We start from the raw sequence: 107,646 nt of genomic DNA on the forward strand, positions 1-107,646 counted from the left end.
TTTCCTCGATGAGCCTATGGGACCCTGACCCACTTCACAGGCCAGAACACAGAAGACGACCCAGCCGGTGTGGCTCAGTGGTTGAGTGTCGACCCATGAACCAAGAGGTCATGGTTCCATTCCCCGTCAGGGCTCATGTCTGGGTTTCAGGCTCAATCTCCAGTTGGGTGGCGTGTAAGAGGCAGCTGGTCAATGATGTTTCTCTTTCATCACATTTCTATCTCTCTCTCCCTCTCCCTTCCTCTCTCTCTAGAAATCTAATATAATAATAGAGGAATATGCAAATTACCCAGGACGCCATAACGTCACGTCACGACCAATCTACAAGCCACGGAGAGCTACAGGAGGGCGGGGCAGCGAGCTATGAGTGCACAGATTCGTGCACAGAGCTGCTAGTCAGTAATAAAAACAACACAGAGACGGCTGGGGGACAGCCCCTTGCCCCGCAGTGTGGCAGCAGCCACTGAGCCACGTGAGGCTACGGAATTTTTAATTGCACTTATTTTTAATTAACTTAAAATGTGATACTCAGTTTAAGGTTGGTCAAACTTGTACATATATTTGGGTCTACTTCTTCAACGATACATTTTGTGACACCTGAGTACACATCCATGTGTCTGGTGACATGTGCCGGGAGTGTAAAATACACAGTGGGTTTTGGAGACTTTAACCTGAAAAGTGGAACATAAACTATCTCGTCAGTAAGTTTCCAGGCTGACGGCACGTTGAGACGACACTATTTCAGATACACTGGATTGAATAAAATGTGTCACTAGGATGGATCCCACTCACCATGAGCCACAACAGGAATAAAGTCCTTGTGGATACTGGACAACATGAGTGAGAAGAGCCAGACACAAGGCCACATGGCATTTGATCCATTTATAGAAACGTCCAGAACAGGCAGCTCCACGGAGACAGACAGGAGCCCGGTGGGCAGGGTGTTGGGGGTGACAGCTAGGGGTGTGGGTATATTGCAGGGTGATGGGCATGTCCCAGGATTCAGGCCACTGGCGCTGGGTCCGGCCGGGCAGCAGGGCCAGCAGGCACCTCCCCTCGGCTGTGCCCACCTTTTGCTCCGGGAAGGGCCCCAGGATGGGCTATCTCCCGCCTAGGCCAAGGGCAGTACCGACAGCTCTGGGCAAGGCGGGCTGCGGAGTTCTCTGGGTTCTGCGTTCTGACCCCCGAGAGCCTACGCTGCGGGCATCACAGCCAGAGCCCTTGGGTCAGCCGCCCGGCCGGTGTGGCCCAGTGGTTGAGCATCGACCTATGAACCAGGAGGTCACTGTTTAATTCCCGGTCAGGGCACATGTCCGGGCTGTGGGCTCGATCCCCAGTAGGGAGCCTGCAGGAGGCAGCCGATCCATGATTCTCTCTCATCATTGGCGTTTCTGCCTCTCCCTCTCCCTTCTCTCTGTAATCAATGAAAATATATTTTAAAAATAAAAATATATTTAAAAAAAACCCCACCCAAAACTGGGACTCCGGGAAGTGTTGTGATTGGCTCAGGACCACACAGTGGGAGGGCTCGGTCTCCGGACTCGGGCAGCGGCACTCAGTAGGGGCAGCCAGGTGGCGACAGTGCCTTCCAGAGCCACCAGGGGGCGGCAGAGGGCCGTGCGCATTGTGGGCGCCAAAGCCTGTGTCCCGGCCGCCGGGGCTCATCATTTAGGTTGGTCCTCTGCCCAGGCAGGAAGGCCAAGGGCAGTGAGGACAGAGGCCCCTTTCTTGTTGGGGGGGCTACCTGTGGGAGAGAGACACAGGCATGTCTGGGGCACCATGGAGCGGGCACCCGAGGGAGGGGCTGGGGAGCCGCGTTCTGCCACAAGCACCGTGCAAAGCCTGTGGGTAATCGGTGCTATTCATTCTCCCAGGGTTTCCGGCCGGGTGGGTGCTCTCCCTTCTGCAGGGGAGGAGCGGGCATTGCCAGGGGAGGATGGTCGAGCTGGCTCTTGGGGCGGAGGCTGGAGGGGCTGGGGTTCAGGCTCTGTGCCCCGCTTTGCAATGTTTCGGAGCTGCGGTGACATGGTCTGCTTTTGTCTCCGTCAAGGCTGGCGTCTTCCACGCAGAGGCAGATTCCTTCCTGAGCGCGGCCACCATGGTGCCACTCCCGTTTCCTCCGAGGCGGGACGCTGGACAGGAGCGGGGAGCTCACGGCCCCTGGCCCCACTCTCCTCCTTCTCCTCCTCCTCCTCCTCCTGGGGCCCTGTGTGCCCTCAGAGGCCAGCCCCCCCACCTCTCTCCTCCGGCCCCGAAGCTTCCTCTAAGTCTGGGAAGGGGCAGGTCCTAGAGCAGAGGGCCCAGGGGACCTCTCTGGTCGGAAATGAAGAGGGGGTGTCACTCCGCCCTGGCGATGCCCAGGACTGCCCGAGCGGACACAGGCGCAGGGCCAACCACAAGTGTCCAAGGCAGGGGGCCCCTGGACATTGTTCACCCCACACCTGCCTCTCAGCGAGGGGCTCAGACTTGTCCGGGGTGGCCCATCCATCAGTGGTGAGGGCCCAGGGCTCCTGACAGCTGAGTCAGATCCACTTCATGGCCAGATGGGCTCTTTATGTCCCCAAGCCCCCCTCCCACAGCCGCAGGAGGCCAGCTGCGGGGGACACGCCCCCACACCCCTTCCCATCGCGGCCCAGGGAAGAGTTCAGGGCAGGGTCAGGGGACCCCGCAGCGGGCAGGGCAGGGCGCGGCCCCAGGCCAATTACTTATCTCACGTATTCCAGCCCGGACCCCAGGCTTGCCCTCGGGGCAGCTGCGAGTGGCCAGAGCTGGCCTCTGGGTCATCAGGCAGGGGAATCCCAGCCTTTGTGCGGGGTCGGAAGGGGGGGCTTCCTGCCGGTCCCCGCGCTGGGCGGATGGGAACGGAGCTGTGGGTGCGTCCGCGTCCGCGCACCGCCGGCCTCAAGTCATCCCGCGGGGGCGGCCTGATGGGCCGAGGGGGTCCCTTCAGCGTCTGTCCTTCCCGAAGGGCCGCGCGGAGCAGCCCAGCGCGGCCGGGGCCCCCGCAGGTTTCCAGGGGCGGAACGAGGCGAAAGCAGAGAAGCGGCCGGCCACCGGTCCACCGGCGAGCCCGCGGGCCCCGGGCGCAGAGCTCCCCAAAGTCCGGGTGCCGCTGGCGGGCGGCCGGCCGGCCCCGCGCTCCCGCCCTCCGCAACTTTTTGCGGGCGGCCGCGGGGCAGGAAGTGGCGGGGGCGGGGGCGGCGCTCGGTCGGGGGAGGGGCCAGGCCCGCGCCCCGCCCCCGCCCCGCCCGGCCGTGGCCGCGCCCCCCCCCGCGCCCCCGCGCCCCCGCGCCCCCCGCGCCCAGAGCCGCTGCGCCTCGGAGTCGGAGCGCGGGTCGCGGAGCGCGGAGCCCGCAGGCGGCGGGAACAAAGCGGCGGCGGCGAGGGCGGCCCAGGCCCGGGACGCGCGGAGCGAGCGACCCGCCGGGCCTTTGTCTCGGGCGGGGCAGGCGCGGCGGCGGCCGGGGGCGCCCCGAGCGCAGAATGCGGCGCGCGGCGGGGCGGATTGCGGAGCGCTGCGGCGGCGGACGGCGGGCAGCCCGGCCCGGGGCCCGCGGGGACTCGTGTGTGTGAACGGGGGACCCGGCGCGCCGCCTGGAGCCCACCCCGCGGCCGCACGTGGGCGGGAGCCGCGGCCCGCGCGGAGCCCGAGGAGGAAGCGGAGGGAGCGCCGCGGGGACCGGGGCGCCCGCTCGAAGCCCCGCCCCGGCCGCCGAGCCCGGCGCGGCCGGGCGGGATGCCCCGCGGCCGCCGCACTTGGGCCCGCGCGCGGCGCTGAGCGGCCGGGGCGCCATGGAGCAGTGGCGGCAGTGCGGCCGCTGGCTCATCGACTGCAAGGTCCTGCCGCCCAACCACCGCGTGGTGTGGCCCTCGGCCGTGGCTTTCGACCTGGCGCAGGCGCTGCGGGACGGGGTGCTGCTGTGCCAGCTGCTGCACAACCTGTCCCCCGGCTCCATCGACCTCAAGGACATCAACTTCCGACCGCAGATGTCCCAGGTGAGGGTCGGGGCGGGAGGGCCGGGGCCCCGGGCGCGCGGGCGCGCACTCGGAGGTCGCCGCCGCCGGCAGTCCCCGGACGGGGGCCGGGCTCGGGGGCTGGGGAGCGGGGCGCACCCCGGGACTCGGGGCCGGCTCCTCCGAGGGGCGACTCCGGGAGGCGCGAAGTTGGCCGAAGTCCCTCCAGCTGAGGGCGCGCCTCCGCCCCGCGGGCACTGCCGGGGGCGCGGAGAGACTCCAACCCGGCGGGGCGCCCTCCACTGCCGCCCGCGCTCCCGGAGGCGGAGGCGGAGGCCGGCCAGGGTCCCGTCCGGCCCGGGAGCTCGCTGCGCCTGGGCCCTCGACCGGCGTCGCGGGGATCCGGCGCCGCACCGGGCTGGACGCGGTGGAGGACGGGCCGGCGCGGCGGGGCTGGGGCGCGGCCTGGGGGCCGCGGGGCGAGGAGCCCGCGGGGCGGAGGGAGCGGGCGGGTCCGGGCGCCGCCCCCTCTCGGCCTCCGCCTCCTCCCGGAGCACCGTGGGCCGAGCCGGCCTCCGGCCCCCACGCCACTTGGCTGCAGGGAGCCCCGCGCCGCTCCCGTTGGAGCCATCGCTGCGCGCCCTCGGGGTGGCTTTGTGGTGGCGAGGCCCGCGTGGTGGCTGTTTGGTAGGAAAATGTCTGCTCCGCCGGCAGGAGCTGCCTTTCTTGGCCCTTTGAAGGGAACTTGGCTCAGACTTCAGCGGAATGGAGGCTCTCCCCCGCCTTTCCGGGGTCCTGGAGCCCCCACCCCAGCTTTGAGGGGCCCCCAGCCTGGGCTGGCCACCCTACCCTGTCGCCCCTTCCTCATGGCCCAGGGCGAACCCAGTGGACAAGGGCCATTCACAAGTGACAGCGGGAAGGGGCTGGGTGAGTCACTGCTTTTCCAGGCTGGGCTGTGGCCTCTGCCCTTTGGCTGCGAATGTGTCTCCACGGAGACGGGGAGCCTCCCCCTCCAGGGAGCAGGGTGAGCGCGGCCTCTGAGGGAGCCCTGGGAGGTCCTGGCCCCTCTCAGTCCGTCATCTCCACCCAGGACCACGGAGTGGGCCGCCCAGAGGGACCCCTGTGGTGCCCGCCCTGCAGCCTGGTCCTCAGGGGTCCCCCGAGCCAGCACCGGCCTTAGCACCATCAGTGCCCGCAGCCCGAGGCCTGGGCCTGGGCCTGGGCCCTGCACAGAGTGCGGTCTCAGATCCCCCCCCCCCCCCCCCCAAACAGGAGAAGGAGGGCTGCTGAGGCGGAGCAGGGCCCTGGGTGGGAGGGCCTGCCCCTGGCTAATGGCAGGGCTGCCCAGGCTTGCTGCTCCTGGCGGGTTTCCACCTAAGTGGCTGGGTGACCAGAGCACAGGGCACAGCGTGGGGTGGGTGGGTGGGTCCACATAGCAGGGCCTGGGTCTGGTGGGCACTGGGTCCTGGAGCTGCCCCTCCCCAGCTGGGGTTCAGGCGGGATGGGGAGAGGGTGCTGGAGGTGCAGAGGCCTCCCGGCTCTCTGGAGCCGTCGGTGGGCACCCCCCTGCCCCGGCCCGGGTGAAGGGGTGTGAAGGGGGCTGGGTGGTAGGAGAACCAGGTGGGTGTCTGTGTGTCTTGTGGCCACATGCTCTGCTTGAAACCTGACACTCACCTCCCAGGTAGGTGACCGGCTTTGGGGCCTCAGTTTCCCCATCTGTATAATGGGGCCATACTAGTAGCCACCTCACAGCCATGTTGTGAGGGTTCAGCGAGGGAGGACAGACGTCCTCGGCGCAGTGCTGAGTCAGCGGCACAATTTCAGGACGGTCACCGGGACACTGTGACTACGGTCCCTCGTAGGACGATGAGGGCTGGCCTCCCCGACCTGCCCTCAGAGCGCGGGGCTGGTCACACCGGTCTCCGCGCGGCTGTTGCAGGCGCAGGGGTGGCTGCAGGTGCTCCGGGAACCTGCGTTTTGGGCCGGGGGGTTAGATGTGGCTCCGCCTGGGTATTCACAACGAAAGAGACCTCGTTTTTACCACGGGTGGCTGTGCAGGGACTGGGACAGGCACTTGGCGGCCCCTCTGTGCTCTCGGTCATCTGGGGAGAAGCTGTCCTCTGGGCCACCGTGGTGGGGCCACGAGAAAAGCCTCAGCTGCCCTTTCTGACGGGTCCTGCGCCCTGTGCCGGGCTGGGCCGGATCCCGAGGGTGTGCCCTCCCTGTCTCACAGACAGGCAGCTACAGCTCAGAGAGGTCCAGTGACTTGCCCCAGGCCACTCAGGTGGTCAGCGGCAAAACGAACTTGAACTTAGGTCTCCCTTCCAGGACCGTTTAAGCAAATGATGGTTTCCAGGCTGCCCTCGGCCGTCCTGCTGGCTTTCTGACGGATGTTCCCGGCCTGTTTCTTGGGTTGTTCATGGCGTTCGTCTGTTTCCAGGGGATGGGTGGGTGGGGAGCGTGTGCCTGTTTCCCGTGGGGACCTGGCTGCTGTGCCGCCGGCACCAGTCTGCAGTCCTGCTCGAAGGCCTCTGTGGCGTCCCTTCTGTTCAGAAGGCCAAGCCGCTTCCCGTGGTGACATCATCTTTCAGAAGGTAGCTTTTGGAGTGACCCCCCCCCCCCCCCGAGTTGATCTCAGCTGGATTATTGGCCCTAAAGGAGCTTAATAGCAACGTGCACTTACTGAGCACCTGCTGTGTACAGGGCCAGGCCCGCGGAGGCTGTCACAGAGGCCCATGCTGCCTCTTTGTCGTGCCCTCCTGGGGTTGGCAGGGTCTGCTTTATTTTTTTTTATTCCAAATGCCTGGCAGCCACCTTGGCTTTAATTAAACTAATTAGGTCTGGCCACAATCTGCTGATGGTAGGAAGGGAGCGCAAGCGGCCGGAGCGGCTTCGGGTGTGTGGTCCTGAGGTTGCTGATGCCAGCAGAGAGCCCTGGCGTTCGGTCCGCCGTCTGAGCCTTCAGGGCACCACCCACCCCGCCTCGTGCCCACACCACTCTGGCGGGTGTCCTCCCGAAGAACAGATTGGGCAGCCAGGCTGTGGGGACGCGGCGCAGACAGGGGCCACCGGGTGTTTCTACCGCTCACACCTCCAGCACAGTGCGTCCCATCCCCGTGTCCTGGATGCTCCAGCCTGCCCCGCCCCCGTGCCTTTTCTGTCCATCATGTGCTGTGGCCCTTGCTGGAAGGCTGGCCCTCCTCTGAGCCTGTTCTTCCTAGAGGGGCTAGTCTGGAGGCCCCCTCCTCCGGGAAGCCCCCTCCGATTTCCCTCGCTTCCATCCTGCTGGCGAGCCTGCTGTTATCCCTAACCCTGCCCTTCCCCACTGTGGTTCAATTTCCTGACCACTTGGGAGCCATACTCTTGCGGGATAGATTTCGAGTGAGGGGCGCCAGCACCCGTGGGTCGTCTGTTCCCTCCCTCCCAGCTGAGTCTTCATCTCTGGGTCCCGCAGGGCCTGGCGTCCCTTGGTCCCTTTGCTCCTTGATCCTTCTCTTGAAGGGGTAAGTGTCAGGCCCTGTGCTGCCTGGCGAGAGGCTGGGTGGGCCGGGCCCAGGAGCTTCCGGGCCAGCAGGGACCCGCGGCGGGTGCTGGCCAGATGCCTGTTGACCGAAAGAGTGGCCTTCAGGTGGCCAGCGAGTCCCCGAGTGCGAGCAGGAGGCTCCTTGGTCCCGAGGCCGGGGTTTGTGACACCGGGCGGCCGGGAGCGGAGACAGGAGGGCTGATTCCAGGGCAACAGGGAGCCTTCTCTTGTAGGCAGATTAAAACAATATATAGGTTTTCGTTGAACTCAGAGGGGGAGGGAGAGGGGGAGAGAGAGACATCAGTGATGAGAGAGAACCATGGTCGGCTGCCTCCTGCACGCCCGCCCCCAACTGGGGATGGAGCCTGCAGACCGGGCCTATGCCCGGACCAGGAATCGAACCCTGACCTCCTGGTTCATAGGTCGACGTGCAACCATTGAGCCACACCAGCCGGGCAACATTGATTTTAAAAATACATTTTATTATGCCCACGTGCTCTCCATAGGGGAGTGGAAATCAGCTCTTTGGGGGTGAAGAGAATTGTTCTTTTTACCCTAAAGCGCAGATGCACACAGTTCAGACAGACTGTACATCTGCGGCATTAAAGTTTCACGCGGGGAGGTGTTGAGGAAGAACGCCCGGAACAGCTCCTTCGGGGGGCGATAATGAAAAGAAACGGGATTTCCCGGGCATTAGCGTTTCCACGCGGCGCCGAGAGCGCAGCAGCCGCCGGAGTCCCGGGAGCCGGCCGGGCGGGCGGGGGTGGGAGAGCAGAGGCCGATGGGCCAGGGTCTGGCTCTAGCCTCGACCCATGAACCGGCGGCCTGGAGCGGCTTGCAGCGCTGTGTGGAGCAGGCCCCGGCGTGGGGCTGGACTCAGCTGCCCGGGTCCCGCAGGGCGTGGGGCGAACTGCTTGTGCGGTCTGTGCGCAGCAGTGGCGAGGTCCGGCTGAAACCGAGAGCGATGGTCCGTTCTGGGTGGAGAGGCCGTGGTGAGGGACCGGGGTCTGGGCCCGGGAAATGGGCGTCTCCGTGCCGGGACTGGGGGCTCAGCTGGGCCCGGGCCTGGGTGAGGGCAGAGCCTGGATGGGGGCCTGACAAGGGGAGGAGCCATGGGGAGCCCCCACCCCAGGCCTCTTTTGAGCCCTTTCTTGCCACAGGGCCCAGGTGGCCGAGCATGTCCCCTCCCTGGAGGAGACCTCCTCCTCCTCCCCGTTCTCCTGTGTTCGGGCTGCGGCTGTGGCCGTGGCTGCCCGTGGCTGCCCGAGTCTGTGGGAGGGTCACCCGGGACAAGCCAGTGCGGGTGGGGCTGGTGCGGGGCCCTGGGTGAGGCAGGTGCCCAGCCCCCAGCCCTGTGGCTGAGGCCTCACCGTGGCCCTCCCTGCTGTCTGCCCCTGGGGCCAGCTCGTCCCATACCCCAGCTGCCACTGCCACCCCTCCCGGAGCGGCCCCGCCCAGCGGGAATCCGTGTCCCAGGCCTTGGGGGCCAGGCGGGCTCTGTCGCAGCTACTCAACTCTGGCCTCACGGCGGGAAGCGGCCGTGGACGGGCTGTGGCCGGTACAATGTGCTTCGGAAAATGAAACCTGAATTTCATATAATTTTTATGTGTCATGAAACACCATTCTTTTGATCTTCCCTCCCCAATCCTTTTAAAAAGATGCAAACCTGTCTTGGCCTATGAGCTGTGCTAAGCCAGGGGCCGGGCCTCACGGAGCCCTGCCCACATCCTCTGCCCTGGTTCCGGGCGCACGGTGGCCCCCCCCCCCCCCCCCGCGCCCTGGGACCCCACCTGGGTGGGACTCGCTGTTGCACCTGCACGTGACCTTGGGTGCTGTCGCTCAGTGGGGTGGCTGCCAGCTCGTCCCTGGGGTGGAGGGGGGTGCAGCCCTGGACCCTCTCAGACCTGGTTCAAGCCCTGCCTCACCTGGCTGTACAAACCCCCACCTCCACCCCCGGGCCTGTTAGCTCGTCTCTAAAAGGGGGTGTCTGACCGAGGACAGAGGTACGGGGGGCCCACAGCTCTCGGCCCAGTGTCTGGCTATGATAGGTGCTCGGTGGACGGAGCACACCCCCAACCCCACCGTGGGGTGCTCTCCTCTCCCTGGACACCCTCGCTTTGGGCATTTTGGCTCTTCGAAGCCTGGGGCTGCGGCTTCTCCCCGTGAGTGCCCCGCCCCTACCCCGCGCCCTGAAACATGGCGGGAGGGAGAGACCTGGACGAGCCCCCTGCCCGGGGTCCCTGAACCTCCCGTCTCAGCGCCTCTGGCCAGCAGCCTGGAGCTGCTACGACTGTTTTGGTTTCTGAATCCAAAAGAGAAAGAACAGCAAACACGGGGGGGCGGCGGGAGGCGGGCTGTCGGGGGTGTGGACTGCCAGCCAGGCTGGGATGGAGGCACCAAACCAGGCTACCCCCCTGCCGGCCGCAGGTTTTGGGGGTGTCCGCACGGCTAAGACACAGCATGTCTGCTTTGTGGGGTTTGCTGTCGTGTACACAAGGATTAGCGTGATTATTTTTCATACGCCTACTCCATGTCCGCCCAGCCAGCGGCAGCTCCTACTGGCTTGTTTTGTTTGGTTTCAGAGGCAGCGTGCACGCGCGGGGTCGGTGAGAGGGGCCGGGCAGGCGGGGGGCCGGGGACAGCTGCCACCCGCCCTCTGTCCCTCTGTCCCTCCTCGGGGCCTGGACTTGCCCCGCCTTCCCCACGCCAGAGCTCCGGACCCATGTCCCCCGCTGGGGAGGGGCTGGCGGATGGTCCTGGTTCCTCACGCTCATGACACCCCCATCCTGAGACCCTCCTCTGACTCTTGAACTGCCCCCGGCCCCAGGGTCAGGGGCACCTGACTCCCTCCCCCGGCCCGGCCTGCCTGCTGCTGGGATGGGAGGGGACCCTTGACAGTCACGTGGGCGAGAGACAGGGCCCTTCCGGGTCTGAGCTGCTGCTCCCGCCGGCAGGATCACGGGGTGCAGGTCTCTGTGCCACAGCACCTGTCGGCCTTGCTCCTGCCGCCTGGAGCCCAGCCCCCATCTCTGCAGGTGTGGCAGGGCCGCGGGATGCCTCCAACTTCCAGTCTCCAGGACGGGGCTGGAGGGGTGATGGGCCAGGAGAGGCCTCCCTTCCAGGCTCTGGACCCGGCGCCGGAACCAGGCCCGGCAGCGTCTCCGCCGAGTGACCGATCGGAAGGCCCCTCCCGTGCGGAGCCAGCACCCGTCCAAGGACCGTGGCCCCTCGGGCCGCTGGCCTCGCGCCTGCACCTCGGTTGCCCCACCTGCAAAGTGGGCATCATTTCCGCTCTTGCTGCCTCGGGGGGCTGGGAGGAGGGCGGCGGGTGTCTGCGTGCCCCTTGCAGGAGCGAGTGACACAGCCGCGTGCCCCCAGGGCGTCAGGAGGGGAAGCACGGGGTTTGCCTGTCACTCCGGGGGTCCCTGCGCTCTGGTGACAAGGCCCGTCTCTGGCGCTTCTTTTTAAAAAAGTTTAAAAAAATAGGTTTTTGTGGATTTCAGAGAGGAAGGGAGAGGGGGAGAGAGAGAAACATCAGTGATGAGAGCGAATCATGGACCGGCTGCCTCCTGCACGCCCCACACTGGGATCGAGCCCGCAGCCCGGGCCTGTGCCCTGACCAGGGATCGAACCCTGACCTCCTGGTTCCTAGGTCGATGCTCAACCGCTGAGCCACGCGGCCGGGCTTCTGGCCCTTCCCAAGGGGCTGCACTGTCCCCGGGAACCAGCGCCGAGGCTTCTGGCCCTTCCCAAGGGGCTGCACTGTCCCCGGGAACCAGCGCCGAGGCAGCCTCGGGGTTCGGTGAGACGTGTGTTTTCTGCTGTGTCTTTGGGAGAATCTGTTTCCCGACATTAGCTAATGACGCGTTGCTGCTGAAACCTTCCCCGCCCTGCTGCTCCCACCCCGATGCTCCCACCCCGCTGCTCCCGCCCCGCTGCTCCCACCCCGCTGCTCCCATGCACTCCGCCGGCCCGCTGCTCCCACCCCGCTGCTCCCATGCACTCCGCCGGCCCGCTGCTCCCACCCCGCTGCTCCCATGCAGTCCGCCGGCCCGCTGCTCCCACCCCGCTGCCCCCGCCCCGCTGCTCCCATGCAGTCCGCCGGCCCGCTGCTCCCACCCCGCTGCTCCCATGCAGTCCGCCGGCCCGCTGCTCCCACCCCGCTGCTCCCATGCAGTCCACCGGCCCGCTGCTCCCACCCCGCTGCTCCCATGCAGTCCGCCGGCCCGCTGCCCCCACCCCGCTGCCCCCGCCCCGCTGCTCCCATGCAGTCCGCTGGCCCGCTGCTCCCACCCCGCTGCTCCCATGCAGTCCGCCGGCCCGCTGCTCCCGCCCCGCTGCCCCCGCCCCGCTGCTCCCATGCAGTCCGCCGGCCCGCTGCTCCCACCCCGCTTGCCCCCGCCCCGCTGCTGAAACCTTCCCTGCCCCGCTGCTCCCGCCCCGCTGCTCCCGCCCCGCTGCTCCCACCCCGCTGCTCCCATGCAGTCCGCCGGCCCGCTGCCCCCGCCCCGCTGCTGAAACCTTCCCTGCCCCGCTGCTCCCGCCCCGCTGCTCCCATGCAGTCCGCCGGCCCGCTGCCCCCGCCCCGCTGCCCCCGCCCCGCTGCTCCCACCCCGCTGCTCCCACGCAGCCCGCCGGCCCGCAGGCTGGACAGGGAGCCTGCAGACATCCCATGAAGGGCCGTGCGTGGGGCCGGGCGCGTCCCGATGGTGTCGTCAGCAGGAGCTGAGGGCTGGGCTGCGGAGGACAGGCGCCTTGTGTGGGAGTCAGTAATCCCAGGCCATAGCCCTCACCGTCCACCGCGGGTGTGCGCGTGTGTACACGTGTGTGAGCATGTGTGTGCATGTGTGTGCGTGTGTGTTCACGGTCTGCCTGGCCTCTGGGGGCTGTGCGGCTTGCTTCTCGGCAGCAGGATGGCATCTCATTTCGGGACTTGGTGTGTGTGTGACAAATCCGAGTGGACTCGGGGGTCAGGTGGCCAGGCGGGGTCTGCCGTCTGTGCTGTGCCCTCGGCCAGAGACCGCCATCTCTGTGCCCGCCTGCGCCCCCGTAAGGCGCCGCCATCAGCTCCTCTGGGCTGTCTGGGGCTGTGTCCACGCTCCCGCAGCGGCTGAGGCCCCGGTGGCCTTGCCCGCAGAGCTCTGTCCACCTGTCTGCTTGGGGAGCCTCGGTCACCTGCCGGCCAGGAGTCAGGACACAGGTGTCCGCCCAACAGCAGGCTCTGCTGGTGCCGGGACCCATGGCTGTGGCTGAGCCGTGCCCTGGACCGGCTCTTCAGCCCCTGTCCTGCCCCCTCCCTTCTGCTCGGGCCTGAGGCTGGGGGTGGTGGTCTCCTTCCGGGTGGGAAATGGGCAGCCGGGCAGGAGGCCAGCATCACGGCCACATCGCCCCTTGGCCAGCAACGTGGCTCTGGCCCGTGGCCTTTTTTCTGCGTTGCCGTCGGGTGGCCCGGGGGCACTGCGGGACTGCCCCTGGGCTACCTGTCGTGGTGGTGGCCAGCGGTCCGGCCAGGACAGTTTCTCCTTCGAGGGCACTCAGCCCCCTCCGCCATTCGTCCGGCACGCGGAGTCCCCTGCCACGCGGTGCCCGCTCCGGGCCGCCCGGCGGCCTGGCGATGCCGAGATGGTCCTCGTTAGTCACACCGCTGGAGGCTCCCAGCCCGAAGGCGAAGGTGGGGGGGGCAGTCATTGTCACCCACTAGGAAACGGAGGCTGGGAACAGCGCTGCGGCAGGCTCAGCGCCTCTCGGGCGCCGAGGGCTCCTGGGTGCGGATTTGTGTCCCTGCGAACACTCCCCGGTGGTCCCTGTGCTGGCAGCCACTCTTTCTGCTTCACCCGTGTAATAAGGCATTTTTTCTCGCAGGAAAGGGAGGGTAGAATTTTCGCACTCCACTCCCTTCTCATGCAGATCGGCCCCGGGAGAACCTGGCCTGTCATCTCTTCGGGTGTATTTTGTGCTAATTTAGCTGCTTAAACGAAACATCTGTTAGCCAGCCCGGCCGGGAGGGCAGCTGCAGGTGGGACCGGAGGGGGGCGGGGCGTGTCTCCCGTGGGCACAGACTCGCCCGCAGACCCAGAGAGGCCACGCCGCCACCCAGGGTGCAGGGGCGCCCAAGCGTTTGTACTTGTCCCCTCGGGCCCCTGAGGACAGCAAGAACTTGCTTGGGTGAGGTTGGACCAGAGGCCAGCGGTGGGCCCCCCAAAATGGGAGGCACCCGGCCCCTCACTGCCAGTGTTGGGGCTTGGCCACGGCCAGGGCTTAGGGGAGAAGCGGCTTCTGTCTGCACAGTCCCCACGTGCCCAGGGGGCCCGGAACCTGAGCCTGTCGGCGTGGTGGGCAGGAGCCAGGCAGGGCCGGGGCCCACTGTGGCCGTGGCTGTGTGGCCATGAACAAGCAGCTGCTCTTTCTTTCTTTCTTTCTTTCTTTCTTTCTTTCTTTCTTTCTTTTTTTTTTAATGCATCTTTATTGATTTCAGAGAGGAAGGGAGGAGAGAGACATAGAAACATCAGTGATGAGAGCGAATCATGGATCGGCTGCTCCTGCACCCCCCACACTGGGGATGGAGCCCGCAACCCTGGCAGGTGCCTTGGCTGGGAATCGAACCCTGACCTCCTGGTTGCTACATAGGTAGATGCTCAACCACTGAGCCACGCCGGCCGGGCTGACCAAGCTGCTTAGTGATGCCCTCCCCCGCAGTGCCCGGGTCTCAGTGGCTCCTGTGTGCAGGGGCTGCTGTGTGACCGCCGTGGGCCGCCCCTGGCTGCCGCGGGCGTGAGCTCCTGCTGGCTGGTTCCCACCCTTCACTCTGGACAAGGCTGCCCTGTGTGGCATGCGCTTTGGGGACCAGCTGAGTCGCGTGGTGTAAAGATCACGCCGGGCACAGGTGGGTTCCCGTGGAGGACACCGGGTCCCAGGGTCACTTCAGTTGTGGTTGGACTCTGGTGTGGGGGAGCTGCCCCTCTTCTCCAGGGCCTGCCTTCCCCGCTGCCTTTTGGAGCTGTTTCTTCCTTTAGGGTTGGCCAGGCCTCTCACCTCCCCCAGGGAGGCTTCCAGGATTTCACCAGCTCTCCCTGCAACTCCTATAGGTCCTCTGGACCTTCCAGTTCTCGGGGAACATTTATTGAGCAACGACTCAGGCGAGGGAAAGATGGGCGAGACCTGGCAACTCCTTCGAGGGGTTCGGAGCCCAGGGTGAGGGAGCAGAAGGGGTCCAGGAACCCCGGAGCAGCTCATCACCAGGGGAGGGGACAGGAACTCAGAATCACAGCTTCCAAAGGCTCTAGGGAAGCAGGGTGGTGGGGGGTGGGGTGGCTTCATCCTGGGGTGCTGAGGAGCCCGGGAAGCGGGTAGAGGACACCGTGTGCCTGGATGTGGCTTCAGGAAGTCCCGAAGCGGCTGCGGTGCTGGGAATGGGTTGGGGGCCGGCCTCGAGTCGGCGTCCGGGCGGCTGGGAGGATGCGGTCACCAGGCAGGAAAGCTGATCAGCCTGCACTGAGGGGCGGGGGGAGCGAGAGGAGCGGCTCCAGGAGCGGCTCCAGGGCCGGCCAGGGCTAGCACCCCACCAGGCACGGGTGATGAGGGGGTGCCTGAGGCTGGGCCGGGGCAGTGGCCCTCCAGATTCAGCCCTCGGGCTGCGAGTCCGCGGTTGGCCGGTTGGCCGAGGGCCCAGGGAAGGCGGCCCTCCCAGCTGTCCTCGGATCCGCCCGGCAGGGCGGCAGGAGGGACTCAGCCCCGCCCGCCCTGTCCTCCGGCTGCCTCGGGGCTTCCTGCTGCCTTTCCGGCCGGGGCGGCTGACCGGCCGACCGACCGCCTGGCCCGGCGGGACTCTGCCCAGCGCGGACTTCGCTCCGGCTTTCCCTCCTTTCTGATGATCTCTCCCGAGCCGGCAGCTTCGCCTTCAGAAACGCACACTTCCTCGAAAGCCCACACACAGGAGCGCGCCTTCCTTCCTCCGGTGGGCGCTGGGGCCGGGCGCGGGGACCCAGCTCTCGGGGCCTCTGGCCGCCCAGCGAACTGCCGGAGCCCCCAGAACCTGCTTGTTGTGTTAAAGTGGGTCCTGCCTGTGGAGAGAGTGGTTTTTCCTAAAAGGGCCTGGCCTCAGGTTGATGCCTGGGGGCGGCGTTACTGCCATTGATCCGGGGAAGCTTCCATCAGAAACAGCGGCGACGGGCGTGAGGGGTCCCTGGCCACCTCATTTCTCAGCGAGGAGCTCTCCGGGCCTCCGGGGGGCCGCACACAAGCCTCTCCCAGCCCCGCCCCGGGTCGGAGGGTCACCCCCCTCCCCTTTTCCCACCTGCCCCACGACGGACTGTTCTCATGTTCCAGCACCTCTGACGTCAGGTGCCTCGGAGCCTTGAAATCAGGGCGTGTGGAGTGTCTGGGGCAAGTGCTTTCCCGCCTCCCCCCCCCCCCCCACGTAGATGCCTCAGGCGGTGCCTCACCCTGACCCGCCTTCAGTGTCGTGAGATGCAGCATTTTACACTCTGGTTTTTTTAAAAAGAAATTATATATATATTTGATTCCAGAAAGGAAAGGGGGGGGGGGAGAAGAGAGAGAGAGAGAGAGAGAGAGGAGGGAGAGAGAGAGAAACATCACTGATGAAAGAATCAATTGGTTGCCTCTTGCACCCCCCACGCGGGATCGAGCCCGCAACCCGGCATGTGCCCTGATCGGGAATCGAACTGTGACCTCCTGGTTCCTAGGTCGACGCTCAGCCACTGAGCCACGCCGGCCAGGCCGCACTCTGGTTTTCGATGGCTGCCTGGAGTCCGGATGGTCCAGAGGTGATGCCACCATATTGCTCTGTGATTGGGCACCTTTTCATTTTAAAAAGCGGGAAATGTTTAAAAATTGATCTTAGAGAGGAAGCGGGGGAGGGAGAGATCAGCTGCCTCCTGGACGCACGCTGACGGGGATGGAACCTGAAACCCGACTGGGAATCAAACCCGTGACCTTTCTGTGTGCAGGATGGTGCTCGAGGCAACAGGCCCGCCAGCCTGGCCAGCCTGCCCTCTTACAAAGCCTGCGCTGTTGTCCCCGCCACGGGGACGGCCACTCTCAATGCTCCCTGTGGAACGGCCGGCCCAGCTGGCCGACGGCATGGCGCCCTTTTCCAAGGCCAAGTCTGAGGCAGGGGCCCCTCCCTTGGTGGGCCCGGGCTCAGGAGGCCAGGGCTGTGCAGTCCGGGCCCAACCCGGATCCTCCCTGCACGCTGGTCCTCACGCCTGCCCCCCGCCCCCCGCCCCCTTGTGGGTGGTCCGGCCACGCTGGTCAGCTCTGGCCGCTGCCTGTGCTGAGGGCTGGGGTCCCCACGGGGTCGGTGGTGAACGGATGCGCCGTGGGGATGCGCTCTTCACCGGGCTCGTGGTGGGGCGCCTGTGAAGCTGGCCTCGCCTCCCGTGTCCCCTGGACCTGCAGGTGGAAGGGCCAGCCCTCTGTGTGTCATCCGGTCTGCGATCTTTCTGCCCCCAGTGCCAGGGCCTTTGCTCCAGGAAATAAACAGTTGCCTTTAAATAATCCACAGGCTGCTTATCGGTGGGAACGATCAATACAAAAATAAAAGCAGCTGTCGGGCCGGGCTGGTGTGGCTCAGCGGTTGAGCGTCAACCCGGGAAACAGGAGGTCCCGGGTTCGATTCCAGTCAAGGGCACATGCCCGGGTTGCAGGCTCAATCCCCAGTAGGGGGTGTGCAGAAGGCAGCCAATTGATGGTTCTCTCTCATTCTTGATGTTTCTCTCTTAGTCTCCCTTCCTCTCTCTCTAAAAATCAATAAAAACTTTTTTTTTTTTTTAAAAGTGGCCATTGGCGGAAGCCAGACATAGGAAAAATAATGGTGCTTTGTCATCTAAGCCACGGACGGTGAAGGGAGGCGGGCGTTCTCCACACAAGGCCCTCACCCCAATGCAGCAGGACTCCGCTAAGGTCACCAGCTGGGAGGGACCGCGGGACAAAGCGAGCAGCCGCCCAGAGGCACGGGTGCAACGGCAGGACCCCTACTGTCTGGGGGTGGAGGGGGGGTGGGAGGAAGGATGAAGCGCATCAGCGTAGATGGCCACAGGGTGAGGGGCCACAGGGTGAAGGAGAGACAGGCTGTGGGCAGCCCAGGGTTCCATTTTTATGTTGTTTGTTTGGTTTTTTTGTTAATCCTCAGATGGGGATATTTTTCCATTGATTTTTAGGGAGAGTGAGAGAGAGAGGAAGAGAGAGAAACACATCGATGGGTTGCCTCCTGCATGAGCTGCGACCAGGGCCCAGGCCGGGGAGGAGCCTGCAACTGAGGTACGTGCCCTTGACCGGAATCGAACCCGGGACCCTTTGGTCCGCTGGCCGACGCTCTATCCGCTGAGTCGCACCGGCCAGGGCCCGGGGCCCGGGGCCCATTGTTAGCTCTGCTGTGTGCCCTGGAGGAAGTCGCTCGCCCTCTCTGCGCTGCAGTGCCCTCACCTGTGTGATGGGCCACAGCTGCTCCTCACAGGAGTGCGGGGTGATGGTGTGTGCGCCCTACGACCTCCCTAATCAGCGCCCTGCCTCGCCACCCTCCCCTCCCCCAGCCTCCGGGGCGGGCACAGGCCCCTCTGGACCTGTCGCACGGACCCCTGCTCTCCTGTCTCCTTTCCATCCCAGCGTCGCATCCAGCAGGAAAGGTGTCACACACAGCGATTTTCCGGAAGGACTTTGGCAAAGGGACTGTTGACAGGTGTGAGCAGGGCCAGACCAGGGAGGTGGCACCCCGAAACAGACCATCCAAGGCAGTGGCTCTCAACCTTCTGGCCCTTTAAATGCAGTTCCTCATGTTGTGACCCAACCAGAAAATTATTTTCGTGGCTGCTTCATCACTGTCATGTTGCTACTGTTATGAATCGTCATGTAAATATCTGATATGCATGATGGTCTTAGGCGGCCCCTGTGAAAGGGTCGTTCAACCGCCAAAGGGGTCGCGACCCACAGGTTGAGAACCGCTGATCCAAGGTCTCAAGGGGGCGGGGCCACGTAAACACGCGGAATGGGCAACTGAAGGGGGGCTGGGCCGTGTGATTGGCCAGAAAGCGCGCACGTGAACAGGGGGCGGGGCCACGTGATCAGCCGGAAGTGTGCACACGAACAGGGGCGGGGCTACGTGATTGACCGGAAGTGTGCATGTGAATGGGAGGGGGGCACGTGATGGCCGGAAGTGCACGTGTCAACGCAGGCTGGGCCACGTGATCAAGCAAGACTGGGCAGTGAAGGAGGGGGTGTGGCCGTGGGATCAAGCGAGAGTGGGCGTGGGAACGGGGTGGCGGGGCCCTGTGAACACCCGGGAGAACGGGAGGACAGAGTCGGGGGCGGGTGAGCCCCCAGAAGCTGAGGAGGCAGGAAGAACCCTCCTCTGGAGCCTCGGGGAGCACAGCCCCGACACCCTGATTTCAGATTCTGGCCCAGGACGGGGAGAGTGCGTGTTCCTGTTGGTTGAGGCCAGTCTGCAGTCATCGGAGCTGCAGCCCCAGGACATGGACCCCTCCCTGCCCCTCCTTTTGGGGCTTTGGGTTTGGGGAATGGCTGAGCCCTGTGCCCCGGCAGTGGGATCCCCGAGACCTCTCGCCGCAGAGCTCCCAGGGGGACCCCTCCCTGTGTCTGTCTGTGCCTGGGCCCTCCTCGGCAGTGACAGTGCAGTGGGTGCACCAGGCGGGCTGCTGGGTGGGAAGTGCAGGCCCCCCGAGCCCCGCCCGCACCTCCCGGCCTCCCCCTCATGAGCCCAGCCTGGGCCTCGGCTTCCTGGAGCACCTGGGGTGACAGGAGCCAGCACCTGGGTTGTGGTGCTCATATTCCAGATGCCAAACAGGTTCAGAGAGGGGGAGCAGAGGTCCCGAGCCCCAGCCCACCTCCCCCGTCACTCAGCCCAGCTCACAGGCGGCTCCCCCAGCTGCCGCCTGGTTGCCATGGTGTCGGAGGAGGAGATTTCTGAGAAGCGATCCAAAATACAAACCAGCGGCCCCTCCTTCCTCATCCCTCTCTCCTGCTTCAAAGCCTCCTTTTGTGCAGGGGGGCGGGGCCCATTCCTGGCCAGGCAGCGGGAGCACAGGAGGCCAAGGAGGCAGAGGGTCCAGGTGGAGCAGCGGTTCTCAACCTTGGCTGCACATTAGAGTCACCTGGGAGAGTTTACGGAGATTCCCAGGTGATTCTAATGTGCAGCCAAGATTGAGAACCGCTGAGGCAGAGGGTTCTGTGCCCCACCCCACCCAGGAGGTTTCCTGGACCCGGCTCCATGGCCCCCACCGTTCTCAGGCCAGGCGGCTCTGTCCTGCCTCCTGCGCACAGGCAGTTCTCTCCACCTCGACCCCAGAGAAGTGGCCCCGATGGAGTGAGGGGCCTCGAGAGCCCCCGGAGGAACCCCAGGAGGAGGACGGGACGGGGCCTGAGCCACGAGTCAGACAGACCCCCGCTGCACATTATCGAAGCAGCGAGGATAACTTTAAAAAGAAAACTGAACGCTGGCACAAAAAGTTCACCGTCAGACGAGGCCCTCCGCGAGCTGTGCAAGGCGGCCGGCCCCCCAGCGCTCGCCCCAAACGGTGTCCAGTGTCTCCCATGGGGGTGAGGTCATCGCTGAGCTGGGGGAAGGGGGGGTGCAGAGGCCCAGCCGGAGCCGGCGGGTGGGTGGGGGCGCTCCGCTCTGTGGGTGGAGGGATGGGGCAGGAGGGGGCCGGGGCAGGTGTCCTGACCTGTTACTCACCTGGCAGCCCAGGTGCCCAGGGGAGGGTGAGTGGCCAGCCCCGCTCTTCAGAGGCCCCGGGGGAGGGGGTTCCTTTTTGCTCGCCCCTCTCTGTGCCCAGCTGTGTGTTCGGGAGCCTGTGAGGGTCAGAGAGGGGCTGGTGGGTAGAGTGTCCCAGGACCGAGCTGTTAGGAGATGGGGGGCGACGCTGGGGCTCTGCACCCACCCCTGTGGGGTGAGGAGTCGGGGAGGGGGGCTTCGGGGGACACCATTACCCACTGTAGGCCCGGGGGTGGGTGCCCTGGCACGCTGCTTCAGGCTCGGGGGTTGTGAGTGGCTTTTGGTGGCCCAACCCCGAGAGCTCGGGGGTGACCTGTCCGTGTCTCTTAAAGAGGAGGTGCCGCTGGCCAAGAAGTTCCCCAAACGCTCAGCGTGGGGATGGGAAACAGGAAACGCAACCCGCGCCACACTGGCCTGTGGGCACCAGCTGCGGGGCCGCCGCGCCCCACTGGCCACTCTCCTCCCTGCGTCCCTTCGGCTCCGCGTGGGGAAGGGGGAGACGCAGCCGGTGGCCCTGCCTGCGTGGGGGTCCTGGACATCCCTGGGTGTCCCCGTCACGGGTCTCCCGAGGCCGGGCCAGAGCGGACGGGGGTCCCAGGTCTTCCATGGGGTCTGCGACCTGGACACCAGCCTCCCAGACCCAGGCTCCGCTAGGGAGACCCAGGCCACCTCCGGACAAAGCTGTGGGGAGAGCCACCGGCCCGTGACAGCGCCGTCTGGCTCCTCAACGGCCCAGCCGCCTGGACGCACCCCTGGGGAGGACGGGGAGGGGCAGGAGGGGTGGCTGCTGGGGCGCACGATGGGTTAGTGATGTGGGGGGGGGCAGTGATGAGGGGACACTCTTGTCCGCCCCCTGGGGGGCGTCTGTGCTCAGCCTTGGAGCCTGCGGGGGTACCCCACCGGGGCTGCCCCCTCCTCTGCGCCCCCCAGGCCAGCGGAGCAGCCGCACGGAGGCCCTGCCCGCTCCCGCCCCCTTGGTGCCGCCGGGGGGCTTCGTTCCCTGGACTGGCGGTGCAGGCCCCAGGGGCCCATCTCCCCAGGGAGCAGCAGCTCGCTACGCTCCAGCCCCCGTGGGCCGGACCCCTTTGCTGATCGCGGTGCTGCAGGGTTAGGTGGCCAGTGCGGGGAAGCCCCGCCCTCCCCTGGCCCCGCCCCCGGACTCGCCCCGCCCCTTCCCCCTGGCCCCGCCCCCTGCCTTTGCCCAGGGGCGCTGGTTCCTGACGTGCGGACACGTGGGGAGTCATGGGCACTGCTGTGGAGTGGACCCCCCCCCCTCCACGCACACACACACACCCCCGGGGGCCGCCTCCCGCACGTCCCCAGGCGCCCGCCGCTCTGGGCTGTGTCCGGTGGCCGAGGCCTCCGAGGACGGGAGGCAGGGAAGTGAGTCCTGAGTCTCTTGTGATTTACAGCCTAAATCCCCCACAGACCAGAACCTTCTCAGCTCTGAGCTCCCCACGCGCCATGACGCTGGCTTTGAGCAGGCGGGGTCTCCCCCAGAGGCCTCAGAGCCCCCCACCCCTTCCTGGGGTTCTTCCCTGGGGTAGAGGAGCAGGGAGCAGTGACCCCGCGGAGGAGTGTCTGCAGGTGAGGGCCCAGGGGTGGGTCATGTCTGCTCCCACCGCCCCTCCCCCCCGCCCTCCCCCATGCCCTGGAGTGGCCCTAACGAAGTTGCTACAACAGAAATTATTCTCTTGCCGTTCTGGAAGCCGGACGGGGGGTGGGCAGAGGTCCAGGCCTTGCTTACTCCAGAGGCTCTCGGAGGGACCTGCTTGCTTTCCTTGGCTTGTGGCCACAGCACTGCAGCTCTGCTCTGTCTTTGGCGGCCTCTTCCTCACTGTGTCTCTCTCCTCCTTTGTCTCTTAGAAAAATACGGTTGCCCTAGCCAGTGGTTCTCAACCTTCCTAACGCCGCGACCCTTTAATACAGTTCCTCATGTTGTGGCCCCGACCATAAAATTATTTTCGTTGCTACTTCAGAACTGTCATGTTGCTGCTGTTATGAATCGTCATGTAAATATCTGATATGCAGGATGTATTTTCATTGTTCGCGACCCACAGGTTGAGAACCGCTGATGGGCTCAGTGGGTAGAGCAGCGGCCTGTGGACTGAAAAGTCCCGGGTTCAAGTCTAGTCAAGGACACCTTGGTTGCAGGCTTGATCCCTGGTCCTGGTCATCCCGTGTGCAGAAGGCGACCAATGGATGTGTCTCTCTCACACCAATGTTTCTCTCTCTGTGTCTCTCCCTTCCTTCCGCTCTCTCTAAGAATCAATGGGAAAGTATTCTTTGGTGAAGATTAACATAAAAAAATTTAAAAAAAGACGTGCTCTTTGGATGTGGGCCCCCTCTAACACGGGATGATTCCATCTTGAGGTCTTTATCTCCATTCCAAGTGCAAAGATTTTTTTTCAAATAAAGTCCGATTCTGGAATCCCAGGAGTGGTGATGTGGACAAATCTTTGGCTTTTCCTGGCGGGGGGGGGGGGGCACTTTAACCCACTGCACCCTACTTCCTCTCTCTTCTGTCCGGCATTCTCTGGGTACTTGGTGCCTACTAGCCAGCCTGGGCTCCTGGCGGGGCGGGGCAGGGCGGGGGTGTGGGGGCTCGGCCCTGCTGAATGGCCGAGCTAGAGGATGGCTTACCACCCTGCTGTGGGCGGTGGGGACGGCACTGGGTGCTGTTGGACCGGTGGGGTCAGACCGGACCTGGGTTCAGCAGCTCGGTACTTGGGTTCTGGCTAAGAAAGAATTCAGAGCCAAGACTCCGACTATAAGAGAACATGTATGGGTAAGTCACCTGGGTAGGAAAAGTGATTCCTAAAAGAAATGGGCTTAGGAAACAAGGTGCGGAGGTAGAGGAAGGGCCCTTGGAGCTTGGGAGTCAGGCAGCTGATGGTAACGCCAGGGGGGCGGGGGGGGGGGGCGGGGGAGGGGACAGGGAAAGGAAAAGGCTCAGCCTGCTCCCTGGAGGGAGAGGCACTGGGCCCTCTGCCCTAAGGGTTTAGGGGGAGATGTTAGGGGAGGCCCCAGGAGGAGGGCGCAATAGCACCGTCCGCTGTTCCAGGTGTGTCCACTCAGGGCCTGGTCTCCACTGATTGACAGGCGTCTCCACTGATTGACTGGCAGGCGCCAGGGCAGGGTCATTACCCAACGCAGCTGGTCCTGAGGCAGCCGGGGCTGGTTTAGCTGCTTTTCTGGGCCTGGAGCTGCCCTACAACCGAGGCCTCGATGTTATCTCCGGGGAAGGTCAGGGGGTCCAAGCCACAAGGCCCGCCACGTGCTCGGGGAGGAAGAGTCACCCTGGGGCGAGGTCCCACCCTTCAGCCCGGCCTTGCTAGGCACCTGGGCTTTCCACCCTGTGACCTTCCCTCCCAGGCCAGCCCTGTACCTGGCTCTGCTCAGGCCTGTCTGCCTGCCACACCCGGGGGTGGGGCGGTCTCAGCAGTTCAGTTGGGCCGAGGAGGGTGGGCAGAAGGGGGCGGGGGAGCGTGGAGGAGAGGCGGGTGGGGTCTGGACCCAAGCTCCCAGCTGTGCCTCTGGCCGTGCGGTGGTGAGGGCCTGCCTGAGGGCACGGGGGCAGCAGGGTCTCCCTGGTGCCTGGGTTTGCCACTTCCATCCCCCCTCCCCACGGAGGAGGCTCCCCCCCCCCCCCCCGAGTATTTAGTCCCCGCTGGGCTGCCCCTGGGTCTGCAGCTGGTGAGCCTCGCTCAGGTTCCCACCCCACCCCGCCCCGCTCCGCTGCCCTCTCACTTCCCCTGGCCAGCCCTGGCCCTCGTCTCGAAAATAACTCGGGGTGGGGGTGGGGGGGCAGGCACGTTGCTGGCTCAGCCAGGGTACCCAAGGGCCGGCCTCTGCCTTTTTTTTTTATATTTATATAAAATATAAATATATTTTATATATTTTTAAATATTTTTTATTTCAGAGAAGAAGGGAAGGGGAGAGAGAGATAGAAACATCAGTGATGAGAGAGAATCATTGATCAGCTGCCTCCCACACGCCCCCTGCTGGGGATCTAGCCTGCAACCCGGCCGGCATGTGCCCTGACTGGAACCGAACCGTGACCTCCTGTTCATAGGTCGATGCTCAGCCCCTGAGCCACGCTGGCTGGGTGCGTCTTCCTTCTTGGTGTCCCGAGGCGGGACAGCCGTGTGAATGAGGGATGAGTGAATGAATGGATGATGAATGAAGGAAGGAAGGTGGGTGATGGGTGCCCAGGGCTTTCCGAGGTCCTGGTGGCTCAACCATTTCTATGACATGGTCCTGTTGGGGCTGAAGGCTCTTGGACTGGGGCAGGGTGTCTGGTGGCCCCTCGCCGCGGGGCCTGGAGCAGAACAAAGCTGGTCACTGTCCTGCAGATGCGATAGTGAAACTGGAAGCTGCTGGAGTGCCGTCGGGAGGGGGTGGGTGAGCATTGCGCGGCCCAGGCCGGGGGACAGTCCCTGCACGGCGGCAGTGCCAGGACTCAGGGCTGGGTGTTATTCCCAGCAGTCAGTTGTGTAAAAAACAAACAAACAAACAAAAAAAATGCACAAAAAACCCCCTAAAAGAACAAAACCTCAAGAACCCCCAAACCCCTGCAGAGTCAAGAAAATGGTAAGTGTTGCTTTAGGGAGGGAGATGTGGTAGGCTTTTATTTGATTCCACCTCCCCCCTTATCTACAGAGGAGTTTCTACCTCGGGAGAAAAGACAAAGATAGGTTTTGTGCCCTGGGGCGACTCCTGGGCACACCTGCTGTTAAAATCAACAGGAACTGCCCTGGCTGGTGTGTGGCTCAATGGTTAGAGTGCCGGCATGCCCACCGAAGGGTCCAGGGTCCCATTCCCGATCAAGGGCAGGGACCTGGGCTGCAGGTTGGATCCCCAGCCCCAGTCGGGGCACGTGCGGGAGGCAACCAGTCAATGTGTCTCTCTCACATCGACGTTTCTCTCCCTCCCCGTCTTCCCTCCCTCGCTTCCACTCTCTCTAAAAACCAATGGAGTCCGGCCGGTGTGGCCCAGCAGTTGAGCATTGACCCAGGAACCCAGAGGTCACCAGTTCAATTCCCTGTCGATCTCGGGGGGGGGGGGGGGCTCTCAATGTATTTATCTCTATCCCTCTCCCTTCCTCTCTAAAAAAAAAAAATTAAAAGAATTTAAAAAATCAGTGGAAATAATAGCCTCGGGTGAAGATTAACAAACAAATCAGTCCTAACTCGTTGGCAGCTGGTGCAGGGGGCGGCCCCCAGTGCCAGTCTGGGCCCGTTTCCCCACCTAGTGAAGTGGTGATTGCTGTCCCAGCCCAGAGAGCCCCCGAGGGGCAAGGCCTGGACGGGAAGACCAGACAGACCCCCGGAGACCCCGGCAGCGGGAGCCCCTGCCGACTGCTGAGCCCTGGGTGCCCCAGTTCCCCTGAGGACTGCCCTCCCCGCACGCTCTGAGCAGGTGGGGCCGGGCTGGAGCTCAGGTCTCGGAGCTGAAATACCAGCTCTGGCTCGGTTTTCTGTGCAAACACAACTGGGGGCGTTTCCTGCCCCCTCCTCCCCTGGCCAGGCTCTGTCCCCAGGCCCCGGCCCAGCCGCCCTCCCCCGCTTGGCTCCCACCCGGTGGGTGGGGGCGGAGGGCGAGTCTGCAGCTGTGAGCATTCCTGACCTGCGGTTCAGGGGAGAGAACCCAGCTGCTTGCCGGGCAAACAATGGAGCCTGCTCCCCACTCCCCACCCCCCGCACTGCCCTGGGGCCTGGCGCTGGTTCTGCCGGAATTTCCAGAAAGTGCAGCTTCTCCAGTTGATCTTCACTTTTCTGACTCATTGGAAAAAATAAAAACATGAAACAACTCAGGACAGGCCAAGTTCCCCGCACCCCGCACCCCGCAGGCCGGCGGCACCCCTGTTTCGGGGCACCTTTGCCCACTGTGCGCTGCACGGAGGCTGTATTTGCTCCTCCTGCGAGACCAGGGACCCTCCAGGAGCCCCCGCGCTGGGGGTGTGGGTGGATGGTGCGGGGGAGTCCGAGATGAATCATATAACATGGTGTTTATCATGTTGACCGTTTCAAGTGCACAGTTCAGTGGTTGTTAAATACATTCCCATCATTGTGCAACCAGCACCACCATCGTCTCCAGAACTTTCTCATCTTCCCAAACTGAAACGGCACCATTAATCAGTCACCCACTCCCTTCCCCTCGCCTCCAGCCCTGCAGCCACCACTCTACTTCCTGTCTCTGTGGCTGTGACCGAGCACCTCACAGGAGCAAGATCATACAGAGCTGGCCCTTCCGTGACTGGCTGACTCTAGTCAGCATCCTGCCCTCCAGGCTCATCCACGGGGTAGCGGTTTGGATTTTCTCCCTTTTTAAAAAATATACTTTTATTGATTTCAGAGAGGAAGGGAGGGAGAGAGAGAGATAGAAACATCAGTGATGATAATCACTGATCGGCTGCCTCCTGCATGCCCCCTGCTGGGGATCGAGCCCGCAATCCGGGCAGGTGCCCCCAACTGGAATTGAACCTGGGACCCTTTAGTTCACAGGCCGATGCTCTAGCCACTGAGCCATACCAGGTAGGGCATGGATTTTTCTCCCTTTTTAAGGCTTTCCACCAATGAGCTGATACCTGCCCTGTCCAATGGGAGCTCTGCATTGAATCCTCATTTGCATATTTATTGACCAATCGAAGCAGCTCCATATTGACCAATTAGGGCAGTGCTGTTTGGGCCAATCAAATTGTACAAGTTTGGATTCCTTATTTGCATGAACATGGACCAGTCAGGGGCCAGGGTGGGCACTTCCCTATAAATGACCTCCCTGTGCCTGGAAGGGAGAGCTTTGTTTCCTGGGGAGACGGTGTTTCCCTGGTTTGTAAAGCCTTTACCTGTGAACTTTCCCCTTTACCGCACCCCAGATTGGGGGCTCCCGTTGGCCCTGGGTGGTGGCGGTGACCTCTGGTGGCGGCGACCTCTCGTTGACAATACTCAGAAGTGGAGCTGGTTCGGAGGTAGCTCTATTTCTAGTTTTTTGAGGCATTTCCACACTCACGCTTTCCCCAGCGGCGGCACCATTTTCCATCCCCCCCACGGCGCACGCACGAGGGGTCCCGCATCTCCACATCGTCCACAGCACAGGCCGCTTTCTGTCTTTCCCACAGTAGCCGTTCTTATGGGGGGGGTACATGGGGGGTGTACATGGGGGAGGATGCCCTCCCTCCCCTCTGCCCCCCAGGAGCTGGGAGGGGTCTGCCTCCTTGGGACTCCAGGGGCTGCGTTCAGGTTCACTGAGCTGGGGAAACAGGCACTGAGGGGCAGAGACCTGGTCAGGGTGCCGGAGCCGTGCTCTGAGCAGACGTGTATTCCAGCGTCCCTCTGTCCTGCGTGGCCAGCAAGGCGGGGCCTGGGTTCGGGATAAATTCCTGGGGTGCATTTTACGCAGACAGGGAGCCTGTGGGCAGACAGTATTGTCCCCACGTGAGTGGGAGGGGAGTGACTTCAGAAGCCAAGCCTGAGATTTCATATGGAAAGGGCGTCCCTGGGGCAGGAGAGGCCCGGGGAGCGGAGAGGAGGGTGGGGGCACCTGGTGTCGGCGTCAGGGCCTGGACCCCCACCCGCCTCCCCAGGGAGGGTGTGGCTCCCCCTGCGGTTCCTGCAACCGGGACATAGATGACGCCTGGATGCTTGGGGCTCGAGTGAGTGAATACTTGACTGAATGAAGGATTTTAACCCCAAAGGAGTGGGGTCCTGATGGGTTGCAGGAGCCAGAGGAGGGCCCCTGGCGGGCGGTGGATTGGCCTCCACCTGGCTCGGCTGGGCTCGGCTGGGCTCGCCGGGCTCGCCAGGTGGCTCCTTGCTGCGCGGATGGCGTTGGGGCGGCAGCGGGAGGAAGTGCCTTCCTCTTTCCTCATCCCGTCAAACGTGCTTTAATGACGCACCACCGATGTGATGAGCCTGAAGTGCAGTTAAAAACAGGAAAGTGTGTTTGCGTCTTACCCGCCCCCTGCTGGGACTTCAGGCCCTTCTCTCGGGCCTGGTCCACCTGCAGGCCTGCCCCGCTCCTCAGCTTAGTCATCCTGAGACGCACACACGTGCGCCCACCTGCGCGCCCACACGCACCCCCCCCCCCCCCCGCCTTCCTGGAACACCCACATTTAGGCTCTCAGTTGTTTTTTTTAAAAAAATATTTTTATTGATTTCAGAGAGGAAGGAAGAGAGAGAAACATCAATGAGAGAGAATCACGGATCGGCTGCCTCCTGCACGCCCCCCACTGGGGAGCAAGCCCGCACACCGGGCATGTGCCCTGGACCGGGATTGAACCTGGGACCCTTCAGTCCGCAGGCCGACACTCTATCCACTGAGCCACACCAGCTAGGGCGGGGCGCCCACCGTTAGTCACTCCATCTTCCTGAGCCCTACTATGTGCTTCTTCCTGCCCTGGGCACTGGGTCCTTCCCAGCATTTGTGCCTGCAGAGCGGGGCAGCCGGAGGCCTCCCCCAGGGAGGATGGCCCACAGGCGCTGCAGCCGCCTCCTGCCCCCAGGCGGTGACTCAGTGCGTGGCCTGCAGACAGACTGGCCGGCTTTAGCTGAGGCGTGTCTGGGGGAGGGGGGAGCCTGCAGTCACTGGGACCCACGCCCCTTCTCAGAAACCCCCGGGAGCCGGGGGGGGGGGGGGGGGGTGTCACTGAACGTGACATTTTCTTCTCGAAATGCTGTGACCGGGGGGATCCCCACAGCCCCGAGTTTCTGCAGCATCGTTGCCCCATGGAGAAGGCTGCTCTCTGTCCCTTGATGTTCTTGGTGATGAGACTTAAAATCGCCGCGCGTCATGGGTTGGGTCACCGCACACATGGGAGGCCGCTTACATGATCAGACTGTAAAGGGCGAGGGCGTCTCGGCCGCCGGCAGGTGCTAGCTCCAGCCTGCATGGGAGGTGGAGGTGCCCCATGGAGGGGGGGACACCTGGGGTGACCTGATTTTGGGGTGCTCAAGTTGGGCACCTTTCCGTAGAGCCACTAGACAGGCTGAGCTGGGGGTCTGAGCCCCGGGTTCATCCGGAGCTGGGGTCACAAGGGGCGGCTCCCAGGGCGGGGGTCTGGGCGGGTGTGAATGTGAAACCACGTAGCTCTGCGTGAAAGCTGCCTGGGTCTGCCTGAGCCCCCCACCCCAATTCAGGGGCGTCTGAAGCATGAAGGGCCAGAAGCAAGGGGCGACTTCACAGACGGCTTGTGGCAGGGGAGAGAAGAGGGTGTCGGATCCGTTGCGGATCCTGGGGGGGGGGGGGCACCGCGCCAGGCAGCGCCCAGCTAATCCCGCTGAGCCCGCCGGCTGGAGGAGGCCGGGCAGGCGGTGGGAAGGGAGCCCTCGGGCGTCCAGGAGCCGGCTTAGGGGAAGTGGCTGCACAGAGCGACGCCAGGAAAGCAATTTCCTGCTGGCTTTGTAGAAAATCTCTGCTTTGACCCGACCTTGAAGTCTTGATAACTCCAGCCGCTCTTCATCCCTCCGGCTCAGACAGCAGCCGCTGGAGCAGTGGGTCTTTCCAGGGCTGCTGGGAAGTTTCGGGCCTGGTTCTGCCCCGGACGGGGGACGCCGTGGGCTCAGAGGGGTCCCTGCCTCCCCGGCTGCTCTCTGAGCCTGGGGCCCGGCGGGCCTGGCACCCTGGGCACCTACTATAAGTGGCGTGAACAGGACGCAGAGTTGAGCATGAAGCGCCCAGCCGCCCCGCACCCCACTTCCAGACCGTACTCTTCCACAATTGTTTTTCTTGGCGCGTTTCCCTCAAGCGTCGATGAGGAAGTGCTCTGCGATCAGGACAGGGGTCATCGTTTTGCGGCCGTCACCCGCTTGGCACGGCCTGGTCCTGTGTGGCTGCCAGCGAGCCGCCCTGGTGCCGAGAGCGTGACCCCCTCACCCTTCAGAGCCTGCTTCCGCGGCTCCCTGAGCCCCTCCCAGTGTCCCTGGCAAGCCCCCTCCCATGGCAACTGTCCATAGGGGCGAGCAGATGGCCCCTGGAGCCGTGACCGCTGTGGGAGGCCACGGTGGGCGGGAGGGGGAGCCTGCTGGTGAGCACAGGGCCCTGTGGAGCTGCGGGAACACGTGGCCAGGGCCCCGAGCCCAGCGGAGCCCGTGTCAGCCGTGTCTGCAGCGTCCAGACAGCCCGGCCGCCTTCTCAGGAACCGAAGGGGAGAGTTTTCCCGGAATTGGCCAGAGTGCGCCAGAAACCCGTCAGGGCATCCTTGTGGGAGGGGTCCTGGGAGGGGGTCAGGGGCCAGGGGTCAGGAAGCTTGCTAAGGCTGGACTTGTCTGCCTTGGAGGCTGGGTGCCTTTTGAGTCACCCTGGTAGTCATGGCTGTAGTCACGGCTGGAGGACGGTGCCCTGGGGGTGGAGGAGGCACCGCCTCCCTGGGGAGCGCTTGCCCCGAAGGAGAGCTGGGACTAGAGGGACAGGCCTGCGGCCCCAGGAGACCCGAGCAGCTGTCTCCACCCCACAGCCTGGCTCGGCCTCCTCCGATGTCGGCCCCTGAGGGGGCTTCCCCGTCTGTGGCTTTGGGGGTCTGTCATGGGAGGAGCCTTGCATGGTGGACAAGACCATGAGGACTGGACCTGACCACCTGGGTTAGAGCTGCGTCCTCCCCTCCCTACACCTGACCACCTGGGTTAGAGCTGCGTCCTCCCCTCCCTACGTGTCCACGTGGCGGTCCCCAAGCCCTTTTCCCACGTGCGAATCGGGGATCCGTGATTGTGTTCGAGGAATGAGGCAGGTGTGAGAGCCTGGCGCCGCCCAGGGCTGCAGGTCACTGGGGAAGGGAGGCTGTCGCCTGTCTCAGCCGCCTGCGTGCTCTCGGGCTTGGCTAGAAACCTCACCGACGGTGAAAGGAAGCGCCATGCTGACGCGGTCCTTTCTGGGTGACAAAACCCAGCAGCCTTGGGCTAAGCTGTCTAGTGGCGAGCGGTGGGCACGGTGCTGCCACGCCCGACGTGGCACGGCCCCTGGAACACCTGGCCGCACAAAGAAACCCCGTCCTCCCCCAGCAGCCCAGAGGCCGGGGGCCCACCAAGGCGGCTCTCATCCATCAGCGGCTGGCGGCTGGCGCCCGGTCGCGCCCCGTCTCCCAGCGCGAGTGCAGCGGGGAAGTGGCCGGAGTGCAGGAAGCGCTCATGTTCAATTGTCCAGACATAATCGAATCCCGACTCCTCAGATCCCCGCTGGGCTGTGCGCTCCTGCCTGGGGCAGCGGATGGGCGAGCTGGGTCGGTCTCCCCAGGCGCCTCCTGGCGCTCGGCGCGGGGGCAGTCACGGGGGCTTCCGTGGCTCTGGTGCCAGCGTGGAGTTCCAATCCCAGATCCGCCTCCCGAGCCTCGGTTTTCTCATCTGTAGAATGGGTGACCAAGGACGCTGCCGGTGGCGTTGGGTGCGCTGAGCGGATGGCCCCGACTGGTTGGTGCACCGAGGTCCGAGGACAGGAGTGGGGTTCGTGCCCAAACCCCAAGTTCCACCTGCCTGCTTGTTGGTGGAGGAGATGCGTCGGGGAGTGAGGCCTGCCACCCAAACAGCTGCCGGTGTTCATGGGAACCTGGCACCTCCGAAGCCATCGTGGGGGACAGGGCCACCCCAGGGATGCCAGCTGGGGGTTCTCCGATACAGCCCTTCCTTCCTCCGTCACTTGCCCGTTCATTCACTCGATCTCGAGCCCCTGGGGTGGGCCATTGTCCAGGGTGTTTGGGACGCAGGGGGAGAAGAAGGTCAGAGCCAGCTGGTCACCCCAAGGCCACCTGTTTACCCCAAGGGCCCTGAATTCGAAAGCTTTACTCCGGCAGGCCGCCTCCACTAACTGAGAATGAAGATGTTTTGAACGTCCTTTGGAATCAGCAGGGCATAAACAAGACAAACAATTAATTCACTTTTCCATTTTGATATTGATCACAGGCCTGGTCAGCTGCCAGTCCGAGCGGGTGATTGGCGGGCCCGGCATTGCGGCCCCCAGGGTTCCCGTCACCGTCACTGACGGCATGTGATTGTCGGAGAGAAGCGGGGTTAGTGCTGCTTGTTGACAAAGCTCCAGGACACGCGGGGCGTCCGTGGGTGCGTCGGGCCTCCCTTGTCCCTTACGGAGTTCGGATGCGGAGACCCCACCTCTCGGGACGCTGCAGAGGTTTTAAGAGAATCCTGTTCTCTCGAGGCTGGGATGCCGCCTGCCCCATCTGTCCCTGGGTCTGTGCGGCCAGGGGTCTCTCCTGAGGCTGGGGGTTGGGGGGAGCATGCTGTCACCTCCCCGTTCTCTCGCCAGCTTGGCTGTGAGCAGAGCCTCCGACAGATCTTCTCCCGGGGTCTTTGGTGGCCTGCGGTCTCCCAGCCCAGCCCCTGGGCAGCGACGTTGAGGGGCAAGGCTGGTAATTAGAGGCCTGCGGAGGTGTGGATGGAGGGCCAGCTCCAGCTGACTGGGGCCGGGGGCCGGGGTCAGTGCCCCGAGTGAAGATCACAGCCGCCTGCCTGTGCTCTCCCAGGGTGCGATGTCACAAGGGGCTCTGGGCACTTCAGGACCTCCCGGGGGAGGTAGCCCCCGTGTCATCTGTGGCTTCTTAAAGCAGGAGTCTCGCCCTAACCGGTTTGGCTCAGCGGATAGAGTGTCGGCCTGCGGACTCAAGGGTCCCGGGTTCGATTCCGGACAAGGGCATGTACCTTGGTTGTGGGCACATCCCCAGTGGGGAGTGTGCAGGAGGCAGCTGATCGATGTTTCTCTCTCATCGATGTTTCTAACTCTCTATCCCTCTCCCTTCCTCTCTGTAAAAAATCAATAAAATATATTAAAAAAAATAAAAAGCAGGTGTCTCCCAGCATCCCGGAAGTCAGAGGGCAGAGGTTTCTTCCCCCATTTTACAGATGGAAAAACTGAGGCATGGAGAGTTGGATCAGGCACAGCCCAGGGCCAGGCCAGGGCTCTCACCACCAGGCTTCCCATCTACGGGTCTGGGCTGGAAAGTGGAGGGTGTGACTTCAGGCCAGTGGCTTCTCCTCTCTTTGCCTCAGTTTCCCATTTTGCAGCTGCCTGTCCGTGCTGGGGTGCGTGAGGTAGCGTGGGGCGAAGGGTGGCCCTGGTTCCCCATGTGTATTAGCTGCTGGGGGCCGTGCGCTCCGAGGCGCTTGCCTGGGCAGGGAGGGGGCCTCAGAGGTGCCCCCTCGGTGGGACAGGCCCCTGTGGCACCTCGCGAGGGGGAGCTGTCCCTGGCAGTGTCTTCCCGATCAGTAGGCGGGCGCTATGTGGCCACAATCCCCCCCCCCCCCCCGTGCCCCCGGGACGCAGGGTCCCAGCTTTGGCGGCAGGCTCCCCGCGGGGCCTCCTGAGAGCTGAATGACCAGCTGACACAGAGCAGCAGGCCTGGCGGTGCTGCCCGCAGCCCCGGGAGGTGGGCGCTGGGCACGGAGCCCGAGTCCTCAGCTAATCTCATTTCAGGCCATTAGGGCCAAGGAGGCCGACGTGTCCGGCACCGCCGCCTGCCCCAGGCGCCCGGCCAGGCCTGAACGGGGCCTTGTTTGGGGCCAGGGGCGAAAGGCCTCCCTGTGGGCGGGGGCTGGGGGCGAGGTGGGTGCCCAGGCCCCAGGAGGCCCCTAAACAAGCCCGGGGGTCTGGCTCAGCTCCGGGCCGCTGGGCAGGGGGCCAGTTTTCTGGAGACAGACGCTCATTGTGGCCACAGCCCGGCTCCCGAGGCCCAGCATCGGCCTCCAGACGCTGGCGAGGCCGTGGCCGCCCTGGTAGGGAGCCCTGCGGGCCAAGGAAAGGGACGGCGCCGCTGCCCCGAAGCCGCAGGGACGCTGCCGGCCGGCCGGCCTTTGCCGACCACAGGACGAGATGGGCAGCTCTGGCCTGGCGCTGGCCAGGGTCTGGCCTACCCGCCCCGTCACTCAGCCTGTGGCTGTGACGTGCCCCACCTGCTTCCACCTGCGTCCTCTCAGTCCCTCCTGCAGGGTCTCCTGGAACCAGCACCCATCCCTTCTGGCCTCAGTTTCCCTAACTGTCCCCCTCTAGCTCTGGGCCTCAGTGTCCCTAACTGCCCCCTCCAGCTCTGGCCTCAGTGTCCCTAACTGTCCCCCTCTAGCTCTGGGCCTCAGTGTCCCTAACTGCCCCCTCCAGCTCTGGGCCTCAGTGTCCCTAACTGCCCCCTCCAGCTCTGGGCCTCAGTGTCCCTAACTGCCCCCTCCAGCTCTGGCCTAAGTGTCCCTAACTGCCCCCTCCAGCTCTGGCCTCAGTGTCCCTAACTGCCCCCTCCAGCTCTGGCCTAAGTGTCCCTAACTGCCCCCTCCAGCTCTGGCCTCAGTGTCCCTCACTGCCCCGTCCAGCTCTGGGCCTCAGTGTCCCTAACTGCCCCCCTCCAGCTCTGGCCTCAGTGTCCCTAACTGCGGTGAGGGTAGTGACCACATCACTTATGAAAGAACCAGCCACTTAGGAGACGGAGGGGACGCCGTGGACAGGTGCAAGGACAGGGACCCGGCTCACGGCCCCCGGAGACCGTTCTCGCGAGGGGCCTGCACCGCCCGAAAGCACGTGGGTTCAAGCCTCAGCTCCGCCACCTTCTCACTGGAGCCAGCGCTCCGAACTGTCCGCGCCTCGGTGTCCCGGCGTCGGCGGGCAGAGCTGCAGCCCAGCGCCCCGCGCCCAGGAAACTCCGTGATCGGACGCCGCGTGGGCGCGGAGCCGGCTCCTGGCGTCTGGGTTCCCCCCGGACGCGCCGTGTCCCTTCCCCCGAAGGCTGGCGGGTCTGTGCGCCCTGCAGAGGCTGGCCTGGGCGGCGGGCGCCGACCACAGCGGTTCTGGAAGGTTAGGGGCCCCGGCGGCCACGGAGGGAGTGGGCCAGGCCGGGCCGACGCTGCGTCCTGCCCTGCGCCCCGAAAGGAAGCCTGGCGTGCGGGCTGCGATTATGGTGAGGCGCTGTGTAATTAACTCTAAAAATGGAGGCCGAGGAGGAATGAAAATAAATGCCTAGTGGAAATGAGAGGCGAGCGCTTGCAGAAAATAGCGGAGCCGCGGCAGCTGCAGGTCCGGGCGGGAGGGGCGGGGCCGAGGGGCTGACCGGCAGGGCGAGGGCGACCGGCGCTCCCCTCCCCGGCCCCTCCCCAGCCGGGGCCCACCGACCGAGGGGTGCATAAGGCCGCAAAAGTGTCTCCTGTCCCCCTCCCGCTCCGCAGGCCGCAGGCCCAAGGTCCCGGTGTGGGCAGGGCTGGCCCTCGGGGCTGTGAGGGAGAGTCCGCGCCTCGCCCCGGCCGTTCCCTGGCCGCCCCCGCCTTTCTCAGCTCCTGGGGGCAGCACCCTGGTCTCTGCCCCGTTGTCACAGTGCCTCCTCCCTGGGGCCTGTGTCTCTGTGTCCCTTACTTTGTGTGTGTGTGTGTGTGTGTGTGTGTGTTTATTTGGTTAATCCTCACCCGAGGATATTATTTCCATTGGTTTTTAGAGAAAGTGGAAGGGAGAGGGATGGACAGAAACATCAATAAACATCACTGAGAGAGAGACATCAATTGGCTGCCTCCAGCACGCTCCCCAACTGGGGTCGGGGATTGAGCTTGCAACGGACGTATGTGCCCTGGACCGGGAATCGAACCCGCGACCCTTCAGTCTGTGGGCCACCACGCTGACCACGGAGCCGCACTGGCTAGGGCCCCTTATTTTTAAATCAATGTTTTTATCGCGGTGAGATCTGTACAACGCAACTATTACCATTTTAACCAGAGAGTGAAGCAGTTCACAGGGTCAGGTAACCATCACACTGTTCTCTCTAGAACTTGTTCATCTTCTCAACCAGAAAGCCCAGCCCCCCCGCCCCCTCCCCCCCCCCCCCCCAGCTCTGGCACCGTCGCTCTGCCGCTCTTCCCGTCTGTGAATTTACCTGCCCCGGTGCCACGTACACGTGGGACCTACAGTGTGTGTCCCCGTGTCCCCATGTCTGCAATGCCAGGAATTGGGCGAGAGGCTGGGGTCTGCTGGGCCCACATGAAGGTACTCCGTTTAAATGAATCAGAGTGAAATGAAGGTAAAGGTGCCGTTTTTCAGCTGGCGCGGCCGCAGTTCAGGAGCTCAGCGGGCAGACAGAGGGCATCCCCATTGTTCCAGAAGGTTCCCTGGGCGCCGCTGTTAGGTTCACGGAGACAGACATGGCAGCTACAGGCGCGGGCGCGGTTTTTACTCTGTGCTCTGATGACACCTTGGTTGTCCTTTATGGTGAAGAAATGAAAGCAAGTGCGCGGGACGGTGAGCACGGGTGGGACCCAGCTCATTTCCCGGTTTGACGTGGGCGCTGGCCTGTGGAGGGGGCCCTGTTCTTAGGAAATACACTCGGATTCAGGTGTTTGGGGTGAAGGGGGGTCGAGTCTGCAGTTTTCTCTTACAGGTTCAGAAAAAACAATACAACCCCCCCCCCCCGCCTACCCCCTCCCCCCCCCACACACAGAGGGAGAGAGTGTGAGTCTCCACGTGACCAGGGCCCAGCCCAGGCGGGAGGAGTGGCCTGAGGCAGGGGCACTGCCTTGGAAGGTGGGTGGGTGGGCAGAGAGTCGGGCTGGGCTGGGCGCGAGTGCTGCAGGGCGTCCTCAGGCAGCTTGGTTTTGGGGGGCTGCCGGAGCTCCGATCTGGCCTGTCCACCTGAACCGGCCATTGGTCTGAATTCGGGGGAGCAGGTGCGGGCTCTTTGCGGCTCTGGGCATGGAGCCATCGGGCGCCTAGTGAGCGGTTACCGGGGAGGATGACTGAGACCCTGTTGTTCTCCGCTGTGTGTGGCCGTCTCGCCCCGTGGGCACCCACGCCGAGCTGGACGGGGTGGGCCGGGGGCCCCCATACACTGAACACCACCCATGCCCTTAGGGCACAAAATTAACCCAGTGAGGGGCTTCGTGTTAGGAGACAGGTCTCGGGGGCCGAGCCACTCCCCCCGGTCCCCCAAGTCAGGATCAGCGACGGTGCCACCAGGGCCAGTGACCAGGCTGAGCTCCGGCCACCTCGCCTGCCGCCCTAAGTTCCCACCAGCTCCTCCTCTCAGGGCTGCAAGCCGGCGAGCCCTCCCCCGTGCCTCCTCCCCCATTGCGGAGCCATGCCCAGTGCAGGCTGGGAGCCCAGGTGCTGGGGTACAGGTGGGGGGAAGGGGGGGAGCTGCCTGGGTGTTGATCTGGGGGTTCTGGCCTGTGTGCTGGCTCCAGCCCCAACTGTTGGGGCCTGTGCTGCTCTGTTCACGGGGTGCTTCCCGGCTGTTGGCTTTGTCACTTGTAAAGTAACTGTGGCCAGTCTGTGCCCAGGAAGGTGCAGATGTGTACCTGTGCACGTGTATGTGTGTGAGCACGGGCATGCATGCGTGTGTGTGTGTGCGTGTGCACGCTCCATCCTTGCTCACTCAAGGCCAGCATCTTTGTTCCAGTCCAGATTGTCAGGTTGAAATGTGCTGCGTCCCCTTGGGCGGGGTGGGGGGGCATATGGTTGTGAGAGGCCAGGGCTGGGCCGTCTGTGACTCTGGGCGGTGGGGCGTTCACGGTGCGTCTCCTGAGCAGGACTGTGGTGGCCCCGGGGCCGCGGAATCTGTCGTCGGCCCCAGGGCTCACGCTTTCCCTTCTCTCCCCAGTTCCTGTGCTTGAAGAACATCCGCACCTTCCTCAAGGTCTGCCATGACAAGTTCGGGCTGAGGAACAGCGAGCTGTTTGACCCCTTCGACCTCTTCGATGTCCGAGACTTCGGGAAGGTGAGTGGCCTCCTCCCCGTCTCCGTCCCCCAGGTTGGTGGCCGAGGGCCGGCTCGGCGGCCGGGGGGGCCAGGTAACCAGACGGGGCCGGCCCTGCAACGCCGCGGAGCGGGCTGTCCGTCCCGTCCGGCAGGCGCAGGCGGGACTGTGTGCCAACAGGAGGGGCGAATCGGGGGCCGGGACAGCAGGCCAGCCGTCCTCAGACCATTCGGGGTGAGGCCAGGAGGTGGAGGGACCGCAGGGCGTGGACAAGGACAGACCGGGGGAGCCCTGGCCCTGCCTGTCTGGCTGGGGGACCCGAGAGTTTACTTCCTGCTCCGGGTCTTCGTTCTCCAAGGGAGAGAGGGCTGCTGCCGGGCCCCGCGCCTCAGGAGCCGGCGGGGATGGCACCGGGCTGGGGTGGCGCTGGGTGGGAGGGGCCCTCGCAGTGACCCTGAAACAGCTCCGGCAGGTGTGAGGCAAGGAGGGGGTGACCACCTGAACCCCAAGGTCCCGGAGGTGATCCCCTGGGTCCATGCCTCGGGGAAGTCTCGCTGGCAGCTGTCCTGGGAGCCCGGCTGGCACGGGGAGGGGACCCGAGGCCGGGCCGTCCAAAGGCTGATTCCCGCTTCCTGGTGAGCCTGGGTTCAGGGTGCCACACGCCACCAGGTAGCACCGCAGGGCCAAGGTCACCCCTGTAAATCGCTGGGTCAGGACCAGGACAGCCCCTGGGTGGCCCGGGGCTGCGTGCGGGGCTGAGTGCTGACCTGGTGCGGCGCTGCCCGCGGCCCAGGTGGCCCGTGTCCCCTCCAGTGCCTGCAGGATCCCCAGGCCGGCCCTGCCCTCCGCCGCTGGCACGGGCTCCGCGGGACGCGCTTCCCGGACGGCCTGGAGGGCGGCCCCACCTCTGATGGGAACTCTGGGAGGGTTTATTGCTGTTTATCTGAGGACCAGGGTCAGGGCCGGGGCTCAGGGAGTGGCCGTGGCCGGCGCATGGTTTACGAGGGGCAGAGACAGATGCTGAGAACTGAAGGGCTGCCAGGCGTCCTGTTGGCATCGAGGCCAGGACTTTCCCATCAGCCACCTGGGCCTGGCGGTATTCTTTCTTCCTGAGATTCTCCAGAGAGGAGGTCCCGGGCCTGTTCAAGAGCCCGTCGCTTTGTGCAACCACCCGGGTCTCTGACTCAGCGACGTCCGCTGGTGGCCCCCCCGGGACTCGGAGGTACCCCCCTCCCCGCTGCCCAGGGGCGCGTCTGCCGGCACAGCTGCTGCAGCTGGACCAGAGCCACGTGGGTTCCTGGCCCGTCAGAGCTCCTCAGTCCCCACGGATCTGCTTTCAGGTGGACGGAAGCTCTGCTGCTCTCTCCTCGAACCGCAGTGCCTGGGCAGGGAGCAGCCGCGTGGGAGGGCAGCCCCGTGGTGGCCGGTTCTCTCTGTGGGACCCCCCCCACTCCCTGCCGCTCAGGGCTCCTGGGAGACCCTTGGCATAGGCCTTGGGGGGCAGCAGGCAGGTGGCCCCTCGAGGGTGCAGCCAGGCACTGGGTGAGTGGCCTCATCGCCAGAGAAGCCACCGGCCACCACCCCCCCCGTGCCGGCGTTCATTCTGTGGGAGGGAGGGATGGGGGCGGGAGAGGGGCTTCGGTCACTAGACCTGGAGTGAGGCCTGCGGAGCTGACCACCCTGCCAACAGCTGTCACTTGGCAGAGGGCAGGGGCACGGCAGGACACGCCACCAGCGGGACCTGACTGGACCCCCAGTTCCACCCTCGCTGAGGGACAGGAATGTGACTCGCCTTCCTTGTAGGCCTGGGTTTCCTCCCTCCTTCCTTCCCTCCCTCCCTCCCCTCCCCTCCCCTCCCTCCCTCCCTCCCTCCTTCCTGAGGTCCCTGGCCGACGGCTGGGGCTTGTGGACCGAGGGCACCTGTCTGTCTGCCTGGACACGGATCTCATGGGAGGAGCGGGGAGGGGCCCTCGGTGGGCCAGGAGGCTCCGGCTGGCCCAGCCGCCTTTCCGGGCCTGGGGAGACTGGACATCCTGGGGGCCCCCCCACCAGGTCAGGGACCCGTTTCCGGGGAGGCCCCAGCTGCTCCCCTGCGTGGCCCAGCCAGGCTGCCCTGCTCCAGGGACCCGCCGGGTCCTGGGCTCACGGTCGCCTCCATTTCGGGCAGAATTAACCCGAGAGGAAGGCCCCGCGGCTGTGTCTGCGTCTGAGTGAGAGGGCGGCGCACAGCCTCTGATGAAGGGCTTAACGCTCCCATTTATTATTCATTAAACATTTGCCGGCTCCAGCCTCTGAAGCAGCGAACCTGGCCGTGAGCAGGGCGGGGCGACCGGCAGGCGTGGGGTCATTTAGCGCGAAGCGGCCGCGCAGCCCGTTCACCCGAGTGCACGTACGTCCTCCCGGCTCCGGTCTCCCCCCCCCCCGTCCCCCCCCTCTCCGGCAGCGCTCAGCGTGGGCTCCCTGCGCTGTGTGCGGGCTCTTGGCACCCATGAGCCCTTCAGGGACGGATGGACGGACGGAAGGAAGGGAGGGAGGCAGGGAAGGAGGAAGGAAGGAAAGAGAAGGCAGGTCTCCCTCATGTCCCACAACGACAGTGGAACTGGGGGTCCCGTCCGGTCCTGCTGACGGCAGAGGTGGAGTCTTGTGTTCGGCTGCGCCCACCCTTGGCCAGGTGGGCAGCTGTCGGCAGGGACAGGCACGGTCAGCACGTGGCTCTGCCATCACTGGGAAGCGAGGCAGGAGGCCAGTGTGGAGCCCTGCCCTCCCGCAGACACCCCCCCACCGTCCCCGACGTCTTGAGGCAGCTGGTGCTTCTGGAAGTGACAGTGGCCAGCTGAGACGCCTTTAGGGGCTCAGGACAGAATGATGCTGGGAGCGGGCGAGTCAGGACCAGACGGCACTGGCTGGGCCCTCGGTCCGGTCCCCTCCCTCTCGGGCGTCTGTAGAGGCCTCTGAGGATGGTTGGAGGGTCTGAGATGGTGCGCTGTGCTTGGCCTTGCCCTCGGGCGGTGGCCTGGAGGCCCGTGCACTGAGCAGTGGGCGTGGCCCTGGCTGTGGGTCGGTGCCGCGGGAACGCCGCCTGACCAGCCTCCCGGCCCACCTGACCTGTGTGGCGCTGTCACCCATCAGGCTGTTGATTTCCGGAGCATGTGCATCGCCGGGCCGTCCCGGGCTCGCTCTGGGCAGGGAGGAAGGGAGCGCAGCCTCGGGCGTGGACCCGACCCCCGTGTGTGTCCCCAGCGCGCGGCCTGTGTTTGCTCGTCTCCCTTAATGTTTGCTCATCCGCTGGCCGAGTGGACGCCTCGGCTCTGGAGGCCTTGCTGCTCCCGGCTCAGAGCTGCTGCCGCGGGAGCGATGGCTCATGGTGCCGCGGAGACGCTCGCTCTCCTCGCAGCCGCCCCTGCTAATGGCTTGTTCCAGCGGGGCCGGGGCCGGGGCCGGGCCGGCAGCCTCCAGGGCCCGCAGGCTGGCTAGGCCTCTGAGCTTCCGCTTCACAGCGCGTCCTCCTTCCACCTGCTCCTTGTCACTCGCGGGCACTGTCAGCCACCCGCTCTCAGAAGGACTGACAACCAGACACACGTATGCATACAAGCACCTGCAGACATGTACACAGTCCACACGTATACCACACACATGTACACAGTCCACCACACACACATGTACACACCAACGTGCACACACCCGCACACGTGTACACAGTACACACAGGCACACGTGTACACACATACACATGCCTATACACAAGTGGTACACATGTACACACATACATATGCCTACACACACAGTGGCACACAGGTACACACATATATATGCCCCCCCACACACAGTGGCACACATGTACACACATACATATGCCTGCACACCTGTGTACGTAGTCCATACACACCTGCCCACACATGTACACAGCCTGCATCCACGTGCACACATGTGTACATAGCCTGCACACTCACCTGCACACGCAGGTACATGCACACACACACGCACAGAGTCAGATAAGCCCGTGAGCGCTGACCCGCCGTTTTCCAGGTGTTCTCTCTGCGCCCTCTCCCCGGAGCCGTGGCCATCAGCCGGCCTTCCCAGTGGGCGGCGGTGGAGGAGGCCGTGGGTTTCAGTGGCCGGTCCCTGCAGACCTGAGGAGCTGAGCGCGGGGCGCTGTGGGCCTCCCTCCCGTGTGCGATGCTCACAGCGTGTGTGTGTGAGGCCGGGGAGCTTCGGGAGCTGTTTTGGTGCCTCAGTACCCCTCGGTGGGCCCCAGGAAGGTGGTGATTCCCAGACCCGGGTCAGGCCTGGGGGGCTGTTGGCCCAGGAGGTGAGTCCCTGGCCCCTGGTGAGCGATCACACCCGTCTTCTCCCTTCTCGCTTCTGATTCATTTCTGGGGAGAAGGGGCTCCGGGACTGGGTGCCGCCCTCACGCCTGGTGGAGAAGCCTGGGCTGTTGGTGACGGGGCCGGCAGGGTGCATCCAGGCGCGGCTTCAGCTGCTGGTCCGCACCGCACAGGCAGGTCGCGCTCACCTCGCCGGGCCTCAGTTTCCCCGTCTGTAAGCTGAAGGACTGGCTGGACGGCTCTCGATGGCGGCCGTCAGGGGTGCCTCTCCTGTCCCCATGGGCTCACATCTTTGCCACCTCTCTCTGCCGTGTCCCTGCGGGTCCCACTCAGGTGGCTGGGAGCTTGAATTTTCCCAACTCGACCTGGTGTGAGCATGCTTTTGTGTGTGTGTGCTGTGTCCACAGTTAGTTAAGTTTTAATGGCTAATTGTTCTCCCCAGGCCCCGAGACATTAATGGTTTCTATTGAAGCCTGACAATTTGATGTTTGTTGCAAAAAAGGCGGAATGAGACTGGGAAGGGGAGAGGAAACAAATACCAAATGTGACGAGTGCATCGCAACTAGCGTCCTTCCATGGCGCCTGCCCCTCCGCATCACAGGGTGCAGCTGTGACGTCGGGGGGCGGGGGGAGGCCCTGCTGCGGGTCAGAAAGCCTCTCCCAGGCCCTCCGACCCCCTCTGCCTGCAGCTCAGGTTCGGGAGTTTGGGCGGGAGCCCTGGAATGTTTATCCTGGGGGATCCTTTTTTGACTTTCATGAAAAAACAATTATTGTGATAAAATGGAGATAACCTAATATTGATCATTTTAACCCTGGAAAAGTGTGTACAGTTCAGTGTCGTTCACTGTATTTATTCGGTTTTGTTCAGCCCTCACCACTGTCTAGTTCCACACTTTAAAAAAAAATATTTTTATTGATTTCAGAGAGGAAGGGAGAGGCAGAGAGAGATAGAAACATCAATGATGAGAGGGAATCATTGATCAGCTGCCTCCCCCATGCCCCCTACTGGGGATCGAGCCCACAAACTGGGGGCTGCAATCGAACCCGGGACCCTTCAGTCCGCAGGCCGATGCTCTATCCACCCAGCCAAACCGGCGAGGGCTAGTTCCACACTTTTCATCACCCAGAAGGAGAGCTGTTTCTTCTCTCCCACCCCCAGCCGCTGGCAGCCCTTCGCTTGTTTCACTCCCATGTGCCGACCTGGGCCTTGTGCACATGGAGTCACACAGCAGGTGGCCTGCGAGGCGGCTTCTCTCCTGAGCACGTGTGTTCGTGTGTTCGAGGCTCACCATGTTGCCGCACGGGTCCGAGTTGCACTCCTTTTCCTGGCGGGCTCATGTTCCATGTGCGATGGACCGCGTTTGTGAATCCGTCACCCACTGGTGGACGGCGGGCAGTCTCTACCCGTGGGCTGTTGGGGTAGCCCTGCTGCGGATGTGCACACAGAGGGGAGGCTTTGTTGGCTGACTTTAAAAAATACGTATGTTTTTATTGGTATTAGAGCGAGGGGAGGGGGAGGGATAGAGAGCTGGAAGCATCGATGAGAGCAGCATCATTGATCGGCTGCCTCCCGCACGCCCCCTACTGGGGATGGAGCTTACAGCCTGGGCCTGTGCCCTAAGCTGGGAATGGAACTGTGGCCTCCTGGTTCATAGGTCGACGCTCAACCGCGCCTGAGCTTAAAGCTGAGCGCGAGACACAGCTTCCCCCGGACGTTCAGTGTCTGAAGGAGACGCCGCTCATTCATTCATTCATTCATTCATTCATTCATTCAGCAGACACTGTGAGGCGCCCTGGGGGCCAGGTGCAGGGGACAGAGTGGTGAGCAGACAGACCCCGGCCCCTGCTCTCGAGCCGGGGACGGGAGTGGGGCACCTCTCCTGCGTGTCAGCCTGGGGGCTGAGGGCTGAGGTCTTGGGGAGCCTGCCGAATCTGCACCCTGGCTGTGGCCCTCACGGACCCTCTTAAATACCCTCCCCTCTCCTCTTAGGACTGCCCGTTTTCAAAGATTACTCGTATGAGACCAAGGACATTTATTAGGTAATTAGTTTTCCCATCTTTAATTAATCAAGGACTAATTATGAGTTACTTCTCCAATTAGCACTTCCTACCCACACCTGACAATGGTTCGCCCACACAGGAGGCTCACTCGCCGAGAGGGCAGGCAGGGCGCTGAGCTGCGCGGGTGCAGTTTGGGTGAGTTCAGGGCACTTGGCGACCTCTGGGATGACCGTCACCCTGGGACGATGACCTTCGAGGACCCCCGTTCGGGCACCTTGCACTGTGGTCACCGACAGGCGGTGTGGTGGGCGGGTGGCGCCTGCCTGCTGTGGGAGGCGGCAGAGGGAGCCAGAGGGTGACAGGCAGCACCCCAGTCCCGAGCCGGCCCAGGGCTTTTCTGTGCTGTGGGGCTGGGGAGGGTCAGCCATCAATTGGGGCGCCCAGAGGGCGGGCGTCTGGGGAGGAATGACCCCCCTGCCCCCACTCACTGGTGTGTGTGAGGAGCTGCAGCCTTGGGGCCCAGGCCTCACCGGCTGGTGAGCAGGCAGAGGGGACACTGGGCATCTCTGCCCAGCCCCCCTGACCGCCCCAGCAGCAGGGTTTGGGCCAGCCCACTGCCGCCTCCTCTGAAGCCGCTCAGGTGGCCAGGCCTACAGGTTCAGGAATGGCGGGCCTTGGCTGTCTTCCAGCCGGAACCCTTGTTGTGTTGGGGGGACACGGAGGCCTGAGGGGGACACGGAGGCCTGGCGAGGCCTGGGCCTGTTGTGTGGCTTCTCTCCTGGCCCCTGAAGCCAGGCCCCAGGTGACGGTTGGCCGCGTATGGCCTGGGCTGACCAGCCTGAGGCTCTGGGCTCAGCCCCAGACGGCAGCCTGCCCTGTCTGAGCGCCTGCTTTCACTTCGGGCTCATGGTGTGGAGGCAGGTAGTAGGGTGGATGCACAGCAGCAGCTCTGCCCGGCGCTGTGGCCTCCTCCGGGCCTGGCACAGCACCAGGCCCAGGACGGAGTGCCCAGGTGCCAGTAGTGCCCGGCAGAGCAGGCGAGCACAGAGAGCGCCGCCTGGGGTTGGGGCCGGCAGCTCTCAGGGCTGCGACGAGGGACAGAGGACGCAGGGAGAGGGTGGACAGGCCCTTCTCTGCCCTGCCCATGGACGCCAGGAGCAGGCTGTTTGGCCTCCCTGGCCGCATCCATCTGTCTCCGGCTTCGGTGCCGTTTCCGGCTCGCATTCCTCTTGGATCTGAGACGGACATGTTTTACTTACCAGTAGCTGGTGGCAAAACTGGCTCAGAGCCCCTTCCCCCTCCCGAGACGGGAGAAAAGTCCGGTGTCTGGTGCCTTCCCTCCCCGAGGGCGCTTTGACCGGGACGTTGGCCGGCTGTGCTGGCCATGGGACAGCAGGGCCCTGGGCCGGGGGTCTGGGTGCTGGGTTCCAGGAGCCCCCTGGCCAGGGCTGTGCGGGGTCAGGGCGGGTACCAGGAGGCGGCTCTGTGCGTGCCGATCGGATCGCCAAGTCCTGGAACCCTAGGCTCAGAGCTCAGAGCCCCGCTGGGTCCTCCCTGTTTGCCACCAGAAGCTGTGCCCATTAGCACCAGCTTCTCGGGTGGGTCTGGGAACCCGGGGGAGGGGTGGCCATGTGCGCGGGGTGGCTCTGCCCTTCAGCGGGCAGTGGGGCACGTGTCAGAAGTGCCGGGCCTTGGCCTGAGAGAGGCCTGAGGGGGTGGACAGTCCAGTCTACACCAGGGAGCGTGGCCAGGTCAGGGCGAGGGCAAAGGTGAGGCAGGGGCTGGCAGTGCCTGGCAGTGTGGCTGTTGACCTTCGGTGGCTGTGGGTCCCAGCGGCTGAGGATGGGCGGGGCCCGGGGGCGGGTTTGGCTCCGCCTCTGTGCTTATTGAACCCGTGACCTTGGTGCGGCTCCACGCCTGCCACAACCTCGATCGTCTCATCTGCAACACGGGCATCGGAATGACACCAATTACGTCAGCCTGGCGGAGCTGTGAAGGGCGCCCGTCCCATTCCGACCACAGTGCCCGGGGCAGGGCGCCCTCTAGGGGCTGGCCTCTGGCCTGGATGCCTGGTGGGTCCCAGTCCCGGTGGGTCCGGGCGGCCACGGGGCGTGCGCCAGAGACTTTCTGCCCCGCTAAGAGCATGCTGCCCTCTGGTTTTTGGTTTTGTTTTATTAATCCTCGCCCGAGGATGTTTCCCATTGATTTTTAGGGAGAGTGGAAGGGAGAGAGAGACAGAGAAACATCGATGTGAGAGAAACGCATCAATGGGTTGCGTCCTGCATGTGCCCCGACCATGGCCCGGGCCGGGGAGGAGCCTGCAACCAAGGTACATGCCCCTGACCAGAATCGAACCCAGGACCCTCTGGTCTGCAGGCTGATACTCTGCACTGAGCCACACCGGCCAGGGCTCCCCTCCATTTAAAGACAGCCCCTCGCTGAGCTGGAGGCACCCCTATTAATTTAACTGCAGAAAATCACCGCATGTCTTCCAAGCGGAAAAGGAGAGCTTTCCCGATACCGTGGGCATATCATCGGGGAAAGCAAATTAAATCGTCCTCGATGGGGGAGACTCAGTCGCTCTGGGGAAGGGAGTCGGTGAAGCAGGGAAATGAGAAATTGCAGGCGTCCTTGGGCGGGAGGTCGGGGAAGGGGGTCTGGGAGCCCTTGTGGGGGAGGCGATGGGGCAGGGACGGGGTCTTGGTGGCCGAGGCGGGCAGCCGGTGGGACCCGGCATGCTCCCAGCGTCCCGCCAGTTCTCTCGCCGCCCGGTCACTGCCTGCAGGCTTCCGGCCGCCCTAGACAGAGTGCTGTGCCCCCAACAATTCACGTGCTGAAGCCTTAGCCTCCGTGTGAGGGGTCAGAGGTGAGCCCTTTGCAGGAGGTTTCCGTCATGAGGCCGGAGCGTCATGGATGCGATCAGTGACTTTATTTTTTTTAACTTTTTTATTTATTTGAGAGAGGAAGGGAGAGGGAGAGAGAGAGAGAGAAACATCATGGATGAGAGAGAATCACGGATCACCTGCCTCTTTTATGCCCCACTCTGGGGATCGAGCCCATACCCCGGGCATGTGCCCTGACCAGGAAGCGAACCGTGACCTGACTCACAGGTCAGCGCTCAACCACTGAGCCCCGCCGGCCGGGCCCTCCTCTAATTCCGGATGAGCAGTGGCTTTGCACCCGCCTCGCGGCTTGGGCTGCTGTGGGACAGGACCCAGGCCCCGGCGGTGGAGGGACTGGCTCCCGTTGCACAGCCGGCGCCGTTGGTTGGAGAGCCGGCCCTTCAGCACCAGGCTCTCCCTTCCGGCCGCACCCGGCCCGCCCCTGTCTGCCGCGGGAGGCGCCCAGTCAGTGCTTTCGGCATGACCGCGTGCTTTGCGGGCGGTGGACAAAGCTGTGGCCGCTCTAGGAAGTCCAGCCGTGGTCAGAGACGGGGCTCCCGCTGCCCGCCATGGGGTTCCCCTCCTGAGAGAGAGACAGGCAGACACATCGATGGGAGAGGCACAGCAGTGGGTTGCCTTCTGCACGTACCCGGACCTGGGCCTGGGATTTAACCTCCAACCCAGCTACATGCGGCCAGGCTCAACCTAAACCTGTAACAAAACACTCCAATGTATGTTGTTTTTGATGCTGTTTTTAAAAGAAAATAATGCAAAGCCAGAATGAAAGAAAACTTCAAATTTGAGACAAAGGCACTCACTCCCCATCCCATGCTCCAGTGAACCAATCACGGGGAAAGACTTGGGTCAGGAATAGGTAACGATGAACGGGTTCTCCGCCCCCTCTCTTCCTCCTCTCTCCACCCTCCTCCTCCCTCTCCCTCGGGCCATGAGGCTCCCCCTCACCCACTGCTCCCTCTCAAAGGGCCGTCCTCCCCGTGACACGCCGCCTACTCCCAGCTCGGCGCCTCCGTGGCTCAGCTGACAGCTCTGAGCCGCCGGTGGACACGTTCTGGCGGGTCCCGGGCGCGCCCTGCCAGGCCACGCCCGGCCTTTGTTGGCGGCACCCGCCACCTCGCCCCTGCACAGGGCTTTCTCCCGGGAGACTTTCCGAAGGCATCCCTGTCAGTTAGCATTCAGCCCAAGTGTGGGCTCGGCCGGCAATTCATCTTGTCTTTTCTTCCCTCTTATCTGGGCGGACCAAGCCCGGCGCCGGCTGCCTCTGGCCTCCTCCACGGAGCAGGTGCCCCCGGGGAGGAGCGGAGAGGCATCCGGGAAAGACCTCCTTCCCCCCTCCTCCCGTGGGCCGGCGTGGCCTGTGCCCACCTGCCAGGCTCGGGGAGGGAAGAGGTGGGCGTGCCCCTGTGTGTGGAGTGCCTGCCCACAGCCTGGGGGCGCGGGGTTCGGGGTGGACCCGGCAGGCGGTGCGCTTCTCCCGCAGGCAGGTCCCGGGCGGCCTCCGGGGCTGCGGGGGATTTTGTCCCCGTGGTGGCAGGAGCCGGAGGCACGAGTGGTCACCTGGCTGCCCTTCAGTGAGGGCGACTCGTGCCAGGCACTTCCTGTATGCCGCTCTCTGAGGCGGTGGCCCAGAGCTAGGCCGCATGGTCAGACCCCACAGACACCCGTGGCCGTGGACCGGCCGGCAGAACATGCCCGAGGGGAGGCGCCACTTCCCGCGCCCGCCCTCCACGCTCACCGCACAGTCATCCGCCGGCCGTGCCCCACCCTCGGCCAAGTCAAGAAGAGAAATGACGGGGGGAGGGGGGACGGGGGGGGGCGGAGGTCTTGCTGGTCTGGCGGCCTGTCTGCCTGACCCGTGGGGCAGGAGAGGAAACGGAGGCTCGGAGGTTGCCCGTTGCCCGCGGTCACGCAGCTCAGCGGTGGAGGAACGGGGTCTTGAACCCGCTGCTGGGCTCCGGCTCAAACCCAGGCAGGTGAGGGGCTCTGAGGCCGGAAGTCTGAAGAGGCGCCCTCGCTCCACCCCGTCCCGGGAGGGCAGACGCGGAAGCCAGCCCAGCCTCCCGCGCCAGCGGCCGCCCCGGGAGACGGAGATGCTGCATGGGAATCAATAACCGCTGTCACAGCCTCCCTGCGGGAGGGCGGCCGGTCGGTGGCGCAGCCCATCGCAGCCGCCGCCTGGGTCCGGGCCAGCGCTGCAGCGTGTGACTCCAGTTCTTTTCCTTCTGCTTCTGTTTTGGTCTTTAGGGAGGGGAGAGACAGAGAGGAAAACACATCGAAGGGAGAGACACACTGACTGGTTGCCTCCCGCACACACGTCGCCCGGGGCAGGGATTGACGAGGTGACCTTGATGGGAATCGAACCCTCGGCCCCTCAGTCCCAGGGCTGGCGCTAAGCTCTGAGCAAACCAGCGAGGGCTGCGAGCTCATGTTGTGACCCCGACCGAGGCTCGTACCCGGTCCCCCGGCTCCTCTACTCCCGTGCCCTCCCTGGGGAAGGCGTGTGAGCACTCGTCTTGGGGTCCGAGCGGAGCTCCTTGGCCAGCCCTGCTGGGCCGCGGTGACCTCGCCCCCGTCACCTGCCGGGGCTGGGCCCCCCACACATGGTGCCCTCGGAGCTGTGGGGGCGGCGAAGTCCACGTGGGCGAGTGGTGTGCTCCCGCTGCCCAATTTGGGCTCCCGCCACGCGTGTGGGTGTCTGTCAGAGGACCCAGGACTGGGAGAGGCGCCCCGTGCTCCTCCCCGCCCCCCAGGGCTGCAGAACCCCCTGCAGCTGCCTCCACCCGCCTTCCTGGGCCTTCAAAGCTTCCAGACTTTTCTTTCTTTTTAATTTTAAAAAAATATTTTTACTGATTTCAGAGAGGAAGGGAGAGGGATAGAAACATCATTGACTGGAGATGAACATCGATTGGCTGCCTCCTGTATGCCCCCCCCACCCCCCCGCCGCCCAATTGGGAACAAGCCGCAACCTGGGCCTGTGCCCTGACCGGGAATCCAACTGTGACCTCCTGGTTCATACATTGATGCTCAACCACTGAGCCATGCTGGCTGGGCTAGCACCCATCTCTGAGGGCCACTGGGTGCCCGGCTCTGGGCACGACGTGGGGTTCCAGGGGAGAGGCCGACTTGGCTGTGCCCACAGAGAGCCCGGAGTTTGCGTCCTGGTGGCCTGGGAGCACCAGCCCCGCCGGGTGTGCTCTGTGTGTGGCCCCGTCCCCTGCTTCCCCTCGGCCCAGCCTGCGTCCTGGGGCCTGTCCCCTGCTTCCCCTCAGCCCAGCCTGCGTCCTGGGGCCTGTCCCCTGCTTCCCCTCAGCCCAGCCTGCGTCCTGGGGCCTGTCCCCTGTCCCCGAGGCAGCTCCCTCCCAGCAGCTCGTCCTGCGCTGGCGTCTCCCTCGGGCTCGGACACCCAGGACAGTGTCCACGCAGGCAGACCCTCAGCAGCCCTGTGCCCGGCCCGGCCTCAGCCGGCGGTGACCCTCTAAGTCTGGCCCTCTAAGTCCGGGGCCCTCTCACTGGTGGCGTGACCTTGGGCACGTGGCTTCATTCCCTCCCGCGCGAGCGTGTTTATAGACTGCTGTGTGAGGGTCCCAAACGCGTGTCCGCTTCCCTCCCCTCGGCCGCCTGCCTGGTTCCTCTGCTTGTGAGCCGGGACGGCCTTGAATCCAAGCTGCACGGCCCCGAGACGCACCCCGAGACGCGGGCTCTCCGTGGCCCCCTGGGACGGCCAGGTGGCGCCCCCCTCTGATGCTCTCGCTCCTGCAGGGGCTCTGCGGCTGGCTGCTGCGTCGCGCCCGCAGGGACACGCTCCCGTCGTCACGTCATCTAAAGACTCGGGCGTGCCTCCTTGTGAAGGACTCACCGTCGCACCAGGCCGGCGTCCTTCCATCGGGAGAGGACCCTTTGGCTTGTGCTGAGGAAAAGCATCACCTTGTGTGTGTGGTTCATCTTGCCAGTGGCGGCCTCCGGGCTGTGTGCCCGAAGCAGCTGACGGACGGGACGGTGCCCTCGGAGCAAATCAGTTAGCCCCGACCGACCGGGATGCTAACGCCCTGACCCTGGGAGGGACGTCGTGGCCTCATGTGGCTGCAGCAAAGCTGGGGCTCAAGATGTGAGGCCCAGAGCCTGCCTTGGTCTCCCGGACGGACAGACGGATGGATGCCGTGGTTCCTATGGGAACCGTTCTGGGCGACTCAGCCGGTCGCATCGGGCCCACCTGGGCCGTCGGGAAGTGGATGAGCGCCTCCCCGCCTGTGTTCCAAGGGCCGATGGCTTGGGTGCGAGGGCGATCTGGCTGCGACATCTGTCACCCCATTGGTGGCCAGGGTTGATTCGGCTGATCGGGCTGGCCAGGCGGTGTCTCCTCCTCCCTCACCGACCCACGTGCGTCGCTCCCGAAGCCGTGCGCTCGGTGGAAGAGGTGGAGGAGGAGGACCTTCCCCCCAGAGGGAGGACCGGTCTCCGGCTAAGGGCGTGCGAGTAGCTGTGCTCCCCTGCTCGAACCTCCCAGCAAGCTCTCGGAGGGCCGAGGGCAGGCGCCCTGTGTGTGTTCCCTCAGGGCGGCTCGTTTTTATTTTGGTAAAACACCCATCGCATCACTCACCTGCTAACCCTTTGCCGTGCCCAGCTCTGTGGCACTAAGCACACCACCATATCGTGCAGCCGCCCCCGTCTGTCCAGGCAAAACCAGAGCCGGGAGGAGTTGCCGCGGGAAAAGCGGACTGTGCGGGGCTCTCGGATTGGTGGGTGTATTGATGAGCACCCCCTGGCGTAATCGCGGGCAGGGGGTGGGGTCCGGGAGCAGTCGCCTCCCCTCCAGCCTCCATTCCCCCATCTTCCAGCTGGGGCTCGTCCCACCTCCCCAGCCGGGGGGGCACATGGGAGGGTGAGGAGGGCCGGCAGGCTGTGCCACGCACTCACGGTGCCCTGGGCAGTGCTCGCTGCCGAGTCCCAGCACTCTCCTGCCGTTGGGGTCCCGGGGCCTCTGTTGGTCTTCAGAAGGGAGTGGACTCCTGGCCCCTCCTGGGGGTTGTGGGCTGGGAGGGGTATGGTGGGACGGGGGCTGCTGCTGTAGCTGCTGTTTTTGGAGAGGTGGGTTCACAGGACCCAGATCCTTTCCTGAGCCCAGCTGCCCGCATCTCTGAAGAGCTGGCTCCTCCCGGTGCCCCTCCGTGGGAATGGTGGGCGGGTGGGCTCCCAGCAGCTGAGGCCGCTTTGTTCCCCATTCCCAGGGGCCCGTGGGGCCTCGCTGTCCCCGCCACCACATCCCTGCGGCATCATTTACATCCAGGGAGTCCCCCAGGGCTCTGGGGTGTGCGTGTGTTTGTGTGAGTGTGTGTGCGTGTGTGTGCGCGCACGTGTGTGCGTGCGTATGTGTGCGCGCGCGCGCGTGTGTGTGTGAAGGTCACTTCCCACAGAACAGGCCTGGCAGATGGCCGCCCTGCCCCGACCCCACAGGGGGCTCTGCTTGTGCTGGGACCTGCTGCCCTGGGGCTGTGCAGGCGGCTGGCTCTGCCCTCTGAGTGAGCCTGAGTCCAGGGAACCCTCAGAGGATCACACCCCCTCCAGGAGACCCCCACTCCGCAGAAGAGAGAGGTGGGTTGGGGTCCTCGGCATCTGCCTCGGTCCCACCCGGGCCCTGGGGTCCCCCGGCTGCAGCCGGGCTCGCGTGGCCTCTGGGCCTGCAGGGCAGAGTTGGCCCGAACCAGTTCGGCAGCTTGGACCCTGAGCACACCCGAGCGCCCTGCCCGGGGCAGGTGGTTTTCGGGGAGCAGCTTAGGGGAGCCTGGCAGGCGAGCGGCGGCTGTGCCAGCTGAACCCGCTGCTCTCCGTGACTGGAAGCTTGACCTCTGTTGGTGGAACCGCCGGGTCGGTTGTCGGCGGGTAGTCCAGCGGAGAGCTGAGTTCTTGGTGGGGCTGTCAGTGAGGGCCCCGGGTTCAGGGCCCGTGTGGTTCCCTTGTCTCCAGTAGGAGGAGGGGTTGGCGCCCACCAGACCCTGACATGGGCCCAGGCGCCCAGGGGAGAGAGGACGCAACCTCAGGTCAGGGGCTGCCCCTCGTCTGGGCGCGGCCAGGGCTGGTGTGCGTCCCGGACCAGCTGCCCCTCGCTGGGTGGCCATGGCCGGTTCCTCGGCCCCTCTGCGTCTGACTCAGCCTGCTGAGTGGTTACCATGGCCCTCTTCCTGGGAGGGAGGCTGGGGGATGAGCAGGGACCCCATCATGTGCTGGTCTCGAGATCCCTGCTTCTGGCCGGCCTGGCGCTGGGCACGGGCAGCTGCGTGGACTTGGGCTTGAGATGGTGGCGGCCTGGCAGCGGCTGAGGGGCCCCGACTTGTCGAATCATCCAGGAGCCTCTGCCGGCAGTTCCAGGCCTGGTCAGGCTCTGGCACTCACTCACGTGCGTGAGCAGCTCACCCGGCTTGTCACGGCCCCGGTGCGTGTGTGTGCGTGTGCGTGTGCGTGTGCGTGTGTGTGTGTGTGAGCGTGCGGGCCGGGGCGCCGTGCCTACCTCGGTCTGAGGCCCAGCCTGGGAAGGGGAGCCGCGAGGCAGCCGGAAACCAGGCGCAGACCGCAGGTTAGCACAGCACCCCGCCCCGGGAGGTGCCGTCCTGCTCTGGCTCAGCTGTGTCGCCTGTCTGTGTAGGTGGCGGCCTGTGCCATTCTGATCGCTGAGCATTTAGGGGCCCATCTGCTCTGTGGGCCCGGTACCCCCCCCACCCCCCCGGCCCAGTGTCTGATGTCCAGCATCCCGTGGCTGCCACAGCAGAGGACCACGAGCCACAAGTTCCTTCTCACCCTGTTCTGCGGCCGAGTCCTGAATCCCGGTGTCCCAGGGCCATGCTCCCGCCGGAGGCCCCGGGGAGGGTGCCCCCTCCCAGCTCCTGGGGCTGCGGTGTTCCCGACGAGTGCTGCTCGCTCTGATCTGTCCCCATTGTCACTGGCCTTCGCCTCTCTGTGTCTCTGTCTTCTCTTCTCATAAGGACCAGGCACATTGGGTGAAGGCCCCACCCTGATCCTGACCTCGTCTTAACGAATTGCATCTGCAGTGGCCCTTGGCCCAGTATCATCTGTGAGGTTTGGGGAAGGACATGGATTTGGGGGACCCTTGAGCCCAGTACAGACTGCAGTCGGCCATGACAGCTTATTTGGGGACCTGTCCGTTGTGCCAGGTGCTGACGGGGCCTCCTTTGGGGACCGTGTAGATGGCTCCCGGACCCTGGGAAGCCTGCACGTTCAGGCAGGAGGGGGGTGTTGCAGCACCGACCAGCGGTCCTCCGGGCGGGTGCCCACGGCGGCCTCGCCCTGCGTTCCTCCTCCACCCGCCTCCCGCTCCTCCCTCGCGATCCCTGAGTGGGCCGGGCTCCAGCGGAATCCAGATGACTTTTCTCGGAAGCGACCTGCGGCCTTGTCTGCGGCTGTTTCACCTGTTTCCAGACACGCTGTGCGCGGCAGGGACCTCGCTTCGACCTGCCTCTGTCTGGCACTGTGTGTTGGCCATGTGGGCGCACATGTGGGCGCAGGGCCCCCGAGCTGAGGCAGCCTAGGAAGGGAGGACCGGTTCTCCACTGTGGTCCCTGCGAGCAGCCCGCAGTCCGGGCGGGGCCGAGGTGCCCACCCCGTGCCAAGGCCGAGGCGCCCACCCCGTCCTGCGAGAAGGTTGCTCCCATTTACGTGTCTGCTGCTGCCTGCTGCACACTCCCGTCATCCCCCAGGCCTCAGGTCCAGGCACCTCCTCCAGGAGGCCTTCTCTGATCTCCCCACCCACTCCGTGAGGCCCTGCTGGGCTGCCATTCCCCCTGCTGGCCTGTCCTTTGCCCCGCAGCACGGAGCCCAGGGGGTCCTGTGAGATCCAGAGGCCTCCAGTGGCTCTCTGTCGAGCACAGGGCTTGCTGCGTCGTGGCTGCTCCCCGAATGCTGTACACGCAGACGAGGCGCGAGGGCCCCTCAGCCGGCGGCTGTTGTCCCCACGTCACGGGTGAGGGCCTGGGACCCCAGAGCTCAGGGCGTTGCTGGGATCGTGGGACAGTGGGCAGCGGAGGCAAGCCTGGGACCCGCCCCTCCTAGGACTGTGCCTCGGGCCTGCGCTGGGGCAGGCACCTGCCGGGGGGCTGGGATAGTGCGAGACCTTAGACAGGGTCCCCCACCCCCGCTCCCTCCTGCAGGGGGCCCAAGGCTGACTTCACCCACCTCCGTGGTCCCTGTGGTTCCTGGGCGGTGCCCCCTCTGGGAAGAGGGTCTCTCTCTTACCAAGTGGGACGCAGGCAGGAGGCCGGTGGGCCCTGCACACCCGGGTCAGCGCTGTCCTTGCCCCCGCACCGCCCCCCGGCTCTGCCGACCTCTTTGGAAACCTGTGGCCGCGATGGAGGCTCCTGATGTGGGCGGTGGGTAGGGGCTGCTGCTAAGGGCGGTCTCCCCGGGCGTGGCTCCCTGGGCTGGTGCTGGGTGGGGCTGGCGGGGATGGCCCTGCAAGGCTGCTGGTCAGCTGTAACAGAAAGCCCGCGGGCCGGGGCCTGAACAGGTTTCGCTCTCACCTCCGGAGGCGGGACTCAGGTCAGGTGCCCGAATGGTGGGGGCCAGTGGGCCTCTGCCTGGTTTGCAGGCGGCCACCTTCTCACCTCGGGGGGAACTCACCTTCCGTGTCTCCTTATAAGACACGGGCTCCATTCACAGGACACGGGAACGCCCACAGCGCCAAGCCCCCCCTCACCTGCTGGCCCAGGAGACAGGCCGGGGAGAAGACACACACGGGCTCGGGTGCCACATGCTCCGGGGGCTCCGGGCGCTCCGGCCTCAGCCAGCTCCCCGTGGGCCGGGAGCAAGGAGCTGAGCCAGCGGGAGGGTTCCCGCCCTCGTGCGCCGGGCTGTGCGCGCCGTAAAAGCCGGGTCCCTAAGCCGTCGCGTCAGAGACACGGGTGCCGACGGAGAAGTTACTGCTGCGAGCTGAGATACAATTTCCGTTCCCCTTCCCGTGAAAGTGGCCATCAGTCCGGGAGGGCGATGACGCAGCTCTGAAACCCATCCGCCTCCCCAGGCAGCGGCTGCTGTCGCTCTCCTATTAGCCAGCGGGCTTGACGGATAGTGGCCGCCCGGAGCCTGGAGCGGATGCGCCGGAAATGCCGAGGGAGGGGGCTCGGGGGGGAAACTTAGCCAGGAGGCCGAACTGTTCTTCTGGCCGCTTCCCCTTTCAGGGCACTTGGTGCTAATCAGACCATCCAGGTTCTCAGCCCTCTCTGCTGCTGCGGGCAGGTGACCACTCTGACCCTCCGTATCTTTGTCTGACAAGTGACAGTGCCAGGCTCAGGGTCAGAGTTCAGGCTGGAGGTCAGAGTTCAGGCTCAAGGTCAGGGCCCAGGCTCAAGGTCACTTCAGCTCAGTTCACTGAGCGCTGCTCCAGGCTCTGACCCGGTGGGATTGCCAGTCTGGCCAGTAAATGGTTGTGTGCCCAGGGCTGCGGGTCCCCAGCAGCTGGGGGCCGTGGCTTGGCTGTTCTCTGGCGGATTGCCGCGGGGGGTGCGGGGGGGAAGAAACAGAATCCATCCGTCTCTGGCAACTTTTCACGTCTGCGGGAGGCTTTCACTCCTCAGTGAAGATGCAGACGATGCCCGAGAAAGGGCTGGGCCAGAGGGCCGGGCTCAGTTTCCTCACCTGGGAAATGGGAGGAGGGTCCCGACCCCACAGGGGTGTGGTGGGGCCACACTACACGCTGAGTCAGGAATCGGTGTGCCAGGCAGGGGCGGGCTGGGCTGGGCGGCCCGGGCCCGCTTGGACCCTGCTTTCTGGCCCCTGGTTCAGTGTCCGCTACAGGGAGAGGGGAGGGCGAGGTGTCGTCGGGCCTCTGGGAGCGGGCGAGGTTTCAGGTGGGGCCCAGCCCCGCCCGCCCCGTGCTGTCTGCACTGCCCGTTTAGGACCCCAGGCCTGGGCGCCACGGGGCTGCTTTTGGGATTCTTGTACCTTCTGGGCTGTGACTCCGCTGGGCAGCAGACCTGTGTCTGGTTAGAGGCTTCCACTGGGTCAGAGAAGAGACGGGCTGCTGCTTGTCTGCGGCCGGGGGGGGTTGAGACGCCTCCTGTACTTAACACCTTTATCCCACCCACCTTTTCCCCTGCCATGGGGGAAGGGGGCCTCCCCAGGCAGCCAGCCTGGCGCAGCTGCTGGAGGGAACTACGGGGGTGTGGGGGGGACACGGAGGGCAGGAGTGAGGTGCATTCACAGCAGGCTCCCCAAAGCCAGTGGGGATGGGCCTCCAGGGCCCCACTTAGCCCTGCTCCTGATGCCTGAGGGCGAGGTTTGTGGTCCCGTCGCCACCATCAGCCTCATCCAGAGTGGAAGCCGGCCTTGCTGGGGCCGGGCCAGGTGCGGAGCGGGGTTCACCTGGGCTTGTCCCTTGTGGGCTTCCGTTCCTCCCCAGGAAATGGGAGGGCGGCAGCCCGGTCCCGTGGGGGTTCGAGGGGATTAAATGCAACGGAGCTGACAGCTGGGCAGGCGGGAGGCCCAGGCGGACGGTCGCTGTAGGTGCTGATGGAGCGTCCAGGGCGACAGCCTGGGCCCCAGCGCCCCACCCCGCGTGGGCGCTGCCTGGGAGTCCCGGGGTGGCCTAGGCAGACCCCTCCCACCTCCCCGGCTCTTCGCTTTCTCACCGGCACAGGAAGAGCCTGGCGGGATGGTCGCCAAGCCCCTCCACCGAGTCTCACCCCTGCCAGCCTTCCTGGGCGGGCACAGCTCCGCTCCGGCTCCCGCTGGCTTCCCGGCCTGTGCCCGCACTTCCCTCGAGGTCCCTCCTTTGGTTTGAGTGACGTTTTAACGCCGAGACTTCGGGGAGAGGCTGGCCCTGGGGGGTGGACACCGCAGACAGCTCCTGTCTAGCACACCCCCTGCCGTGCGAGCGTGTTCGCTGCAGAAAAACGGGAGAGAAAAGGAGCCACGCCGCCCACGCTGCCATTGCATGTTACCTGCCGGTCCTGCTAGCGAGCTGATGTTTTAAAATTCGGCCCCTCCCCCTACATGTTTTCCCCGGTGGTGTTCGTGGACGTGCTGTAGCAGTAAGCCCCTCCTCTGACACCGGCTCGAGTCCGCTGTGTGGGCGCGCCTTCCTCTTCACGTCTCTGTGTTCTCAGCCGGCGCTGCAAATGTTCGCCTGTTGGTAAACTGCTGCAGTGAACGCGTCTGGAACTAAATTGTTCGCGCACCCCGAGTGGGAACGCGGCATCGTCTTTGATGCCTTCCTAAGGCTCCGCCTGCAGAGCGCCCCCAGCTGATCCGTCAGGGTCCCGCAGGTCAGGGCCCCGCAGCACACGGCCCCCGCCCCGCAGCACACGGCCCCCGCAGCACGCCGCCCGGAACCGCCTGGCAGAGCTCCCCCCAGCGGGCGCCCCACGGACTGCTCCGCAGCCTTCCTTGGTGCCAGACCCTCTGAGCGGTGCTGAGCGATGCGGCCTCCAGAATGTTCTCCGGCACCTCCACAGAGGTTGGCAGCCGGTGTTCAGGCCCGCACAGCCCCAGGGCCCCCAGAGCTGGCCCTGAGCCCTGACCCAGGACAAGGGGGGACCTTAAGGCTGTGGCCTTAGGGCTGGACCCCAAGCTCCACGGCCTGCACCTCTGGCTCTTGGGGGGGGGGAGCTGTCCCTCAGGCCTCCCCACCTGTCCCCATGCCCCTTGCACACGGCCCTTTGCTGGCCCAGGAATGAAGCTCCGTGGGCCCAGGTGGTGCTGGTCCCGTGGGGGTGGGGGAGGGCGGGGAGGGGGCAGCGGTGTGTCTCCATTTCATTCATTAACTGTGGGAAGATGATCCGTGGAGATAAAGTGGGAAAATGTCATCCTTTGACATTTGCGTTTTCAGAGGCGTTGGCAGGCGGTGGGGAGGTTTTAGATCCTCTCCCTGAGTGACAAGCGACGGCGCCGGGAAGCCGGGCGCCCTGCCGGGAGGTGCTCCCTGCACCGGGTCCTTTCACGAGGGCCACGCCTCAGCGCACCCCGCGGCGCTGTCGGGCCCCGTTTGCCCGCAGCCTCTCTGGCCCTCGGCCCCGGAGCAGGGTTTCCGGTGGCTCCAGGAGGCACACAGCCCGCGGAGCGAGGGGCAGGCCTCGGGCGGAGCCGGGCACCTGAACCCTGTTTAAGGAGCTGCCTGTCTGGACGGGAGCCCGGAGCCGAGCCCTTGACAAACCGCCAGGGACCAGTCCAGCCTGGGGCAGAGGCTGCTGTGGTCACAACCGCTGGGGAAGCCATCCTGGGCCCCGGGACCACGGGCACCGGGAGGGCGCAGACCGTCTCCCGCCCGCGGCTCACGCGCTGCGGCAGCTCCTCCCCGTGCGAAGCTGCGCCTTTGCACTGACCCAGGTCGGCAAATGGTCTTGTCTCCCGTGTGCATGCTGACCGAGGGCTGGTGCCCGGGCTGCTCTGCAGGGGGTGCCCGGCCTGCGTCTGGCTCGTTGGGGAGGAGTGTGCCAGTTGATGAGTGAAGTCTGCCCGGCGGGCATCGGAGGGGGGCGGTTCACATGCCCGATGGTCTCCAGGCCCCATAGCCCGCCAGCCCTCCCAGCTCTGACACGTCCAGCTTCTGCCGGATAACCGGAAGCGCACGCAGCAATATTGCTCTGATTTGTTCTCTGTAAATATTTGGACGTCTTAAAGCCAAGAAAAACAGCCAGAGCCACGTTGCTTGTGAAAGATCCCTCAGAGCTCCAGGCCGGGAGCCGGCTGGGCGGCTGCATAATGCGCGATTGAGTCTTGTCTGAGAGCACAGACGGGGCCTGTCACCCCCAGGTCCACGGCTTCTGCACGCCCCGGCCCCTGAAACAGAACCACCTCTGGAAGGTGGGCTGCTGGCCGGGGCTGCCGCCTCGCAGGCTGAGAAGGGCCCTTCTGTACGGTTTCGGGGTGTCCCCGAGCCTTTAAAGAATTGCTGCCAGCAGACCAGCCGAAAAGGATGCTGGAGGGATGTGTCCCAGCCGCGGGGCCTTGGGTGGGGGCCCTGCCTTCAGTGTTCCTGTCTCCCAGAGTGCACGGCAGGCCAGGCCTTGGGGGGGCGGAGGGTTCCCCAGGGCGGGGCACCTAGAGGCCTTTTGGGCTCGTTCCTGGGACACCCAACACCCAGTGGGGCGCGTCTGTGAATTTAGCAACTGGCCACCAGGGGTCGTGTTCAGGTTCCCTTTCCCCAGATACACCCATGTGTGCGCGCACACACACATGCACACACATACATGAACACACACATCAGTTCTTATGCACACTCAAGCTCATGGTCACAGAAGCATGCACACACCCATGAACATACATGCACACACATGCGCGCACACTCGCATACATGGACACACACTTTAGCTCTTATGCACACTTAAGCTCACATGCTCACAGAAGTATGCACGCACTTATGAACATACATGCACACACATGTGCATACATGAACACACACTTCAGCTCTTATGCCCACTCAAGCACGCACGCACACATGAGCACACACAGGTGAACTCGTGCTCGCACAATGGCGTCTCCAAGGTGAGGCCGCCACCCGCCTCCCTGGCGCCTGGTAAGTCCTGTACCGAATCGTGAGCAGCTCCTTGCTCTGCTGGTGTGTGTTACACTCTGTGCTCCAGGGTCAGCCACCTCCCTCTCCAGCCTCAGTTTCCCCACGATCAGTGCGGAGCCCGCGAGCCGCCCGTCGTGTTGACGATCGTGGAATAACTGCGCGGGGACTTGCGGAGCCGGGGCGGGTGGTAGCTGTGTGTCTGGGGCAGCCTGGCCGGGACTTGGTGGGGGGACCCAAGGAGGAGTGGCCATGGTCGTCCCGGAGCCGGTGACAGCGTCCTTTCTGACAGCTGCTGGTCTGGGGCACCGCCAGGACCCCTCACGCACTCTGAACCTGCCCCGGCCGCCAGGCAGCTGGCGGAGATCAGGGCACCCAAATGACCCATTCTGCGTAATAATTACAAAATAGGTGTCGGCCTCAGCACCGGTTTGCTGTTCCCCCCAAGGTGAAGTGTGCGCGTGAACAGTCCTCTGCTTCTACAAGATCTTGTATTACTGCTTTACTTTATTTTACTTTAAATTTATATATATATATGTATATATATATATATATATATATATATATATATATATATATATATATTGATTTCAGAGAGGAAGGGAAAGGGAGAGAGAGATAGAAACGTCAGTGATGAGTGGGGAGTCATTGATTGGCTGCCTCCCCTCCTGGGGCTGGAACCCGGGCATGTGTCTCTGACTGGAATTGAACCCGAGACCTTTCAGTCTGCAGGCTGAGGCTCTAGCCACTGATCCAAACTGGCGAGGGCTGCATTACCGCTTTCCGGTGACTTCTGTTTCCTGTGACTGACAGGAGCCTCTTTTGTCTTCCCCCAGGTCATCTCTGCCGTGTCCAGACTGTCCCTGCACAATGTGGCCCAGAACAAAGGGATCAGGTAAGCCCTCGGCACAGGCCCCGCCCTCCACCTGCCCCCACAGCCTGGGCCCAGCCCTGCAGTCTCAGGCCTGTGTCTTGGTTGTGAATCTTCAGCGTGTTCCGAGTTCCAAGTCACCTGTTGACCGCGGCAGGCAGGGCGGGAGGAGGGGGAGGCGTCAGCCCGCACCAGGAAAATCTCGCAGGCGTGCGACTGATGGCTGCAAAATCAGTTTCGATTTAGGCAATCAGATGAGCAAATTAGTCCTTTCACAGATCATTGCCCGCGTGTGTGCGCTCTGCAGGCGCCAGGAGCGGGCCTCCGTGGGGATGGAGGAGCTGGCGCTTGTTTGTAGTGACGGGGACCGCCCACCCGGGCCTCAGGTCTCCTGGCAGGAGCGTCTCTGCTTGGTGTCCGTTCTGCTCTGCATCCTGTCGTCACCCCCCGCCACCCCCCCCCCCCCCCCCCGCCTGCGTCTGGTGTCTCACCTCTGACACATGGAGGGGCCCATGGGGGAAGGGGGAAGGGCAGCCCCACATGGCAGCTGCTCATGGCGGGTTCTGGCCCACAGGGTCCGAGAGATGGCGGCATGGAGGGTTCCGGATCGAAAGGGATGGGCCCTTTTTGAATCCTGGGAGGACAGGGGTCAGCGGGGGTGGGGGTGGGGGTGACAGGCCTGGGAGGTGGGAACAGTTCCCCTCACTTGAGGCTGGTGGGACTCTGGGAGGGGCCTTTTCCTGGTGTTGTCTGTGGGGGACACTGCCCCCCTGCAGGCTGGGGGCCCCAGGACCATGGCTCGGGGGTCCTGGGCCAGCACAGCTGCCCCTCAGTGGGGCTGTTTGCCCAGGTTCAGCGTCACACAGATGCCAGGGCGCCCCGCCCAGCTGCTGGGTCTCAGGGGACTTAGACATCCCATTGACTTGAGGATTTTTGCTTTTTGTTTTTTAAAAATATGTTTCTATTGATTTCAGAGAGAGGAAGGGAGAGGGAGAGAGAGAAACATCAAAGATGAGAGAATCATGGACCGGCTGCCTCCTGCACACCCCACACTGGGGATGGAGCCTGTAACCCGGGCACGTGCCCTGACCAGGAATCGCACCCTGACCTCCTGGTTCATAGGTTGATGCTCAGTCCCAAGCCACACCGGCCGGGCTGTTTTTGTTGTTAATGTCAGGCATGGGGTAGGCCGTGTCACAGTGCTTCTAAACGAGAGAGTAAACACATACCAGAGACACATACCAGATGCCTCAGGGCGTGAAGGCAACAGCGCCACGAACCCTCCACCCGCACCCACTCCCGCGCTGGAGCGTCGCCGATACCCAAGGCCCCGGCCGCCTGGCTGGTTTCCATCGTGCCGTCCGAGGTCTGCCGTTTAAAGATGTTTCGTTAGCAAAGCGTGTCCTTCCTGGGGGCAGAGGCAGCACGTGGTTTTGATGTTTTGTTTTTCCCAGAAACGACCGTCTGTTCTCGTCCCGCTGGCCCGTGAGGAGTGTGGGCTGCGGTTGTACTGCTCAGCCGTTTCCAGCAAATTCCTTATCTAGTCCGCGTCGCATCCGCCGGCAGGAGTGAGGCTCAGGCACTTGACGTGCTCTTCCATGTGGTGCTAGAGTGGGATCTCTAGGTTCTGCAACCTTCTCCCCGCACCGGCCGGGGCGGGGAGCCCCGTTATGTTCCTGGCACAGCCGGCCTGACGTTGCACGGACGTGGTTGCGCTGCGGCCTCAGCGCCGCCTCGGTGCTGCTCCAGGCTCTCCCCTCCCGAGGCCCAGGCCGTCCCCACCCCGTCTGTAGCTCCCAGGCCCCTTTCCCAGGGGCTTTACCGCTGGCGATGAGACCCTAGGTGGCGTAGAGAGTGGTGAAGGACTCCATAGCTGCCCTGCGTCTGTCCCAGTGCGTGTCCTGCCCTCTGATGAGCGTAAAGGCCCCTGGAATTGGGTGGTGCCCTTGCTCGTGGTCTTCCTGCTTCTGCTGCCCCCTCTGCCGTGGCCCCTGCACCCCGACGGCCCTGTGCTCCCGGCCAGAGCTGCTCTCCGATGCAGGTGCTTCACCAGCCGTGGGTGGAAGCAGGCAGGTAGCCCTGCCCCCTGGCCCTGGCCCCTGAGCCAGCAGATGAAGTCCCCTGTGCCCGCAGCCCCTGGAACAGGCCCTCCGCCACCTCACAGCCCACCCTGTGAGCTCGGGCCAGCGGCACTGCTCTGTGTGCCCCCGCAGCACAGCAGGAGGAGTCCGGATCCACGTCCGGGGGACGGAGAGGTGTCCACAGGCCACTGGACACCCTGGGGCCCCAGCACCTTGCCGAGCGCCCACGGGGCTCTCCCGTTAAGAGTCTTCTGCGGGGCCACTAATTAGCGAAAGGTTTTACTTCAGCCAAACCCACACCCCAGGCCCGCAGCCTGGCCGGATCATTCTCCTTCCGCTCACGGCTGGATGGGAGCCCAACGCACTCCTTTACAAAAATGATCATTTTCCCAACACTGTGCTTTGCATAATGAGCTGGTTTTCCATCAAAGCCCAGTTGTCCTTCTCGGAGGCGCTGAATGGGAGACTTGATCTGAGAGTCCCACCCTGGTCCCGCAGAGGGTCTGCGCTGAGGTGGGGGCGGCCCAGGACAACCCGTCCGGCCCCGCGTGTGGGATGCAGGTCCCTGTGGCAGCCGGAGCTGGTCCTGCAGACGGAAGGACGTCCTCATCCGTGACAGCGCTGAGGGCCGGGGAGGGAGGGCATGGCCAGGGCGGGGCTGGGCGTGAGGATGAGGCCGTGAGGCCAGGAGCCCTCCCCCAGGGACCTTGGGCAGGGAGGCTCTGGGGGCCGTGAGAGCGGCCGGGCCCCTGTGACGATCTTGAGCGACACCTGTCCTCTGGTGGAGGCTGGGGTTAGCGGTGAGAGACTGGACTCCCCAGCCCCCAGTGACCGGGACTCCCTCTTCCAATTTGAAGTGAATTCTCAGCATGTCAGACGCACCCAGATGCACATCTGAGCGCAGCAGCACCTTCTGGGATGGACAGGGACAGCCTCTGTCCCCGGCTGGCCACAGAGACCACCCTGGTCTTCCCGCTGCCGGAGGTGGGGCGCCTTCACCCCTGAGATGCCCGTGGGTGACAGACCGAACGGTGAAGCAGCTTTGGGGATAAGTCCGCCTATGGCCTGGGGGAGTCCCCTCGTTTAGCCCCCGACAGGCTTGCCTTTGTCTCCAGGGACGGGGGCACAGACGCCCCAGCAGAGAGCGAGGAAAGCCATCCACAGGTGGGGGTGCGCCCTGACCTCCACCTCAGGCCCTGAGCCTCCCCGAGTCACCTGAACGTGCCAAGTAGCTCTGAAGCCAGATGACTCCGTCCTGCGTCTCCTTCGGAGGGCCTGGGGTGCCTTTGGGGGATCCGGGACTCAAAGGGCCCCCCCTCACCCCCTGCTCAGGGCAGGTCGTGTCCCGCCTGGAGCCCAGCCTCTCCTCGCGTCTCCCCCGCGTTTGCAGACCTTGCCCGCGGCTCCGAGTCCTCCCTGGGGCTCAGGTCCCGTTCTCGCCCCGTTTCCCATTCGGGCTGACGCTGCCCCTCTCCCGCCCGGTGCCGCCTGGCGAATTCCAGGTCATTGGACTGAGCAGGCGAGAGGCGATTGGGACAGGGAGTGGCGGTTTTCTTGTGCTCATTAGCCACTTATCCTGCCAGCAGGTGGTTTTAATCGGCCCGCCTGGTCGCATCAGTGTCCTGGCCACCTGTCCTCGGCGGGTCCCCGCAGGGGGAGGGGAGCAGAGCGGGCCTTCCTCTCGTTGCGACGGGCTGTGGCCGGCAGTCCGGGCGCAGGTTTCGATGGCACGGAGTCCAGCCCGGCCCCTCCCGCGAGGGCAGCAGCGAGGCACTAGTGGTTCCGGTTAACGCTGAGGCCTGGAGCCCAGCCGGGAGGCTTGGCTGGAAGCTCAGGCCTGGACTCCAAGGTGAGCGAGCGCAGGCCTGGGCTGCAGGCCCGTGCCCAGCCACCCCCCAGGCCGCCTCAGCTGCTGGCTGGCGCCGTCCAGAGGGCCGAGGTCCAGGACTCCGCTCCTAGGGCCGAGCCGGACCTCCCGGTGCACGGTGGGAGGGCTGCAGACCGGCCCGTCCTCACGCAGGCTCGGGCAGCCCACAGCCACAACACGCAGCATGCAGCACGCAGCCCCCCTCTGTCCTGGGAGGGTGGGAGGTGCCGCTTGTCCTGCCTGGCTGCTTCCCCACGTGGCCCTCTTGGGAGCAGTCCTGGCTCCAGGCTGGCTCTGCCACTTCCTGGCTGGTCTCCTGGGGCCACTGTCTCCCCCTCTTGAGCCTTGGTGCCCATCTTGTGGGCTGTTGCCATCACTGACTGGAGGAAACCTGCAGAACCCCCCCCAAATCCTGACGCCTTCCCTGACCCCTCCTTTGTGAATCCAGGGAAGGCTTGGGTTTCCCTCGTGTCCTGCCATCTGGGTGTGTGCCCCACCCTCACCCTGGACCCCAGCCAGGGGCAGAGGTTTGACCACCTACTAACCCCACCCCTGGGCAGCAGGTGCCTAGTCTGAGGGCTGCCCAGAGCGCCCCGGGCAGCCGGCCGCTTTTCTCACCGGGGTCCACCGATCTGCCTTGCGCCTGGAGCGCGATGCCAGAGGCCACAGAGACCACCGCAATATCAGTGATGCTGCTGCCAGAGGGCTGGGGGGGGGGGCGCGAGGGCGGGGTGCAGGCCCTGGTTTGCCCCGTGTCCTGGTGGATCCAGGCCTTCGGACTCCGGGAATGGGGCTGCCGTGTGACACTTCATCTCCCAGGAGACGGAGGGACGTCGGGGCAGGGAGAAGGGGGCCTCCGGTGCTGGGTCACCCCGTACTCCCTGCCCCTGCACAGAACCCCCGCCGGCCCCCCAGAACCCTGAGCAGGGTCCCACCGTGCCCCTAGATGCTGTGCGTATTCAGATCTGCTTTCCACACGTTTCCGCCTGGAGCCAGCAGTGAGAACTGGATGCCCGCGGCACATTGGTGCGTCTGACTCACTCCTGTGCCCGATGGAAAGGCGGCCGAGCCCCAGCGCCGCCAGCTGTGTGATTGGGGAGCAGGGGGTTAGGGAGCAGCCGGGGCCCTGCTCTGCCACCACCTGCCTCACCGGGCCCCAGGGCCATTCCTGGGAGCGGACAGCTTGGACAAGGGGGAAGGAAGTGAAGGGTCTTTGCTTCCAGTAGCTGCCTAAGTGCCCGGGCTGTGGTGTCAGCTCACGCTCACGGCTGCCTGTGGGAGTGGTCTGGGGCCTCAGGGGCACCTTTGGGGCAGAGTGGGGGGCTGCGGGCAGGAGGCGGCCTTCTGCCCCGTGGCTGGCGGCTCCGGAACCTGGGGCAGGGCTGCCATCGGCCTGTGTCCACCCATCCCTGTGTCAGTTTCCTCGAGGGTCAGCGTCACTCTCCCCGCCCGGCACACCGACTTCGGCTCCGTAACCCGGGCCAGGGCTGGGGGCACGTGGGGGCTCTGCCCGTCGCAGGCCGTTTGGGAGCGTGTTGTGCAGGGAGCGTGCAGTGGTTTCCTGTTGGTGGAAATGGGGGGACACGAGGCCCAGCCCGAGGGCTGGGGGAAGCTGTGCGGGGCGCTGGCTGGACAGGCCTGGCTCCCGGGAGCCCGCTGGCCCGTGTGGCCTTCCTCAGGCCCGGGGCGAGTGCTGTGATGCCTCCTGCCCCCTGGGGCACGTGTTCCGCGCGTCTGTCCGGGCAGAGCCTGGCAGGCCACGGGGGTTCCTGCCTGGCCCGGGCAGTGTCCCCTGGCAGAGGCCAAGACGGCAGGGAAGGGAGCGCGAGGGCTTCGGGGCTGGATCGCTCGGGGGGACGGCCGTGCCCACGCCGGCTTTCCCACTCCACACTCTGCTGTTCCGAGAATCGCGCAGGGTCACAAATACGCTCGCTTCCCAGCGGCCGGAAGTGCCGCTCTGCCCTGAGGTCCGCGCCTCCTCCACCCTGTGGGGCCCAGACTCGGGGAAGGGAACAGCCTGGCAGGGATTTGGGGGACCCTGGGTTTCTCCTCTGGGGGACACTTTCCATCTCCTTGCTCAGGAGCCGCGCCCCCACGCCCTCCCCCCACCTCTGCCGCACCCACCTCTGTGGACATCGGGGTCCCGCCAGGGTCATGGCAGTGGCTGCACCTCCGTCTCCCCACCTTTCAACCTCTACCCCACAGGGGCAGAGACCCTCCCGTCCCTGCTGACTGTGGTGTGAGATCTGGGCTGTACAGTCCGGCCCACCCGTCAGTCCCCAGCTCCCATGGACTGCTGCCCCACCTGGCCCGGCAGCTTTCTCCCTGCTCAGCCCAACCTCACGGAGCCCCAACGCCCCTGGGGTGCCGGGCGGGGGCACCTCTGCCAGGGCTGCCACATCCAGAGTCGCAGTGTCTTCACCTCCTCAGTGCCAGGCCTGGGGGCAGCGTGTCCTCAGCGCTATGAGGCGGGTGGCTTATCCCCATTTTACAGACGCGTTAACTGAGGCCCACAGCCCTGGGCGAGCTCCCGGCTAGGAAGCCGAGTGGCCACTTCTCTTCCCCTCTGACAGGAGGCTCTCGTCCTGAACTTGGAGTAACACCCCACCCCCCTCCTGGTTCCCAGGCCTGTCTGGGTCCCACCCAGAGCCTTTCTCTGCTCTCGAAGCCCAGGGGCCTCCCTGCCCCCTCCGTCCCCAGGGGCCTGCATGTGGGTGTGGGTCCCCGCCTCTCTGACTCAGGGCGATCCTGAGCTGGGTGTGGGTGTGGGTGGGGTGTCTGGCCTGGCGCTGCCCCCCCCCCCCACATGATGGCTGTCTGCTCTGGGCGGGGTGGGGGCTGAGAAAGAAAGGGGATCCGTGTGCCTGTTTGGACAGTCGGGGCAGGAGCAGGAGAGCGTTTTTAATCAGCGAACCCCTGGGCGCCAAGGGCTCCCCGCCAGTTAGCAGGCGGCACCCAGGTGACCCCTTCAGTAACTGAACGGGCCTGTGGGGGCTCCAGGCTGTGCCCCGGATGCGCCTTTAAGGTGAGCCTGGCTGCTTCCCTGGCGAGCTGGGCACAGGGGTACTGGGCTGGGCTCCCACGGCCCTCCCCCCCACCTCTCCCTGCCGCCTGGCCCGTCACACCCGCTGAGATGCAGCTGAGCCTGATTGTGCCTGGTGCCAAGACCCCCCCCCAGGGTCCCCCAGCCCCCAGGGTCACAGCGCCTCCAGGGTCCCCCAAGCCCCCAGGGTCACAGCGCCCCCAGGGTCCCCCAGCCCCCAGGGTCACACAGCCCCCAGGGTCCCCCAGCCCCCAGGGTCACAGCGCCCCCAGGGTCCCCCAGCCCCCAGGGTCACAGTGCCCTCAGGGTCCCCCAAGCCCCCAGGGTCACACAGCCCCCAGGGTCCCCCAGCCCCCAGGGTCACAGTGTCCCCAGGGTCCCCCAAGCCCCCAGGGTCACACAGCCCCCAGGGTCCCCCAGCCCCCCAGGGTCACAGCACCCCCAGGGTCCCCCAAGCCCCCAGGGTCCCCCAGCCCCCAGGGTCACACAGCCAGCTGAGCAGGAGCAGAGTGGGGGGTTGAACCTGGATCTGTGACCTGCAGAGGCGTTGCTCTTAGCTGCCCCCAGAGGTCTCCCCTTAGGGGTTCTCAACCTGTGGGTCGCGACCCCGTTGGCGGTCGAACGACCCTTTCACAGGGGTCGCCTAAGACCATCAGAAAACACATATATAATTACATATTGTTTTTGTGATTAGTCACTGTGCTTTAATGATGTTCAATTTGTAACAATGAAAATACATCCTGCATATCAGATATTTACATGATGATTCCTAACAGTAGGAACATTACAGTTATGAAGTGGCCACGAAAATAATGTTATGGTTGGGGGTCACCACAACACGAGGAACTGTATTAAAGGGTCGCGGCATTAGGAGGGTTGAGAACCACTGCCTTAAATGAAGGCGTTGGAGGAGGAGGAGGCAGCAGTGGGGTCTCTGTTGGCTTCTGGCCAGCGATCTCTCCAGCGTCTGGGGGGACGAAGCTGGGGGCAGCAGGCTGGGTCCCAGGGGAGGCATCTGCAGACACTCAGTGAGGGGATTGCATGGGGCTTCCTGCCTCCGGTGGAGGGACCGCAGGGGAGCAGGCCGAGCCCCACGCAGCCTGGGCTGGGGTCACAGTGCCCGGAGCCCGCTGCAGATGCTGGCGGGTCAGCTGGCTGAGCGCCGGAGCCAGGGCTGCAGTGCAGGTGAGAGCAGGGGAGGTGACGGGATTAAGCAAAATCAGAGCCTCACAGACACAGGCAGCCCGGCTGGTTCCGTGACACACGAGTGTGTCCTTCCCTGAGAAGCAGACAGAAGCCCGTTAGCTCCTCCCGGGAGAGCCCAGCGGGGCCCCCATCCCGGCTCACTCCTCTCTCTCCTCCCGCAGGCCCTTCCCCTCGGAGGAGACGGCGGAGAACGACGATGACGTCTACCGCAGCCTGGAGGAGCTGGCCGAGTAAGCACCCAGGAGCGGACTGGACAGCGGAGGGGGGGCGTGGGGAGGCGGACGGGGGCGGGGATACCCGCTGAGGCCTCAGAGCCCCCCCAGGGCACCTGTCAGTCCTGAGGGCTGTGGTGAGGGTCCCCCCAGCAGAGTGGGAGGTGAGGGTGAGGGTCTGTTCTCTCTCAGACATGAGCCTGTCTGCACCTCACACCCCCTCGTTCTCGAAGGCCCCGGCGTGTCTGGAGGTGACATGGAGGGGTCTTCCTCCCAGGCCTCTTGTCGGGGAGCCTCTCTTTTCAGAGCCGCAGAGAGAGCTGGGGGGAGGTTCCTAGCCCGGTGCTGTGTTGGGGGATGTGGGCCCCTGGAGCCAGGGCCCCTCGAGCCCGGGCCACAGCACAGGCCGTGGGTGGGTCCAGCACTGCCTCTGGCCCATCAGGGCGGGCGCGGGGCTGAGACCAGGCCACCTGAGGCCACAGGGGTCCCCCTTCTCTGGGTGGCCCATCCTTGTGGCTCTGTGTCTACTTCCTTCCTCTCTCTGAGGGCTTCCTCTGCGTCCACACGCAGCCCCGGCCTGGCCATCATCCTGGACTGGTTCACCCTACAGTCCCGCCCCCCCCCCCCCCCAACAGGAGCCTGAAGAGTCGGCTGGCTCTGTGGGGTCGCTGTGGCAGGGTGGGACCGTGTAGCCTGCACTCAGGGCCGGGCTGCTTCCCTGGGGGGGCAGTGGCCGGAGGAGGGAGGAGGGAGGGTGCCCACCCTGCAGGAGGGAGCCTGAGCCCTGGGGGGCCCTGGTGGCTCCTGAGCCGGCTGGCGCTGCCCCTAGGCCAGGGGGGGAACCCCACACGCTTCCTGCAACAAGATCCTCCTTCCTGCTGGGTCCCGGATAAGCCGCGGTTCCTGTGGGAAGACTCGGCATCTCTTTCTCTCCCCCTGCAGCACAGGCGGGGCCGGGGGGGGTCGGGGGGGGGGGGGGGGGCAGCCTTGGCCGCCCACCCCACATCCCCGCTGCCTCCAGGGTGTGGGGCCTTTAGCAGGAGCCCGTCTCTTTAAAGCAATACGAGTCACTCAAAACTCAGATGCCCGCATTGTGCTGGCAGCCAAGGTCCTGTGATGGGAATGAAACACCAGTGGGAGTGGCTGCCACAGCCCATGCTCCTGAGCCTGGGTCGGCCGGGCCCTGCAGCGACCCCACTGGGAGGCATGGAGCTCTTCGGGGCGTCTGGTCGACCCCATGTTGGGGAGAGGGTGGGAGAGCAGCCTGGAGTCACAGCCAGGCCGAGCAGCCCACCTGGATGCCACCGCCCCCCACCTCCTGCCCCCCGCCCGCCCTGAGCAGTGCCAGGAGTCAGAGAGGGTCTTAGAAATGCCTGTGAGAGGATCACCCCAGCACGGGCCCTAGGGGTGGGGCTGAGTGAGGAGCTGCTCACCCGCCTGCAGGGAGGAGGAAACGGCTCAGAGAGGCTTAGCTGGAAGGCGGTCCCGCCCGCTGCCCCACTCCTGCGGGCTGAGCCCAGGTTGGACTGCTTCCTGCCCCTTCCCGGCGTTTTCCACCTGGAGACCCCTCCTCATCTGCCAAATCCGGGTCTGAGTGTCTCCCCCTTGGAACAGCCCTCCAGGCCACCCACCCAGCCAGCACCACCGCCCATCCCCCACAGCAGAGCACCCCACCCTGCGCGGCTGTCCATGGGGTGCACGGTGATTGGGAGGTAAATGCCTCTCTTCCTTCGACTGGGAGGTTCCTGGGGTCTTTGTCACAAGCACCCCGCTCAGGCCCCCTAGCAGCGCGGGCGTGGGCGCACGGCAGCGGAAGTCCTGGGTGACGACCGTGACGGAGCCTGCACGGGCGGGCACTGCTGGGACCTCACCTCCGATGTCCCCTCGCCCCAGCTGCTTTGTGAGGTCTGTCTGCAGGCGTCCCCATTTTACAGACAAGGAGACTGAGGCCTAGAGAGGGGAAGCCCCGGTCCATGTCACTCAGCTTTGACTCCACGTTTGTGCCCTCACCTCGCTGCCATGTGACGTTGAGGCCCCCCCCACCCCCCAGAGCCCGGGGCGCCCTGTCCAAGGGTGAGGGCCATCGAGATCTGCCGCTTCTCCCAGGTCACCAACCTGAGGTGTCAGCCGGCCCAGGGCTCCTTGAGCAGCCGGGACGTGGCAGGAAGTGCCTCCCAGAACCAGCCAGAGCCCGCTCCCCGTCAGCTGCCACCCGGGTTCCTGCCTGTCCCCAGTGGCTTGTGGGGCGCGGTCAGTTTGGGGGGTTTCTATGCGGTGAGTCAGACCGTGGCGGCCCTGGGCGCCCATGCCCCCCTTCTCTGCCCCTTCCCGTGTGACGGGGCCCTCGAACCGCAACATGGGACGTGACTCCTCTCGGGCGAGAGCCAGTCGGCCCGTGGCTTCGCACAGCTCAGTGGCGTCGTTCCGTGGCATTAAGAGCGAGCCTGGATCCGGCGGTTCCTTACGGCGCTTATTGCAGATGTAAATCATGAGTGGCGGGGACGGGGTGGGTGGGAGTCTCTAACTTGCGATTTGGTCCCAGCGGCTCCAGTTTAATAAATTTTTCAAGCTTCCCCTCCTCCTCCTTCCACGGAGAAGCACATCCCTCGCATCCTGTCCCCGGGGACCTGGGCTGATGTTATCCATTAGGGCAGCTTACAAGGCAGACAGGGAGGCCGCTTCTCACCGGCCGCCCGCCCGCGGGGCAGGGAGGCGGCTGTGCGCGGCCAGGCGGAGCTGGAGCGAGGGAGCCCCACTTCCTCTGGGCGGCCGGGAGCGAGGGAGCCCCACTTCCCGGGCGGCCGGGAGCGAGGGAGCCCCACTGCCTCTGGGCGGCCGGGAGCGAGGGAGCCCCACTTCCCGGGCGGCCGGGAGCGAGGGAGCCCCACTTCCTCTGGGCGGCCGGGAGCGAGGGAGCCCCACTTCCCGGGCGGCTGGGAGCGAGGGAGCCCCACTTCCTCTGGGCGGCCGGGAGCGAGGGAGCCCCACTGCCTCTGGGCAGCCGGGAGCGAGGGAGCCCCACTTCCCAGGCGGCCGGGAGCGAGGGAGCCCCACTGCCTCTGGGCGGCCGGGAGCGAGCAGCGACAGTTTGAGCAGAACCTGCGCATCTTTCCTTCGGGCTCTTGGCCAGGCGTCAGAAGCTGCCCGGCCTGACGCTCCACAGCTGGACCCCCTCAAACACGCAGCCACACGCCGCTCTCCCACGCAGGGAACCTGGGGGGACCGACATGGGGAGCACCCCGACGTGGGCTTCCATTCATTCATTCATTCATTTGTGTACTCGTCCAGTTGCCAACTGGACACTAAGTGCTTTCTGTGTTCCCAGCAGCTGGGACTATAAAGGGGAGTGAGACCCCTGCCCCCCAGGCCCCTGTGCTCCGGGCAGGGGTGGGGCTGGCTGCAAGAGGGGCGAGCGCTGGAGGAGAGGCGTGGGTCCCCCATGTGGACCCTCCTCTGAGAGGCTTTTCTGCCTGGGGTGTCCCCCACTGTCGCCCCAGCCTAGCGGGTGGTGGAGGCCCCGCAGCCTCTGCCCACCAGACACAGCTCCTCAGTGGAGGCCGCCTCCCACCACCCAGTGCAGGAGTCTGTCCACTCCCGCCACGCCGGCTCCCGAGCCACAGGGCTGTCTTGTGGGACAAGCCCAGGACCTGGCTCTGTCGTGTCCTGTTTGTGTGGCCTCTGGCAGGTTTCCCACCTTGCGTGCCTCGGTTTCCCGGGTGTGACACACTGTCTGTATCTGCTTTGGGGACCGGCTGGGAAGGTTGCCAGTGACGTTGTGGGTGGCACAGCCCAGAGACCACACTGCGGGCGCTCAGCAGGGACGTGGCTCCCGGCCTGTTTCACCCCGAATGTGGCCTTTCTTCTCTGATTCCGAACGGCCGTGGCTGTGCCGCCCGGAGAATGGCACACGGGCCACATGTGGGACGGTGAGTTCTCTAGTAGCCACACCAAAACCAACATCCAAACACGAAGCAGGAAGAACACAACACAGGCAGGCGAATGTTAAGGATGTATTTTTGTTTAACCCGACATCCAAAATCCAGTGGCACCTCGTTCCTGGAACCGAACTCGTTCCGGAGGGCTGTTCGGAACCGAGTCACCTGTTCCCATTAGGAGTCATGTAGATGGAAGGACTGGTCCCAGACCCTCCCGCGTTTCTGCTCCACCCTTTCTTACAGGCAGGCCAGGCCTCTTGTCCTGTTTAACCGTGAGTGAGCACGAGGAAAGCAGAAGGGACAGGGAAGGTAAATGGAGATTTAACAAACAGAAAGGGAACGTACAGTAAGATGAAAATTTAACAGTAATTATAGGCAGCAACCAAAGCAAAACACGAAGATGTTCGCGCACAATATCCTGAGATGTGAACCGTGGGAAACCGACGCAGATCGCAGCCTCTCCTGTGAGAGGCGCGCGACGATCCACAGGCATCGGCGCGAAAGGGCTGTCAGTCCGAGGGGGGCGGTGTCGGGACGCAGGAGCCCACGTGCTCTGCGTAACCGCGGGCACAGCCCAGCGGGACTCCCCGCGTTGGGAGCTCACAGCCGCGGTGGGTAGCGGCCCAGGTGGGCGGCGGGGGTCTCGGGTCAGAACGTGACCCGGGAGCTCAGAAGCCCGTGCGTCTGACCCGACGGCGCTGGGCTCGGATGATGGCCTCGGGGGCTCCGAGCTCCCTGTCGAGGCCACTGGATCATGTATAATTGAATAGGACAGCAGCTGGTTGAAAAAATTAACACAAAATACTGCCACTTAAAAACGCTTCATCCAGCAAACGGGGAGGCCTGTTTTGAAATTGCTCCCATGATGAATGCCTTGCATTTGCATATGGCTTCTCCCTCCCTGAGAGCCCCTCTTCTTCCTGGGATGTTCCGGGGAGCCTGGGGGTGCGGCTCCTCCCGTCTCAGACCTGCCCGAGTCCTGGGCTGGCCCAGGGTGACGTGCCTGAACTGGGGGAACCCCTCGCCCAGGGCTGGAAGGGAGTTTTACACACACAAGCACCACCCCTTGGGAGCCCGGATTGGGGCTGGGTAAATGCCAGCCCAGAAATCCGGGAGGGCTCCTCAGAAGAAGTGACCACTGGGTTCTGGAGCCCAAGTAGGAGCGTCTTGTAGAGGCCTGGCTGGGACAGTGCCCCAGAGAGCGGAAGGTGGGGAGGGGGTGAGGCAGGAGAGCCAGGCGGGGCCATCTGCCCAGGACCTGGGGTTCCCATCTCGGAGGTGTGGCTGAGCATCGCCCCAGGGAAGCACAGCGTGGTTTGCGACACTTCACAGGATTTACGAGGAAGCAGAATCCTCGAAGTTCCCTGCGACTCGGGGGAGGACTTCCCTGCGCCCCGGGAAGGTGTGTTCGTGGCAGAGAGCGCCTGGGTGTGCATAGGCTGCCAGGGGTCAGTCCCACTGGCTGGAGAGGCCACCGTCACGCAGGCGGGTGACGACAAAAGTGTGTCCACTTCGGCCTCGGCTGTCAGATGCCCTGGGCCCAGCTGGTGGGGACGGGAATGATCCGCTGCCGTGGACGCCGAGACTTGTCCTCTGGCCCCGGCCCCGCTCTGGACATGCGTTCGGAGATGCTGCCTGTCAGTCTCGGGGTCTTGTCCCTTCCCCGAGCACCCAGAGCGGGAGGGACCACATCGTCTCACTCTCACTCGGAGGAGCCCTCAGTTTCTCCCCGAGTGCTCGCTGCGGATGGAGCTGGAAGGCTTGCAGCCTTTTCCGGGGGACACCCCCCAGTTCGTGCAGACAGCCGCACCCTCGGGCCTGAGCTGTCAGGGAAAAGAATCGGGGGCTGGTAGGGCAGCCACAGCGTTGGGAAAGCGCTGGAAGGGAGGGACCCACAGGGCCGGAGACCCTCCCCCCGCCCCCCACCTTATAATCCACCTCAGCCCTGGCTGACCACGGAACCTCACACACGGCGGGGCCTCTGGTTTCCCGCCGAGAAGTTGGCAGCCGGAGGCAGAGTCAGCAGCCACGCCAGCGGCTGCCCACTGTCCCAGCCCACCGGACGGTCTCAGGCGGCCCCAGCCGCTATGAAGCATCCTGTCCCGTGTCCGTGGGAGTCCTCAAACTTGCAAAGAAACAGGAGAGAAGGAGCCGTCGCCAGAATAAAAACAGACCCTGAGCAGCCCACCTTGCTGACTCCGCGCTGTGAATGCGGCCAGGAGCTCCGGGGGGAAATGTGCCGAATGGGTGACAGAGGGGCCCAGCGGAGAAACAAACGCAGAGAAGGGCCGAGTGGCCCCTCCGGGACTCGAACCGTGACCTCCGGGTTCATAGGTCGATGCTCAACCACCGAGCCACGCCGGCCGGACCCCTCCAAGCATCTTTCAAGCCCACCTGTCCAGGAAGCTCCCTGAGCAGGAGGGAATAGGTCCCCCAGATCCCGGAGATCTCGGCAGGCCCCCTACCCCGTGCACCCCGCTTTCCCTCTGCCCCGCGAGAGCCGTGGGCGCCATGGGCGTGCGTGGGGCAGTGAGGAGGTGGCATCTCGAGCACTGAGTCCTGTCGGGGGGCTGCAGGGAGGTCCTGGAGGGGTAGGATCCCGAGTGGGAGGGACAGGGCACGGGGATCAACTGGGATGTCCCCCAAACACGGGAGGAGAAGGCGGCTGTCATGCCGGCGGTTTGGTGCCCCTGCACCCGTGACCTGGAGGCCCCTTCTGGGCCTATTTCCCGTTCTCTTTATTAAAGTCATTTGTTCGTAAAATGTGTAGCTGCCCGGGCCCCACCGCCCACCCCTCCCTCCACTGGCCCCGCGGCCTCGCCTGCCTCTGATGGAGCAGCCTGCGGCGTCCCCCCTCCTCTGTCCCGCGCGGCCACAGTTTCGACGCTGGCCTTGTCACTGGGCCCGCTCTGCTGTGCGACAGGAGCCGGGCAGCTGGCACCGGCGGGCAGGGCCTCGGGCGCTGTTTCCTTGGGGGCAGCGTCTGCAGGGACAGGGAGGCTGAGTGCTCGGCTGCAGGTGCCAGGCCCGGCCGTGGCGAGGGCGTGGGGCTGGGAGGCAGGTGCCCGGGCGTCGGAGCTGGGCACCGCCTGGCCTGCGAAGACTCCCACGGGGGTTCCCCTGGGCCTCCCCCTGTCCCTGGCGGTTAGTGAGGGGCTGGGGAGGTGGGGCTCTGTCTCGGATCCCTCTGAAGCACGGCAGGCAAAGCAGGAGCTGTGCTCTGCACGCTGCTCTAAACGCAGACACCTGGGAGGCAGGTGCCCACCCTTAGGCCGGGAGACGGCGGCGTCCCGCCCCTCTGACCGCTCCCTCCCCGCAGCGAGCACGACGTGGGGGAGGACATCTACGACTGCGTCCCGTGTGAGGATGAGGGGGACGACATCTACGAGGACATCATCAAGGTGGAGGTGCAGCAGCCCATGGTAAGCGCCCCGGCCTGCGCCCACCACGCCCTCTTCTCGCCCGCACAGACTTTTAGACTTGGCAGAGCAGTCTGTCCTTTTAAAAATATATATATACTTTTATTGATTTCGGAGAGAAAGGGAGAGGGAGGGAGAGAGAAACATCAGTGATGAGAGAATCATTGGTCAGCTGCCTCCCGCAATCCCCACCCTGGGGATCGAGCCTGCAACCCGGGCCTGTGCCCTGACCAGGAATCAAACCGTGACCTCCTGGTTCATAGGTCAACGCTCAGCCACGCCGACCAGGCTGATTCTGGCCCTTTCTTTAAAAATGAGCCGGCCCCAGCCCAGGCCACTGAGGGGGAGCTGGTCCGGTGTGGAGGGAGCTCCAGAGGCTGCCCCCGTCCACCCCACCCCGGTTCCTCCCCCTTCCTGGGCCCAGCCTGCTGCGGGCCCTCGTCCCTGCGAAGTCTCCTCAGGAGGCTGGGATGAGACGCGCCCTTCCCGCGTAGCCCTGGGATTCTCCTCGAAGGCTGTGCGGGGCTCGGAGTCCCTCCCGCCCGGGAGCCGCCAGCTCGCAGCGGGAGCCCCACTCACACCACACGCGTCAGCTCACACTGCACGCACCGGCCTCTCTGGGCAGCGCGGACCCGCGATCGTCCCAGTCAGCCAGCTGTGCGTCCTCTGTGTGCGAGGGTGTCTGTGTCCAGCCGGGAGGCTGACAGCCTGGGACGCCCGTGGGCTGCAGTGCGGGGTTAATGCCCACAGCTGCTGTGGGGAGGCAGGTCCTGCCGGCCGGGCCGGGGAGATGGGGACCTGGCCACAGCCCCTCGGGCCCCCACACAGGGGCATGGAGGTGCCGCTTGCCACCCCGGGAGGCTTTTGATGCCATTTGCTTTCACACCAGAAATGGAGAACGTTTCAGAAAGGGAATTCGGGTCCATGTGGGAGTGAGCAGTGGCGGCGAACACACGAAGCGGGGAGCCGCTCCCCCGGCCTTTCAGAGAGGCTTTCCCCCCCTGGACGCCTGCGGCCCCTCCGGCATCACGCGGGGGAGACGGGACATGCTGGGCACGGAGCTTGCAGCCCCGAAACTGCCCTGAAGGGTGTGGTGGGTTCCCTTCCCCTCAGTAACCAGGTCTCGCTCTGTCGAGTCTGCTGTGGGGCCGTGACCCCGGGCGATCCTGCCCCCCTGGGGGGTGTTGGGGGCTGGAAGTTCACCCTCGCCTGTTGCTGGAGGTCCCTGCTTCCTCGCCCCCAGTTGCCCAGGAGCCTGGCCGGCCTCTGGGCTCCCCCAGCCCTTTGGGAGCCGGTGTCCTCTGGAGCGAGGACAGGACCGGAGCCCGGGGCACAGGCTCCCGAGACCCCCCCATGGTGCTTGGCCCGCGGAGACCTGGAGAGGGCGCTCCCCAAGCTCTCTCTGTCCCTGGTGCTGAACCCCACACAGCGGGACCTGGGGCTGAGACGATGTCACCTCGCCCCCCCCCCCCGCTCCCCCCCCTCACCGTATCCTGGGGATAAGCTGGCGCCCCCTGCCCTGCTCTGCTCAGTGTCCTAACGCCCCGGGCTGGTGCTCACAGGCCGCGCGTCCACCCCGGGTGGGTGGGCCTCCCGCCACGCCCTCTGGGACCCACCCCGGTGTATCTCATCCCCTGCCACGGCTGGCGCTCCCCCGCAGTCCCAGTGGAGGTCATGGGGATGGTGCTTTTGCGAAGGAAGATAAAGCCAGAGGTTGGCAGGTGTGGCTCAGCCCAGACGTGGGAAGACCAGCTGCGTTCTCGGTCCCGGGCCTGTCCCTCCCACCTGCCCGGCAGTGGGTATCCCTGAGGCTGTGGGCTAAATGCGCGGGCCTCCCTGACCCCCACGTGCAGCTGGGTGCTAACTGGGTCTCTCGTCTGTTTCCATGCTCTCAGATCAGGTACATGCAGGTAAGGCTGCCCGCGGCGTCTCCCCCTCGCGGGCCTGTCCTGGGAGACACTGTCGGCCTGTTTTTATGCAGTTTTAGGGGGACCACTCGGCATCCCCATGGAGCCCCGAGAGTAACAGTGCAGTCCCCTGGCTGAGCAGGGCTGCCACCCTGGCCCTGGGCCATGTGCCCGCGCTGGCCCTTGGAGCTGCAACCCTGGCAGAGCCCAGCAGGGCCTGGCCTTCCTGGAGGAGGAGGATGGTCAGGGCACACAGGGTCCGGACGTCATGCCACGGGTGCCAGCTCCTTCTCCCAGGGCCTCGCTCACGGGCACATAGGGCTCAGCTGAGGGGCCCGAGAGCGTGGCTGCCTCTGCACTCACATCACCCCCCGTTCCCCGGCCCTGTGACCAGTCTCGGTCAGCCCGCCCCCCCGCCCCGGTCCCCCCAGAGGTGGGGGCAGGCCCTGCCACGGTGGCGCGTCCCCAGGAGCCCTGCTTGCAGCCCGTGGGCGCTGGGAAGGGCCAGCCTGTGAGGAATCGTGTCCTTCTCTGAGGCACCAGCTGAGGATCCAGTTGGCGGACACGGGTCCTCAGGGAGCTGGTCAGAGGCTCCCCTGTGCACACAGTAGGTGCTTTAAGCACCTCACACGTGCTGTCTATGCCGGAGGTGGCTGGTGCGGGGCTCGCCCTGGCCTGGAAGCCGTGCTTCCTTGGCACTGCCGCCCGTTCTCAGGTTCCCGCCACAGCCCCTCCGTGTGCCTCAGTTTCCTCATCTGCAAGGGGGGAGGGGGAGGAAGGCCTGGGCCCTCCTGTCTCCTATCCGGCCCCACGTTGGCCAAGTGGGCGGTGAGCGGGTGGCAGGCCTGGTGGGAGCCCCTGCTCACGCCCGTGTCCGCCCGTAGAAAATGGGCATGACGGAGGACGACAAGAGGACGTGCTGCCTGCTGGAGATCCAGGAGACCGAGGCCAAGTACTACCGCACGCTGGAGGACATCGAGAAGGTGGGCTCGGCCTTCCGGGGCAGGGGCCACCCCTGCCTGGTGCGTCCGGGTGGTGTTGGGGGCCTCAGCCAGGGCGTGCCGTGTGCTTTGGGGGTAACCATGTTTACAGGCCTCCCCTCCCCATTCGAGGTAGGTGTGCTACCCCCGAGTCAGACAGGCCAGGGCAGCCTGTCCATGTGGACAGTTCCTCCTGCTCGGTCCCGTGGCCGGGAGAGGTGGGGACAGGCCCCCTGGGGAGAAGGGGCCAGAGAGGAGAGGCGCGAGTCCTCCCCGGGGGGAGGGGCCTTTGCACCTGTGAGAATCGAGGCAGCTCGGGCAGGACCACTGCCTGCCCGCGGAGCTTCTGGGCGTGGAGAGCCTCTCCTGGCAGGTTCAGGGCGCAGGCGGGGACCGTGGCCCTGTCACCGTCCGGAGGTGCATGAGGGTGACGCCCCCCCCTCCCGGAGTCAGTTTCTCATGTCTCAGACGCTAGCCATGCTCCGTGGTGGCTGTGGGTTCGTGTCCAGCGCACGCGAGTGCCCCCGGGAGCAGGTGTGCTCTGCCCGTGCTCAGGCCCCACTCGCCTGCCCCGCGCAGCAGAGCCGGGCCTCCCAGATCCTCTGCAGCGAGCACTGGGCGCCGGCCGGGCCAGGCGCGGGGGCCGCCTGCAGGGAGCCCCTGACCTCGCGGGGTTGTCCGAGCCCCTCTGGCCGCGCTGTGGCCTGGAAGGTGGCTGCCCCCCGCACTGAGGCATCATCGGGCTCTGTCTTCCAGAACTACATGGGCCCCCTGAGGCTGGTGCTGAGCCCGGCGGACATGGCGGCTGTCTTCATCAACCTGGAGGTGAGGCCCTGTGTGCCCGCCCGCGGGCTCTGTCCCGGGTCCCGGGCTGCGCCTGTACCCAGGTCCCGGGCTGCGCTGCGTCCCTGCCCAGGGCTCCGTGGGTCCTGGCTAAGGGGTGTTTGGTGGCTGGCAGATGAGAGGAGGGACTTGGTTTCGGGGACTTGGGTGTGCTCAGGCCTCCTCAGGCGGCCAGCCCCATGGCCCTCCTGGCTGCGTTACACCCACACTTATGTGGGACGCACCCCCACGCCCGGGCCTCTCTGTCCGAGAGTGAACAGGGACGCGTGGCCCTCTGGCTGGTGCCGCTCACGTGCCGACGGCTTTCCCTCCAGGACCTGATCAGGGTGCACCACAGCTTCCTGCGGGCCATCGACGTGGCCATGATGGCGGGCGGCGGCACGCTGGCCAAGGTCTTCCTGGAGTTCAAGGAGAGGTGGGTGCGGCCCCTCCCGGCCGGGGGCCTTGGGGACGCCTGGGTGCCTCTCTGGGTCTGCGCGGGACAGTGCAGAGCTGACCGGGGCTTCACCGGTGGGGTCCCCTGGCTGTGTGCCGCCCGCGGCAGGTGGCGTGTGTGCGTCCCTGCATGTGTGCGTGTGCATGTGCGTGCACGTGTGTGCACACATGTGAACCTACATGTCCGCATGTGCATGCCCAGGCTCCTGATCTACGGGGAGTACTGCAGCCACATGGAGCATGCTCAGAACACGCTGAACCAGCTCCTCGCCAGCCGGGAGGACTTCAGGCTGAAAGTGGAGGTAACAGTGGCTCCCAGCCCGGCCCCTGGCTCATCCGCCTGAGGCTACAGCTCCATGGCCTCCTGCTCACCCCGTTGCGGGAAGGGGGGGACGGGGTAGTGAAAGGACTTTTCCTTTTTTAAATTTTTAAATTTTTATTGATTTCAGAGAGGAAGGGAGAGAGAGAAACATCAATGATGAGAGAGAATCATGGACCAGCTGCCTCCTGCACGCCCCCACTGGGGATCGAGCCCGCAACCGGGGCCTGTGCCCTGACGGGGAATCGAACCGGGACCTCCTGGTTCCTAGGTCGACGCTCAACCACTGAGCCACGCCGGCCGGGCTTATATGACTTTTTTGTGTGGATTTTAGCAGGTGGTTTTCTCCTCTGTGGGTGGGCAGTGAGCAGGTGGAGGGCACTGTCCCGCGCCAAAAGACAGCCTGAGCCCCTGGGTGCAGGTGAGGTAGGCCCCAAGGACCGGATCTGGCTCAGTGTGGGGCTGTGACCGACCCCTGACCCTGGCCTACGTGAACCCCAAGGGGACCCCAGTGACGGATGTTTGCTGGGAGCTGTGGAGCCTCCCCCCCGCTTCCATCCTCGCCCGGGCTCAGAGCCGGTCTCCTGTGGGGTTTCCCACATGAGCCCCACTCAGGACCCTGTCCTTGTTCCCCTCCTTGGGGTACCAGGCTGCTCCCCGGCTGGGTTCCCGTCAGATCCTGTTTCCGGAGTGGGTCCCGGTGTTGGGGCCCTTTGCTCAGCAGTGCGGGGATGCCCAGTGTCCAGGCAATGAGGGGGAGCCCCTGGTTCCGCAGGTGGTTCCCTTAATGTGAGCCAGCTCCCCGAGGATGTTGAGGCAGGCCCAGTGGGTGCCAGCCCCCGAATTGCAGTCCTCGTGTGGCCACTGCGGACCCGAGGCTGTGAGAGGCGGCAGCCCCGCACCTGGTGATGGGGGAGGGGGTTCTGGGAGCCAGGCCAGACAAGGACGGGACGCCCGGGCCCCAGTTCCGGCCTCAGGTCTGCCCCCGGCCGGGGTGTGGGAGCGTCGGGGTCCAGCGTCCCCGGGCAAGGACGCCCCTCATCGCCTTGCTGCCCCGACGCCCAGGAATGCACCCTGAAGGTCCAGGATGGGAAGTTCAAGCTGCAGGACCTGCTGGTGGTGCCCATGCAGCGGGTGCTCAAGTACCACCTCCTCCTGAAGGTGAGCCCTTGGCCTCCGCGGCCGGGCAGGGCGGAGCCACGGGGAGGCTAGAACCAGCAGACACTCGCCGGCCGTGCCTCGCGCACAGAGCGGCAGGGGCACTGGGAGCTGCTCTCTGTGCCGTTTGCCCAGTAAGTGTACGAAGGAGAGCTAGGATTCAAGTGGGCAAGCGAGCAGAGAAAGTGGCAGAGACGGGACGCCTCCCCCGGCCAGGAGTGAGCGTTCCCGTGGCTGCGCCTTAGCCGCCCTGAGCTCCCGGCAGCCACGGAGAATGGGAATAGGGAGCCCTGGGCAGACGGACCTGGGGCGACGCTGGTTCTGGGAGGTGCCGAGGGAGGCTCTTCCGTGAACCAACCTGTTCCCTGGGGGCTCAGCACCCAGCTTTGTGCCGCTAGCGCCCCTCCTGTTACCCACAGGACTTGGGGACACCCTCCCTCGAAGCAGTGTGTGGCCTGGGTGGGGGCCCACTCTCTGCTGGAGGGGCCGGCTGAGCCGGTCTGTCTCAGGAGGCCTCACACTGTGCCCGGTGGGGGCGAGGGCAGAGGCAGGACCCCCTGAGGGGTGACCCATGGCTCCCTTCTCACCCCTCAGGAACTTCTGAGCCATTCCACCGACCGGCCCGAGAGGCAGCAGCTGAAGGAAGCACTGGAAGCCATGCAGGTGGGTAAACTGAGGCAGGGAGAGGCCGGGCTGACCTGGGGCTTAGCGAACAAGCCTGTGACCCTAGATGTAGCGTTTCCTGGGGGGCACGGAGCAGAGCAGGGCACAGGGTGGCGGGGGAGACCCACCGACGGGCAGAGGGTTGGGGCCGGGGGTGCTGTAGGCTTTCCTGCCGTCCGCTGGGGCCTCAGGTTCCCAGGCCCTGGCCTCAGTCTGGGCACCAGCCTGTGCTGCCTGCTGCCCAGCCCTGGGACTTCCGCTTCTGACATGCCCGCCCCCCCACCCCGAGCCGCACCATCTCCCCCGCCTCCCGGGCTGTGCCAACCCACTGGCAGCTACGCCTCCCGAAGGGGAGCTCAGCTGGAGTCCCGGCTGCCCCGAGACCTCCTGTGGCTCCCACTGCCCCGGCGGGCACGGGCTCCTCGGCGTGCAGGGGCCTCGGTGCCGGGTGGCTCTGCGGTGGGCTTGCCACGGGCCCGGGTCCCAGGCAGCTTGGCCAGGCCAGGCCCTGAGCACCCTCCATCCTTTCCCCACTCTGAGTGCTGGCAGCCCCCCCCCCCCCCCGTGTCCCCAGTCTTGGCAGGTGAGCGTTTCTCGGGAGGGTGGTCCCAGGATTCCGTTCCCCGTTGTGCATGCTCCGCGCTGAGAGCGCCTCTGAGCAGCCTTGTGCTCCTGGGGGACTTCACTCCACGTCCGTGTGGGCCTGTGGCCTGCGCCGCGTGGCTGCAGTGGTCGCACAGCTGGCCAGCCGCTTGCAGCCTTTCTGCCCGGGTCTGGTTCTGCCTCGGGTCTGGTTCTGCCTCGGGTCTGGTTCTGCCTCGGGTCTGGTTCTGCCGCTGGGCTCCTCGTGGGGCCGGGCAGGAGGTCTGTGGGGAGGCCGGACCGGCTTGCAGCTCCACCCACGGCAGCCTGCGCTCCTGCTGGACAGGGGCTGTGCCACCCTCCGGGTTCTCCGGGGTGGGCGGGTCCCCTGGCTCTCCACAGCGCTGGGTGCCCTGCCCAGTCGCTCTGCCCTCTGGATTGCAGTGGGCACTGCCCCCTGGTGGCCAGCAGGAGGCTGCATGACATGGGCAGCTGGTGGGGTTCGCCCCGGTGCAGCTGAGGGTCCGGAGGCGGTGGCCTTTGGGGTGGCCCCTCCCCAGGGCTCAGACACGGCTGATCCGAGTCTAGTTGGCTGTTGATTATCTACTCTCACCTTGGGGGTCCGGAGGCAGGGGCTTGGGGTTCTTGGCCCACTGATTGGAGTGTGGTTTGGGGTTGGTTTGACCTTGTTTTCCTGAGTTTCTTTATTTGTCAAGTGGGGTTGGCCCTTCTCACTGTCTTGCTGCTTTGAGAGCCAGCCACTTCGGGCACATGGTGGAAGGTGCTTTTAAAAAAACGTATATTTTTTTGATTGATGTCAGAAAGGAAGGGAGAGGGAGAGAGACAGAAACATCAATGATGAGAGAGAGTCATTGATGGGCTGCCTCCTGCACGCCCCTCACTGGGGATCGAGCCTGTAACCCAAGCCTGTGCCCCTGGCTCACAGGTCAACGCTCAACCACTGAGCCCCGCCGGCTGGGCTGCAGGTGCTTTGAAAGTGCCCGGCCCTGGGCGGTGCGGGATGGGGTGGGGCTGAGCCCCCTTGCCCCGCCGGCCGGGCCTGCTAACCCCGCCCACACTGCTGTTTCCCAGGACTTGGCAATGTACATAAATGAAGTGAAGCGGGACAAAGAGACCCTGAAGAAAATCAGCGAGTTCCAGAGCTCCATAGAGAACCTGGTAAGTGCCGGCTCTCCAAGGAAGGGAGATCATTCTTCTAAATGTATTTTACTGATTTCAGAGAGGAAGGGAGAGAGGGAGGGACGGGGAGAGAGAGAGAGGGAGGGAGAGAGAGAGAGAGAAACATCGATGTGAGAGGGAATCATGGATCGGCTGCCTCCTGCACGCCACCCACTGGGGATCCAGCCCACAACCCGGGCCTGTGCCCTGACGGGAATCGAACCGTGACCTTTGGCGCGTAGGACAACACTCACCCAACTGAGCCACGCCGGCCGGGGCCAGAGGGTGAAGATTAATCGTGTCCACGTACTACGTGTGTTTTTAAAATGTCTCTCACGATCTCCATATTGAACAAGCGGAAGTGTGTTCTCACCCTTGTCCGGCCGGGTCCTGGGAGCTGCCCTTGGGCTCTCCCCTCTCCCTGGGCGTCAGGCAGGCACCTGACGGGACCCTCTCAGAGTCACCCTTGGGCATTGGGTGCCGCTGTGACCTGCGGGAGAGGAGCTGGGCCATCGGAAGCGGGCACCCCCTGCTTGTCCCAGCCGACGTCTCGCCGACCTGCCACTGTGTCCCCCAGCGCTCCTCCACTTCTTCTCTGTCGACACGTGGGGCGCATCCTTTGCTGGGGGTCTGTCCTCTGCATTGGAAATGGCCCAGTAGATGCCCGTAGCACCCCACCCTTGGGGGGCCCAGTGATGACCACGCACGTCTCCAGGTGTCCCCTGGGCACAGAGCTGGCCTGGCTCAGAGCCGCCGGCCTGCGCGACGCGCCCTCGTCCCTGAACTCGGCCGGTCCCGCTGAGTCTCTGTGGAAGTCAAACCCATGCAGAAGCTTTGGGCAGAGGAAGCTCCCGGGTGCCCAGGCCCCACCTGGTCTCCGTTGCCCATTCCTCACCCCCGGGGTCGAGAGAGCCCAAGGGGACCCCCTGTGCGCACGCGCCTGAGGACGCTCGTACCGTGTCCGAGTGAAGGAAAGCCGTCAGGGTACAGCGTTAGGGTACAGCTCCGTTTTCCTTCCTTTAGAACAAAATCGAGCGCCCAGGGCAGGGGGCAGGGAGCAGGGAGCAGGGGCAGGGCCCGGACTGGGGTGCAGTGCCTTCGGCGCCTGGCGGAGCGGGGCCGGCAGGGTCCCCGGCAGCAGCGTTTCCTCGATGCCCCATGATGCGCGGGCATCACTTTTACACGAAAAAAGACGGTTTTTGTTGGTTAGTTAGACATTTTCGTGTAGCGTCTGAGTAACACGTGTTCCTGAAGAAACAAAACTACGGCCCGTTGGCGAGCAGGCGCCCCGCGCAGCCGCCCTCTCCCCGGAGCCCCGTCCCCGCAGCGGCTCGTCCTGCACGTTAGAGGCCAGGCGTGGAGGCGCCGAGGAGTCGCTGTGCAGGGTGCTCAGCCCTCCCTCTGAGACACCGAGCCGCTGGGCTCTGAGTCCGGCCCTGGCAGCTTCTGGAAAATTCCGAGAGTTCAGAGGAAGATGCTGAGACCCGGCCATTGGAGCACCACGCGGACACGGCCTCCTCAAGGTTGGGGAGGCCAAGGAGGGCTTCCCGGAGGAGTCGTATCTGAGCAGCTGAGGGTCCGCATTCGTGCCGGAGCCACCAGAGGGCAGGGCTCAGCCTCCCTGTCTGCGTGGACCACACAGGTCCGTGTCCAGAGACCATCTCTGAACCAGAGCAGAGCGGCCGAGATACAAGCCTCACGGAAAACGGGGACGGAACCTCCACCGAGCAGAGCGGGTGTGACGGGAGCCTGGGCCGTGGAAGACGAGCTGCTGGCAGGACCAACGCCCGCCCGCCCTCCGCCTGGCACACGCCCTTTGTTCCCTTGAACTTGGTTTTCGGGCTGGGCGTCTGGCCTTTCCTACCGGGTCCCTGCTCTGGGCACCACACCACGACGGCCTGGGGGCGCCGCCCGCCGTGAATGGCTCTTTGTTCCTGGGAGGTGAAGGCAGCCCCGGCCGGCGGGCTGGGCCCAGGAGCCTGCAGGCCTCTCCTCGGCACCCGCTGTCCCTTGTTTGAAGCACCAGCCGGGACCACCGGGTTCTTCAGCTGGGTTTCCGCCTCCGTGGGATCGGCCCCCGGGGCTGGTGCACGCCGGGCCTGCCTCCGGGCAGGGGATGGGACGGCCTGCCCTGGCACAGCTAACCGCTAACAGCCTTCCCGTCTGTCCAGCAAGTGAAACTGGAGGAGTTCGGGCGGCCGAAGATCGACGGGGAGCTGAAGGTCCGGTCCATTGTCAACCACACCAAGCAGGACAGGTGAGCGGGGCGGGTGCCCCGGGCGGTGGCGCCAGCCCGGCCAGGCACCCGCCCCCACAGCGTGGAAACGGCTTTTCTGCTGGAAAGAGCTGCCTGCCCGCTTGGCTTTGTGTTGCTCTGTTTTAATTGCTTCCTTCCTTCTCGGCGAGAGTTGGTGAGCCACATCAGCCAGCGGCCGCCACGCCCATGGGGCTGCCCTGCCCGTGGCCGGCAAGCTCCCAGGCTCCTAGCAGCCAGGCAGAGAGCGTGGCCGCATGAGCCTTTGCCAAATGACCGAGGGAGTGCCCAGGCGGGCGACAGGGACGGCTCTGGCTGAGCTGGCACGGCAGCTGTTCAGTCCTCCATGCACTTCCACTCTGTGCGAGGCCTGGGCCGAGGCTGGGGTCACAGCACACATGGGTTCGGCTCCCGTGGGGCTCCCAGTCTAGTTAGTGGGAGATGGAGCTGGGGGATGGAGGAGTCCATATGCACCTTGGGCCATGGGTGAGGTCAAGGAGGGCTTCCTGGAGGAGTCGTACCTGAGCAGCTGAGACCTGGCCGAGGGTCAGGTGAGCGGGTGAGCCAGCCAGAGGACAGGGCTTGGGCTCCATCCCACGGCGGGAGCACGGTGCACGGGCCATGCTGACGCCGCGCCGCGCCCCGGGCAGGTACCTGTTCCTGTTCGACAAGGTGGTCATCGTCTGCAAGAGGAGGGGCTACAGCTACGAGCTGAAGGAGGTCATCGAGCTGCTCTCCCACAAGGTGACCGACGACCCCATGAACAACAAGGATGTCAAGAAGGTGGGTCCCGGTCCTGGGGGGACGGTGGGGCAGCGGGGCGCACAGGCCAGGGGCCGGGGTGAGGCCCCACTGAGGGGTGTCGTGGAGTGGCCCCGGGAAAAGGTGGGCTGCAGTGGCAGGGCTTCCCTTGTCAGTCATCCTCTTGTCACTGTGACTCCCGCTGAAGGCGCCCCTCTGTGCCGGCCCAGCCCAGCCCTGGCTTTCATCTCTGAATCTTCCCGGGAGCGGGAGTGGCCAGGATCGCAGTGCCCAAGTGAGGGGATGAGCAGAGGGACCAGCCAAGTGCTCGGGTGGGAGCCGGGCCTTAGACCTTGGCCCCCGACTCCAGTCCACATTGGCCCTGCAGGAAGCACTCCTTCCTGCCCCTGCCCACCCTGCCAAGGAGGGCCCTGGGTGGTCCTGGCATCAGCTGTCAGACTGCTGCCCAGTCAGTGGGCCATGGCTGCTGGGGGTGGGGCCATGGCTGCGGTGGGTGGGGCCACGGCTGCTGGGTGGGGCTGCCCTGCTCTCTCCATTCAGTCCTGCTTCTGCAGAGGCCTCTGCACCCAGAGCTCGGGCACTTACTGTGCAGCCCTGAGCTGGTGTGGGGCCAGGAGCCAGGGTGCTAAAGACTCAGATCCTGGACTCCAGAGCTTACAGTGTAGAATGAGGGTGCCGCCTGGAAGAGCTGTTGGGGGGACCCGCCTAACCCTGAGGTCCAAGACAAGCTACTGGGGTGCAGAGGTGGTGGGCTGAGGCCACGCCCCAGGCTCCGGGCTGACGCTCCCCTAGGTCCCAGCCCTGGCCCTTCCCCTGAGGGAGGGAGGCCTGGCTGCCCCCCCCCCCCCCAGGCTCTCCACAGTGGTCAGTGTCCTGGGCTGTGAGCCCCGTCATGACCTCGCCCCCCTTTTGCTCTCCTCTCCTCATGCTGCCTAGTCTCATGGGAAAATGGTAAGCACCTGCGCCCCTCCCGCCTTCCTCACCTCCGGCCGATGCGGCACTTCCCTCCTGAGCCGGGAGTGGGGGCCTGGGGCCCCGGGGCCCGAGGAGGGCGGCTCATGGCTTTCTTCCTCCTCATCTAGTTTCTTAATCATGACGATGATGTGTGTGCAGGAGAAAGGGGTTGCCTCCTACAGAGGGTTCAAGTGAGGCCCGCCCCCCCTGCCGGGTCCCCCCGCTGCTCCGTTCCCTGGAGGTTATGGCCATGGCTGGTCAGGGGTTTGCCTGGTGTCCCTCTGTCACCCTCTGTCTTTTCTCCCCCCTCCCTCCCTCCTTTCCTTCCTTTCTCCCTCCCTCCCCCCTCTCCCCTCTGCCTCTCTGGGTCCCCCCCCTCCCTTCTTTTCCTTCCATCATCTCTAACACCTGGGCCCGGGGTTTCCACACTCCTCTTCCTGGGCCCCTTTGGCAGCCCCTGAGGTGCCAGGCCTGGGGGCGGCCGAGGGGTGGGCAGCGTGTGGGCCTTTGTCGTGGGCGCCCCAGACCCATGGCCTTTCCCTCCCTGTTCCTTTCGGGTGATTTGCCTCAGAGCAGTGGGTTTCTTGAGCATCACATTTAGGAAGTGAGAGGAGGTGGGCGGTGATGGAAGGCCCGGGGCCAGTTCCTGAACACGGGCTCCCCGGGGACCCCGCTCAGCCATTAGGGACCCGGCTGCACCAGCCGAGTTCAGCTGAGGGCGCACCGTGGAGGGGGCGGGAGGGGGTCCCAGGAAGTCCTGAGAGGGGTCTGCACGTGCACCATGTACACGTGTGCAGGCACAGACATGAGTGCACTGTATACATGCACCTGCGCATACACATATGCACATGCACACACATGTCCACACCCCCACACGAGGGCACTGTACACATACACATACGTACACACAGGCACAAACATGCAATGGAGTGCACTGTACCCGTGCACATGCATACACGTGTGCACACACAGGCATAGACATGCATAGGCGTGCACTGTACACGTGTGCACACACGTACTCTCCCCCCGCAGTGGTCCTATGGCTTCTACCTGATCCACCTGCAAGGCAAGCAGGGCTTCCAGTTCTTCTGCAAAACCGAGGACACGAAGCGGAAGTGGATGGAGCAGTTCGAGATGGCCATGTGAGTCCAGGGGGCAGCGTGGGGGCTCGGGAGTCCCGGGGGGACTCTGTCCAGTGGCTGGAGCAGTTGGGGGTGGCCATGTGAGTCCAGGGGGCAGTGTGGGGGCTCAGGAATCCTGGGGGGATGGCCATGGGAGTCCAGGGGCAGCGTGGGGGCTCGGGAGACCCAGGGGACTCTGTCCAGGACTCTCCCAGGGGAGGGTGAGGGCAGATGCCCAGAGACTGAGATGGACTTCGTCACCCCCAGCACCACGTTGGTAGCATCCTGGCTGTTTCACAATCTCCCGGGCAAGGGGGCTCTTCCTCTGGCCCAGGTGGGCTCCGCTGCCCGCTGCCCCGAGGCTGAGCCCTGAATGGCTGTCTGGCAGGGCATTGCGTGGCCAGCAGTGGTCGCGATGCCAGATGGACCCCTGGTGACCGCTTCCCCAGGGCCCCAGGCTGTGACTCTCACCTTCTGTGGAAGCCACAGAACTATTCCATGAAATCTAGGAGGAGCCCGTTATGTCCAACAGAGAAAGGTGATCAGTGGGTCGTTGGGGACCCCAGGCACGTTGGACCCGAGGCCCGAGTGGCAGGTCCTGTGCCCTCAGACTCTGCGGTCAGACGGGCAGGTGCGCCCAGTCCTGGCCTTTTCCTCCTGGCGAGCTCGCGGTGAAAGGGAGGCGGTTAGGGGCTTGTTAGGGTGTCGACTGGGGACACATCCGAACAAATGACCGCCCGGCCGCGTGGCTCAGTGGCTGAGTGTCGACCTGTGAGCTAGGAGATGGGGGTTCCATTCTCGGTCGGGGCACAGGCCCAGGTTGCAGGCTCCATCCCCAGTGGGGGCCGTGCAGGAGGCAGCTGATCCATGATTCTCATCGTTGATGTTTCTCTCTCTCTCCCTCTCCTTCCTTCTGAAATCAATAAAAATGTATTTTTTAAAAAAGGAAAAGATAGATGATGTCTCCTGCACATCTGCCCCGGCTCTCAGGCTGTAGCTTCTCCCCGGTGCCCTCCATGAACACTTGCCATCCCGCCTGCTGGCTTTGCCGCCAGCCCCGGCCTCGCGCCGTCTGACAGGGGACGCACCTCCGGGTGAACAGACGCAGCGCGCGCCCCCTCAGTGCCCAGGGTGCCTGCGGGGAGCTCAGCTCGCTGTTCGTTCTGAGGTTTTCGTTGCTGACTCGTCCCCGTGATGACTTTCCCTACGAGCTCCTCTGCTCGGTCCTGACCAGTGCCCGCGCCTGCCCCACCCAAACCCTGGCAGGGTGTAGCCATGACCTGCACCCAGGCCTCTCGTGCCCGTGCAGCACCCCCGTCAAGCCGGGGTGTCGGGCAGACCGGGCTCCGTCCCGGCCCAGCCCGGCTGGCGTGGGGCTCAGGGAACCTGCCGCCTCCCTCCCACCAGGTCCAACATCAAGCCCGACAAAGCCAACGCCAACCACCACAGCTTCCAGATGTACACGTTCGACAAGACCACCAACTGCAAGGCCTGCAGGATGTTCCTCCGGTGAGGGCCGCCCCCACCCCAAGGGGCCCCATACCCACCGCCTCTGACCACCTCTTCCACCGCCCTGGGCTGGGCCATCAGCTCATGTCCAGCCGGGAGGGGCGGGGACTGTCCCTGTGGGTGCCCGGGCCCGCGGTGTGGGCGGCAGAGCAAGGCGGGGCTGTCCTCGGGGAGAGCGGGACGGGGTCTCAGAGGCCCAGGGCTGGGAGGGATGGGCGCTCTGTGGGGACAGCGGGGCGGGCCTGGTGCTCTGTGGGCCCTGCCTGCGGCTGCGGGTGTGGGGACCTGGGCAGTGCCTCACCTCCCCCCCTCCCTGGCACAGGGGCACCTTCTACCAGGGCTACCTGTGCACCAAGTGTGGCGTCGGGGCGCACAAGGAGTGTCTGGAGGTGACGCCTCCCTGCAAGATCAGTGAGTACCGCCGCCCCCGCGATGCACCCCGGGGGCTGGTCCTCGGGCCGCACCTGACACCCCAGCCGAACCCGTGCCGCTGCCAGCGCAGCACCCCCATGCTGTGAGCGCGCACCTGCCCCTAAGCCCGCCGGCTTTGCCGTGGTCATTGCATCTGTAGTTGGGGTCTCACCAGACGGGCAGTCTCCCACCTTTTGAAGCCGCTGTCAGACACGCACGGCCTCGAAGCGCACCTCGCCCGCTGCGGCGAGCGCCGGTCCCCGTGCTGGGGGCTCGCCCTCTGAGGCCTGATGCTTCCTTTCCAGGTTCGCCTGCTGACGCGGTGAGTCCGCCACGCTGTCCTCCTCCTGCTGCCTGCAGCCACGCCCTGTGTGGCAGCCAGGCCCGCGGTGCCAGCTCTCGGCACTCCTGCGGTCGTGAGGGCCCTGGTGGCTGCCGCCCTTCCCACCTGCCCGCTGGCTGGCTCGCGGCCGTGGGTGCCCGGCTTGGTCACCTGCATCTGCCCACCTGCCCCCTCTGGCTCACAGCCCTCCGTTTAGCTGCCCTGAGGATGTAGTCCCGGAAGTCACTGTGGGGTGGCCACTGGGGCCTGCCCCAGCTGTGGGGTCCGGTCATGTTAACCAGCACTGAAGCGTGTTCACTGGCCCTGCTTGGGGTGCAAAGACGCCCTCCTGGAGGAGGGGAGGCGTCTAGGCGAATGCAACGGGACTTGTCCCAGGCAACAAACCCAGGCTCAGATCAGGGAGGCTCCAGGGCTGGGATGGTCAGGGCGGGCTCCCTGGAGGAGGTGGGAGTTAAGGGTAAGGATGGGAGAGGGAAGGGGTGGATGTTCCAGGGCTGTAGAGGGGCACAGAGGTGAAAGAGATAGTAGAAATAGTGGGGGGCTGTCACATAGGGGAGCAGGAGTCTAGGACGTGTCCCTGCCCCGCCCCCTCCCTGCCTTGACCCTTCTCCCTGCGGGTGGGGGAGTGTCGGACATGGGGCCGCCTCCTTCAGCCCTGTCGTCTGTCCTTGCCCTCACAGGACGCCTCTGGAGCGGGACCAGGTGAGTGCGGGCTCGGGCCCTCTCGTCTTCGTCCTTGTCAGCGGTCACCCTGGGCCCTCCGCTTGGGCCCCAAGCCGAGCAGACAGGGGAGCACAGCTGCTTTCCCGTGTTCTGTCTCCTCTTCCCACCACGTGCACACGCCACGCACATGCCATACACACACACACACACACACACACACACAAGAACCCTGCACCGCATCACAGGAACAGGGCTTTCTTTAAAAAAAAAACCTGATTTTAGAGCAGTGGTTCTCAACCTTGGCTGCACATTAGAATCACCTGGGAATCTTTAAAATCCTGATGTCTGGGCCTCATCCTCCGGAAATTCTGTTTCTTTGTTACTAATGTTGTGGCCCCACCCCATAACAAAGACACAGAATTTCCGGAGGATGAGGCCCAGACATCAGGATTTTAAAGATTCCCAGGTGATTCTAATGTGCAGCCAAGGTTGAGAACCACTGTTTTAGAGCGAGAGGATGGGAGACAGAGAGACCCAGCTGTCGTTCTATCTGTTCACGCATCATTGGTTGGTTCTTGCATAGCCGGGACTGAGCCTGCCACCTTGGCGTGTCAGGATGCTGCTCTAACCAACGGAGCCACCGGCCGGGGCCCGGAACATGGGTTTTCAGTGTTGAGCGGTGAGAGCACCGTGAGCTGGGACGCAGCGTCAGGCCCGGGCCTGGCAGACAGGCCCACGCGGGGCGGCCGGGCCAGAGCAGGGCCTGTCTAGGCACGGCCTGCAGGTCTAGGGGGCTCAGCCAGGACCCCCATGTCAGCCCCAGAGCTGCCTACCAGTGAGCGGGGTGGCCTCGGTGCATCCCAGGCGCGGCCCACCCTCTCTGACCCAGGGAGCTCGCCGCCTGCAGGTGCCGCTGTTGGTCCCAGGAGGGGAGGCGTTTAAGGAAAACACGGGAAATGCCATTTGAGAATACGGCCCCCTAGGCCAGTGATGGCGAACCTTTTGAGCTCGGCGTGTCAGCATTTTGGAAAACCCTAACTTAACTCTGGTGCCGTGTCACATATAGAAATTTTTTGATATTTGCAACCATAGTAAAACAAAGACTTCTATTTTTGATATTCATTTTATATATTTAAATGCCATTTAACAAAGAAAAATCAACCAAAAAAATGAGTTCGCGTGTCACAGGTTCGCCATCACTGCCCTAGCCTGTTACCGCGCGCACACACACACACACACACACACACACACACACGTAGCGGACGCGCAGGAGTCCGGGCAGCATGGCATCCCTGAGCCACCCCCACCCCTTGTCTCCACAGGTCCCAAGATGGTGGCTGTGCAGAATTACCACGGCAACCCCGCTCCCCCCGGGAAGCCGGTGCTGACCTTTCAGACGGGCGACGTGATTGAGCTGCTAAGAGGGGACCCCGAGTCTCAGTGGTGGGAGGTGGGTCCTGGGCTGGAAGGTGCACCCCAGGCAGGGCGGGTGAGGGTGAGCGGCAGGGGTGGAGGGAAGAGGCAGTGGCTGTTCCCTGGGAGGGGGGCGGCGCCCTCACGGAGGCCGTCCTGGCGTCCTGTCCGCCTGCTGCCTTCCCGCGTCCTGCACACCCTCCCAGGTGTGACCGGGGCCGTCAGCGTCGGTGGCCTCGCAGGGACGCGTTGCTGCTTTGCCAGCGCAGGGCCGGGGGGCAGCTGCCAGGGGCCCGGGGAAGTTCCTCAGGCAGAAGGGACGGGGAGGGCGAGGCTGAGCCGCCCCCGCCCTGGCCTCCCAGACGGGGTCTGCGTGATGAGAGGGAACAGCGGCCGGGAGGCGAGGCCCTGCCCCAGCTGGGAGCAAGCCGCCTGCCTTCCGTGGGCTCAGCGTTCTCTGTGATGTGGGGAGGCCCCCTCCTGTCCAGAAGGGTTAGGAAGTCAGCGGAGGTCACAGCGGGAGGTGATGCCGGCACATGCGTCTTGGGAATGGCCCTTCCCCGTCCTTGTCCCTGGGGGACAGTGAGCACCCCCCCCCACACACACACACACATAACCCTCAGCCAGGCCCTCGGCCCTGACCGTGCCCTTCCCTCTGCTCCAGGGGCGGCTGGTGCAGACCAGGAAGTCCGGCTGCTTCCCCAGCACGTCTGTGAAGCCGTGCCCTGTGGACGGACGGGTGAGCGTGGTGGGAACTGGAGCCGGGGCTGGGGCCGTTCTCGTCGGGGCCGCCTGGCTGACGGCCGTGAGCTGGCCCCGGAGCATTCTGCACCCAGAGAAGATGGGTGGGCCCAGGGCAGGGTGCCCTCCTGTTTGAAGGACCCGGCCAGTGGGGGTTGCATTCCGTCATGGGTGTTAGAAACCCGGAAAGGGCCCGACACCAGGAGCTGCCCCAGCGCCCGCCTGGCCCCTGGCGCCCCTGCCCTGCACGCAGCGTCTGTGCGGCCTCCCTGCCCAGGGGACGGAGGGCGCAGGAGGACACCCGGGGTCTGGAACCGGCTTTGCTGACAGGTCAAGGGCACCACACGGCAGAGGAGGAAGTGTCGCTAACACCGGGTGGCCTGGGGCCGGTCTTGTCCCCATTCTGGGCCTCAGTTTCCCCATCTGCACAGTGAAGGGGTAGGAAGGGGCTAGGTAGTCTGAGGCTTTGCCCATCCTGTGGCCCAACCAGGGGCAGTTGGGGGCTCCAGCCAGGAAGGCCCCGCAAGGGGTCACATGCCTGCGTGCAGCTGCCCCCTGGAGACCATGATGCCTGCCCTGGGGCCTCGGGCTGAGCGCTGAGAGCTGTGGGGTGCTCGTGGCCCCTGAGAAGTTCTGCAGCCTTTGTCACCCTCCAGGGGATGGGTGCCCGGTGGCTGGTTGCTACTCCTTCATTCATTCACTTAACCAATCATCACTCATCCATTCATTCACTCATTCAAACCGACTGAGTCACTCAGAGGTGGTGAGTCCTGGTCACTGCCCTCAGGGACCCCGCAGTCCAGTGGCTCCGGGGCCCAAGGGCCAGGTCGTTGCCGACAAGCCCCCTTTACCCCCACTGTGTGGACGGCCCCCGTGGGGGGGCATTAACACCCGTGTTCTCTTTTGCAGCCACCCATCGGCCGGCTACCGTCCCGGGAGATCGACTACAGTGCTTACCCCTGGTGAGCCGACCAGCGTGGCCCTGGCTGAGGGGTGGCCCCTGGGCTGTGGGTGGCCCCTGGGCTTTGGGGTGGCCCTTGGATTGTGGGGGCATCTCCGGGCCGTGAGGGTGGCCCACAAGCCTGTAAGCAGGCCGGGTCTGGGTTCTCCAGGCAGCGGAGCCCAGCTGCCTGCCCTGGTCCGTCCGCGGCCCTGATCGCCTGGGTCTGGGGGTCTTCCCCATTCCTGGCAGCAGCCTCCTTTGCCAGAGCCGTCATCAGGGGGCGCAGGTGGGAGAGTGAAGTCCCCTCTTGCACTCTCTGCATGAAGGGTCGCTACAGTATGTGGGAGTGGAGTATTTATGGCCCGGTAGCCACGTGCTTACACGTGAGCAGCTCGCTGGGGGCAGTGGGATGTTCGCTTACCGCAGGCGTGAGGTGGCGCTCTGGTGTGAGCCGCGGGTGCAGGCGGCCCGGGGTCTGGCTTTCGTCTCGGCCTGCCAGGCCCCCAGGCTGCCTCGAGAGTGGCCGCCCGCGGAGGCCGCAGCAGGGGCAGCTGCAGTGCGGGGCCCTCGCTCCTCACGGGCTCGTCTGCAGATGGGAGCTGCTGTCCCGGGCGGGAGCCGTCACCGGCCTCAGCGTGACCACCTCGCTCCTCCGTCGCTCTAGGTTCGCAGGCAACATGGAGCGGCAGCAGACGGACAACCTGCTCAAATCCCACGCCAGCGGGACCTACCTGGTCCGGGAGCGGCCGGCCGAGGCGGAGCGCTTCGCCATCAGCATCAAGTACGTGTCCCCGAGGCCGTTCGGACCTCAGAGCCCACGCCCCCTGCAGGTCAATGTTGGGTTGGGCGGCCGTGGCAGGTAGCGCCCAAACCTGGACACGCTCGAGGTGAAAGGGTGTCCACGGGTCCGCACCCCTCACTGGCCCGGGACCGGCGTGAGTATCCTGGCTGCCGTCGGCCCACAGCTGCCCTGCGAGCTCGGCCGGACGTTTCTAGGTTCCAGGGACTGGACGAGCTCGGCCGCAGAGCAGGCAGGGATGCTGGGAGGGTCAGGGGCTCCCAGCTCGGCCGCAGAGCAGGCAGTGATGTGAGAGGGTCAGGGGCTCCCAGCTCGGCCGCAGAGCAGGCAGTGATGTGAGAGGGTCAGGGGCTCCCAGCTCGGCCGCAGAGCAGGCAGGGATGCTGGGAGGGTCAGGGGCTCCCAGCTCGGCCGCAGAGCAGGCAGTGATGTGAGAGGGTCAGGGGCTCCCAGCTCGGCCGCAGAGCAGGCAGGGATGCTGGGAGGATCAGGGGCTCCCAGCTCGGCCGCAGAGCAGGCAGTGATGTGAGAGGGTCAGGGGCTCCCAGCTCGGCCGCAGAGCAGGCAGGGATGCTGGGAGGGTCAGGGGCTCCCAGCTCGGCCGCAGAGCAGGCAGTGATGTGAGAGGGTCAGGGGCTCCCAGCTCGGCCGCAGAGCAGGCAGGGATGCTGGGAGGATCAGGGGCTCCCAGCTCGGCCACAGAGCAGGCAGTGATGTGAGAGGGTCAGGGGCTCCCAGCTCGGCCGCAGAGCAGGCAGGGATGCTGGGAGGATCAGGGGCTCCCAGCTCGGCCACAGAGCAGGCAGGGATGCTGAGAGGGTCAGGGGCTCCCAGCTCGGCCACAGAGCAGGCAGGGACGCTGGGAGGGTCAGGGGCTCCCAGCTCGGCCACAGAGCAGGCAGGGATGCTGGGAGGATCAGGGGCTCCCAGCTCGGCCACAGAGCAGGCAGGGATGCTGGGAGGATCAGGGGCTCCCAGCTCGGCCACAGAGCAGGCAGGGATGCTGGGAGGGTCAGGGGCTCCCAGCTCGGCCACAGAGCAGGCAGGGATGCTGTGAGGGTCAGGGGCTGCCTAGCGCCCCACAGGGGGCCCCGGAGAGCATGAGAGTCACGCGGCTGGCATTTTGCAGCTCCCGCCAGTGGTCTTCAGTCGGGGTGCCCTCCTGCCCAGAGCTGTCCCCCCCCACCCCCCACCCCGGGTCTGCTGTCACTTCTCCAAGAGACAGAATCTGTTGGTGATAGGTCACCGTTGGCATGGAACACCCACTGGACAGGAGTCTTGGGCCAGGCGGGAGGCCAGGGATTAGGGGCCTGCTGTCAGCGGGACGGGGTGAGAGCCCCACGCAGGGCGTCCTGTGTCACCATCCTCGCCTTCCTGGGATCCCACTTGGCTGTGGTGTGACGTCCTGCGTATGTGGGGCCTGTGTAGACGTCGGTGTGGAGAGATCCGGTGATTGAACGTTTAGCGTCTGCTGTCGTAAGGGGTGTTGGTGTGGCATTTTCTTCCTTGTGGGTCTTTGTCTGGGGTTGGTGTCAGCTGCAAGGGTACATGGCACCTGGGGAGGGGGGCGGGAGGCTCGCCAGTAAAGCCACATGGGATCTGAGACCTGAGGACACAGGGCACGGAGAGGATGGCCGAGGGGCAGCCAGTGCCGGCCCAGCGGGCATGTGCCTGGCGTGTCTGAGGAAGAGCGGAGGCCGGGCCGGCTGGAGTGGAAGCTGTGGAGTGGGAGAATATTAGGAGATGGTGTCAAAGCTGGGGCGGGGCTGCCTCCTCAGGCCCCCAGGCCACGGTCAGGCCTTTGACCTGCCCCCTGGCTGTGCAGTCCTTGCGGGCGCTGGGGAAACAGGAGGCGGAGGGGTCCCAGGACAGAGAGGAGGGTGAGCAGAACCCCGAGTCAGGAAGTGGCTGGGGGAGGCGGTGCAGGCTGGGCTGGGAGCTTGGAGCTCAGGGTGGAGAGGCAGACAGACAGACAGACAAGCTGTCGCAGGCAGGCCCGGAGCAGGCGGGGTGGGGGGAGGACTGAAAGGCAAGGGCTGGAGAGCAGGTGTGAGCTGAGGGCCCAGGTGGGGCTTGGCTCCTGAGTCTGGCCCCCGAGGGGCAGGGCCGTGTGGCCCGTCAGTGACCGCCGCGCCGTGCACTTTGCCAGGTTCAACGACGAGGTGAAGCACATTAAGGTGGTGGAGAAAGACAGCTGGATCCACATCACGGAAGCCAAGAAGTTTGAAAGCCTCTTGGTACGCGGTTCTGCGGCTCCCGCCAGCCTGGCCCCAGGGTCGGGGGAGGCCCTGGCCCCCGTGCCGCCACTCCAAGGAGGAGAGGCCTCCTGCACCCCCGCCTTGGGGCAGTTGGGGCCCCTGAGTCAGGACTGTCCCCCAAGTCCCCCAAAGGGCCAGGTGGGCTGACCGTGGTGGACAGTGACAGGGAGGGCCCAGCCGGTCCTCCTGCCGGAGCCGGAAACCATGGCCCAGTGGGGCCTGGTGTGGGCCAATCTCGCCCCCGGCTGCTCCCCACAGCACCCCTGCCCCGCCGGCCCCTCTCCCCGCCTCCCCGCTGTGCGGTCACAGCCCAGCCGGCGCAGCTCACGGCACAGTCCTTCCTGAGGTGACTTTAAGGCTGGACCCCTTCATTCTCCTGCTTCACGCGGTCCATGTACTGAGACCATCTGAGCTCTTAGACCCACAGCGGCCACAGAGAAGCGCCAAGTAAACAAAGCCCCCACTGCCGCCCCTAAAGCCCCCACACCGCCCGGGAGAGCTTCGCTGTGGCTTATGTCATGTTTCCACACAGAACCGCTGGCCGGGCTGTGCCGTGCCCCGGCCTGCTCTCCGGCCAGTCAGTGCCCCCCCCGCCCCCCTTTCCTGGCTGGTGCCCGCGTGGCCTCGGCCACTGGACAGGCTGTTACTGCTAGAAGCATTTCCCTGGTGTTGGCACGTGGGGTTCCCGCTTTCTTCCATATAAAGGGTTGCAGGAGCACCCCCGCCCCCGACCTCAATATTTCACAGGCTTTTCCTTTAGAAACGTTTGCGAGAGAAATGACTGGCTCCAAGGTCTTTGGGATGCCGGCCACCGGCCCTGGGCCTGGTGCTGGGGGAAGAGGACGGGGGGGCTCTCGAGGGTCCAGGAGAGGAGTCCCCTGTGTGAACCTGAGGAGATGGCAGAGGGCGGCCGGGACACCCAGGAGGCCTGCCTGGAGGCGGCGGCAGTCAGTGGGCATGTCCTGCAGGAGCTGGTGGAGTACTACCAGTGCCACTCTCTGAAGGAGAGCTTCAAGCAGCTGGACACCACGCTCAAGTACCCCTACAAGTCCCGGGAACGTGCGGCCTCCAGGACCTCCAGCCGGTCCCCAGGTAGTGCCCGGCCCCCGGCACACCAGTGCTCCCCCGGAGCTGTTCATTCTGCCCCAGTTCCCCGGCCCAGGCCCCACTGCCCACCTGCCTTCAGGAAGGCTTCCGTGGGCCACGCTGACCTAGGCCCAGAGCAGTGGCCCTGGCACCCAGCCCGTCACCAGCACCCTCCCCAGCCGGTGCCCCAGGGGTCTTGGGTGTCGGGTGAGGACTGCCGCTCTGAGCTGCTGCTCTGAGCCTGGCTGCCTTTGCCGAGGTCAGCATGGGGAGAGAACAGGGTGGGACCCGCCTGTCCTCAGATCCCTCCCTGTGCCCTAGCCCCCCAGGGGCCCCGCTGTGCAGGAGCCAGGCCAGCACCTCTGTGCAGACCAGGCCCTGCGGCCCAGGCCAGGGGCTGGCCTAGGGGGCGGGGGGGGGGGGGGGCCTGGCGTGGGGGGCAGGCTGGCCCAAGCATTCGACATCCAGTCCAGGACTCACCCTGAGCCACCCGCTTCCCCCAGCCTGCAAGACCTGCAGAGCCGTGGGTCCACCCAGGCAGAGCAGGCCAGGAGAGGCATGGCGGGCCTTTAGTGAGCACCTACTGTGTGCTGGGCAAGGGGCCGCCCCTGGGAGAGGCGACCCGATTTGTTCTCTGGGGGCAGGTGCAGAGAGCTGAACTGGAGGGAGGGCACCACAGAGGTGGCCACTGTGCCTGTGCCCGGGTGGACCTTGAGGCTGCCCGCCCCCCCCCCCCATGCCCCCGGCTCCTAGGGCGGCCTGGGCCCCATCCCTGCCGTCTGCGACCGTGTGCGGTGGGTCCCGTGGACGCTCCTCTGCCCCCTTTCACGTTCTCTCTCGCCTCTTTGCAGCTTCCTGCGCCTCCTACAACTTTTCTTTTCTCAGTCCTCAGGGCCTCAGCTTTGCTTCTCAGGGCTCCTCCGCTCCCTTCTGGTCAGGTACCGCTGCCCTCGGGGCGTGGGGGGCCTGGCACGGGCTGCCTGCTGGCCCACCCCTGCCTGCAGGTGTCCCAGCGGTGGGGGGCAGGGGGGCAGGCGGGACTGCTGCACCCGAGGACCCCGGCAGGCTTGGCGCTGCCCTCACTGCTGTCACCCTTCAGCACGCTCACCCGATGGCCACTCCCCAGCTGCTCGGCCATCGTCCCGCGTTGCTCACTGAGAGCTCTGACTCTGGTAGCGGCTGACGGCCAGGCGGCCGCCCTGGGAGGGGGGAGCAGACCCGGACGGCCCCACTCGGCGTTGTCGGAGGGGTGGGGGGACTTGGGGGGCGGGGTCTCGGTGGCCGACCACACGGCCCTCCCTCCGCTGCCAGAGCCGGAGCCAGAGCCCTCCCAGCTGCTGTGCCTGCTTCCCCTCTGTCGCGGTCACTGTCACCTGCCCATCAGGACTCCTGGGTCCTGGGGGAGCGAGTCCAGCGGGGTTTCCAGTTTGGGGGCCTGGAGGGGGGGCCTGAGGGAGGCAGGCACCGTGCCCTGGGGTCCCGTCAGGGTGCTCCATCGGAGTGAGGTTCTGGGAGCTGGGAGCTGTCCCCTGGCCTGTGGCGCCCGTGCACCGGACCCACGGGGGGCCTCGCAGGCGCTGTGATGGTCAGAGCACGGCGTCTGTCCCTGTCCCCGTGGCAGCGCGGTCATGGCCTGTGATGGCTCCCAGGGTGGGTGGTGCCCGCTCTGGTTCCCTCCACGGCGATCTCAGACCACAGAGGAGTGAGGGGCCCTGGGCCTGGGGCCTGGCTGTCCCTCCAGAGCCTTTATGCCACCGGGCCTCCCCGCCAGGGATGGGCCAGACGCCTGGGGAGAGACAGCCAGCGCGGCCTGAGCGTCCCCCCGCCCTGGCTGGGCCCTGCCCGCAGCCCGGTGACGCCACCCCTCTCCCCACCAGTGTTCACGCCCCGCGTCATCGGCACGGCCGTGGCCAGGTACAACTTCGCGGCCCGGGACCTGCGGGAGCTCTCGCTGCGGGAAGGCGACGTGGTGAAGATCTACAGCCGCATCGGCGGGGACCAGGGCTGGTGGCGGGGCGAGACCAACGGCCGGGTGAGTCTGCCCCCCCCCCGCCTCCCCTGCTGAGGGCCACCTTCCCGACGACGGAGGCCTCAGTCTTTGACTACCCGCCCCCCCCGCCCCCCCACCCGCCCCCCTGCTCCCCAGCTTTGGGGAAGGTGTTGTCATGTATCTTCAAAAAATTTTTTTATTTTTAAATATATTTTTATTGATTTCAGAGAGGAAGGGAGAGGGAGAGAGAAACACCAATCGGTGATGAGAGGGAATCATGGACCAGCTGCCTCCTGCACGCCCCACACTGGGGATGGAGCCCACCACCCGGGCCTGTGCCCTGACCGGATTCGAACCCTGACCTCCTGGTTCGTGGGTCACCACTCAACCCCTGAGCCACACCGGCCGCATGTATCTTATTCTACATATTTTAGCCCATAGCACGTGACTTGCTTTAGGCAGTCAGTGCTCATTTAGATTCACTTTTCCTGGGTCCTCCCGGCGTTCTCGTATTTCCGCCCAAGACCAGTTCCCGCTGCCAGCACTCCCTCCTCCTGGGCTGTGCTCCGTGCGAGTCTGTCTGTCAGTCCTTAGCTTTTGTTGGATGGGGACACGTCTTCATTCCACTCTCTTTTTTAACACCGGCCGGTGTAGCTCGGTGGTTGAGCATCAACCCATGAACGAGGAGGTCAGGGTTCGATTCCCGGTCAGGGCACATGCCTAGGTTTTGGGCTCGATCCCCAGTGGGGGGCGTGCAGGAGGCAGCCGACCCATGATGCTCTCTCATCATTGATGTTTCTCTCTCTCCTTCTCCCTTCCTCTCTGACATCAATAAAAACAATTTTGTTATGAAAGGAAAGTTGCCGTTGGAGAGGCTCTGGCTAATGCTCTTCCCCCAGAGGCGATGTTTATTTTCCTGGCGGCAGCTGGAGAGGGCGGGCTCCGCGTGAACGGCTCAGGGCTGTGCCTTTCGGGGCCCCACCTACTCGGGGCCAGGGCTGCACCCGGCTCTCAGCCTCTTCTCCAGGCTGGCATCGCCGTTTGAAGGACCCCCACCTCCACAGCCCGTTCTCGCCCTGTCCCAGCACGCACGCGCACACGCGCACACACACGCACACGCACACCACACACGCACACCACACACACACCACACGCACACACACATGTGCGCACATGCACACACATGCGCGCGCACACACGCACGCACATGCACACGCACACGCACGCACGCGCACACACACACACACACACATGCACACACGCACACAGTTAGTGATCCGTCTCTTTCTTTTCAGATCGGCTGGTTTCCTTCAACCTATGTGGAAGAGGAGGGCATCCAGTGACAGGGACGCAGGCGGGACTCGGGGACTGCTGTGGGCGTCCGTGTCCAGTCCTGGGACCCAGAGGGGGACATGCCTGCCGACCTTCCATCTCCAACAGCCCGCGGGGATGGGGAGGGTGTTCAGAGTCCTAACCTCAAACCGTGCCCCGCCCGTCTGCCCTCGGGGGGCCTGTCCGGGGTTCCCGCTTGTACATAGAGGAACCGGGCGGCCTGCATGGCTGCCCCGCCGGAGCGCCGAGGCCGGAGCGCCCGGGCCGAGTGGGCCAGCGCCGGGCCGCAGCCGAGGGTGGAGCTCGTCTTGCCCCGTCCTGTCCGGGCGGCATTCAGAAGCCTGGGCGGCAACAGCTGATGCCGTGGGGGGCGGGGAGGGTGGCTACCCCCACTTTGCTCAGCCCTGGACTCAGCCCTCCTGCTTCCTGCTGCTCCCAGGGTGACTCGGGTGTAGGAGAGGGCATTGGAGGGGCCTGGCCATCCCCTGACCTCCCCGTGTCCCTCTGCCCCAGGGCATGCAGAGAACCCCCCCAGCCCCCCGCCGGCACCTCTCAGGAAGGTGCCCTGGGAGCGAGGGAGCTGCCCCCTGCCCCCTGCCCCCTGGTCGATGGTACTGTCTTTGCCCGAACCCGAGGCTGTCTGTCCTGCCTGCTGCCGGGAGACGTCTGGAGACCCGATGCGGGCGGGAAGAACACGGCGTCCCCTCGCTGTCCCTGCTGCTCACATTCCTGTCCAGGAGGGGGCGCCACGCTCCCGTGCGGGGTGCCCTCGGGGTCTCCTGTGTCCTGCAACGGGGTCTCGCCCTGGGCGGGTCTTCCTGCCGGGAGCTCCCATAGCTCGTGAACGGGCCCCGAAATAAGTGCTCTTGGGGGGCTCTGCCCTGTGGCGCCCCCTCCCGCCTCCCCTGGCCTTGGCCTCTGGCTGCTCGGCCAGACCCTCTCTGCCTGGATGTTGCATGAGACCTAGTGACACGCTCCCTCCGAGCCCCATGCCAGGGCTGCCCGGGGCCTGGGCTCCATGGTCCGCTCCTCCGCTTGGTCAGCTGCACGGCCCTGTGCGGGGAGCGGGGCCAGGCTGGGCCTCGTCCTCCACGCTGCACCCGGGGGTCCTCGGAGGTCAGCTTTGTAGCCTGCAGGCTGGGCCCCCGCAGCCCCGGGCTTGGGGAGGAGGCGGGAGGGTCCGGGTGGTGAGCAGCGGAGAAGAGAGAAGGCAGCGGCAGGGGCTGGAGACGGGTGAGGATCGCGGTCGGGGCGGTGAGCCGGGGGGAAGAATCCCGCCACCGGGGCGCACCCAGCACTTTGCGCCGACCCCCGGCCGCGAGCCCCGCGGAGGGGAGACCAGCCCCTTTCTGTTTACTGCTGTCGGAAGGTTTTGCTGTTTGTTTTTCGTTTGGCTTGTTTGCTTTTTAAGGGAAAAAGAAGTTTGTAATTATTTCGTCCAAAGCTCCTGTTACGTGTCTGTGAATATAAGGAGATTTATAAGAGCGGGAAAGTGTGTATATCTGAGGCCACCGCGAAGCGCCCGTGCACCAGGGGCCACTGGGAAGGCGGAACCAGGTCCCCGTTCCTGCGATGGTTTTGTCCGTCTGTTTTGAAACACGGGCTTGGCTTGGTTGGTTTGGGGCAGGAGGGGAGGAGGGCCAGGCGCAGGCGGGGATGGGCCGGTTCCGGTTCCGGTTCCGGCTCCTTAGGCAGGAGGCGGGGCGCCCTCTGGAGGGGCTGCGGGCCGGGGCCTGGGATTGGCTGTGAACATGGAGCCCGATGCATGTGGGTCAGAAGCCCGGGGTCCCGCAGCTGGGGGTGACCCCAAATGGAACACAGACTGTCCATTTGCCAGGAGGTTTTTTCAGACCACGGTTTTTACTGCAAATAAACCCAAGTTCTTTCCTGCGGGAGGGGCGTGGCCGCACTCCTGGCTCCCCGGTCTGTCTCCCGGGACATGCCTGGGGCAGGCACAGGCCTTGGGGTGGCCCAGCCTCGGGCAGATGCCAGGGCCACCAACCGGGCGCCTCCTCCGGCTGGCACAGCGCCCGGCTTCTGGGGAACCTGCCGCTGTCCTACCTCTGGGTGGACTCGAACCCCAGCCCTGCCCTGCCCATGCCCTTGCCCTCCCAGCCCGCGTCTCCACGTGCTGGAGAGAATGACTGCTCTCCTGAGGGTGGGGCTGGGCCTCAGGCAGAGGAAGCAGCAGGTGGAGACCTTTCTCCCTCTCGGGGGAGCAGCCAGAGGCGTGGAGCCCCCCACACCCCGTCTCCCATTCGCCACCTGCACTGCCCTCCTCACTCCCGTCCTGGCCCAAGGCGGCTGCTGGAGCGCCTGCCACCAAGGCCACGGGCAGAGCAGACCCGGGCGCAGTGTGCCCTCCCCTCCCCACCCGGAGCCGGGGCACCGGCCGCTGCTGGCTGCGAGGGCCGGGCATGCGGGCGTTGAGCTGGTGCCCGGCCCCTGGGAGCGTGGGCCTGTTACTGAGGAGACGGGAGTGTGTCTGTGAGGCGGGCGGGTGGCCGCAGGACCCGGCTCACGGGGCCGTGAGGATCAGCTGAGCCCAGACCCGGTTCGCGGCTGGCGCTCGGCAGGTGTCAGACTTGGTTACGGAAGGAGGGAGGCGGGTTCGGATAGTTGAGGTGACACAGGCCGCCCCCTCCCTGGGAATTTCGCGGCCGGAGCCACCTCGGGCCTGTTGGTTCCCACACCAGCTCCGGAGAGCCAGCCCGGGGGGAGCAGAGAGCCGGTGGCCTGAGGGGAAGCTGCTGCGGCCACAGGCGGCCGCGGGGGGGCGGGCATCAGAGCATCTGCGGGGGGTTCAGACCCAAGGATGGTGGGTGCCCGCCCGTCGGAGGACCCGAGTGTGGACGGGTGGTGTCGGCAGGGACGAGGGGTCTGCCGGCCCAGGGTGACCCGGGACACGGGAGGCAGATGGCAGCCGGGCGCTCCCGGTCGGTGAGGGTGAGGGCTGGCCGCCCAGGCACCAGGCACCACGGCCCGGAATGCCGACAGCTGCGGGTCCCCGGGGCAGGGCCACCGGAGCCTGTGTCCCGAGCTGTAGCGACGCCCCTGGATGGAAGCCCACCAGCTGAGCCGCCGGCCAGGGCTCCATGTGCTGCCTTCACTTTCCAGAAACAGGATGGGAAGCAGCCCGTGCCCGGGACAAACTCACGTGACGGTTCACCTGGACTTCGAAGAGGAAGGACATGAGCCCTGGCCGGCGGCTCGCTGGGTAGAGCGTCCTCCGGGGACACCAAGGCTGTGGGTCCCATCCCTGGTCAGGGCACATACAAGACCCACCCAGTGGACACGTGGATCAATGGAACAACAAATCGATATTCCTCCTCTCCATCTCTCAAGTCAATAAATTTTTTAAAAAAAGATGAAATAAAACCCTACTTGGCGTCAAGCACGGCGAGCAGGTGCCTCTGGGAGAGCCGGTGCGGGAACTCCCTGCGGAGAAGGTGTGAGCCGGGTGGGCCCACGCTGCCCTCCCAGTGCGGATCCCCCCAGGCTGGTCTTAGGGTCCCTCCTGGGGTCAGCTCTCCCAGGTGTTGTACTCACACGTGGCCACCAGGGGAGGTGTTCCCTGCAAAGGCTCAGCCTCCCCCTCTGTCATTGCAAGACCCGCCTCCACTAGGGTCCCCTCTGGGGGTGCTCCTGCCCCTGGAGCCGGAGAGAGGAAGCTGTCTCTGCCCCCTCCACCACTCCAGTGGCTGGGGGTCCTGGCCAGGGGTCAGAGGCAAAGAGGCCGGGTGGGGCCTG

The 107,646-nt window shown here is 65.0% G+C and overlaps 1 protein-coding gene across 5 annotated transcripts; it reads left to right on the forward strand.

The window, feature by feature from the left end:
• Positions 1 to 3,291: 3,291 nt before the first annotated feature.
• VAV2 (vav guanine nucleotide exchange factor 2) lies at positions 3,292 to 105,381 on the forward strand. 5 transcript variants are annotated; one of them, XM_036329190.1, is made up of 30 exons: positions 3,292 to 3,996; positions 37,783 to 37,899; positions 61,454 to 61,512; positions 69,847 to 69,915; positions 77,152 to 77,254; positions 79,147 to 79,161; positions 80,043 to 80,141; positions 80,895 to 80,963; positions 81,296 to 81,396; positions 81,619 to 81,718; positions 82,801 to 82,896; positions 83,488 to 83,556; positions 85,231 to 85,317; positions 87,489 to 87,574; positions 88,222 to 88,354; positions 89,270 to 89,284; positions 90,320 to 90,429; positions 91,816 to 91,917; positions 92,240 to 92,328; positions 92,634 to 92,650; positions 93,352 to 93,373; positions 94,657 to 94,784; positions 95,412 to 95,486; positions 96,398 to 96,450; positions 97,096 to 97,212; positions 99,380 to 99,467; positions 100,457 to 100,580; positions 101,426 to 101,512; positions 102,452 to 102,606; positions 103,860 to 105,381. In XM_036329190.1, the coding sequence occupies exons 1-30, from the start codon at positions 3,793 to 3,795 to the stop codon at positions 103,905 to 103,907; spliced, it is 2,637 nt and encodes an 878-aa protein (XP_036185083.1). In that variant the 5' UTR covers positions 3,292 to 3,792; the 3' UTR covers positions 103,908 to 105,381. The 5 variants fall into 5 exon arrangements, 3 of the variants coding, with proteins under 3 accessions (XP_036185083.1, XP_036185080.1, XP_036185081.1); XR_004971097.1 differs by lacking the exon at positions 79,147 to 79,161 and having other exon boundaries at positions 101,460 to 101,512; XM_036329187.1 differs by lacking the exons at positions 79,147 to 79,161; positions 101,426 to 101,512.
• The last annotated feature ends 2,265 nt before the right edge of the window (positions 105,382 to 107,646 follow it).

This window comes from Myotis myotis, unplaced genomic scaffold, assembly GCF_014108235.1.
Source record: "Myotis myotis isolate mMyoMyo1 unplaced genomic scaffold, mMyoMyo1.p scaffold_m19_p_12, whole genome shotgun sequence".
Classification (NCBI taxonomy): Eukaryota; Metazoa; Chordata; class Mammalia; order Chiroptera; family Vespertilionidae; genus Myotis; species Myotis myotis.

What these genes read in the sequence shown, in the direction of transcription:
- VAV2 (XM_036329190.1), top strand. Translation starts at nt 3,793, where the DNA reads ATGGAGCAGTGGCGGCAGTGCGGCCGCTGGCTCATCGACTGCAAGGTC. An exon ending in CTGTCTTCATCAACCTGGAG is followed by an intron (nt 80,964 to 81,295) that starts GTGAGGCCCTGT and finishes CTTTCCCTCCAG; the next exon opens with GACCTGATCAGGGTGCACCA. An exon ending in TTCCTGGAGTTCAAGGAGAG is followed by an intron (nt 81,397 to 81,618) that starts GTGGGTGCGGCC and finishes GTGCATGCCCAG; the next exon opens with GCTCCTGATCTACGGGGAGT.